This window comes from Rattus norvegicus, chromosome 18 (genome assembly GCF_036323735.1).
Source record: "Rattus norvegicus strain BN/NHsdMcwi chromosome 18, GRCr8, whole genome shotgun sequence".
Taxonomy (NCBI): domain Eukaryota; kingdom Metazoa; phylum Chordata; class Mammalia; order Rodentia; family Muridae; genus Rattus; species Rattus norvegicus.
This window is the reverse complement of record NC_086036.1, coordinates 21,734,286-21,878,464: the sequence shown is the minus strand read 5'-3', so window position 1 is coordinate 21,878,464 and position 144,179 is coordinate 21,734,286. Positions and strand designations below refer to the sequence as shown.

At 39.7% G+C, this 144,179-nt stretch overlaps 1 long non-coding RNA gene across 2 annotated transcripts; it reads left to right on the top strand.

Moving 5' to 3' along the window:
* The first annotated feature begins 33,197 nt into the window (after positions 1-33,197).
* LOC120098141 (uncharacterized) lies at positions 33,198-138,362 on the top strand. 2 transcript variants are annotated; one of them, XR_005496145.2, is made up of 4 exons: positions 33,198-33,337; positions 125,973-126,112; positions 128,759-128,939; positions 138,064-138,362. It is a non-coding gene; the product is annotated as an uncharacterized LOC120098141 (long non-coding RNA). The 2 variants fall into 2 exon arrangements; XR_005496144.2 differs by lacking the exons at positions 125,973-126,112; positions 128,759-128,939; positions 138,064-138,362 and adding exons at positions 65,253-69,843; positions 69,962-72,883.
* Positions 138,363-144,179: the final 5,817 nt, after the last annotated feature.

The following is a 144,179-nucleotide window of genomic DNA, read 5'->3' as shown; positions in this document are numbered from 1 at the left end:
GAACTCTCTAGAACAACGAGACTGAATATAATTTCCCTCTTTACACTGTTTACGTTAGATATAATATTCCTGCTTTGAGAAAGTTTGCTAATGTGGCATCCTGAAACTCTAAAATCACCAGCATTTAATTAAGCATCTTCTCCGTACTAGCTAACTAGTAAAAGCAGAGCAACGACAGCTCTGTTATTCAGTATATTAACCAGTAGGGCAATGGTGGATATTTAATAACCACCCTCACAAAAGGCAGAAGAACATTTGATTTGTAGCATATGCTTAGTTTTGTACTGTAAATGTTCTTTCCCTGGCTGAGTTTATGATTGCCTTAACAATGCCATGCTATTGAAAGTTGAGCCAAGGGAGATGGGAACACGTGGCTCTTCTGAGCCAAGATGAGCTGTTTTCCTCTGGGTAAATTAAGTCAAGCTTTTTCCTGCTCATGTCTCAGGCCAACATGATCAGAAGGATCTGCTGTTCATAGTTGTTCCAGGATATGTGCTGAAAATATTTCCCATTTTAAGTCTGTTCTTGCCCCCATTATAACTTCTGCTACAAGACCGAGGACAAAGGAGAGCTTTGCCAAGTCCCTCCATGCTTCTTCTCATTTCTCTTATAAATATAACTCATATAAAAACAGGGGTTGGGGGAGTGAGTTGAGAGGCATAGCCTCTGTAGGCTCAGTTTTTCAAGGGAACCTAACATTGTCTCAGTCAAACCTCTGGCCACCTGTCTTCTTACCAATCTCTTTATTTCTACCTTATATCACTCTTCGTTAAGGGGTTTGGATAATCTTACCACAAACACTCCGTGGGTTGACTATTTTTGTTTTCTAGGTCACCCACAAGAAAGTAACACAGACTGGGCATTTTAGAACAGCAGAAATACATTTTCTTTTAGTATGGGGAATTAGAAATCTGAAGATCTCTAGTCAGAGTCTTAGCAGGAAAACACTTGCCTTGAAATCTAGCTGGAATGCCTGGTTGTCACATTCAGCTTCTGAGGGCCAGGGGCGTGCCTTGGTGTTACTCAGCTCACAGACAAATGATTTCAGGCGCTGGGCCTTCTCTCTCTACATCTGTATGTGTGTTCAAACTTAACTCTCATGCAACAATGTAAAATTATGGGAAAAGAATGTGCTTATGTTAACATTTGGGAAAGAAGAACTAAAGGCCACCAATGTAGGTCCACAGCATCTGACATTCTGTGTTTTCTTCACCAGCAGGGGCAGGTAGGTTCTGATATCTTCAGATGTTTCCTTTCCTCATTTTTCACCATTGTTTCAGGTACAATTCCTCATGTCCTTCTCCCCATTTGTGAACATTTGAGGCCCTAATCCTGAAATCTCTATTACCTCTTAGTTTTTTTCCATATAAAGATAAGTATTCTCTTGAGAATATCATTTTACTGTAGTAGGTGGACATTTTTTAAAAGCTATTTTTATTAATTCTTTGAGAATTTCTTGCAGTGTATTTTGATTGCATTTGTCACTACTCCTCCCTTTGATTCCTTCAAGATCCATTGCGTTTCCTACCTGCCCAACTTTGTGTCATAATTTTACTTTTAATAACTTCCTGAGTCTAATTTTTGCTGCTCATGTATTTATGAGTATGGAGCCCTAGACAAGACTGTGGTTGTTCTACTAGAAAACATACTCTTAAAAAAATGATTCTTCCTCTTCTGGAGACCATCAAGTGTCAACAGTTTCTCTGTGAGAGCTGGGGCTCATGAGCTAGAGTGTCGACTAGCCTGATCCTGGGCATGTCTTGTTTGTCCAGGCAAGTGCAGCTGCTAGAAGTTCATGGAAGCAGCAATCCTATTATGTTCAGAATACATTGTTTTGCTTTTCTGACATCTGGATGTTCTAATTTTTCTCTCCCTTCATCTGTGATAGTCCTTGATCCTGGTGTGTGTGTCTGTGTGTGCGTGCATGCGTGCGTGTGAGTGTGCGAGTGTGTGTGTGTGTGTGTGTGTGTGTGTGTGTGTTTGTGTGTGTTGTTATGTCCCACTTGGGACTAATCGTTCCGCTTACATTTATTTGCATTTCAACTACTTGTGAGTTTCTGTATTAATAAAAAGAGGAACATATCTAGCAATGACTATGAACACTGTCTTTCTAATTACTTCCTCTCATGGGGTAGGTCCAGTTGGTAATGGCTTTCCCTTTCACACTGACCATGGTGCAGGTGCTGTGACTCCATGTTCTGTTATCAGACTCACTGTTCTTTTTAACCTAGCTTCTAAGTCTATGCCTCAGGTTTCTGCATTTGGTTACATCCAAACTACACTTCAAAAGTACCAATTTTCTTGCTAGACTAAGGAATCCATGCCATAGAAGTTAATCTCCCAATACCTACTGCTATCCAAACGCACTCGGTTTTCTCTTCACTTGTGATTATAGAGATTTATACACAGAGAGGGGTACAGGGCTCTGCTCTAGGTGGTGAGTCCCACAGTGAGGATGCTCAGTCTTTTCTCACTGTCTTCTAAAAGGTGTGATCTGCATGCAGCGCATTGTTCCTTTGTTTATGTGCCTTTCTCACGTACAGGGCCGGGCAGACACAGTTTATCAGCGAGTTCAGAAAAAGCAAATATATTTGCTGAGCAGCCAGAATGTATCTAGCCGTCGAACCATTTGTTTCATTTATTGCGAAGGTGATTTTTCCTGTGTAAGTTTTGAAAAATAAAAACTAAAGTAGACGTATAGTGAGGGCTAAAGAGACGATAACCAAACCGCTCTTGATTCAAGATGATCGGTGTTTACTCAACACCTGCCTCCTTATGACTCACTGTAGATGGTCGCAGTGCTCACAGGGGCCTCCCAGTGCACTCAATAGAGAATAAAACCGGGTACTGTCCCATGACTACTACTTGAGGTTCTGTTTCTTAATTCTAAGTTAATTTTAAGAGGTTAGGGAAACTTCTACACTAGATGCTCTATGTTATTTGCCAATTCACTAGGCTAATCACTTTGAGTGTAAGGAAAAAGCAAATATTATGTAGATAAATCTCTTGAAGGCTCAGCGCTCTCTCTCTCTCTCTCTCTCTCTCTCTCTCTCTCTCTCTCTCTCACACACACACACACACACACACACACACCCTGAGGAAGGTATTGCCATGTAGTGTCAGGTCCTAGGGCATTGCCATACGAAACATCCCTGGCGGGAGCAGAACTGAACTAAATAATGCCTAAGCCCAGCATCCTCAGATTCCCCTATCTCCCCTTCCTATTCCTGCAGAGTCACACTCTTTGTTTTTCAAAGTCACTGGGAAGCTTTACAAACAACCACTATTTAGCTCACAGATTCCAAAGATGATAGCCAGTGCCTTCTCGTACATGTTTGGATACTAATCTTCTGATGGAGAAAACCTGATTATTGGCATCCTTCGAGCAAATGGCCCTGTCCAAAATCAAACACCATCTGAGCTATTTAAAACCTAATGAAAAAGGCCTGAGAGTCCAGCAAACTCGAGTTCATGCTGATCTCCACTTGCTGAATACATAAAACAGCATGCTTATTAAGAGGCAGATTTGAGCCATTTGGGGTTGAGAACTTTGGTTTGCTGATTTTGAAAGAAAGGAAAGGAAAAAAAAAAGAAAAAAGAAAAAAAAAGAAACCAGGCAGCTGCCCTAGTTTCAAGCAGGACACAAGAGTATTTACTGAGCCCAGAGCCAGTCTGAGCTAATGGTTCTGAGTGCCTCTAATGGGCCTTGGGGTCAGGCAGGGCAGATTGTGGCAAGAGCAGAGGGGTGTCCGCATGAGAGCAGTGGTTGTCCTCAGGGGGGCTCACACAGCCTTCCTGTTCTTCTGTGGAGTATGTGTGCAGCTTCCAAAGCTCAGGAGCTTGGATCAATAGCTAAAAGTTTGGAGGCTTATGAAATCTTCCAAATTGGAGTGAGAACATCTCCTCGGGTATTCTGCAGCACTGGCAAATGGAAATGAAACATCCGAGTGAAGGCAAAGCGTTCCCCAGACCTTCATCTTATTTCCACTCAGATGTAATCCAAAATTAACACTTGGTCCAGACACCCAGCCTATTAGCACAATGATGTTTCAGCTTCCTGGAGAAGGGCAGTGGCTGGGGGCCAGACATGCAGTGAGGGGCTCCCCCACTTGGAATTCTACCCTCCGTAACCCAACAAGAGAAGCACATTACCGTTTAATTATAATGACAGAACAGATGTGATAACAAGGTTGTCTTCTCTGGCTGCGTTCCTGATGTCACCACAAGGGTTTCCAGTTGTTGCGCTCTCTCATTTTGTGCTTCCTCATTAATCTCGCTTCTCCAGCTGCTTCCTGCTTGCCTCCCTGACTGTCTCGCTGCCTTTGTGTGACATGGTCATGGCATTTCAGAGAGGCTGCATGGACTGGTTCTCAGTATTGTTTCTGTAGGCCACTCTGCAACTCCCTCCTTACCAAATCAAAATGACATGATGGATGAGAACTCTGTCACAGCCACAGAGGACTTTTCACTGTTATGTGACCATTGCTATGCTTATTCTTTCTTATTTGCTGACAGGGCTCTGAGTCCTCTCCTTGTTCTCTTGTCCGTTGTCCAAACTCTCCACCTCAATACAACGATTTAATTTTTTCCCCAAAGTTCAGGCTGGTTAGGCTACACCTTAAGAAGTAACTCAGATTCCTTAGATTTTTCTACAGAAGGTAAAACTCCCCATCTCCTTTAGCCAAATGTGAGATAAATAGTTGATTGGGATAAAGTTTGGTAGAGATAATTCACATAATTGTGCTTGAGACTTTAAAGACTAGGCATATGAACTCACTCATCTGTGGTCTCTAGGTATGTAGTCCCTGGGGCAGTTGGCCATAGAGTCAATTTGTAAATTCGAGATGAGTGATGTCTTAGGGTTTTACTGCTATGTACAGACACCGTGACCAAGGCAACTCTTAAACAACATTTCATTGGGGCTGGCTTATAGATTCAGAGGTTCAGTTCATTATCATCAAAGTGGGAACATGGCAGCATCCAGACAGACATGGGACTGGAGGAGCTGAGAGTCCCACTTCTTGTTCCAAAGGCAGCAAGACTGGCTTCCAGGGAGCTAGGATAAGGATCTTAAAGCTTGTGCCCATGGTGACACACTTCCTTGAACAAGGCCACACCTACTACAACAACTTCACACTTCCTAATAGTGCCAATCCCTGGACCAAGAATATTCAAGCCATCACAAGTGGGTATGCAAAGTCTGTGCAGAGGCCTTGCATGTGTTACTCCTCTTTGTATCCTTGCTGATAGAGAGCTCATGACAACTTCTTTTATGAAAACATTTTATCCTATTTTTTGGCAATTTTGTACATACATACAATGTATCTTTCCTCACACTTACTCTCAGCCCCCTCTCCTACCCTGAAGCAAGTGACACTCTCCTCCTCTCCACATCTGCTTTTGCTGGTTTGGTTTCCTTTTTTTTTTTTTAATCGCACACTGTGCAGATTAGTGTTACCTGCTGTCCAGGCTTACTAAGCCAATCCTTCAGGGTAGGATTTAGAACCCAATGCTCAAATCATCTACTTGTGGATGATTATCAAGGCAGAGGTCTATTTCTTTTCAAATTTGTTTCCTTTCCACTTTCTAAAGTTTCTATGGATGACTTCATTACTTCATGTGCTCCCCCAGGCCTTCTTTATCCCTTGGGAGTTTATGTGACAGTAACTTATGCAGCCTTGGTCTGGTACTTGTTATTATGTACCTCAGGTTGGCCTTTAGCTCATGGCAATCCTTCTTACTCAGCCTTTGAGCTCTGAAGTTTTAGGTATGCGCCTGACAGACATCACCTTCCTAAATCATGCTTGTCAGGACCTCAAGGAAGAGAAGGGTGTCTACATAAAGTGGTTTCCTGTGAGTTCTGAACTCTAGAAAGATAAAGAGCCATCTGAAAATCAGTAATGGGCCTTTTGAGTGGCTCGTGCTCTGCCTGTTAAATGACCATCTTTTCCAAAATCAACTGTATGTTGTATTTTGTTTTGACTGACTAGATGCAAGTGGATAGCAGTGATAAGGACCAGAGATTTAGGGGCCATACTGATTACCCCTTTTGTAGAGCAATGTCTTGACTTGTTCTATGAGTTTAATTAAGGTCTGAATGGAGAGAGATTTCTCTTGCTCACATGATGAACACGGAGAAGAGCTGGGAGTGTTCAGGGTTTGATGGTGCAATTTCTTTTTTAAATCTTCTGCCAGATCCTTAAGCAGTTTTTGCCAGCAGGCACACTGGAATGCAATACTGCCCATCTGATTTCAGCTGTTTCCTTGATTGACCTCAACTGATCAATGCAGAACACTCATAGCAGAGGTCATTTCTTACAGCTGTGTGTTTAGGTGTATTGAAAGGAAATGTGATTATACACAAGGTACAAGAAGTTATAGAATTTTACAAAGATGAAAATGAGAACAACTTCAATAAGTAAAACAGTTTTTACTCATTCATATTAACTCTTAGTCAATGTGCCACCATCTAGGAAGCTTAGGCAGGCATGCAATTAGTAAGTGTAGGACATCATCAGGTGTCACTGTACTCACATACAGGTGTCACATACTGCACTGTGTGCATGTATGTCTGTATTAGTGTATGTTTGTGTGTGGGGGAGATGCATGACTTTATGTAGAAGATGGAGGTTAATCTCAGTTATCATTTTTTATGAGGGTCAAAATACCTTGTCTTTTGAGACATGTTTTCTCATTGACTTGAAGCTTGTCAAGTAGGCTAACTTGGCTGGTCAATGAGCCCTAGGGATCTACCTGTCTCAGCTTCCCAGGTGCAAGTCAAATTGCCTTGTCTTTTACATGTGTCAGGAGCCATAATAGGACAAGCTAATAACTAGCAGGTGATCTTCCTGAGATGGCCCGCATTCGATTGTAATGTGATCTGCAACAGATTCACTCTTATGAGGCAAGGCCATAGGAGAATTCATTTTAGGAAAGATTCCTGCTATTATTAAACATATATAACAATCACTAAGTGATAGCCCACCCCTTTGGAGCAGATCTCTGCGTATCTATGAAAATATACTGTCTTGTAGTGATACTAGATAGACAAATAGATGACTTCTGAAGTCTTAATGATGATTCTATAAGAATTCATAAAATTATACCAGTGATTATTAAGCCCTTTTATAGTGGGACTGCTGTTAGGTCCTTTTCTGATAGTCAAAACTGCAATGAGAACTCTGCCAGACTCCCATGTTTCACCAGTTAATTGCTCTTAGATAGTAACCAGACTTTCTCCTACTCAGAGCACATTCCAAGAGGTTGTAAAACAATTAACCAAAGATCATAAAATGGAACTAATGATTTATTATAGGTGCTAGGACAAAATATTAAAATATCTATATGAAACTTCACTAATAACTTATAGTTTTAAACCCTAAGTGAACCCATGGAACTGTGACGGGTGATGGATGTTTAGCCAAATAATTACTCCTAGTGGATATTTATGTAAACATTCTCTGTTGTAAACTTCTATTTCAATTTATGATTTGATTTTTGTATGAACTTGTGATGAACTTTTTAACATGTGACCATGTATTCTGAAAGAAGTTTAAGTGCTGAGAACAAAGAGAAGAGTCAGGACTGAGCTGAGGAGAAATGAGCAGTGAAAGGCAACTGAGCTGAGGAGAAGTTTTAGACAGAACTGAACTCAAGAAGAACTTAGAAGCATAGGCATTGAAACGTAAGAGCATTGTTGTCACTTCAGAGCAGGGAGAGAGCAAAATTAGAAGGAGAATGCAGAGTGATACAACTTACAGACTATAGGTAACACAAGAAACTAAAACAGCAATGTGAGGACTGCAGAGGGAAAGGGAAAAAAAACCAAGCTGCAGAGAGCAGAAGGAGCAGCTTCTCCCTACCATGGGACAGATCAGGTCCTTTCTTAATAACAAGGCAGTCTTAGTCTTATTAAAGGAACAAAGCTTTCTTCTTACAAACTTGGGTTTAATTCATCTACATTAAAAGGGTAGAAGCCTTTTCTTTCTCTGTGCAATAAAGATTGGATCTCATTTTTCATCCAGAATGAGTGAGTTCTTTCTGCACTGGTGCTTGGCCATTTGCTCCATATGCATATGTAAGTGTAGATGTGTGTGTGTAAATATGCAATTGTGAGAATGTATGCGTGTGTGTTTGTGTAAGTATGCAACTTTGAGAATGGATGCAGGCTGGGCCCAACTGGTGTGCATGGAAATGAATAAGTGAGCATTCATGTATATGAACTTCTGTGAGCTTATGGATATTTGTCTATGTAAAAGTTTTTTCCTTCTGCAAGCGTTACTCTCTTCATTTGGTTCAATAGAAATTTATTGCTCCAAACTCCCCACTAGCCTGACAAGCAAGAGGCATCTGGACAAAGGCTTTAGCAATTAATCCTTTACTTATTCTCCTCCTGCTTTAGGAAGAAGTGCTCAGTGTCAGAGACTTGCAGTTTCTGGCCTCGGAGGAACACAGAAGGCAGGTCAGCCACAGTAGCATAGTAACTTAGATAAGTAAATCAGCTAAGTAACCAGTAACTTAGATAAGTAAAATTTTTATTATTATATGGCAACCCTAAATACATCGTAAGACAAAGTCTTACCCTCCACTGATGCTCTTCCCCGTCTGCTGCCTCAAAAAGAACCAACAAGAAAGAAGACCCTCACAGGGGCTGGCCCCCAGCATACATGCATATTAGAGATTAAAGTTGGGTCCTCATGCTTGCCTGGCAAGTACTTTATTGCTATCGCTAGTTCTCAAGCTCTATGTTCTTGAGTTTGAGTTCCAGATACATAGATATCAATGATTTTGTAGACATCGGTACTGTGTGCCTATAGGCCTATTCCTGAGGAACAAAGCCACTTAATCCATTCTAAGTTTATTATGTCTCCGATGATATGAATGTTAGTAATTTATGAGACTTTCTGTGGGATTCAATAGTTCTTGAGACCTCCAGTGTAGCAAAACAGTCACGTCATTTTTCCAAAGTGACGGGACTCATTTATATCAAGAAGTGTTATTTGTTTGATATACTTTTGCATAGGGAAGGGAGAGGTTGTTGTATCTTCAAGTTAGTGGGGTGAAGGAGGAATTTAAGGAATCTAGTTATATTGAGGGGAAGGTCTTGCAGTTGAAGGTACTACATGCAGTTTTATTTAGCATGTTGGGGGAAATAGGCCATCAGAATACCAAAATGTCTACATGGATCTATCAGTTTAAAACTTTTACTGTGGTCCACTGTATCTTTCAAAGAATTCAAGGTAATTTTTCTTGTTAATAATTGATTCAGATACCCTTATGTGAAGATGAAAGATACTCTGGTTTTCCTAATAATCACAACAAACTATTATTCTGGTTATAGAAAGCATTCTGCTGAGTCTTCATTTGCAGGGTGTCACTGCTTTAAGATAAAATTTCCTGAAGATAGATTTTATAATTGTAATTGGGTATTGTGATTCAGAGACTATAACCCTGAGTGAGCAGTATGACTTTTAATTCATATATCCCTGCAAGGGGATATCTATTTTGCCTCTTGTTAAATTTATGAAACCATCAACTTTAATGCAAAAGAGAAATATGTGCTAATCACAATATAATCATATTTGTAACCACAATTTTTCAACTATCCACAAACCTAGACAATTGTGAGGTCTGGATACTTCTAAACAACACACTTTTGGGACCCTGTGTACAGGGTGTGTGCTCAGTAAGTATTTCTGCGAGGCTCTATGGTCATGAAGCTCCTGGTGCCACCTACAGTGTTGGCTGGCAGGTGGGATTCTAATGAGGAGCATGAGATTATCTGGCTGAAAGCAGCAAGCTTCCTGCTGGTAGAGCACAAATGGACAAGCGAGTGTGTATTGACCAGAGCTCCTGTAGGTGCTTATTGATGGCCACAGTGTTATGCATTTGATGCCTGCCTTTTCATGCCAGGATATGAGATAGTTTTCTTCCTTGAGAACTACTACTTTTGTGCCTAGAGAATATTTAATCAATGTTGAAAGTTTGTTTAATGGACAATTCAGCAGAAAAAAAAAAGATTCAATTCTTCAGGCCAGCCATTCCCAGTGGAAATCATTTAGCCAATCAGTTGCAGGGGGCTCTTGCCAAAAGGATCCCAGCAGCACGGGAGGGGGGTGAGTAGTTATGGGAGAAGCCCATGGTCAAATTCTTCTATGGGGTCCCTAGAAACAGCACCCCTTACAAGGGTCTGCGTGCTAGTCAGTAACTTATGTGAAGTTCACACAACTCTGCAATAAGTCTTCTACGTGTCTGACTCAATAGCAGTCTTCAGACAGTGTATTTTATCTATGACAGTTGCAGCTTTCAATCCTAGATTGGATTTCTCCCTGTCCTCCCAGAAGATGGTTTAGTGATGTCGGCTTTAGCATATGATTGGTAAGGCCTTGAAATAAATTCCCAGCCAACAGAAAGGCTTGGTAGGGCCGGGTGGAAAAGGACACTAAAATTCACTACTAAATCTAATATCTGGCTAACACTGTTTGGAGAAAGGTGGCAATTTCTTCTTCATTTTTGCATCTTTTCTGTTTCTCCACGTTTTATCTTTTTTATTGTCATCCCTCTGTAGAACAAATTAATCAGGTGTTCTGTCACTCTTCTGAAATTTGTCATGTCTAGTTGCTGTCAGAGGATTGATTTGCCCGTCTGATGTAGTGCAAGGGGCCAGTCAATGCATGAATCTCCCGGGGTTTGATGCCCTCCTCAGCAATAGCCTGCTGTGGATATGGGCAAGTGCTGCTTCTGCCAGGGCCTTTACGGCAAAACGCCTGGCTTGTTCTTCATCCTCCTCACAGGCAAAGAGGAGACTGGTAAATAAACTTGGGGAGTTTTAAATAAACGAGCAGACGGGCAGTTCAAAAACGTATTTCAAACCATGATTCCTGAGTACAAGTTGAGAGAGAAAGAGTGAACTGGAAGTGTATGGGAAATGGAAAAGAGAAAGGAGAGGACAAGATACTTTTAGACAAAGGAGAAAATGCAGGTGTTGTGGGAACAAGAGAGGTGCAGAGACACCTAATTGCAATAACTCCTTTTGGAGGGAATTGCCCAACACTGGTATTCCTCGCTCCCTAGCCAGTGTGTCACAAACTTTCAGACAAGTTTATCTTTGCTAATGTTGCAGTCACTGGCTACTTTGTGGCTCTGACAAGGTGGAAGTTGCCAAGAACATTTTTTCTTTTTTTAAGATTTCTACCAGAGCCCTTCCATAATTTCTCACACTGTGAATGGAGATACTGTTCAAAGGCACATGTGTGCCTCAGAAGGACTTCATGGAAATTTTCATTAGTGAGCAGGGAATGTTCTTTGTGTTTTCCTGTTTCTACTGGGATAGATGCAGTAACAGTATTGACATAGTAAATGACAGAAGGTAAATGTATGGCAGGTTTGGTCTTTACAGATAATATCCAAAAAAAGCAAAGCTAGAAATATGACACATGAGGTAATGTCTAGGTGTGTGAATGTGACAATATGTGTAAGTGTGTGAGTACATAAGAATATATGTGTACACATGTATATATGTGTTTGATAGTATGTGAATTCATAAGAAGATGTAGGTGTGCATAAATGAGTATATATATTTGAATCTACAGATGTGAGTTTAGTATATATCTGAGAGCACATGAGCATGCTCATATAGGCACGTATAACTATTTAATGATTTTCAAATAGCTTTGAAACTTGAAGGAGAAAAATTATGGTCTGAAGAAATCAGGAGCACCTTCAGGAGGAAGGAAGATGGTGGGACGACGCTAATAGTTTTATGGATAGAGGATAATCAGTGGGAATGTTACTCCTGAAGGAAAGGTGACGACCAGATACAGGGCATTTGGAAGCCTTGCCAAATACTGGTGAGAGTTAGGCAACCCAGATTAGATAGAAATGGAGAAAACACTCTAAAGGAGGAGCTTTGCTACTGGGATGAAAGGGCAGGGCCTGAGCTCTTGGGATACCAGTAGCTGTGACTTTACACTGGGTCTGGCTGTGGAACTCCATTTTCTTTCTGAAAACAGTTAGTCTTGTATTTTACAAAGACGCGTGTCAGCACATGTCTGCTTTGGTTGTGGACAAAAAGGTCCATTTCTTGGTGTATAGATTACCATTATGTGCTTCGCAGCATTGTTTTGAAATCTGCAGGCGATGGCTTCTCACACTCAAATTTGTGAAGATTTCTTTTAAAGGCAGCCAATTCCGATCTATCCGTGAGCATAACATCCTGTAGTTAAGTAATGCTGATTATGCAACAGGGCTGGATTCCTCTCACAGCCTGTTTAGAGGTGAACAGGCACAGGGCTCAGTTCAGCGGTTTAATGATATCAGGACTGAATTTGGCTATTCCCTTAATTTACTCCTATTGTCTCAAGATGGCCATGGCCACTACATTCATAATCAGGTTAGGAGAAGAAGAGAAGGGAGGAGCCAGCTCTTCCCTGTCAAAGGCAAAGCTGACAGAGCTGCTCCTTGGCGTTCTCTTTCCGTTCTGTGAAACATGCTGAGGAGAACAGGAATGGGAATGGTGCTTCCTTGCCACAAACACTTGCCACGATCATTTGACTGTTTTCCCAGTGATGCTGTTTTGTTGAAACTTTAAATGAAGAATACCCATGTGGATGTGTCTGTAGAAAAAGTGCATGGTAGGTGCCAGGTACCTGAGGTTCATATTGCATTGAAACTATCTTCTTCTATTTTCTTCTATAATTTATTATTTCAGATAAATTTAAAAGTAATAACCACCCTTTCTTTGAGCATCCATTTTCCAGTTAAAATTACAAAGCCAAATACTAGAGCTCTTCCAAGAAGTGCCTTGTCCACACATCATCATCTGCCTAGTGCCTTTCTGTTAACACTGATTTCCTTTTTCATACATGGTGTCTTTATATGTGTCTCTAGTTTTCAAGATATTTCAAGGTTGTTTGTGTTGTTATCCTTTTAGCAAATAAAGAAACTAAGGGTATGAGCTGCTTCTCCTCCTCTTCCTTCTCCTCTTCCTCCTCTTCTTCCTCCTCCTCCCCCTCCCCTTTTCCTTCTTCTTTTTAATGACAAAATACCTGATAGATTGTTTTAAGGAAGGAAAGATTCATTTTGGCCCATGGTCTCAGAGAGTCTGGTTCATGATATTCTATTCAAGTTCTAAGTCCTTGTGTAGAACTTTCTGGCAGTGGCAGTATTTATTGAGATTAACTGTTCACGTCATAGTGGTCAGGAGATAGAGTGAGCTAGGAAGTGACATAGAATAGAATACCCCATGGAGTTGCCTGGGATCCACCCATTCTGGCTGTGCCTATTTCTCCAAACCACTAGCACCTCTCATTAGGACAACAGCGGAGATTAAGTATTGGAATCGTGAATACTTATGGAGAACATTGCAGACTCAATCTGTGAAGCTAAAGTTCTCGAGGATACTTGGCTTGAAGGTCGCAGAGTCAATTCAATACTGTACCTGTACATTTTATAACCTCTTTTACTTGTACATTGCTATGCTGATATCTCCATGTACCCATCTCATTCCCTGACCCAATCTATATAATAGCTTTGCTGAAACCAGTGCAAATCCCATTGCAATTCAACTTGGGCAATGGTTACCTGGTGTAAGGATATAATGGGACAGCTTCAAGGATCACAGTCTGTGGAGCTGTGCTCTGTAAATCTTGCTTCAGTCATTAGGAATCCGATGACAATTAGGCTTGTGATGACCTCAAGCTCTCTCTTATTACTGTTTCCGGCTGCTTTGTTTTGTAGCTGTAGTTTCTGCTCTGGTTGGGACTCAGTATGCCAACCTTAAATTTGGATCTTGTGGTAGGAGACAGGCCAGCTATGAACTTCCAGGTGATACCTGGTTCTCCATACTGTTTACACATTGGGATCACCTTGGAAAGTCGAAGCACATGAAAGGCTGTAGCAGTCCACAGCGATTCAAATGTAATTGGTGCAGAGTGGGGCCCAGAGTTGTTTTTTTTTCAAGCCTGTGCTTTCTTTCTGTTTTGTTTTTTTTCGCTCCCTGAGTGATTTTAATGTTCAGCTTGAATAGAAACCCACTGGCCTAGATGATTAATAGAGGTGCTAATGGAGGGAAAGAAAGAGAGCCCCGAGTGAGTGGTCCTCAGAACTTTTGGTCTATAGAGCATTTTATGGGGGTGTTGAAGGAAATAGGTCTCTTCAGAATTAGCAGAGATAATTGCATTGCTTTTGGCGAGATACCCATGAGTATAAGGATACAAAAATGACTGAGAGAAGTTGCACACAGAGAATTACTTTATTTTGTTCCTGTGATGCCTTTATACTTTTGAGGGTACCGTTACACGAATTTACCAGTGAAAGACACTTGAGTGTCTTTGGGAATAAATATTTTAAGGCATCATCATCATCTTAATTTGGGGAAAGCTTGAACTGGAATTTTGGTTGGTGAAAACAAGGTCCAGATTTCTTCTGTGTGATTAGGAAAGTCCCAGAGGAGCCTCCTGGTCCCTGCTGCATGTCTGGAATAGCCCCAGATGAGCACCCCTTGATAATCCAGATCTGTAGTCTAGAGAGAAATGAGGAATTCTAGTTTACCATTTCCTTATAACAGTAGAAGAAGCATGCCATGCATTTGACCCCAAGCCCCGTCAGTAGGAATGCCTGCTATGGTGTTTTGATTCCCCTAGACCCAAGCAATTCTTTTATATGGGGTTGTAGAAATCTCTTTGTTTCCCCAAATGCGTTTTGTACTCCCCTTTCTTTCCCTACTGTTTTTTAAGTTTGATCCATCTGAAATCCATATATTGTTTTGCAGATGTGAGAAGCTTTCCCCAGGTTAAATTATTTAATGTCATTGTTTTATTGAAGACTTCAGATTAGATGCTGGCATTTATTGGCAGAAAGAAATACGTTTTTTTCCATTGGTACAAAACATATTTTTTATTAGGGTAAAGAACAACTGAATTGAGTTTCTGTCTTTTAAATCGAACAAACACATCGAGTATTTGCAGTGACAACTCACCTTTGTATTAAAATTAAGCATCGCAGGTTCCAAGTGTATTTTCTTCCCCTCCATCTTTTTCCTTCTTCCACGTCCTTCGCTTTCTTCATCATTAATTCATCCTTTCTTCCTCCTCATTTTCATTCCTCCCCTGGTTTTTCCTTCTTCTCCCTCTGCCATTATAGCTATCTCTCCTCTCTCTACCCTTGTGCCCTACATTACCTCTCTCTTTCTCTGTCTCTGTCTCTCTCCCTCCATCTTTTTTTTTTAAAGATTTATTCATTTATTATATATAAGTACACTGCAGCTGTCTTCAGATACACCAGAAGAGGGCATTGGATCTCTTTACAGATGGTTGTGAGCTACCATGTGGTTGCTGGGGAAAGAGAAGGAGAAGACATAAAAGTAGAGTGAGGGCTGTTGGGGAAGAGGAGAAACATCATTATTGGTGAAAGAAGGAACTAGAGAGTAGCAGGGTGATTAGGGTCAGCATATATGCAGATTCCAGAAAATGTCACAAGAAATGCTGTTCTGAAAATGAATAAATGATAATAAAAATCTCTTCAATATATACATATTTTTAATTCTGGAGTTTACCGAAGGTGTAGGACAGTAACTAGGAAAGGCTATCTCATAAGGTTGAGGGCTGTGTATAGCTTGTACAAAGATGGCCAACAGGGGACAACACAATGGCATAACCTCAGCCTCCAGCATTCTGAATTGGGTTCCAAAGGCAGGGCTATTGAATTTCTGCTACAGATTCAAACGTGATCTCTTTCAACTGTGTTCCCACCTTGAAACCAGTGATTTACTTTATAACCAGGACCCCTAGCATCTCCTGTGTTGAGTGGGCTTTGTGGCCAGGAATCAGAATTCCTGATCCAAGGATCAATTTCAGCGTATTTATAAAGAGCATCTGAAACTATTATTTCAAAAGTATTTGAGGAGAGTATCTGAGAAATAGCCTTTAGAAGAGAATGTAGTAATCTTGGGGTAACCAGGTGTTATCTATGCCTAATTAAGCCAAGTAATTTCTAGGCACTTGGTTGCAAGGAAATCACTCAACTGCTGTTCTACAAGATTTCATTCTCAATAGTACTACCTCCTCTGCTTCAGAACAGAAATTCTCTCCATGAGTGTAATATGGACTTAATTAGTCAGTTCTAGCAAAGGTCTCAGGGACTGAGAGTACAGGGGTAAAAGTGGAGGGTCATTGCAGGGCAAATGAATAGGATCTTGCCTAGAAAGAAAAAAAATGAATAACGTCAATACAAGTTGTGAGGTTCCTGTTTAAGAACCCCCATCTATCTAGGCTGAGAATGTAGAGGAGATCAAGAACTACATAACATGCTGCAAGCTATAATATAATAGATGGTCTTTTCGTAGGTGATGGTAATCATAGCTGAGTTACTTTTTCGTCAATCTAGAAAGTACTTCTTTAACCAATGTTTCCCAAGCCTCAGATAAGATATAATAATTCTGCACTCTAGAAATATACCTTTTTCTTCCCATCAAACCTCAATGATATGAAATCAATGATAATAATAATAGGAAGCCTTCTATTCCCTGCTTGCATTTTTTTTTTGCTTGCATTTTTAAATGTGCACGGAGGCTACTCTGGAGATGAGTAAGCAACTTATCCATGAAACCAAGGAGATCATATGAACCAATTCTATATGAAAACAGATTAGTACCCTGAACTGTCACTAGACTTGTACGTCAAAAATAATCTCATTTAAGGCATTGATTGGTACTCTAGAATAAGGTGAGCTGTAACTGCTAGTGAGGTCTTCCCCGTACATAAATGAATGAGGAAAGCTGTAACCTGTATACACAGTACTAGAATAGGGGAATCTGTAAGTACTAGAGGGATCTGCTCCATAGACACTAAGTTGCCTAGTGATGTAAATTACCACAGTATCAACTTGTATGAAGCTACACCATGGTAGGGAAATAGCATTAACTATGGCTATTCTGCCCCCGAATCAGTAGATCCAATAGAAAATGAAATGCATGGAAAGTACCATTGAAAATAGGATGAACCTCCGTGCAAATGAAGGTATTTCTTTAAATTTACAAAGCCCTTTTGTTCTGAGAATGTTTTCCAGGCACACTCTATTCATGTCCTTCCTCTTGCTTTTTGCTGCGTGCTCTTTGTCCAGGACTACATCAGTGTGTTTGAAGAGTGGCAGATAGACAGCAGAGCTTTAAAAATTCATCTATAAATAGACTAATTAACAGAAAATTAATTCAACAACATTTACTGGGAACCTTTCTCTGTAAGAGCCTTGAAGGTTTCAAAGATGCTAGGATCCTTGGGATTTTCAAAGATGAGTCAAACTTTTAGGGCAGATCTTATCCTTAGGGAATTTACAGACAGAGAGGATAGGAAATATATAAGGATGGTTCTGTAAAACACGTGAATCCATGAGAAAATGGCGTATGTCTAAAGTCCTAGGGAGGCTCCAGGAAGGCAGCAACTTTTTCAAGTTAGGGATCTCAGGGAGAAATAGGGAAGGGTACATGAGAGAAGTACCAGATGTTCAAAGAAGCAATGAGATGAAAAGAAAACAAGAAAATAAACCAGGCAGGAAATGTATGGAACTGTGAAATGTATGTAGAGATGGTATGTTGGGTGAGGCCAATGGTAGGCCATTATACACTACCATTTTCTACTATTACGTAAACATTTATAGCAAGCTAGCCCTATAAAGAAAACTGGTATATTTAGGTCAAGAGTTTAGGGTGTTGAGGTGGGTGTGGGTGAGTGAGAGTAGGAGCATCCTTGTAGAAGTGTGGAAAGGGGGAAGAGGTATGGGAGAGGGGGGAAGGGGATGATATTTGAAATGTAAATACATAAAATATCCAAGGAAAATAAAATTAAAAAAAATTCCCAAAGCATGATACCCCCATCCCTCATGCAGTCCTAGATTCATCACAGGGTCAACTTCAGCATCTTTCAGGAAACTTGGTCTGGGTGATTTGATCACATAAAGGGAAAGAAACACAGTTTGAGATTCTGGCTTTCATAACAAATCCCCTTGAAAGTTAAACCCAGGGCTCCACAATATTACTCTAATCTACCCAAGGGCAGCAACTACATATAATCCAAGCAGCTCCCAACAGACATCACCTTTCAAGGTTCTATCTGTTTTGCTCCCCCTTGCAGAACCAAATCTTCAATGGGACCCTTTGGGGAAATAGTCAACTATACGTGGGCTGCATTTCATGTCTTTCTCACATCACAAGCTAGGCTTTAGCTACAATCGGAATGGCCCTAAAACCTGTTTCCATATCATTCAAAATTCCAAGTGAAGATTCTCATCTGAAGGGAAACTTTCCAGTTATAAATTGGTGCAAAATAAAACAAGCTGTATACTTCCAAGATACAATGCTGTCCTAGGTTAGAGCAAAAATTTACATTCTAAAAGGGAGAGACAGGAAAGAGGAAGAAATCATTAACACGAAGAAAAACTGAGACCCAAGGAGGCTCTCTAATCTGGTGTTTTATGCACACTGTAGTGAAGGGTGGGCCTCCTAGTCCTTAGGGTACCTGTGTGTCTGGGTATGTTGCTTCCACACATGACTGTGGTCTTGGATTTGGGCTGGTATTGGTAGCTTTTGCAGTGGGTCTGACACATTGCTATCCATTTTCTCAGAGTGTTCACTGTGACACCACTTCACAGATCCACTAATTAGTTCTGCTCGTTCCAGGAGCTCAGCCTATGTAGATCAGAGACAAACCACTGCCTGATTTCTGCTCTCTTTGACAGATTTCTAACCCCACAATTGACTTATATATAATTTCAAACTACGCTCTAGGTGGCCACCTCTAGCAGGAGATCTGTTAGGAGTGCTTGAACAATGGCTGCAAAGATCATGAAACACTTGTTGGAAAGTCAGAGACTAAGGTGGCCTAGATGTAGGTAGGAACTTGATTCAGAGTACCTAAGGGCTACAACACTCTTCTACTCCTAGAGTTCTCTGGGCCTACAATACAAAGGGCAGAATTCAACTTTTCTTACATTCCCCTGTGACCTCCTCCAAGTTGTCTCCATGCAACGTTCCTGGCTCTTTTCATTAGAATGCATCTCTCCAACATTAGTTTATTGACTCATCTGCCCATGCTCCCTGTCATTCTTTACATAGACTGGCCGATCGTAGCCCACAAGTCACCCCTTTCTTCTGTTCCCGAGTCTCACCATAAACTTGACTGAAAGAAAGCACTAACCATGCTGCATTCTCCATTCTTCCTTTTAAAATTCCCCCACTGTCCATTATTACTAAGTTTGACCTTGCATAACATCATAGTGTAAAAAATAGAATGCAACTAAGTTATTTTCCATGGCTTAACAAAGATAGCCTTTTTTTTTTTACAAATAAAAGAAATATTTTATTGAACCCTAAAATACAGTATAATTGGGAGATGGGTCAAATTTTTCTTTACAAACTTCAGGATAAACTAAAATTATTAGTTTTGGCTTCTACTACATGGTTGTAGCAAAAATTTTTTTCCTCCATCTTTATTAACTTCGGTATTTCTTATTTACATTTCAATTGTTATTCCTTTTCCCGGTTTACTGGCCAACAATCCCCTAAACCCTCCCCCTCCCCTTCTATATGGGTGTTCCCCTCCCCATCCTCCTCCCATTACCACCCTCCCCCCAACAATCACGTTCACTGGGGGTTCAGTCTTGGCAGGACCAAGGGCTTCCCCTTCCACTGGTGCTCTTACTAGGCTATTCATTGCTACCTATGAGATTGGAGCCCAGGGTCAGTCCATGTATAGTCTTTAGGTAGTGGCTTAGTCCCTGGAAGCTCTGGTTGGTAGGCATTGTTGTTCATATGGGGTCTCAAGCTCCTTCAGCTCTTTCAGTCCTTTCTCTGATTCCTTCAACAGGGGTCCGATTCTCAGTTCAGTGGTTTGCTGCTGGCATTCGCCTCTGTATTTGCCGTATTCTGGGTGTGTCTCTCAGGAGAGATCTACATCTGGTTCCTGTCAGCCTGCACTTTGCTTCATCCATCTTATCTAGTTTGATGGCTGTATATGTATGGACCAAATGTGGGGCAGGCTGTGAATGGGTGTTCCTTCTGCCTCTGTTCTAAACTTTGCCTCCCTATTCCCTCCCAAGGGTATTCTTGTTCCCCCTTTAAAGAAGGAGTGAAGCATTTGCATTTTGGCCATCCTTCTTGAGTTTCATGTGTTCTGTGCATCTTGGGTAATTCAAGGATTTGGGCTAATAGCCACTTATCAATGAGTACATACCATGTGTGTTTTTCTGTGATTGGGTTACCTCACTCAGGATGATATTTTCCAGTCCCATCCATTTGCTTATGAATTTCATAAAGCCATTGTTTTTGATAGCTGAGTAGTATTCCATTGTGTAGATGTACCACATTTTCTGTATCCATTTTCTGTTGAAGGGATCTGGGTTCTTTTCAGCTTCTGGCTATTATAAATAAGGCTGCTATGAACATAATGGAGCATGTCAAAGACAGCCTTTTATCCAATTCCCACCTGTATCTTCATTGCCATCTAAGATGTCATCAGCATGGTCTTTATTGTCATTGCTACTTAAGCAATCTTTAAGATATTCTTGTTTTTTTTTCTACTCTAGCTATCTTCTAATTGATTACCAGAATTGCCCATAACATTTTGCTTATCACATTCTAAATACTTTTCAGTCTGTTCCTTAAACTCTTTCAAAGACACTGTAACAATTTCAACTATAGTTATATAGTATAGTTGTGGCCCGATTGTGATATTAGTGTTCTGCATTGGTCCATTTCCTTACTATAAAATTATCTAAGGCAATCCAGCTTTATAAAGAAATCAGGTTTATGCTGTGTACAATGATAGAGGGACAGGTCTGCCGAGTCACCTGGTGATGCCTGCCGTGTAGGCAGAATCTAGATTCAGTGCAGGTATCACGAAGGATAGCACATTGCTGTGTTGTGTTCTCCATTATTACAGGGGCAATGGAAGGAAGGAACTTTGGTAAATTTAAATCCATGTTTCTTCCTTCCACTCACTGCGTAGTCCATCCACCTAAATAGGTATTCCTTTCTTTGCCTCAATGTCGAGTTGTTCCCTGGAGTGACCTAAAGTTGATATTTAGTTATTCTTAAATGCTTTATTACTATAGATTATGTGTCTCCAGGATCATGGGCACTGACCAAGAATGCTTGTTGACCAACCACTTCTCTAATTATTGTAAAGTTTGCCAGGTCTGTGCATCTACCTCTTTCTTCATTCTGGCTTAGAAAGACAACAGCTGCACCAGGATGAAGAGATGATGTTGCCTAAGAAGCGATTAATAACTCAGGCGACAGATGGAATCTAAATGTTTCGAGAAGGCTCAGCTGTTAATATTATTCAGTTCCTTATCAGTTAGGCACACCCTTGTCTGCATTTACACCCAAAGCCAATGCTGACAGTATAGATAACATAAAATTAATTATTTGCTTTGGTTTTATGTGTTGCTTGATACATTTTAGAAAAGAACCACAAAGAAATTAGTTCCCTTTGCTTAAGAAACCTTGAAGATGGTTTTCTTCTTTAGTGTTATTACTGCCACCATTGGACTAGAACATGTCCCCAGAAATGCTCACATGCAAAAGAAGTTTTAGTTCTGAGTGCAGAACTCAGAGTGTGGGGCTTTAGGAAAGTGAGTGGGTCATTAGAGCTCCAATTTAATCAATAAGTTCTGTTTTTGATGGATCCATAACATGATGGCACTATTTAGAGGTGCAAATTAGAGTGTTGAACTGGCTTGGAGAAACTGGGTCAGCTGGAGCGTGTCTCTGGAAATAGTACCTCATCTCCTTGAATACTGCCTGATTCCTGGTCACAGTGAGGTAAGCTGGTCTGCCTCACCACACCAACCATGCAACGATGCCACAAAAATGTGTCAAAATGAATATTTTCTCCCTTAAGTGTTTCTCTTTGATACTCCAGAACAAAGGGATGTCTGACTAATACAACGACCATCACTATTAATACTTCCTGGAGTTCTACCCATAAGGAGTGCTCTGTGTTTGGACACTTCATTCTTTATAAAAAGAGATGCATTTAGAATCCTTTGGAGAAGAGACAGCATCTCTACACCAGTACTATCCTGGCAGGCACCGGAAGCTAGCTGTACTCCTGGGTAGCTCTCTGTGAAGGATGACTAACTGAGCTTAGCCTGAGGCCAAAGCCTGTAATACCTGTAAAGTTAGGACCTACACTTCATAGGGGTTAGATCTTGTTCCCCCTTTGCAGAAATCCACTGGCTAATTGCCTCCAGGCAAATAAGGAACAGAGACTACATGTTATTAGTCTCTGATGAAGCTGCTGGATTGCTTTTCAAACTAGCTGCTTCTTTTCGATCCTTTCTTCATATTTCTCCCAGACCATATAAGACCATTCTTAAAATGGGCACGCACACAAGCCATACATTTATAAGTTGGTACTCTGCACCTGAAAATGTGACTCAGGCAGTAATAAGAATTTAAATAACACATTTGAAAATTAGATTCCTTCTCTCATCCTAAGTAAGTGCTTCTACGGTATTTGAGTTTTCTGGGTCAGTTGCCAATGCACTCAATGTTGTTGAGAATAGAAAGGTCTGTGGAAATGGTCTGGGCTAACAGATGTTTTGCACCTCTCGATCTCCCCAGTTGCACCGTATCTCACAGCCTGAAAGTGATTTCCCTCTATGATATCTCATAGCACATTGAAGACCGAAATGGAGTCCTGTTTCCTAAATACATTAAAATAGTAGCCAAATATAAAGGTATGAATACAGCCAGCAAATCCACGGATATACAAATTTATTTCAAACATTGTGCACTGTGAAAATCAGAAATTGTTATTTCTGGGACCAGTGAAGATGGATACTTACCCCTAATGGAAGCCTGCCTGCCTGTGTATTTGTGTACGTATCACTCTTATATATACCACCATAGCACCTGGACATTTTGTTGAGAAACATTTCTTTGTCTTAATGATGATAAACTCAGGAATATGCAGGAGCAAGAGAGCTAATTTATAAATAACGTGAATCTCATCCGTAACGGCCAGTATCAGGAGGCCATTATGTAGATGTGTCCAGATCGTTAAGTGCTAAACCTGGCTACGTTACAAATTCTTCTTCACTGTGCAGAGAGGCTGGGGAGGCTGGGAAAAGAGAAACGGGATAACAGGCAGGTGCTGGGCTTTGGTTTAGAGATTGAAAATATAGCTGGAACCTCTTGCTTTCAAATTTCACATTTCTGGCTCCTGTAAAGCATAGTTGCCCTTTAAGCCAAGGTCTGGACTCCCAGCCCTGGGGATCTTGTATGTCTTCTTTGTTAAATCCATTTTTGGAAGTGAAAGGGCTATTAAGAGATTGAAAGGGAAATACACTACTGCCTTTGCTTTATTTTTTATTGTGGGCTACATGAGAATTTCCATTTCCATAGTTTCCCGTGTTGTAACTAAATCCATCCTGATGTGTGTTATAAGACTAGACTGAAACTTGCCATCACTGGAAACTGGGCCAACGCTGAGCCCAATTCCAACTATTTCAAGGAACATCTTGCACCCTGCTACTCTTGTAAGTAAATACTACCTAGACTGGTTGTATTTCTAGAACATTTTAAGTGCATAACTTATTTGTAAAATTACGTTATGGACTTGTTTTGCAACGCAGTTGTGGTGGCTGATAGGCCCACAACTGATGGTGGCTGATGGTGTCCCTAATAGGCCCAAGTACTTGAATGCTTGGTCCCCAGCTAGTGGTCCTGTTTGGGAAGGTTATGGAACCTTTAAGAGCTTCCTTCTTTTTTCTCCCCTTACTTAGTTCATCCCTTTATTTTAAACTATACTTGTACCATTTTGTCCCTTCCTGTCCTCCTTCCAACCCTTCTCATGTGATCCTGTTCCCTGTTAAATTCATAGACTCTTAATCTTTAATTAGTATTGTTTTGTGTACATGTGTATTCATATGCATACGGATAAATATGGATAAATATACAACCTTGTAAGTCTGGTTAGTGATGCATGTGTGTGTTTCGACTTGTGTAATTTTTTTTAAATTAAAAAAATTTACTTATTCACTTTAAATCACACTCACTTCACCTCATCCCAGTCAGCCCCTCCCTCAATTCTTCCCCCACCCCTTCCCCTTCTCCTCCGAGCAAGTTGGTCTCTCCCCATTCTTCACGCAGAGCCTGGCCGTACTTGGATCTGCCCAGGACCTTCTTTCTACTCTGATGATTGCATTCTTCAGCCACTTTCCTAAGAAGTGGGCTGCAATTTCTCTTCAAGGTGGACCACTGTACAAACAGTCTTTGCAAATTTCATCTGCTGTTCAGCAGGTACAGAGAAACACTTATCTGGAATGGCTGCCTATTTTGCTGTTGTTCCTCTGTTTTCTTCCATCCTGTCTTGTAGATCTGTCCTCTGCAGGGCACTTCCTGTATCCATGCTGGTCCTCAGCCTCTGACTTTAGCCTTTCTGTCACCCATGGTGGCTGAGATCCACAGGACTCTGCCTGCTTATTCTTTGTTTTTTGGCCATTCAACAGAATCACCTTTGCAAAGACCTATTTCTTATTTTCATATTTTGATATTTGTTGGATAAGTTAGCTTTCTATTTGGCTAAGTATCTCTGCTAATACAGGGAGGTAACACACAGAAATATGGATGGCCCAATTTACAGATTCATGATGTCTCCACACGTGTGCGTGCACACAGACACGCACACACACACACACACAGGCACACACACAGAGACACACAAGCACAGACACACATATAAATACATAAACACACACAGGCACACACATAGACACAGGTACAGGCACATACACACACAGAGGAACACACACATAGAGACACACAAGCACAAACATACACATTCACAGGCACACACACAGAAACACAGAAGCACAGAAAGATACAGGCAGACAGACAGACACACAAACAAACATACACAGACAGACACACACACATACCCCACTTAAATATCAGGAGAACATTATTTTTTGCTGAAAGAACAGCCTCCAGGCAGTTTTAGATGCTTTTGAGAATCCAGAATTTATATGCATGACAATGACTCCTTATGAAAATAAGTCTGAGATGATCCGATGATGTAATCCACATTTAAGCACGGCTATTTGGGTATTTAGTTCAGGAAAACGCAGGGCTCTAGACTCTTACTGACCAGACCCAAAGGAGGTAGATAGCAGCAGAAAGGAGGGGTCTGCTTTGCAGATTTCTCTGTCCCTGTCTATTTAAGACAAAAAGGAAGATCATTTTACTCCCTCCCCATCCATTGCTCTGGGGCTTGTTATTGCAGTGAGAGCAATACTGCACACCTCTGTAGATAACCTGCAACTACATAGCTGCCGAAGCATGGTTAAAACCAGTCACCTTTGTGCCTCAGGTAGGGGTCCACCCTCACAGCCTCTTCCTCTGCCAGGCTTGTCAGATACAGTCTACTCCCGAGTCAGAAAGACAGCCCCGAGCTTTCACTTATGCCGACCCTGCCCCACAGAAAGCTGGACAAGATGACATTGGCTCCCCTGACCTCCTTCCAGACCCACAAGTCTTCCCCAAGCCCCAATATCTTGGCTGCTTTTAGAGAATGCTCAGACTGGGCTGGGCTGGGGAGCAGGGTAGAGCGTCCCATGCACCCCGAAGGTGCCACTTTGGCCTTGCTTCTAGGTCAGACTGGCTGATTTGGCCCAGCTCCTGAAAGCCTGCTTCCTCCCCTCAGCGTGGAGGGAAGGCCTACTTTCACATATGCGTTCAGACATGCAGAAACAAATGCCAAAACGAATTAGCCAGAATAGCTCTATTAATTTATGCCTCGACGGTAATGACCTTAAGACACAGAAGAGTTATATATTAATTTGTTTTTAGTGTATAGCACTGCTAAGTAACACATCTAGGAGACTATGCTTCCCAGTCTCCAGCTGAGAGGGTAAATGAGGGCGGTGGAGCTGGGGCCCGAGTTCCGCAGCGCCCCGCTAGGTGGCAGGGTGACCTCAGAGATGTACATGGCCGGCTGCAAAACACTCGTTTACAGTCTCCCGACAAACTCAAAAATCGACCATGTTTCTCCTGTTGTTTATTTGAAAATTATACTTAAACGTATTTATTTACACGGACACATACATAACGTGTGTATTTACAAACAAATGTGTCAACACTGTCCGAGGTAAGAGAACTTGAGAGGAAAGGCTCGTCCCAGCCTGAGGGACTTGGATGAAAGTGCTTGCTCTGAGGACCCCAGCTGTGCTCTGCCCCAGTGCAAACACCACCAGACTCTCTGATGCCTGGAAGGAGAAAGGACATAACCCCATCTACCTGGGGAAACTGTTTTTTGAACATAGGTGTTGGTGGTTTGGTCAATCGGGGCGCTGCAAAACAACAGGGGCAGTCAGGGTTTTACATTTATATTCTCCCAAACTGTTAAAAGTAAAACAGTTTGAAGATCTGAATTTTATTTAAGTCTGTTTCCCTCTCATCCCATTCATTCTTTCTTTCTCCTTCCTTTGTTCTTGTTTCTATCTTCTGTCTTTTCCCTTTCTACCCTGTCTGTATTCCCAAAGCTTTGTTGTTCCGCCATTCTCAGAATTTGGTGATGTGGAGATGTCTCTGATTTCTGCACCTGCTTTATGCAGCCTCTCCTTGTTAATGAACTGTTAAAATTTCACAAGGAATTGAGACCAAGCTTTCCACTGGTTCTGGGCACTGCAGTGTGCAAGCTGCTTTTCCTCGGAGCAGAGATCCACAGCCCTGAGCTGCTGGCAGACTCTCCTTGTCTGCACAACAAACCTCCAGGATGCAGAGCTGTCTTCCTGCCTTCCCTTCCCTTCCCTTCCCTTCCCTTCCCTTCCCTTCCCTTCCCTTCCCTTCCCTTCCCTTCCCTTCCCTTCCCTTCCCTTCCCTTCCCTTCCCTTCCCTTCTTCCCTTCCCTTCCCTTCCCTTCCCTTCCCTTCCCTTCCCTTCCCTTCCCTTCCCTTCCCTTCCCTTCCCTTCCCTTCCCTTCCCTTCCCTTCCCTCCCTCCCTCCCTTCCTTTTTCCCTTTTTTCCTTCCTTCCTTCCTTCCTTTTTTCCTTTTTCCTTCCTTCCTTCCTCCCATTCTTTCTTTCTTCCTTCTTTTTTCTCCCTCCCCCTCCCTTTTCCATCTGTCTGTCTGTGTGTCTGTCTGTCTGTCATCTTCATTCAAGTTTAGGCAGGAATGGAATTTCAGTTCTGAGAAAAGAATGATTTTATCCATATAGAGAAATGGCCGATTTTGCAGTGTTCTTCAGGAGAAGTGTTTCAGGAAATGTGTACAAGTAGAGGCCATCCTACTGCATTTCCAGTATGAGACTCTTGGGAGCTGCTCTGCCTCAGTTGCTTAGCAGGCAAAGTCCTGTCTAAAACTAGAACGTTTTGTGCAATCTTCTTTGAAGAAAACAATTAAAGCCTTCTTGATTACTCTTCAATTGCAAATACATTGAGTTCTGTGCCTGTGTGTCTTTTTCTTTCTTCTTTGTATTGCAAATAACACATATATGTAGACAATAGAGTAGATAATGATGTGTAAGTGGCAATCTAGATTAAAAATTGTTCTTCCCCTTACAAATCTACACATAGGATGGGTAGGCAGTAATGTACAGAGGTATAAAGCACGTATGTATGTGTGTGTGTGTGTGTGTGTGTGTGTGTATTTATGTAAAGTGTTGACCTCTGTAGAAAACCCATTCCCTTTTATTTTGTGCTCTGCTAAGTTATAAGTCTTAGCACCAATCCCAGAACTACACAGATATGACTTTTTTTTCAACATCATTCTCTATTTTATACACTGCAAAACTATTGTTCACACTGGTGAATCTAGCTTAGGGACACATTCTCATTTCTTTCATGAATCTTCAAGAAGAAAAATACCATTTAATTGGAGTTTCTTTGTTACATCTTCCTAACAATAGGACTTTAGGACCAGTATATGGGTATTTTTCAGATGTGAAGACAAACTGCTTGGCTCTAACATAACAACCATTAAAGGTGGTGGGAGGCTACGGTCTTTAGTATGGTCTCTGTAGTTCCCGCTTAAGACATTCTTTTCTTCATTTCTACTTTTTCTCTTTACATCTTCCCTATATGTTGCTATGATCATTAATGAGAAATTTATATCCATCATTTATTGAATCGAAGACAACACATTCTGCAAATTTCCTACATCACTATACCATTGGTTTTAAACTACAGACACTGACTATAACAGTGCTTAGCATCCTCCTCTCTGTACCGCCATGTCCTAGGATGTTCTGGAAAAGTCCGCTAATACTGACCACATTTCGAAATCTAAGAAGAAACACATCATTCCCTTAGATGACCGTGAAGATTCTTTCCAGTGTCCGGTGAATAACTGAGCAGTTGATTTTACTCCAGAGCTCTTGCGGAGGAGGGTGATGGGGCGAGCTAATTGCTAGGGTAAAACAACTATGAGAGTGTTGCTTACAGGGTGCTAATTGGGTAACAGGTGAGCATGAATAGTGTAAAAAAGGAAATTAGATCATAGGACAGAAAGCACGGCTGTGTGTGAAACCCCCACAGCCCTTACACACTTGCTGAAGCCATGGCAGTTACAGTTAAGGACTGAGCTGCGTTTCAGGTTGACGTGGAATTGGTAAGAGAAAGAAGAGGACCTGATTGAGTGCCACTGTCTGGTCAGACTTGGGTTGAGTGTGGTCGGCATCTGTGATACAGACACAGCTGCTGTGCGGGAAGTCGGGCTGGCTCTCCAGCACCTGCTTGGTTGATGGCTCCTTCCTTCAGAGCACACTTAGTGTTTTGTTCCCTTTAGGAAGATTCAGTGCTGTGGAACCAGCAAAGGGTAGGCTTAGGTCACAGACACCTTTGGCGATACGGTGAGGTATTTCCACTTTTCAGTTCACTGAACCAGACACGGGCCAGAAGATCTGCTCAGGAAGGAGAGAGGTTTAGCAGTGGTTCTGACTGACACTGAGAATGTCTGAGGAACATTGGGACATGCTTTGCTCAGCTTGAGCACTTAGACAAAGAGGATTAGAATCTCTTGAGAATGAGACGCACCCTTCTGGAAATGTCAGCATAATCCAAGTGGTTCTGGCATGTGAAGTTATACTAGATAGATGGGTTGAGTCTGGAAGAGAACAGCTCTCTGTTGCTGACTGTAATACACATTCTTTGTTGCTGTATGTAATATACATTTATGCTTCTCCTCATTTTTCTTCTTCATCTTAACAATTGGTTACCTTAATGTCTTCCTTTGGGGCACAATAGGTACCAAGGAAGATTTTGTACAGAGACTAGAAGTCTTTAAACTTAGAAAATGTTGTGCAATTTCTTGTGCTACTGTCCTAATGGGAAATAATTAAGAACTAGGAAAGAGGAGTCAGAAGAAGAGGATACACAGTCTTTTGGTCCAGTTTGACAGGAGGAGGACATCTGAAACCATGGTGGATTCCCATAGATGTGGATAACTGCACATCTTTCTAACCAGATAATTAGTTAAATGACATCCTATGTGATAATTACTTAGCCTGCTGTAGAGATCAGATCTAGAAGGCTCTAAGGCAAAAGCTTGTCATCTCCTTTCAGTATCTTGGAAAGTCTACCCTCAAACTATCTGTTTCTTCCTACTTTGCTTAATAAATAGAATGGATTGCAGGACTATAATAGAAGGCCTTGGACACTGAGGTAGCATGGTTGAAGAGAATAGCACAAACTAGTAGTACCTTTTAATTGTGAGATCTTGACCAATAATCTTAACTCATTTTCTTGTACTCTTCATCTTGTTCCTATAATATTGGTTCCCTTCTTCATTTACATCTATTCATCATCTTTCCTTCCCCAGAAGATGCTTATGGAGGAGTAACTAACTATAGGAAAGGCTAATGAAGTTGTTATAAGTATATATAGGTACACTTACCTAGATACATGACGTCTCAATCTCAGAGGAGTCCAATAGTTTAAACCATTGCTTTATCATTAGATATCATGGTCTTTTATGTAAATTTACCTTGTTTATCTCTTCTGTCCATTGTCCTTGCTAATTATTTACATTTTATTCCCTCTCTTAGAACTCACCAAAATGCATTTGTTGGATACTCACAAATCTGTACACGTTCTTACAAATATACACTGTAGCTTTGGATGTGGGCAGAATTATAAGAAACAAAATCATTGCACAGTGATGCCGATTTTCTTTTTGAGATTTTAAGATCAGCATTTTGTAAACTGCACTTTTATTGTCATGGCTTCCAACAGCTGTGTGTATCCTATAATGGCCACTGACCCTTCTCAGTTCTGCTCTTCGCTGGTTGTGGGACATCGAAGCTGCTCCACATCTTTGCTCTAAATAGCCTCTGTGTAGTAAAGATTTTGTTGACCTGCAGACTACATGTTTACATAACTGGACTCACATTTGTTACTGTATTCAGCAATGATGGCCCCATTCTTTTTCTGCACCGACTTTCTGTATTTTCCCAGCAAGACTTGGCATTGGCAGATTTCTCTGATTATTAAGATCAGTATCTCATCATTTTAATTTCTATGTATTGCACAGCTTGAAGCTCCTTTCACACTTTCTGAAAATCAGTTGAGACATCTGCTTTTCCGACTTGTCTGTTTATTCTTATTTTGGTAAATTTTAGTCCATTCTTCTTTTATTGTTGACTTTTAGGAATATGATTTATATCGTGGAACTCTACTACCTATACAAAAACCTAGTTACTTAAAAGTCTTTATGTTTAATTAAAATGTTATGATATTAAAACTCAGTGCCTTGTCTATCTAGTTGCCTTTGTGGTACCCAAAGCACTTATGTGTTACTACATAGCTACTAGATCATGTATCTCATTTTCACTGGAGTGAAATTCCCAGGGTAGGTCAACTTTATAAAGAAACATGGTATTATCTATCTCACAGTTCTAAATATTCAAGAGCAAGCCACAGGCGTTTGTTTAGTGCTAATGGGAACTCTCAGATATGATGTCATAATGATGAAAGCATGTATGAGAAGAGGAAGTCACTTGGTGAGGCTAAGGTATTAAGCAGGGATAGTTTAGTGAGCCAACCTAAGGTCTTATGACACCACTGTGAGCCCCTCATCTTGGACAATGAGTAATCCCTTCAAAAGCAGCAATTGCTTTGACCTTGAGACATACAAACGTCCTTCCTCCCCATAGTTTCCATGACTTCACACATTGGGAATCATCACTCATGGAACTTTAAGTGACACACTCCACTCTTAATCTAGAGTAGTGATTACATTAGACAGTGCAAACATGTTTCAGAACACTGTTTTGAGCTGTGCTATTGTAGAGCTATGGATTGGATTAGTTCCTTGTTTGTTTGAGAGAAGATTAACATTTTCTCCCAAGCCTACTCCCAGCTAACTCCAGGGTAAGACATATTAAAGGTACATTCACATACTTACTAAGAACTCTTATAAATTATACCCTTTGCTTCTTCAGATCAACTTGGGGGATGTTTCCTACCAGTAGAACAGAGTGAAAAATTCTTGATTGATTTACTGAACTGGCAGCTTCTACTTTCTATCGCCCAATCTCTGGGATCTTGGAGTTTCTACAAAAGCTGTCTGACTGCTGGGAAACCATGGGGCAGACACATAGATGTAGTTGAGTACAGGCTGCCGTAAGTCTATTGCTGGACCAGCAGACATGTAGGGACACTTTCTGATGAGAGCTGTAAAATAAGTATTGTCAACACAAAAGTAACTCCGCTAAGCCCTTTCTAAATTCCTGACCCACACCACCATGCAATAAATAAGTTATTTGTTTATTTGTTTTTGGTTTTTTGCTACCTACTAAGTATCAAGATATTTTTTAATGCAGAGATAGTTAAATGCATTTGGTTAAAATGTGTAATAATTAATGAAAACTGGATGCTACCCTGTTGAGCAGTCAATACAAAGCAACAATGAGATTAGAGTTTGACCATGATTCCGCCTATGGAGAAGGGAGCCTCTCTCAGTTTGAATACGCTAATCTTTCTAGATTTTCATTTATAAAAGGTAGGAACCAATGCGTCACAGCAGTGAGACTGTAGTGAGGAAGAAATGAGACAGCGCATGTGAAGAAAGCTCTTTGCCCATTGCTATGATCAAGACTCGAGGACTGCTGACCTCACAAATAATTTGTACTTGGCAAAGGGAGATGGTATGAGGCTTCAGAAAGGATGTGCATGTCTTTTCAAACCTGGAGAGTTAGCTGAGCAGTGACAGTGAGACAGGATGCTAGCGGATGGGCTTAAGGAAAGAAGGACATCTTAGGCAGAGCGCTGGTAAATTTACTGAAAATGTATGTAACTTTATTTCTGTTTTCACAGTTATGAAGGCTATCTAGTGATGAGGGGGAATGCTCATTATACTGTTAAATGAGCAGAACCAAGACAGAGCAGGCCAGGTCCCAAATCTGCTACAAGTTGAATTTGTTTAGTTAAAAGAATGGAAGAAACAACTAACAATGTTTGCTGTGGTTATTTCTGGGTGATGAAACCCAAAGACATTTTATCAATCACTTCTATGGTTTTTCAATCACTTTGCAATTTAAAAAAAACACAGTGTGTACAATCGCTTTAAAATCAAACAAAAGGAAAAGAAAAAAAAAAAGAAAAAAAAGAAAAGAAAAAAGAAATAACCCCCACCCCCAAATCCAGTGCAAAGTACATTCTTATAGCAAAGAAGTTCCAAATGAAGAGGAAGGCGTTTGTATTGAAAGGCTCCAAGGTTCCTTGACTTCTCTGATGCCTGGTCTTTCACATTCAGGTGTTACAGCCCCCTAATTGGCCCTTACCTGGCCTATTTGCAGTGGAGTTCCTGTTTAAGGATTGCTTACTTCAGAAAGTGGTTCCGGTTTCAACATAAAGGTGCTGAGACTGGTTTAGGTGCTCTTGTCTTACTACCACATGCTGTTCTGTTATTGGTCTATTTGCCTCTAGGGTTAGACACCAGAGCTCTGAAATTGCCACACTTTTTGAGTCCACTGCACTAGAGCTTTGAGGATATTTCTGCATGAATTTTGTTTTCGTTTCTGTACAGACTCTGTTGGTGTTGATTTTGTATTCCTCTAGGAGTTGTCGGACATTAAAAAAAATAGCACAGGTCTTCTTATTCTCAGCAGAACTGTCTTTGCCTGTGGGGTTCAGAGGACTTCATCAGCATACTGATGACCAGAGTGACTGCTTTTGTCTTGGGTCCCTGTTAGTTGGCCCCAATCCCCAGTTCTGGAAAGACATCCTATCACTGAAGAAATCGCTACTGTCTCAGGTCTTGACTTAGATGCGATTATGGGATCCAAGTAGATGTCCGGGTCGCTATCTGAATACATCTTCTGGAAGACATTGCTTTGTAATCAGGTTTGTTTTTTGCCATCAATTTCATGTGTGATTTGGAAAGTCTGGACTCTGCAAAATCTCTGGTAAGATGAGGCTTTGGAAGGGCATTGGCACACACTCCTAATAGCTTTATTCATTTGCTTTCCTTGTGTCTAATAATTCTCTCTATTGCAGTTCTAACTTTTTTCAGTCAAAACAAACCTATGGACTTAAGATCATTGTAATGTTAGTGATCCTATCCTCATTGTGTTTGCCTTCTTGTTTAATAAAATGTAATTCTCATCTTCAAGGAATTACAGTCAGAGGTTTCAAGGCATCCCACCTCACTGAATAGTCTCTTTTGCCTTACACTCTCTAGATCTGACCATCTCTAAGATACCCACAGTTTCATATCAAGGTCAGGGATTTTCCAGGCAAAATTGAAAGTTCCTGTCTGAGCCCAAAATATTATTTCCAAAATGCAAAATCTTGGAATTGTGTCTAATCTATTATTTTGGAATTTTCTTACTACCTTGGAAATCCTTTATGGAGCCCAGTCTCACAGATGACTCTTTTCCTTTGTTGTGTTCCTGATGTCCTGTGTTCATATTTTATGTCATTTGCATAACCATTAGATGTCTGCATGCATATCTCCTTATTAAAGCCACAATGTTCTTTTGGACAAAGAACCTAGATCTCCTTGTGGCTTGTAGGTGAGCCACCAAACCATATTTTAACTTTCTTTATTCTGGGGGAAATGCAAGAGAAGGAATAATTAGACACAAGGTTAGCAAATGAACAAAACTCCTAGGAGTATCTGTCAGTACCCTCCCAAAGTCTCACATTGACAGTGATGGCATTCTGATGTTATTTGAAACATTGTCATCCTCCGCTTGATGGCAGGTTATTTCTAATTTGTCTTTTATTTTCCTACTGCAAACCCACCAGTCTTGGACTGGATCTAATCACCTCAGATTCTCCATATTGCTGTCTCTCTTACCCAGGGGCGGATGCTCCTGTTTTAGTTTCTGATCTTAAATGTTTCTTCCATTCAGAAGAATGCAGCTTCCCCATTTTCCCTGTTGATGTCAATGGCCAGAAAACTTGTTAAAAATGAAACAGGAACATTAAGAAAAGCTTAGGGAAAAGTTTTCTACAACCTTCCTTGTTCTTGCTCTTTTCTCTCCCACTCACTCTGTCTCTCTCAAACCTTTGAATATATTGACAAGTCCGTCAAGTTCTATGTGTTAGGAAATGAATCAAACTGCAAATATTGATCAAGAACATGTTTCTGGCCGATCAGAGATAACATTACTTGTAAAAACTCACTTTTTGGTCAATATTTACTCCTTACGAAAATTATACAATTATGTTTCCTTCTCTTGAATCCAATTTGTTTAATTTTCAATAATGCAATTTTCTGTACCTGCATATAATTCCTGTATGTGATTAGTAGGTCCTGTGTAGGAACTTAAACTGGTATAAGAACACATTCAGGGGAGTTATGATGTGCTTTGTGAGGATGAGCAAGAAGGAATTAATGTGAACAAACAGTTGCTTACAGTGATTCTATTTCCACAGCAGTTCAAGCAGGAATAATAGGGACAAAATTTGTACCAATCCATGACTGCGTATGAACCTAAGTAGAAATTCTTCTATTGTATGACGGTTATGGTAACAGATTTTTCAACTGTTTATTTCTAATAATAATTGTAGTCACATATGTGTAAACTATTTCTATTGAAGGAAACACTCCTAAATAATAATCTGATAACAGAGAGAATAGGCAATGTTTGCTCAATAGGACTGATAATGTATCTTGGATATATACATACAAATGTACTTGTTGCTGTGAGAATATAATTGAGGTAAGATATGCTTCCATGGGGCCAAGAAAACATCTCAGTTGGTATAGTGCTCTCTTTGTATAAAAAAGATCTGGACTCAGTCTCCAGCGATTCATAAAACAAGTATGGAGGTATGAGCCCAAAAACAAAGTATTAGGGACTGGAGGCAGGAGAATCAGAAATTCAAGTTAATTCTCAGCTACATATCAAGTTTAATGCCAGTCTGAGCTATATGAGATTGTAGCTCTCATTATTATAATGTAAAGTGTATACCAATAGTCATGTGTTTCATTTTTTCATTTGAAAATGAGCAATGCTGTCAGGAGAGATGGCTCAGCAGGCAAAGGACTCTTGTTACAGAGCCTGACAACCAGAGTTTAAGCCTAGGATACATAGTGAAAGGAGGAAAATGGTACACAAAAACTCTTCTCTGATCTAGAGATACATGCCTTAGTTTGCATATTTTCTAATCAATTAATCAATCAATCCATAAATCAATATAAAAATGTTGTTAGCAAAAATAGATTATGTCATTACATCATTATTAACTATATGAAAGGTGAGTTAAGTAAATTCTAACTAGTTCTGATCCTAAAATATAAAATGAAATTTTTTATAAAATGATTTGAAGTTGAGGCTGCTTTACAATAAAGATGGTGGCTGTCTACGGGAGCAGAAGGGACTATTCACAACCAGAGAGGTGGTCATAGCCTGCTTTCTGCTTGCTGCAAATTTGTAAAATTTTGGTACACCAGTCATGGTAGTGAGAGACCAGAGGTATTCTTTGGGAAAACTAAAAATAATGTTGCAATATAGATTTGGCCCAGTTGATGAACTGTCTTAGGTTAGGAGAAAGTACTAGTACAATGTGTTTAGAATCATAAGAAATTATTTTTAATCCTGAGGATTTGAGCAAATATTAAAGCTTTTTGTGACTCAACTTACTCATCTTTGTTAAAACAACACTGTTAGGAGATAATTATTCATTCTAAATAAAAATTCCTATTTAGCTTATTGGAACTTTTCTATAAGCCAGAGCAAGGCACACCAGGAACACAATTAATGTTAGGGCTGTGTACTTACAAGAATTCTATAAATGTATCTCCATCTCCATGTATTATGTAAATGTAGGAAAATACATCAACATTCACTGTTATCAACATTAGTAGCATATGTAAGTTGAGGGGTAATTCCTTTATGCAAGTGACAGTTGATGTTGGACTTGCTATATGAATGATGCAGGCACACACACACACACACACACACACACACACACACACACACACACACTTATATGATATGCAGAAGCCGGAATAAAGTGTAGGATGCTTTGGGGATGGATTTACACATGGTTCTGAGCTATCACATGGGTGCTAGGAAATGAATCTGAGTCCTCTGCAAGAGCAGTAAATACTCCTAATCAGGAAGCCATCTTTCTATCTCCCAGATAAGATAAAAATTCTTATGCTTGTTGCCTGTCTGGTTAGTTTTTATTGTCAACTTGACACAACCAAGAGTTTCCTTGAAATGGGGAGACTTAAATGAGGGATGGACTAGATCAGCTTGGCCTCTGACTGTGTCTGTGAGCAATTATGTTGATTATTGATTGATGCAGGAGGGCTCATCCCACTGTAGCCAATACTACCGCTGAGCAGATGGTCCAGGATTGTAAGGAAAGCCGACTGAGCCTAAGTCAGAGAAAGACTAGTGACCAGCCTTCTTCCATGGTTTCTGCTTCAGTTCCTGGTTGAGCTCCTGTCCTGGCTCTCCTCAATAGTGGACTGTGAATGGAAGAGTAAGCCAATTAAATTCTTTCCCTCTAAATTGTTTTTAGTCATGGTACTCATTTGAGCAGAGAGAAAAGTAGGGCATTACACAAAAGGCTTTATCCCCTCAATGATAAGGTAGCCTGAACAAAGACGGTACAAATCAATTCAACAGACTGACAAACATCACATTTTAAGTCTAATAAACTTATTTACCTCATTTTATTATCAAGAGAATATAAATTAGAAAGTAACTGTCAATCATTACAAAGAAATTTAAAAATAAGCAACAGTTTTGAAAGATAGAGGAAGATGGAAATTTCAAACAATTTGTCAATGTGAAACCTGGCCCACTGGTGGAAGATTGTCAGTATTTCCCAAGCATGTACAGAAACTGATAACTCTTTAACATAAAACTACCACTTTTAAGAATTTGCTGTAAATATGAGGACTGGAGAAATGAATTTGTGGTTAAGAGCACTGACTGCTCTTTCAGAGGTCCTGAGTTCAAACCATCTGTAATGAGATCTGTTGCCCTCTTCTGATGTCTCTGAAGACAGCTACAGTGTACTTATTATATATAATAAACATGTAAATCTTTAAAAAAAGAATTTGTTGTAGATAACTAATTCTGGATCAATACTTAATACTTAAGGGACAACTTATCTATAATAATCACTAGATCACTTATAGGAAAAAAACCTAGAAGTGTCTTCCATGTCCAATGTTGGTAAATTCTTAGATAATATAAGACTATTAATAGAAATACTCTGTTTATACTTAAGTCACACAGTGATCACAAGAAATTATGTGGAAAGAGACGACACCACAAAAAGTGTTTTCAAAGTTACATCTACTCTGTGATCTCTTTGAAATTTGACATACACAGACAAATAAGGAACAGAAATACATGAATGGACATGCATGGTAGATTTTTATTTCTAATTAATTGGCTTCTTTTGAAGTATCTTTCTGAGGATTTCTGTACTAGCCCTATCCTGTGGAATAATTGAAAATAGTTTTAGAATAAACCAAATATCTTGGCATTGGTAAGCTCAGAGGCTGTAGTTCTGACAGGAGGTAACTGGTCTCCATGCTCATTGTTTAATCTGGGCTCCATTGGTATGCACAAATGGTATGTGACACTTCTGACCTACGGCAGATACAGAAGTCTATCATCCATTGATCTGTATTTGATTTTCTATCCTATGGCAACATCATATACATTTGAACAACCACTCAGTTATTTAACCCTCTACCCATAGCTACCGAGTTTCCCTTGATAATTTCCCTAGCTCTCACAGTAGTAAAGAAAAACAAATCAATAGATAACATTCCCACCTCTTAACAGTACCAAGAGAGACTCTAGCAAATGCATTTTTATCATATTTAACTGATTACTCAGAAGGTCATCCAAACTGCTGCTTGGCCAGTATGATCGACTATCCAATAAATTGTAGGTAACACAGTCCTTTTCCTTCAAACAACTGGCTTTGTCTTCCAATTCTGGAGTCTACACACACACACACACACACACACACACACACACACACACACACACACGCACACATTTATCAAAGCCTTTATGAATTTTACTTCAGTGCTCAGTACCCAGGATAATGAGGAGTTTGAAGTTCAGCATCATCATTCAGCCTACTTTGTTTTCTGATATTCTAGGCAGGATCTGTGGGGTCTTGTGGGTGAAACTTAGTTACTGGTTCCCTAGGCAAGTGGTGGACTTGGGTCTGACTTATTGTATTTTACCAGCTCTTAGAGGTAAACACTTCTGCCTTAGCCAGCTTCAGATTTTCATTGGCACTGGTTGCAGCTAGGAAGAGGAGAGGGCAAACGACCCCCTCAGCCAGAGTGAGCACTTTACAGACCCTGAATAAAATGTCCGTCTACCCAAGGGCATGCAATACTGCTTTAGTCTGTCTTATTGACGTATGTTTAACAAGGCAGTCTGTTTCCACATCATAGGTTGAGAAGTCACTAAAGAAAAAGTAATGTGCTAAGCTTCGCTCCTTGGGTGTTTTGCACAGTGTTGGGTGCAGAGCAATGTTTGTGGAAAACCGAATATTTTAGACCATGCATTACCAGTGTTCCACAATATATGGTGAAGTGATGTGACGTGAGAGTTTAACCACATTTAAGATATATTTTGTATGGAATATTTTGTTTCTTATTTGAAAAAATACAGGAAGTGCTAAGTTCATATGAATTTGAAATACACTGTGCAATGTGGGAGAATTTGTTTCAGAATCAGAAACAAAATGAAATAAAGAAAAAAAACATACTGTTAGTAAAGGAGAAATACTTTTGTGCCTAAAGCTTAATGCCTGGGAAAAGAAGCAATTCAGTTTCCCAATATTAATTATTGGACTATATCCTGCTATTGATTTGCACATGTAAAAATCAATGCTAAGATAAGGGCCTTCATAATTGACAGCAGTAATTTTGAGGAATACACTCATTGACATTCAAAGAGCCAGGAAACAAAAAAAGGACAATATAAATGAGTAAACTCTGGATTCATTTGAAGTTCAAATAACTACTTTTCAAACTTTTAAATGTAGTGGGGAGGAGGTTGAAGAAGAGAAACACATTATCTCATTTGTATTCTTGGTAGGTTTGCAAAAATGTATGCAACTAGCATTCAGCCATCTTGCATTCATGAGGCCTGCTTTAAGTTTGCAAAAATCCTTTCACATTCATGTTTGATTTCCATTCCAACTTGTATATAGAGGATATACAGGTCTTTCTCAATATTTTATAGATGGGAGAATGTGTCTACATCCTAGGATTATGATTCCTGTTTACTTCTATCTACATTTCATTAGAATATTTTTTTCTCATGAGTGTTTGTTGGTACCCTGCATTTTTAATATCAGAAATATAAAAATATAAACAAATTGTCTTGGAACTCAAATAAGTTTGCATTTCCTGGTGGAAAATATCCCATATTTTGTTCCATGCTGCTCCTCACATGGCCTCTCTTCTGATCCATGGTGACTGCTCTTTCTACTTGGCACTTAAATGGGCTGTCTGCTGTAAGCTAATAGCCTTGGTAGTAAAAAAGGGAAAATCCATCCATAGTGGGTGCAATCCATTTATATTATTTATCTTTTCACCAAGCTATGGAGCATAGACAATTCTGTCTACAGTCAGGCTTATTCAACGTGAAGTTATTTTTTATCAAAACACATCGAGCTGAGAAGACATCTTGGTCAATGAAGTATTTGCCAAGCAAGTATGAGGTTTGAGGTTAGTTCACAGCTCCCAGGTAAAAGCTAGGGATAGTGGCATAATCCTAACTCTGGGTAGGTGAAGACAGGAGAATATCTCAGGCTCATTGACTAGGTAGTGAATCAGTGAGTTCCAGATTTGGTGAGTGACATTGTCTCAAAAATTATGACTAATTGACTAGCCTCCACATGGAAACATACGTTGACTATTGACATCTACACACACACACACACACACACACACACACACACACACACACACCACCTAATTCCTGCGTTTCTGTCTTCAAATAATGGTGTATGTAAATATATTTAGCTCAGTTCTTCCATTACTTTTAACACTTCTATTTCCTTGTTAGATAAAGAAAATACTCTGCACTCTCCTACCTATGAATTAATAAAAGTTTTCAAACTCAGTGTACTAACACTTGTTTAATTGTGCACAAGTTTATTTTTTTCTGCACAATCACCATTTTAGACCCTGTGCTGGCACAGAGTGTTTCTCACAGACTGAGATCTAAGAACCCTTAGGATAGAGTTATTAGGTGTTTCCCAGGCAAGTCTTGCTTCAGAACAGGAAACCACAGTCCATCATGCCAGGCACAAAGAAAGACCCAATTCATTGTAAGGACAGAGCAGGTGGTACTGTGACTGGGAAGATTGTGGAGGTATATCCTTCTAGAGCATCTTAAAGAAGACTGGAAGAAGCTAATGTGAAGGAAAACTTGGCTTATATCTTAGTGTGACTCTTTGACCTTGGCTTATGTGCCCTTGACCTGTCTGAGCCATTCTTATCCTTGTCTTAGTTAGGTTCTATTACAACTCATAGTTTGCACATTCCCTGAATTTTATTCTGTACTGTCTTCCTTTCTGTTTCAGTGATGGTGAATTTGAGATCTCAATATCTTTTGATGAGGTGTAAATGCTGACAAGGTGAGGTCTCCTTGCCCAGCAGGATGTAGCTACTTAGCCTGGAGCTTCATATCAAAGGAGGGTGGGGAGTTCACCCTGATTCTAGGTTCTAGAGGTGAGAAGCCTTTTCAGAGAAGTGGATATGTTAGATTAGATAGCAATTTGGGAGAGCAAAGGATGAAAGCACAACATTAAGAAATGATACCTAATAATGAGATGGATGTTAATAACTCTGATTTGGTCATTACACCTCATAAAAAGTGTCAAACTCTCACCCTCTGCTTCATGAATATGTAAAATTATTACATGTTACTATGTATGAAATCCACAACTGGAACTCTTGAAATTGTTACTCCATCCATTGGAATAGGGGCTTAAAAAGGAAATGGTATCAGCTGAAGATGAATGTGGTTTATTACTTTATATTATTGTATCTTACGGTTTAAGGTGTGAGAGCATGGCTAGGTTTTAGCATGGTTGCACAGGCAATGGCACTATTCCAAAAATGCTTCATGGGCTAATACAGCATGGTTGTGAGAGGCTAGACTTGGAATTCTTGAGTGGAGTTAATTGTGATCCTAGGCATTGTGAGAATGGCACAGTCATCATGATCTATAAACAGGATGAATATTATTTTATACAAGATTTAGTCTTTTTATGTTGTGACTTTTGTAGGTTCCCTTCTGACTTCCATGTGCCAGATGACATTGCCCTCTTTTCTCTCCCCTGTCTTAAAAGAAATCACATGGTCAGTCTCAGTGATTTAAGTAATTCGAAAGAATACAACATATCATACCACTTAATGCCACATGCATGTATTAAGGATGTTTCTATTGTTCCAATAGAGAGGATTTTTTTATGTTTAAACATGTAACATTTTTATCCTTTTATTTAGCGTAGTGCCTGGTATATAACCTTAGTTATTGATGAATGTGCCTCGTATTGGGATTAAGGGGATGTTAAATACTTTAAGAGTGAGAAGGACAACAAGAGGAGATTCAGCTTTAGGGATTTTCAGGAGCTCTACAGTTGTGAATAGAGATCTTCTCAGGAATGTCTTATGCAGCCATAGAGAAGATAGGGGTAGTGAAGGAGGGTGGATGATCCTGCAGTTGGTTGAGAAAGTAATAAATCTTTGGGACGGGAGTCATTTACATTAGGTCAATAGAGCACTATCAAGGGAAGAGATGTGGGACAAGTTTTGTGTGGTTCCAGATTAAAAAGAACAAATAAACAGACACAATAAAAAAGGCAGTTAGCTCTTGGGAGGTTACAGTTAAGGAGTCATATTATTAAGTGAAGATGCGCTTTCAAGAGACAGAAGAACTTGGAATGAGATTGGCTTTCAAAATAAGTTCAATTAACAGAAAGTGTTCAAGTAGAGACTAATTATCTGAGGCGGATGGTAGAGAGCTTCTTTTTGTCTGTAGAAGGTTGTCTTAAATTCCAAAGACCTTTGCAAATCTAATGTTTTATGATGTTATATTTCCTGAATTGAATCAGAGCCTTGTGTATCTTTAAATATAATCTACAAACACGAAGATATCTATATTCACTTACAGAAATTCTCTAATCAATTTGAATAGTTACTTCAAACAGTTCTGCAATTTTTCCCTCACAAAAGTTAAGGGCAGATATAAAAATAACATTTTAAGTCATCTTGTACCTAAGGAAAAAAATATGTCTAAGAAGGAAGAAATGACAGGCTTGTTAAGAGTAGGGAAGGCTCCCAGGAAGATTAGCAAGTATGAATCATATGTCGAGATCAGAAGGGTCAGTTCAGTAAGGCAAGCTTTAAAAAGGTCCATTGGTCTGATCCCCAGGAGACAGGTTATGAAATGACTGATGCCAATCAAATCTCAAGTTGAAGGCTCAAGTGTGTGTGAGTGTGAGGATGCCTGTGTATTTCAACGGCTGAAATGTCAAATCAAAACCAACGTCAGTCATCATGGTGTCAGTGTGCTGGAGATGGGGTTGACATGTAGCTGGAGACTGGAGAAATAAAAGGTCTCTTTAAATGTTGAGAATTCGTCTTACAGAGCATTGGCAAGCAGGAGGATTGAAGGCACCGTGCATCATTCCAGGCACGTTTATGACGGGAAAGTTTCTACACTAACGACAGAAGAACAACCACGTATTGTAATATTGAATGCCTTTTCCAGACAAGCTCTAATTGGAGGCTTCTTATTTCTAATTCATTTAAGCCCAGCAGTAGTGTCTCACCCTCTCTCTCCTTCATGATGCTTCACTATTGACTATAGATATCTGTTTTATCCTTCTTGGAATTCCCAACAGACATGATTATCATATTTTTACACATTGTTTCTTCTATTTTTGAAATATTCTTATTAGTCATTCTGGTTATTCATCACAATTTGGAATTTAAAAAATCTCCATGAATGCCTCATTCTTATGCATATAGAGGTTACATTTCAAATATACACTGATGTCTAAGAATTTGGACTTCATGATCTCTCTAGAACAGTTCTGATTATTCTTGTCCACAATGCTTTTTACTTAGCCGTGGCTCCTGAAAGATAACTTGGGACCTTAAAGAGAAATGAAACACAGCTCAGAGCAATTGATTTTCTTACTCAACATCATGTGGTAGCAGTAATAAAAATCACGGCAAGATGTGAGTCCAATGCATTTCTTATTCTCCTGTATTTTCTTCTCACATGGTCTTTTGAAAAAACACTATAGCACATTTAAGATCAACACTTATAAATTAAATTTAAAGTTAACAGACATATTGGTTTTAATACGTTATGTAAGATTAATACCTACAACCTCACTGAAAGTCAGAATTGACAAGGTTTTGCTGGTTTCATTGAGAGTTGATAGAATGTGAGTTCACAAAGGAAGGGATTATGACTTATTTAGCTCTTTGCAAATGCCTGGCTCATGCCTAGCATACAAAGCATATTTATGTATTCAAACATTTAATAACTATATTTGAACCTTAATTATGGTGCCTGAAGTGTGCAAGGCTCTGGGGGTAACAATGGTTAAGAACTGAACAGTGTGTTTCTTGGTATCCAACATAGAGAGTAGATTTGAAGCCAACAAGTTTAAGACTAGTTACAACACTTAATATATGGATAACCTTGGGGGCACTACCTGAGTCTTGTTTGTTTTCAACTGGGAAAGAGAGGGAGTTTGTTGGTGAGGAACACTTGGGGATTTACTAAATTAATAGAATACGTTGATCACATAGTACATGAGTAATGAGTCTCATGATTACAAAGTTTATATTCTATCTAAAGAATGGATAACTTAAGAACAAGTACAGCAAAAAGGATGTGTGGGGGTTTGTGGAAGAATCCTATGTGGTTGTCTGTCTAAAGTCAGGTTCAGGAGATTGTAAGCAATCATTCTCATTGTGAGACAGGCTCAGCTGATGTCCTAAATGGGAATCACAGGAAGTCCCATTCATGTGGGGATGTTATCCTTGTGGTGAGTGGTCTTGGTTTTTCCTGCTTTCCTCTCAAGTTTCCTGTCTGTCAGCAGACAATATAGAGTCTTTTGATAAGTTGTTGGTAAGTTGCTGTGTGCTTCTATCACTGAGTTTGCAAAACCTTGGGTAGTTTTTGCTCATGTGAGAAATGCCACCTCAGACCCTACTGGTAACAGGGAAGGGACGGAAGCTTAGGAGTGGTGGGAAGATTCAATATCAGAGCAGACCTGACATATCATTATGAAGGGAAAGACAGTTGTCCATAGTGCATGTTATTCTTCCCCAGGGAAACCTTCAAAGTAGCTCAGAGCCACTATCCTACCTCTATAGGTCTACTGTGTTACTGAAGATAATAATCCAACAGATTAATTAGAAATAAGGATTTTATAAGTCTTTTCTATCTGCCGTCCTGCACACAGATGTCTGACAGTTTGGTGTTCACAGCCAATTCTAAATGGAAAGGAGAGTGTATAATTTATTTCTTAAAACGACTGTGAAGAATGAAAAGAATTGCTGCTAATTTTTTAAAGACAATTGACATAACCTGGGGATGACTTGGGCCATCAGGCTGTATGATCAACAAAGGCACCAAAATATCCTGTTGACTTTTAGGCATTCTCCCGTGTGTGCTTAGGAAACATTGTCTATGGCTCTAGCACTTTTTATTTATTGATAAAAAGACTAAGAGAAAAGTCTTAAACTGATGAATCTTTCGCAGTAGAATTTCCTACAGTTTGATGTAGAATATAGGAGACAGCTAGTAGTTGAAAACATTCTAAGTCCTTGGTGAATTATAAACTTAATCAGTGAATCTAAGTCTGGTCTCTGTACAACCCTTAAGAAACACTGTTGCCTATGAGTGTCCATCCGAATACATAGTAGCAAAGTTGGCAAATCTTTTCTATTTCAGTTCACACACACCAAGAGAACATCACAATGAGGCCAGGCATCAAAAGTAAACTGCATCTGGGGGTAAACAATTCTCAGCACATCCCCTTTCCTCATCTCACTGGCTTCACCCAAACTGAGATTCATTTTGTGTTCCATTGCTCCTTTGAGAAATAATCACTCACCACCTTAGCCCTTTTCCCAGTTTCTGTCTCTCTGACAATGTCTGTGGTTTCAAAATGCCTCATTATCCTGGCTCTCCCACTGAGCCCTCGGTGTGACGGCATCTGCCTTGCCTGTGGAAAGAACAGACAGGTTTTTCTCTCAACAGTCCTGTACAGAGATCTGACCAGTGTGTTGTCAAGATAATTCCAAATGCAGTCCTTGGGAATAAGATAGCAGACTGTCTGGGTCTGGTGTCATCCACCAGGAAGATGCTGTTCCATTTCCTAGTCAAGGAGGAAAGTTCTGTGGTGCTGAAAAGACAAAGCTATATACAGTTCCTTGAGAGCTAATCAACAAAGCCTGGGGTGAGAGAAATATAGAACACACACACACACACACACACACACACACACACACACAGAGAGAGAGAGAGAGAGAGAGAGAGAGAGAGAGAGAGAGAGAGAGAGAGAGAGAGAGAGTGTTTGATCAGTTGAAGACAGAATTGAGTGGTATATTTAATAGTCTGGCCACATTGCTTTTTCTCTGACCTGTTTCCCATATATTCTGTTGACAGCTTCTTGCTACCTATCATGAAACAATAAAAATCTTTTGAGAAGACGAAACTACTCTAATACCTTCTTTAAAGAGAGAAAAAATGCAGAAAGTTAGCCTGCAGGAACTTTCTTTTTCATAGATATGCAATTTACAGTATTTAAATAAAAGCTTTTGATCCTAGGTTGAAATGATCTTGTCAAAAATGTATATGAAAGACATTTACACTTAGCTCTTTTCTACTTAAGGTCACAGCTGAGCCTTCTCAAGTCTTTGCTGCACAGAAATCTTGACTGGCACCTGACTTAACTGTTTTTGAATAGTTGAAAACATGACGCAGGGATGGCTGTTCTGTTCTCTACCCCCTTTTAACAAACTTCGTTGGCATTAATGCTGGAGCGCTAATGAAGTGTGCATGGGCTTCTTGTCTGAAGTATATTTTAAGGAGGAAGCAAAACAACAAAAAATTATTATATTAACACAATATTTCAAAAAATCAAAATCAACATCCACCTCCATGATGGAAAAATATAAAAATTCAAAATGAGACAGCATCAGTGTTCCTGGTTTTACTTTTTAAATGGGTGCTGATAGAATAGAATGGATGGATACCAGTGACAACCAGCAGCCAGTGACAACCAGCAGCATAAGAAGTGGCATTTCTGGAGCAGGAGCACATTTTATTCAGGAAGAGTTTGGCCAAGAGATTCATGGACCAAAATCGTGGGCTGTAGTATGTTTTCATCACAGACACTATTACCACATAGAGTACTCCCAAAAGGATGAACTATTTTTAATGGAAAAAATGAGGTAAGAGCTACCAATAAGGTACACTTTGCCCATCTCCGGGCATCTGCTAACCAGAAGGGAAGGAAGGAGAGCAGAGGTGGTCATTGGACCAGGAGCAGTGTCAGACTCCTAAGCAGATATCCTATTGGAACATGGAGATAGACCACTGTTTGTACACATCATGTAATTACAAGAAATATTGCAGTGTTTACATGTTTGCTTAATAAATATTGTTTTTAGCCTTCATGTTTCTAACTATGTAGATGAATTCATAGTCGAAGGTTTTGAAATTCTTCCTAAACTTCTTCATCATTAAAAATAGCATATATACATACATCATAAAATATGCCTGTTACTTTGTTTTTTTCAAATGCGTTATCTGTGGCACTAAATATATTCATATGATTGTGCAGTAATCACTACATGGCTGAAGTAGGGATGCTTAGTGAGTGGGGCTTGGTTTTTTGTTTATGTCAATTTGACACCATCTAGAGTCATCAGAGAGGAGGAAACTTCAATTGAGAAAACGTCTTCATTAGACAGTGTATGTAAGCCTGTTGGACATTTTCTTAGTTAATGATTGATATGAAGTTAATTGTTGATGATGACTTCTCAAGTTGGTGGTCCTTTCCTACAAGAAAGCAGGCTGAGTGAGTCATGAGCAATAAGGAATGGTCTCCTCTGGCTTCTGCATCAGCTCCTACCTTCATATTCCTGCCCTATGTGAGTTGCGTTTCTGTTTCGGCTCCCCATAATGGGTGTTATTCAGGATATGTAAGCAAAATAAGGGGTTTCCTCCCCAATTTGACTTCCATTATGTTGTTTCATCGCAGCAAGAGTTATCCTAGCTAAGACAGTGGATAAAGGGCTTTCTGTGACAGAATGAAGAACTGAGTCTGGATTTGTAAACCCATGCTCCAATGGCAAGATAGTCAGAGACAAGAGAACCCCCAGAAGCCTCCAGGCTAGCTAGACTGGTGCATACCATTGTGAACAACAGAGATTCTGTGTGAAGCAATGGGGAAGGGAAGGATTGATCGCTGAGATTTTCCTATGATCTCCAAACATACATGGAGGCATTTGCACACCTACAGAATGATACATGAGCGCGCGTGCGCGCGCACACACACACACACACACACACACACACACACACACACACACACCATGCATAGAAGATACCCACTTAAAAACCCAATAATAACAACTACTACCCATGGCTAGAGCATTTTTATATTGAAAAGTTCACCTTATCTCTCTTTTCTCCCCCGTCCTCCCTACAGATGATCCTTACCCCGCTTCCTTTTCCATCCAATCTTCTACCCAGTTACCTCATTCTACCGACTTCTCATGTCTATCTTGTTTCCCTTCTGAGAAAGATTCAACCATCCTCACTTGGACCCTCCTTGTTATGTGGCTTTTTGAGTCTGTTGACTATAGCTAATTATCCTGTACTAATATTGTATGATTATAGCTAGTTATCCTGTGTAGCTAATTCCACTTAAAAGTAAGTATATATCATGTATTTCTTTTGTGACTGGGTTACCTCACTCAGGATGATATTTTCTAGTTCCATCCATTTGCCTGTGAAATTCATGGTGTCCTTGTTTTTAATGGCTGAGTAATATTCCATTGTGTAAATATGAGCCACATTTTCTCTATCCATACTTTAGTTGAGAGACATCTAGGTTGTTTTCAATTTCTGGCTATTACCAATAAAGCAAAAACCATAGTTGAGCAAGTGTCCTTGTGGGATTGTGAAACATTCTTTTGGGTGTATGCCCAGGAGTGGTATAGCTGGGTCTTGAGGTAGAATTATTTCCAATCATCTACCCAGTGATTTCCAGAGTAGTTATGCAAGTTTTCACTCTCAACAGCAGTGGAGGTGTTTCCCTTGCTCCATAACCTCACCAGCAGGTGTTGTTTTGGAGTACGGAACAGTCTCTAGGATGTGCCAGAGACCTGGGATGAGGAGAGGCCCAGAGGGTCTATGGCGACAACTCTAGCTGAGATTCTTAGCAGAGGGGAACATGGATCCTGAAGTGACTGGCCACTTCCTGTAGTCAGGTAGAACTCCAACTGGAAAGATAAGGACAGCAACCCACCCACAAAGCCTTCAACCAAAATGTGTCTTGTCTACAAGATATTCAGGGACAAAGTTAGAGCAGAGACAGAGAAAATGGCTGACTAATGACTGCCCCAAATTTAGACTCATCCCATGGACAAGAATTAATCCCCAACACTATTAAAGATATTCCATTTGCTTATAGAGACCTAGCATAACTGTCCTCTGAGAGGTTCCACCCAGCAGCCAATGGAAAGGAAAGCAGAGACTCACACCCAAACATTAGATGGAGCTTGGGGAGTCTTTAAGTTGGAAGAAAGACTGAGGGATCTAAAGAGGACAGAGACTCCACAGGTAAATCAACAGAGTAAACTAACTTGGACCCCTGGGGGCTCCTAGAGACTGAATCACCATCCAAAGAGTAAACACCAGCTGTACCTAGATCCCTTGCACAGATATAGTAGATGGGAAGTTTGCTCTTCATATGGGCTCCCCCAATACTGGAGAAGAGGTTATCTCTGAACCTGCTTGCTTGTGGATCCCACACCCCTAAATAGATAGCCTTGTCTGTCCTCAGTGGGAGAGGATGCACATAGTTCATGGCAACTTGATGTGCAGGGCAGGGCATGTAAAAATGTGTAGAACTTTTGTGAGGAAGTATTGGGAAGGAGAGGAAGGTAGGATATAGGGTTATAAAGTGAATGAATAAATAAATTTAATAAAAAAGAAAATGTCACTTGAAACACTATAGTTACTACACAGCTCCCCTTTCCCTATAACATGTAACCTCCTGCCCGTGGATTTCATGACTAGATCTCATATGAGTGGAGTCATATAGTTTTTATCCTTTTGTTGTGACTTGTTGCACTAGTTATGATATTTACCAAGATTCAATCATGTTGTAACACATGGCAAAATCCCCCACCTCAAAGCTCATGACGCACCATGGACTCTCTGGAGTTTCCTTCATGAAACTTTCCTTTTGTTGGCCACCCATCGGTTGACAGATGCTTAGTTTGCATTCATCTGCTGGCTAGTGGTAGTAGTGCTGATACGTGTGTGAGTGAACAATTGTCTCCTTCATCTGAATCTTCAAGATCCCATGTATGAGTGCCTGTGTGTGCCTACGTATGTGCACATGCATGTAGTATGTACACATGCATGTAGTATGTGTACATATATGTAGTATGTGCACATGCATGTAGTATTGCACATGTGCATTCCCAGAAGTAGATTTCTTGTGTCATCTGACAATTCTATGTTTAATTGGAGGTTTAAAGCTACTGTTTCTTTCCCACAATGGCTACATTTTCCATTTCCCTTAACTGTACAGTACCCCAGATTTCTGTCTTTCCATGGTTTTTCTTACACTAATATTTTTTGTAAGCCTTTTATTCTTTTTTTCTCCTTGAAGTAACCATTCAAATCGGTATGGATTGTTATCATGATTTTGATTTGTTTTTTCATGGTTAGTGATGATAAATCTATTCTATTATTTATCTGTATATACCCTCTTTGGAGAAATGTAAACTGAAGGTGTTTGTGCATCGTTAATTGGTGTTAGTTTTTCCTGTGGTTGAGATTTATTTACCAGTTCATTTATTTCAGATGTTTTTCTTCTAACACACACACACACACACACACACGCACGCACGCACGCACACGCACACACACACAGACACACACACACAATTTAGAGGGAGTTGTTTTCAATGTCATGGTTTATGTTTTAATTCTACAAAATATGTTTTGGCAGAAAAAAGTTTTAATTTTGGTGACCTCCCTTTTCTGTTCCGGTTTCCTTTGTTTTTATTAATGTCCTTAAGCAATAACTGCCAAGTTCAGTGTCATGCAAAACCTTGCCATGTCATCTGTTAGTTTCATAGTTTATATTCTTACCTGTATGTAAGTCATGGTCTAGATTAAGATAATTTTTCGATATGATGTAAGGACCCACTTTCCTTCTTTTGCACATAAACATTCAGTTTTTCTGACAGCATTTGCTGATAATGTACTTTTGGATCTGAGTCATCCTGCCATTTTGTTAAAAATCATTTGACCATGTGTGAAAGCTTGGGATTCTAGACTCTGTAGTCGATTCTTCAACCTCTGTGTACTGTTTTCATTGTTGTTAACTCTGCATGAAGTTCTGAAATCAAAAGGCAAGGAGTCTCCAACTTTTTCTATTTAGTAAGATTACCCGGGTAATTCAGAGTTCTTCCTAATCTCACATTATCCTTATTTTTCTTTCATTTTGTTTTGTTTTGTTAGTTTTTGAGACAAAATACTTTTGTGCAGGTCAGAGTTGCCTCACAGTCACAGCATTCACTGTCTGGACTTCTGACCGTTAGGATGTCAGGCCATCTCGTGTGGCAGTTCTGTGACTTTTCAGGAGGAAATTTGAACAAATGTGTATTCACCACAGATAGGCACCAAAGGATGCAGATCAAAGAAAAAAACTCACCCAAGTCGAATTTAGTAAAGCAGCGAGGTGATTAGGATTATCATAGGAGCTTGCGTGAGTCCAAGGTAGATAACTCATGTGAAAGCCCTCCCTTCTGCCAGCACGCGTGCATCCTGCATGGGTGATGCTCATGAAATCTCTATCTTTGGAGTCCTTGTTTATGATCAGTCAAAGAGTCATGGATCCCAGCAATTGTTACTAGACAAATAGCCTTAGCAAGAGATGCTTTGAATTCTGTGTTTTACTGGCACGCCTATTTCATATATGCTTCCTTTATCTCCTAAGCCGTACACATTTCTGAAAGGGTTGATCTCATTTGTCCACTTCATAAGATCCAGAGTCACCTAGAAGACAGGAATCTGCACACAGTGGAGTCAAATTGTCTAAATAAAGATTCTTAAAATGTCTAGAAGGATATTCCTGATTAGGTTGACTGATATGGGAAGACCCACTCCCCTTAACTGTGACTGGCACTATTCCTGGGGCTGGCATGATGGAGAAAGCTGGCAGAGCATCACCTTTGGACCATAGGTTGCAGAATGGCCTAGCCTGGGTTCTAAGTACATAAATCAAGCACCTGAAATGAAAGCATTTGATAAGCTTAGTAATGGTGCTGATGTGCTAGGTAGGTTAATCAGACTATATAAAACTATGGTGACAGATTGTTCACTGTGTATAGGGCACATTAAACTGGTTGACAAGGTAAGAGTTCTTGATAGGAGAGGACTATATCTGAATGCTAGACATTTGCAATGGGTGCATATCTTTATTCTGAATGTGAACTTGAACAGCGGATATCAAGTCAAGTCAAATGCTCAGTAATGGAACGACCAACCATGTTACAATACCAACGGGTATGAGAAGGCGACCTCAGCATACTCATTATAGCCTATCTTTTGTATATTTTGTTTACTTCCATTAATACCACAGGTGAAGCATTTCTAGGAAGAGAAAGGAATTTTAGAGTTTAAATGTAAATCATTCCATTCTTCTATCAGACTCATTTTGAGAATAGGATGCATACTGGAAACTGGAGTTTTAGGAAGGTTTTGGAGGAAATAAAGTATTACTTATTTCTGTATATTGTTTATTACACAATGCCAGAACACAGATCACGGACTTAGATGAGAGAAGAGATTGCCTGTCCTCTCTATACATACTCCAAGCTTGGCACCTTCCATTCTTTCTATCCCCTTCCTAGCTCACCTTCTGGCCCCAGGCTGGCTCCGCCTACATTGGTTCCACACCTCTTGTGTTTAACTCACTTCCAGCTTCCTTGTTTTTCTTCTTCCTCTGTCTAGGATGAAAACTGTACCTCCCTTTTGTTCTGCTGCGCAGCAAAAGCATCTCTGAAAATATGTTCTGAGCCAAGAAATTCGAGGGATAATACGTTATATGTAATATGGTATAGATTATTATAGTCGTTCTATAATCATTTTTCTTTGATCAGGGCTATTTAAAACCTTGTACAGCAGTTAATTTTGTGATGCAAATGCTAACACTTGTGACCCAGGGCAGGAGTGTCTCTTGCTGGTTACTTCCATCACAGGGGATGGGGAGAGTTACTGGCTGATGAGGATTCCATTGGACTTGTTTTCTTTTCTTGGAGTTCACAGTGAAGAAGAAGTGTAGAGTAGAGGCTGGGATTATTTTGAATGTTTGCACTGATTCTCCTTTGCTAGCTAAGAAGTCACGGTGGTATTGCTATTTGCGGCTGTGTTTTTCACACGTTCTCTAGCATCCTGTGCCTCCGTTGCCTGGGAACTGTATTTATATTTACACCGTGAAGCGTGAATATGCCGCTGTCCTTTGGGGGAAAGGATCTATCAAATAATCCTTCTGCCTGAGTATTATTAAGTGGACCATGGCATTTTTTCCTGTTAGTTTTTGCTTGGAGCCCTTGGGACATGTGAGGTGGCCTTGTTCACTTCAGTGGGCTTCAGAAGGGTGAGCCTGATTTTAAAGAAACATAAATTTAGTCGAAAGAGAGGGTAACATGGCATAGCTGAATAATGGCCTTTAATAGGCAAACCAAATAGCCAAATGCAAGATGCTCACTGCATGCTATGACTTAAGGAATGCATATTCAATGCAATGCATTATTAAATACAGCATTGAGCATATGGGTATCTACAATTAATGTATATAAATGGCTGATAAAATTGCTCAGTATTAGAAAGCTAGCGGCAAAAATGACCTAATATGTCAAGCAGACAAGTAGGCAGCTACCATTTTCTTTGTACACCTTACAGATGATAAATTAGTTTTATGGTCTGCATGGGGCTCTTATCACACCATAGCACCGAGTGCCTGATAAAGAAAAAAAATGCCTTGGTTCAAAAATCGAACTAGAATTTGGAGTCCCAGCAGAGCTCATTTTTAAATGTAAAGAATTTTAGCCTCCTTCCTTTAGGGAAGATTTATTGAGACCAAGAGAAATGTAGATCTTGGTTATGTGTTTTGATTAAAACTTGATTTTTGTTTTTATTGACACTAGGTGAAATGTGAATCTGTCATAACTGGCTGCTTATTGATTGAGAGCAATTTGGTCCAATGGGCGCAGGACAGGAAGGGGAAAGGGATGCTGTGTTTTATTTCTAGTCCTCCTGCTAACAGAGGAAGCTGACCTTTGAGACAACTTTGTAACTCTTTGCTGCCTCCTTTTGCTCTATTTAATTCCCCTCAAGGGTGGAAAGAAACACTTTGTCTTGCACCCTAGGCCCACAGGATGTAGGGGAACAACTCTCCAGTACAATGGAAGGGAACAGACTAATGTATCTTAGTATCATATGCTGCAAGCGTTTCCTAAATAAATAGTATTACGGTGCAGTATGTGTGTGTTTGTGAAAGTCACATATATCTGTTTAAAAATCCTCCATGGAGACAAACCCAGGAAAAACTAGGCTGACCAGGCTCTTGAATGGCTTATGTATGTGGTTTCTTATCCTTTGTGAGTGGTTCTGTTCCATAAATGTAAAAATTGTGTGCTCTCTGTTCTCACAGTTGAAATCCCAAATAAGTTAAATATTGTGGTAAGACTAAATTATTATAATAGGATTGGGTCCAGCTATGTTTTCAAATGGTTAGAGGCATGTCTCCCAAACCCTTTCTTCCCCAGAACCTCTATTTTACCCTCCATGCCTCTTGTAAGTCGTTCTACCAGACCACTGTGTTGGTTCATTGTTTTATAGGCAGCGCGATGTTTCATAATCAAAGCGATTATCTTTGTGTGTGACAGAAAGCTCTCCTGAACCCCGAGGTGCCCCTCAGACTTCAGAGGCAACCGTATTCCTCATTTTAGAAGCAGCGTGAATCAGAGGGCTGTGACTTGAGAGTGGAGGCGGTTAGGAGGCACAAAGAGGAGCGACTTGCAGCAGTAACGGGATGATTCTATTTCACGATCCTCTTTTTTATTTTATCCTAGCTTGTTTTTGTGTCTTACGTGTTCCGAGAAAAATGATATTTTCTTCAGAAAGTTATGGTTAAAAAAATCACTTCTTTTTCTACAGATAATTAGGGTGTATCATTACAGCTCCTGCACAATGAGAAGAAGTGCCCAGTTTTCCTTGAGTACTTAGCCTGACTGTTATTTAGAGGAACCACATACAGGGATGTGCTAAGGGCAAGTCAGAAGACACCCTTAGGTTCCAAAGTGGAAATTCATTCTTGGTTTATAACACACCACTAATACTCGATGTATTTTAAAATTTCCAGCTTCCCTCCCTCCCTAGTCCCTCCTTTTGCCCCCTTCCTATCATTCTTTCTTCATCAGTATGTTCATTAAATACAAATTTAATTAGTATCCATTCTGGGCTAAGAGCTAGTAATGCACCGCCATTCACGAACCTACCCATCATAATTCCACACACAACTACTCTCCTTCTTCCTAATACATTATCTGTTCAAACTGATGGCACATTACAGCTCTACCAGAGGCCACAGGCCTTGAATGCCTTATGGGGTTTCTTGGATAAGATCTTCCCCACACAATACTTCTCTACCCAAATGGCCTTGTCCTTCCTCACCTCTCAACTCATGCCTGGTGCTTCTTTGGGTGTTTGTAAAAGAGGCATAACCTAAGACGTCTCATCTAGACCTTACGAACCAGATTGCTGCTATGGAAGTTTCCTGCTACTGTTATTCAGTTGTCTTCCATTCCCGCTGATGCCATAAAGCAAAGGCCTTGTTCACATTATAGCTTCATCATCAACCAAGACCGTGGTGTAAAGAAGACATCCATAAATAGACTAAGGGACCCTCAGTGTTCTCTCATCAGCTGAGGAGAGGCTGCAGGCTGCTGTTTTAAAATGCAAGAAGGGGGACTTTGTTGTCACCTGCCTGCCTGCCAGCGCTCAGGCATATCTGGATGTGTTGTTTGAGATGACAAAAAAGACGCAGAGGACTGGGGAGCACGGAGATGGTTTTAATTGACCGCTAACTGAAAATGCTGATGGATTCTGTCAGACTTTGCCTGAATTGATCCCAGTGTGTGTTTATGCTATAACTAACTTTATCCCAGCGTCATGTAGTATGCAAATAAGGTCAAGCCCGGGTTTATTAGCAGATGTACATGTAGCAGCATTGCTGGCAATGAGGAAGGAAGATTCCCAATCCGCTCTGCTTGAACTCTGGTCTGGGAAATGCTTCCGGTACCCTGGAGTAGCCCTTAAGTGTAATACATGCATCGTCGTTCCCACAGCTGTCACTCATTGGCTGACGAGAAGCTTGTAATCTAGTGAACACTAATCTGGGTAGGTGAGTAAAGCCATTTTGTAGTTTTGCAAATATGCTCATCGGAAATAAAGTAAGGCTCTTCTGGGAAGGCAGGCGACCTTACCAGGTCGGGGAGTTGTTTAGACCCGAACACACAAAGCACTGTCAGAAAAAAAAAAATCAGCAGGATTTCCAAACAAACGCTGTTTCATTTTTATTTTTTTGTTGTTTGCTTAGTTTTGCTTCTGAGTTTGACTTGAGCTTCTTAGCAGCAGGAAAGCTGATCTGGGATGTCGTGGAAGTGACGCTTCCAAGTGGGGCCCACTCGGGCCGTGATAACAGCAGAGGACGCGGGGCAGGGATACTCACCAAGCACACGTGGAGACAGCCTTGATCTCAGCCTAGCTCAGGACTCTGTCCGCTCTCTCCCAGCCCCGGAGACTCTGACAGAAGGACATGATGCTTTGTTCTCGTTTGTGGTTAAAGCTCCCCAGAACGTGCGGCTGACAGAAGAACTGGAGATTGGTTTCTTTTCACAGAGAATCTAAATGAGCACGTAGACGAATATGCACAGAGCAGGATTTATGCCTCTGAATGTGGCTTGCAAAGAGGGAGTAAACCTCCTGAATTTAGCAATCAAATTTGTTAAGGCTTTTCTAAAGCCTAAACTTCCAATTAACAAGCAAATCATCATCAGGCAGCCAGAGAATGGCAGATTCATTCCATTCAACATCTTTTCAAAAGTGGATTTCATGCACTTATCTCCATGAAAACCCAGCGGGAAGATTTTCCCTGGGAGTGCTCCTACATCTGCCTGCTTCTAATGACAGTAATGGCAAGCAATATCCTACAATTACGGTGGGGATCTCACTTCACGCATGCAAATCATATCATTGAAGAGCCCAGCAAAAGCCATTTGTTCCTTGGAACCAGGAAATAGGGTTTGTGGGGCGAGTAACTGCTATTTGAAAGTGACTGGGGTCCCTGTTCCATAACCTCCAGTATGTGCATGAGGTGGTGAGTATGGACAGGTTCAAGAAAGAGGTCCAGAGTCCAGACCTCACAGAAGAAGTCAACTCTCCTTCCATTCCTAATGGACACAGAGCTTCCTTTGGTGTCTTTCAGGAAAGATTAGTTTTGTGAGTCATTTACTAAGGCAAATCACTCATATAAAGAAAAATAAAGACAGAGACAGGAATATAATCTTGCATGAGCATAGATGTGTATATGCATACATACATACACATGTTCACACACACACACTATCCACATGCATGGACTCATATACACTTATGTATACACAGTCATGCCAGTACATTCACTATCGATGACATCCATGAAGTGAAAGTTGAGGTGTCAGTGCTCAGTATATAGAATTTCTTTAGGTACCAGGATGGTCCTAATACCTTTCTCATTTGTGTCTGCTTACACCTCTCTCATCTGGGCTCTAAGAAAGCAGGAAGTGGCTTCTATAGTGATTCATGTAGAGCAGTGCACAAGACAATCTCACTTTAAATAGACCTTTCTGATGCCCAAAAGAATGTTTGCTCACATCCTGTCCTTACACTCTGGTCTTCCTTGAAGAACAGAGGATTGTTGACGAAATATTGTTGCAGGGTAGTCTTTCATTATGAGCTTCTTTGGAGAAGGCCTCAGCTCCTCTGTTTTGAGATCTGGAAACAGTAGCTGATCAGTAGTGACTGTAAAGCCTTATTACTTTACTCTTCTAAGCCTTAGTTACACTGATAATTAGGTCAAATCAGCCTGGAAGAGAGCTTGGCTCAAGCTGCCATTCTAATATGGACTATGAACCATGCTACTGTTAGACATGTCTTCTATTCAGATGCTAATATCTAGAGTTGCTTGCCAGCCATTTGTCCTTTAGAGTAAATGAATCTCACCCTTCTTCATCTCCTCCATGGGAAGTTTTTAGATAAAGAGAGCAGAAGCAGTTGTCTAGAAGACAGTCATAAAGTCAAGGAAACATTTGGAGACACCAGAGCCAATCAGTAAGAGTCTTGTATTGTTTTTTCCTCCAGAAACTATAGTGGAATATACTAAAAATAGACTTAACCTTCTTCTTTTTTTGGGGGGGGGTTTATTTCTATATTTTTTTTATTAACTTGAGTATTTCTTATATACATTTCAAGTGTTATTCCCTTTCCCGGTATCCGGGCAAACATCCCCCTCCCCCCTCCCCTTCCTTATGGGTGTTCCCCTCCCAACCCTCCCCCCATTGCCGCCCTCCCCCCACCAGTCTAGTTCACTGGGGGTTCAGTCTTAGCAGGACCCAGGGCTTCCCCTTCCACTGGTGCTCTTACTAGGATATGCATTGCTATCTATGAGGTCAGAGTCCAGGGTCAGTCCATGTATAGTCTTTGGGTAGGGGCTTAGTCCCTGGAAGCTCTGGTTGCTTGGCATTGTTGTACATATGGAGTCTCGAGCCCCTTCAAGCTCTTCCAGTTCTTTCTCTGATTCCTTCAACGGGGGTCCTATTCTCAGTTCAGTGGTTTGCTGCTGGCATTCACCTCTGTATTTGCTGTATTCTGGCTGTGTCTCTTAGGAGCGATCTACATCCGGCTCCTGTCGGTCTGCACTTCTTTGCTTCATCCGTCTTGTCTAATTGGGTGGCTATATATGCATGGGCCACATGTGGGGCAGACTCTGAATGGGTGTTCCTTCAGTCTCTGTTTTAATCTTTGCCTCTCTCTTCCCTGCCAAGGGTATTCTTGTTCCCCTTTTAAAGAAGGAGTGAAGCATTCACATTTTGATCATCCGTCTTGAGTTTCATTTGCTCTAGGCATCTAGGGTAATTCAAGCATTTGGGCTAATAGCCACTTATCAATGAGTGCATACCATGTATGTCTTTCTGTGATTGGGTTAGCTCACTCAGGATGATATTTTCCAGTTCCAACCATTTGCCTACGAATTTCATAAAGTCGTTGTTTTTGATAGCTGAGTAATATTCCATTGTGTAGATGTACCACATTTTCTGTATCCATTCCTCTGTTGAAGGGCATCTGGGTTCTTTCCAGCTTCTGGCTATTATAAATAAGGCTGCAATGAACATAGTGGAGCACGTGTCTTTTTTATATGTTGGGGCATCTTTTGGGTATATGCCCAAGAGAGGTATAGCTGGATCCTCAGGCAGTTCAATGTCCAATTTTCTGAGGATTCTCCAGACTGATTTCCAGAATGGTTGTACCAGTTTGCAATCCCACCAACAATGGAGGAGTGTTCCTCTTCCTCCACATCCTCGCCAGCATCTGTTGTCCCCTGAGTTTTTGATCTTAGCCATTCTCACTGGTGTGAGGTGAAATCTCAGGGTTGTTTTGATTTGCATTTCCCTTATGACTAAAGATGTTGAACATTTCTTTAGGTGTTTCTCAGCCATTCGGCATTCCTCAGCTGTGAATTCTTTGTTTAGCTCTGAACCCCATTTTTTAATAGGGTTATTTGTTTCCCTGCGGTCTAACTTCTTGAGTTCTTTGTATATTTTGGATATAAGGCCTCTATCTGTTGTAGGATTGGTAAAGATCTTTTCCCAATCTGTTGGTTGCCGTTTTGTCCTAACCACAGTGTCCTTTGCCTTACAGAAGCTTTGCAGTTTTATGAGATCCCATTTGTCGATTCTTGATCTTAGAGCGTAAGCCATTGGTGTTTTGTTCAGGAAATTTTTTCCAGTGCCCATGTGTTCCAGATGCTTCCCTAGTTTTTCTTCTATTAGTTTGAGTGTGTCTGGTTTGATGTGGAGGTCCTTGATCCACTTGGACTTAAGCTTTGTACAGGGTGATAAGCATGGATCGATCTGCATTCTTCTACATGTTGCCCTCCAGTTGAACCAGCACCATTTGCTGAAAATGCTATCTTTTTTCCATTGGATGGTTTTGGCTCCTTTGTCAAAAATCAAGTGACCATAGGTGTGTGGGTTCATTTCTGGGTCTTCAATTCTCTTCCATTGGTCTATCTGTCTGTCTCTGTAACAATACCATGCAGTTTTTATCACTATTGCTCTGTAATACTGCTTGAGTTCAGGGATAGTGATTCCCCCTGAAGTCCTTTTATTGTTGAGGATAGCTTTAGCTATCCTGGGTTTTTTGTTATTCCAGATGAATTTGCAAATTGTTCTGTCTAACTCTTTGAAGAATTGGATTGGTATTTTGATGGGGATTGCATTGAATCTGTAGATTGCTTTTGGTAAAATGGCCATTTTTACTATATTAATCCTGCCAATCCATGAGCATGGGAGATCTTTCCATCTTCTGAGGTCTTCTTCAATTTCCTTCTTCAGTGTCTTGTAGTTCTTATTGTACAGATCTTTTACTTGCTTGGTTGAAGTCACACCGAGGTACTTTATATTATTTGGTTCTATTATGAAGGGTGTCGTTTCCCTAATTTCTTTCTCGGCTTGTTTCTCTTTTGTGTAGAGGAAGGCTACTGATTTATTTGAGTTAATTTTATACCCAGCCACTTTGTTGAAGTTGTTTATCAGCTTTAGTAGTTCTCTGGTGGAACTTTTGGGATCACTTAAATACACTATCATATCATCTGCAAATAGTGATATTTTGACCTCTTCTTTTCCGATCTGTATCCCCTTGACCTCCTTTTGTTGTCTGATTGCTCTGGCTAGAACTTCAAGAACTATATTGAATAAGTAGGGAGAGAGTGGGCAGCCTTGTCTAGTCCCTGATTTTAGTGGGATTGCTTCGAGTTTCTCTCCATTTAGTTTAATGTTAGCAACTGGTTTGCTGTATATGGCTTTTACTATGTTCAGGTATGGGCCTTGAATTCCTATTCTCTCCAGGAGTTTTATCATGAAGGGGTGTTGAATTTTGTCAAATGCTTTCTCAGCGTCTAATGAAATGATCATGTGGTTTTGTTCTTTCAGTTTGTTTATATAATGGATCACGTTGATGGTTTTCCGTATATTAAACCATCCCTGCATGCCTGGGATGAAGCCTACTTGATCATGGTGGATGATTGTTTTGATGTGCTCTTGAATTCGGTTTGCCAGAATTTTGTTGAGTATTTTTGCATCGATATTCATAAGGGAAATTGGTCTGAAGTTCTCTTTCTTTGTTGTGTCTTTGTGTGGTTTAGGTATAAGAGTAATTGTGGCTTCGTAGAAGGTATTCGGTAGTGATCCATCTGTTTCAATTTTGTGGAATAGTTTGGATAATATTGGTATGAGGTCTTCTCTGAAGGTTTGGTAGAATTCTGCACTAAACCCGTCTGGACCTGGGCTCTTTTTGGTTGGGAGATTTTTAATGACTGCTTCTATTTCCTTAGGAGTTATGGGGTTGTTTAACTGGTTTATCTGTTCCTGATTTAACTTCGGTACCTGGTATCTGTCTAGGAAATTATCCATTTCCTGAAGATTTTCAAGTTTTGTTGAATATAGGTTTTTATAGTAAGATCTGATGATTTTTTGAATTTCCTCTGAATCTGTTGTTATGTCTCCCTTTTCATTTCTGATTTTGTTAATTTGGACGCACTCTCTGTGTCCTCTCGTTAGTCTGGCTAAGGGTTTTTCTATCTTGTTGATTTTCTCAAAGAACCAACTTTTGGTTCTGTTGATTCTTTCTCTGGTCCTTTTTGTTTCTACTTGGTTGATTTCAGCTCTGAGTTTGATTATTTCCTGCCTTCTACTCCTCCTGGGTGTATGTGCTTCTTTTTGTTCTAGAGCTTTTAGGTGTGCTGTCAAGCTGCTGACATATGCTCTTTCTTGTTTCTTTCTGCAGGCACTCAGCGCTATGAGTTTTCCTCTTAGCACAGCTTTCATTGTGTCCCATAAGTTTGGGTATGTTGTATCTTCATTTTCATTAAATTCTAAAAAGTTTTTAATTTCTTTCTTTATTTCTTCCTTGACCAGGTTATCATTGAGTAGAGCATTGTTCAATTTCCAAGTATATGTGGGCATTCTTCCTTGATTGTTATTGAAGACCAGTTTTAGGCCGTGGTGGTCTGATAGCACGCATGGGATTATTTCTATCTTTCTGTACCTGTTGAGGCCCGTTTTTTGACCAATTATATGGTCAATTTTGGAGAAAGTACCATGAGGAGCTGAGAAGAAGGTATATCCTTTTGCTTTAGGATAGAATGTTCTATAAATATCCATTAAGTCCATTTGGCTCATGACTTCTCTTAGTCTGTCTACATCTCTGTTCAATTTCTGTTTCCATGATCTGTCCATTGATGAGAGTGGGGTGTTGAAATCTCCCACTATTATTGTGTGAGGTGCAATGTGTGTTTTGAGCTTTAGTAAGGTTTCTTTTATGTATGTAGGTGCCCTTGTATTTGGGGCATAGATATTTAGGATTGAGAGTTCATCTTGGTGGATTTTTCCTTTGATGAATATGAAGTGTCCTTCCTTATCTTTTTTGATGACTTTTAATTGAAAATTGATTTTATTTGATATTAGAATGGCTACTCCAGCTTGCTTCTTCTGACCATTTGCTTGGAAAGTTGTTTTCCAGCCTTTCACCCTGAGGTAGTGTCTGTCTTTGTCTCTGAGGTGTGTTTTCTGTAGGCAGCAGAATGCAGGGTCCTCGTTGCGTATCCAGTTTGTTAATCTATGTCTTTTTATTGGGGAGTTGAGGCCATTGATGTTGAGAGATATTAAGGAATAGTGATTATTGCTTCCCGTTATATTCATATATGGATGTGAGGTTATGTTTGTGTGCTTTCATTCTCTTTGTTTTGTTGCCAAGACGATTAGTTTCTTGCTTCTTCTAGGTTATAGCTTGCCTCATTATGTTGGGCTTTACCATTTATTATCCTTTGTAGTGCTGGATTTGTAGAAAGATATTGTGTAAATTTGGTTTTGTCATGGAATATCTTGGTTTCTCCATCTATGTTAATTGAGAGTTTTGCAGGATACAGTAACCTGGGCTGGCATTTGTGTTCTCTTAGGGTCTGTATGACATCAGTCCAGGATCTTCTGGCCTTCATAGTTTCTTGCGAGAAGTCTGGTGTGATTCTGATAGGTCTGCCTTTATATGTTACTTGACCTTTTTCCCTTACTGCTTTTAATATTCTTTCTTTATTTTGTGCGTTTGGTGTTTTGACTATTATGTGACGGGAGGTGTTTCTTTTCTGGTCCAATCTATTTGGAGTTCTGTAGGCTTCTTGTATGCCTATGGGTATCTCTTTTTTTAGATTAGGGAAGTTTTCTTCTATGATTTTGTTGAAGATATTTACTGGTCCTTTGAGCTGGGAGTCTTCACTCTCTTCTATACCTATTATCCTTAGGTTTGATCTTCTCATTGATTCCTGGATTTCCTGTATGTTTTGGACCAGTAGCTTTTTCTGCTTTACATTATCTTTGACAGTTGAGTCAATGATTTCTATGGAATCTTCTGCTCCTGATATTCTCTCTTCCATCTCTTGTATTCTGTTGGTGAAGCTTGTACCTACAGCTCCTTGTCTCTTCTTTTGGTTTTCTATATCCAGGGTTGTTTCCATGTGTTCTTTCTTGATTGCTTCTATTTCCATTTTTAATTCCTTCAACTGTTTGATTGTGTTTTCCTGGAATTCTTTCAGGGATTTTTGCGATTCCTCTCTGTAGGCTTCTACTTGTTTATTAATGTTTTCCTGTGTTTCCCTAAGGGAGTTCTTCACATCTTTCTTGTAGTCCTCCAGCATCATGATCAAATATGATTTTGAAACTAGATCTTGCTTTTCTGGTGTGTTTGGATATTCCATGTTTGTTTTGGTGGGAGAATTGGGCTCCGATGATGCCAAGTAGTCTCGGTTTCTGTTGCTTGGGTTCCTGCGCTTGCCTCTCGCCATCAGATTATCTCTAGTGTTACTTTGTTCTGCTATTTCTGACAGTGGCTAGACTGTCCTATAAGCCTGTGTGTCAGGAGTGCTGTAGACCTGTTTTCCTGTTTTCTTTCAGCCAGTTATGGGAACAGAGTGTTCTGCTTTCGGGCGTGTAGTTTTTCCTCTCTACAGGTCTTCAGCTGTTCCTGTGGGCCTGTGTCTTGATTTCACCAGGCAGCTTTCTTGCAGCAGAAAAGTTGGTCTTACCTGTGGTCCCGAGGCTCAAATTCGCTCGTGGGGTGCTGCCCACAGGCTCTCTGTGGCGGCAGCAACCAGGAATACCTGTGCCGCCTCTTCTGGGAGCTTCAGTGCACCAGGGTTCCAGATGGCCTTTGGTGTTTTCCTCTGGCGTCCGAGATGTATGTACAGAGATCAGTCTCTTCTGGTTTCCCAGGCTTGTCTGCCTCTCTGAAGGTTTAGCTCTCCCTCCCACGGGATTTTGGTGCAGAGAACTGTTTATCCGGTCTGTTTCCTTCAGGGTCCGGTGGTGTCTCTGGCAGGGGTCCTGCCGCTCCTGGGCCCTCCCCCACGGGAGCCCAGAGGTCTTATACAGTTTCCTCTTGGGCCAGGGATGTGGGCAGGGGTGAGCAGTGTTGGTGGTTTCTTCCACTCTGCAGCCTCAGGAGTGCCCACCTGACCAGGCGGTTGGGTCTCTCTCTCACAGGGTCTGGGAGCAGAGAGCTGCTGCGGGCCGGGATCCACGGGTGTGGGACTTCCGGTCAACACAGAACGTGCCCGGTCCTAGGGAAATTCTGCTTCCGTGTGTCCCAAGCTCACCAGGCAGCTTTCTTGCAGCAGAAAAGTTGGTCTTACCTGTGGTCCCGAGGCTCAAGTTCGCTCGTGGGGTGTTGCCCACGGGCTCTCTGCAGCGGCAGCAACCAGGAAGACCTGTGCCGCCCCTTCCGGGAGCTTCAGTGCACCAGGGTTCCAGATGGTCTTTGGCTTTTTCCTCTGGTGTTCGAGATGTGTGTGCAGAGAGCAGTCTCTTCTGGTTTCCCAGGCTTGTCTGCCTCTCTGAAGGTTTAGCTCTCCCTCCCACGGGATTTGGGTGCAGAGAACTGTTTATCCGGTCTGTTTCCTTCAGGGTCCGGCAGTGTCTCTGGCAGGGGTCCTGCCGCTCCTGGGCCCTCCCCCACGGGAGCCCAGAGGCCTTATACAGTTTCCTCTTGGGCCAGGGATGTGGGCAGGGGTGAGCAGTGTTGGTGGTCTCTTCCGCTCTGCAGCCTCAGGAGTGCCCACCTGACCAGGCGGTTGGGTCTCTCTCTCACAGGGTCTGGGCTAACCTTCTTCTAAGACACGGGCAGAATATCTGCCACTCTAAAGAGCCATTCACAGTTCCAAGGGTCATGAGTTTCACCTGTATCTAAGAAGAACCACAAAGGATGACTGGACTCTGTGAAGGAGCTTACATAGCTACAGAAGGTAAGCTTTGGGAGTTTGTAGTTGCCTAGTGCTTTAGCACTTGACCTGTGGTATGATGTGAGTCCTTCCTCTCTCTGTTTCTTCCCCCTTACTATCAATGGTTCTTGCTATCACAGCATCTGCCCTCTCAGTTTCTGCTTCTTTAGAACCTTTACATATCAATGAAAACATGTAGTCAGTGAGGAAGACTAAAGGAGGATAATATTGGCCTGAGAATATTTGACCTCATCCATAAATGTATAGAATTCAAATTATGTTAACATAATTGATAACAAAATAGAAGGGAACAATATCAGATAAAGCTTATGTGATCACACACTAAGGGAGGCTTCTTCTACAGATATTGTTTCTTATCTGGTTTTATTTACTTTAAATATATGATCTTGGCTCTAGTCACAAGGAAGCATCCTACAATTTCAACTAGACCCTTTCCCTTGGGAAAGTCCTTCCTGGGCTTTCTAAGAATAGTCTGAAATGACAGATATGTATCATGAAACATGACCTCTTTTCATATTAGTTATTTAAGTGAGACAGAGATGTGATTATTTAAGTAAGTGCTGAGATGTGTACTTGGAGCACTTTGGATCCATTACTAGGTACCACTGTACAAGGAGATAGCAAGAATCTTTAGCCTGTTCTTATTGACACCATTTCTTAAATTTATATCCAATTTAAATATTTTAATGCTCAAATTCTACTAATTATTATGCCTGGTAGACTGGCACATCTGTGATCCCAGTACTTAAGAAGATGGAGAAGGAATAGCGTAAGTCTGAGGACTTACTAGTCTCCACAGTAAGATTCTCTCTCAAAAAATCCAGAACGACAGCAACAAAACATTCTCCACTCTTTCCTTTATTTTGGTCCTCTGTAAAATTATATGTTAAGATAATTGTTTTAGAATCAGGAAATACCAATTGCAGTACAGATAAAAATGGTCAAGATTTTTTTCAGATAAAATGTGGCTTAAGGCATGTTAGTTCTTTATTTATGTGCCCTTCAAATGACTGATACCAATGTATGAGCCTCTGTTTTTTAAACAACTCACTTTTGCTCCACTACCCAAGATCTATGGGCTCTCTACACAGATTCACACCTGTTCAGTCTGTGTGTACATATGGAAGTATTAGTATTTTGTAGAAAACCATGTCAAAGATTAGGGTGTAGGCTGCTAACACACTTCAAGCAGAGAGAACATCTCTGTCCTGTGAAACTCTATTAGACACGACTTGGCTTGTAGCAGCTTGGAGACACTGTGTTTATTTTTCAGCCCCTCTTTTTTAGAAAGAAGCTCCACACAGTGTTGTTGACATCAGTGGTATCAACCCTAAGAAGTTGTGGATTTTTCTGAAAGACCATGGAAGAGTAATTTGCTTGAACAGTGTTTCAAGAGGAGTTACCAAGATGTTCTCTACAGAAGTTAATAATACCCATAGTATTATTCAAGGCACTGCTCTGAACTCTTTATGCATATTTTCTAATTTAATGCATTATTTTATGGACAAAGGGCACATTAGAAGTCACTGAAATAATGATGACACTAGGTGATATGGATCATGAATTTTTTTTTCAGATTATGTTTTCAGGTAGCTGAGAGTTTTGCTGTTCTCTTAAGATATTGGGTAAAACCACCAACCCTCTAGATAACCAAGCTATCATAGCTGGCCATATATACACTAGAACCACTTAATGCTTCTTTCTGCTTGGCTTTGAACACATGAGCTATATCTCAAGTGGCTATGAGGCAGATTTAAAGGAAGACTTTTATTCCACATGTAACTGAGCTTTCTTCCTATCTGACAATCTATTGTGAGGGGAAGCATTTGAGCTTTCTCCCACTAGTCCCTCTAGACACGATCACCCTGGAGGATCAGTATTCTTCACACCATTAGCTCTGAGCTCTTGATCACCTGAGCTTGACTTGAATCCGGTCATCAGGTATCTTTATAGGTTCTTTTCACATTCATTGTCCTTTGCTCTCAGTTTTCTGTTTGTCAGGGACAGGCAGGAGCTGAACTGACTTTTAGATTCCCTTTAGCTGAGAAATTACTATTCCCATTTTGAAACACACACACACTCTCTCTCTGTCTCTCTGTCTCTGTCTCTGTCTCTGTCTCTCTCTGTCTCTCTCTCTCTCTCTCATACACACACACACACACACACACACACACACACACACACATTTATATATATAAAACTCAAGGGAGGGTTGAGTATACGAAGTCCAGAAGGAAACAATTTCACTAAATCAGAGAAATGGATCTAAGAATGTTGACAACCCAAGGAGCTAGCAATGGATATTGACAGCCAGCATGTAGGGCCAGGAAGGCAAGCACTCTGGGAGCAAATGAGTGCAATCACCAGGAAATGGATTGCTGTCTATTGCTGACCCTTGTCAGTTTCTTGTGCAGGAAAGGTGATGAGGCGTACTAGCAACTGTAAATGGCTAAAAAAAAGGGAGGGCTTCTCTCAAGCAGCCACACCCCTGAAACTCTTTAACATATATATGGTATCCATTAATATGCCATGTTGTTTATATTCATTTGGCCTTTGTTATCTTCTACTCCACTTACAAGTTATTATAGCTCATGTCTGAGTCTTGCCCTGCTACTGTACTAGAAGCACATGGTGGGCAGAGCAAAGTCTAACTCTCCTTTGCTTCCCATATGACCCAGGAAGACTCTGTCCTAAATGTCAACAAAAGACTTATGATGCATTGATTAAGAGAGGTTACCCAGCCTAGGACTCACTTCTGTGAGCTGTCTCCTGATGCTTTGGCCTGATAATAGTAATTCTTCTGACCTCACAAGGGTTTAGTAAGACGAGAAACTCCTACAGTTATTACAGAAGTCAGTGGAACTCAGACCTTATATTGTTGTTACCTCAAATCAAGTGGGATACTTGTACCGATTGTACTAATTACTAAATGGTAAAAGAGCCATCATTTAAATTTACTTGGTTGCTAGTGTGTTGGTGACTATTCAAGCTATATCAGCAAATACGGTACTGGTCTGCCTATTATGTCATTAACTGGAAAACCTCGTGTTAGAGATTTTTGAGAGCTTTACAAAACACATGAGGCCATACTCGTATCTCTCTGATCTGATCTCATGAAATCCATACTACTAGGAGATTTTATTTTAGAGAACTGCATAATTTCATCTCTGGTGTATTTTAAAAATTGTTACTTTAAAATTTCAAGACTATATGCCATTTCACCTTCCATTTTCTCTCTCCAAACCCTCCATATACCTATCCTTGCTCTCACTTTTTATTTCATTAATTGTTGTTTTACACACACACACACACACACACACACACACACACACTTTAACATTACACAAACTAGGCAGATTATATTTATGTATCCAGTGTAATTTTATCCTATGTATCATACTGTAGGGCAAATCATGTGCATCTTATCCTTTGGTGGGTAATATGACATAAAGATTTCAGTATATTAGATATTCAAAATACATTTTTAAAAAATACTTATTTTCTGTGAGGTGTATGAGACTTTGGTCTGTGTGTAAGTGTACCTTGGGAATGCAGAATCTCTGGAGAACAGAAAAGGGTGGGGAAAGACCTGAATGGGAACTATAGATGGTGGTGAGCTCCTTTGTAGAAATCAACCCTTGTGTCTCTTCAAATGATCAAACTTTTCCCTTCTGGAGAATGCCAATCTGTCTTCTAAATCTTTCAGCCATTGTTAGAGATGGGGAAGTTGGGAGGTGAAGAACAAGTTCTGTGATGTCATGTGTGGTAAGATAGTGATTGGTGGTAATTGGTTTGTTTACAGTAATCATGGCAACGTTGCATATTATTATATCTTGACTATATTTAATATTTGTCAATTTTATGTTTTTAAAGCTAAGTATAAATAACTTGGAGTTGATATCTTGAAAATTTTTTGATAAGCCACTTCCATTTATTTTCAGTTTGGTTGGCCTATTTCAAATAAGTAACTTTTAAAGATGAAATTATTTCTCTAGTAATAACCCAATGGAAAGCCATCTACAAAAACTAAAGAAGAAGATGAAGCCTTGGCTTCCTGATAGTTTTCATCAAAGCCACAGCGAGGGTGCATGAATACAGGTTGTGGGTGGGTATCCCCCAGTCAGCCTTTTGAATTTACATTGTTAAATGCCACCTTCATATTGCTTTTCAGTTGGGTGAGCTCAAGACTTTCTGAGAAACTTGAAGCTCTAACGCTAGATTGCTTTGTTACATATGCTATCTGTGTCTTCTTTCTGAGAAGTTGGTTTTAAATTACAAGTGTGAAGACGAGGAAAGGACCGTTGTCTAAGATGAACTCCATGCTCAATGAATGTTAAAACATTACTGATTGCCCTGGCAAGTGATGATTGAGGAACCAGCCCGTGAGAAGTCCACGGAGACCTGAAAGTATCAATGAAAGTGGAGTCGGAGATTTTTAACACGTATGTAAACACGTGTCTGTGTAACGTGTCCTCATTCAGTTGTGGACTCCTGACTAGTTTCCAGTCTTATCTTCAAGCATTCAGAGACGAACCTGAACATGTCCTGCTTGCTTTTCAGAGTCAACTTTTGTGGAATCTTTCGACCATGACTCAGTCGGGTACGTGTTGAACATCAGTGCTCAGCTTCTTCAGAAGATGGCCACCACCTCTTAGATTCCCTGGCATGATGACAGCCAGTTTCTCGAAGCTGTCAACCCAGCATTGGTGTCAGCCATTAGACAGAAACGAAAAGCCCCCGAAATAGATTTAAAACATTTTCGGTGGCCAAGGGTTGACTTTGCCGAGAATATAGTTGCTTTGGCTGTCTCTGCTGTTCATTCTTTGCTGAACTATAATTAAAGTCCACATCTGAAATTCTTTCAGAGAAGCAAGGCCCCAAGAGTGATTGGCACCTGGCCTCCAAAAATATCTTGCAAAGAGCCGAGCTCTCTGTGGCATGCTTGACAGTCTTGGCTCCCTTTCTCTGCCACTGCTGCTCCATAAGTGGCACACCAACGCATGAATATGAAGATTGTTCCAGCCGAATATCAATCAATCCGATGGTTCTTCAATCAATGACTTGAATCAGCTTCCCTGCACACTCTCACTTACCCCAAACTGGCACATGAGACAATAACAAGGGGAAAGTCGATCCTCACTAATTGGTACATGTTTAGTCTCTGCAGTGTTAAAAAAGAAGGACCCAGTTTGGCTGAAAACCTGTAGGTCCCTGGTGAGATGGAGAACTGTCTTTGCCTGCTGGCCCAAATAGCACTAGTTTTTGCACAGAGATTTCACCCAATTAAAGGACTTTTATTTGAACCCAAGATTTGTGGCCTCCCTGGGAGGGAGAGATTAGCTTTAGAGAGGAGAGAGGAAAGGCCTTTTCCCATCATCTTGTTTTCTATGCTTGTGTCATTTGCATGAGAATGAGACAATGTGTGATTGCACATGGGTTCCCCCTCAGAGCATCCTAAATAAGAATATGTTGGACAGGAGGCATTTCCCCCCTGAGCAGTCAAATGAACCCAATCATATGAATATACAATGAGATAAAACACCAATCTTGCACAGAAAGGTTATTTTTTTTTATATAATTTTAAGTAGACTTGTGCTAAACTCTTATCATAATTGTAATTAGAAAGAGCAGGCCGGTTTCCTGCTGTTTCTACTCACATTTGACACATGAACAGCGTGAGGTTAGAAGCCAGGCCTGAATTCCTGATTCGCACTAGTTCAAAGTTGCCGTTTATTCCATTGCAAGTAGAGGTCATGCAAAGCAGCGTCAACACTGCTCACAACAAGCCTTTCAACTTTCTATAATATCTACAGGCAGGTAATACATCAACCCTGTGTTATCCGAGGATGTTAGAATCTAGTAGGTTGAATAATCAGTGGCCTAGCAAGGATGAGCAGGCATATGAGTGTTATAAACTGAGGGCACAGATAACAATCTTATTTTGACTTTTTTTTCCAAATCATATTATGAAAGTATGAACTTTGATTAACTTCATATTATGGGAGCATGAACAGATGATTAAACCCATTTCTCAGGCCTTGAATTGTCAGTCTCTGAGAAATGGAGAAGTGAGACAAGGGTACAATACCATTTCGAGATAGATTCCACAAAGTTTATTGATTAGCTCACACCTGTAAGGTTTATGCTTTAATGGAGTGCTCTCTGGAGTTTCACAAAACTCCACAAAGACACAACTACACAAAGACCAAGGGCAGTGGTATTAGTTTTTTGTTGTTGTTGTTGTTGCTGTTGGTATTGTTGCTGTGATAAAGTATCACGACCAGGTCATCTTACAGGAGATAAGAATTAATTGTTCCTTATGATTCCAGAGGGTTAAGAGTTCATCATGGTGCAGAAACACGGCAGAAAGCAGCAGGCAGTGTGGCAGGAACAGGGAGCTGAGAGCTCAGACTTTCCAATTGCAAGCAGGAAGCAGAGCTAGCAATGTAGAAGGAATTTTTTTAAATCTCAAAAACCCACCTTTGGTGACAATTTCTAACCAGTAATGCTGTAGCCCCTAAATGTCCCAAGATAGGACCATGAACTGGTTAGCTGGTGTTCAGGTATTTCACCCTAGGAGGGACATCCTCTTTCACATAACTGTGTTAGTCATATGCCTACATTGTAATGCCCACTTTTACATCTTTAGACATAAGAAAGCAGCTAGTATACACTTCAGCTCTGTTCCTCAGGTGGAGCAACTGTGTCCAAAGAAGGTCAAGGAAAAAAAAATCAAATCTTGTGCCTAATTATGGAAGATAAAGGCAGGAATGTTAAACTTCAGAACATTATTCAAATGGACTCTTGGTTTTTCATTCATTAGAAATATGGCCTTGAATATAATATGAGTAACAATGCAGCCTATTCAGCATTAGAGCTATGAGTCACTGTGAACATATTTTAGAAAAAAGTGTTAAAACTGCTTGGGTTTTGTTTCTTTGTTTGTCTTGTTTTGTTGCCTTGAAGTTTCAGTCATGATATGCAACTAATATGTTCTCAAAAATTGTGTTAGCTGTTGGATGTCACTCTGTAGGCTTAAGATCTGCCTACGTGGAAGAACTGAGTGATGATGAGCAGTCTATGTGGTGACAATGTAAGTGTTAGCGTAGGGAAGTGAAGCGGACTCTCACAGTGTACCACATGCTTGTTCAAAGTGACAGAAATAGCGTGTCCACTTAAAAACATATATTCATAAAAGATAGCTCCATAGATGGGCGACCCAGGAGAATACTAGTGTAGCTTCTGTGATGCCAAATCAGCCATAATGAGACCCTTTCCACAGTACAAATAAGGTCTGGATCAAGCGTGCTATCTACCCTATGGAGAAATGGTTATCAAACATTTATCAGGGTATGACAGAGTAACAAGAATGGATATTTTATTCGAGAGTCTTTAAAATATGTTTTAGAAATGTATCTGAGCTGGTGACATATGGATTGGTAGATCTGACACAGTATTTTAAAATAAAAAATTAAAATCAAACAGAGTTAGACCTGCATTTATTCCAATATCCTCTCTCTCTCTCTCTCTCTCTCTCTCTCTCTCTCTCTCTCTCTCTCTCTTTTGGAGCTGAGGACCGAACCCAGGGCCTTGCGCTTGCTAGGCAAGTGTTCTACCACTGAGCTAAATCCCCAACCCTCATTTCATATATTTTATTAGAAACTATACAATATGATAGGTGCCATAGGGAACACAAGATTTGCACAGGAGGGATTAGATTTGAGAAAAAACTCAAAGCATTGTAGAAAGCCTCAGTGAGGGGGTTAAGAGCAGGAAGGGGGAAATTGAGTATTTCATGGACTCGGTAAAAGGTTCACAGGAAGAACTACATTTGGAGGGTGCTAGGAGAAAGAGGGAAAGAGCGAAATAAAAGAAAAGAGACAGGACATCCCCAAAGTGCAACACAGTCTCATGTGAAACAGTTGTCACTTTAATGAATCCAAGCAGATTTGTCCTTGTCTCATAAATGAGGAAACTAAGGCTGAGCCCAATGGGGTTTTCAAGGGCCAGTTACCAAAGACACAAATTTGTCTTCTGTGTGCTCTGTTCTAGATTTAGGATCCTTTCCATAATACCGCAGACCCAATCATGTGTGTGTACGTACACACGTGCGCACATGTTCATGGATGCATATATGTGTGCAGCTGGGCACACATTTGTGGAGGCCAGAGATCACAAACATGTAGTTCTTAAGGAATGTCATCCATTTTGTTTCTCTTGCTGGCCTGGAACTCTGAACTAGGTTAGGTTGGCTGGTCAGCAAGCACCAGAAATCCACCTGTGTCCGTCTCCACAGTATTGGAATTACAACCCCGTGCTACCATATCTGACTTCATTTTACATGGGTTCTGATGGCTAAATCCAGGTCCTGTGCTTGAATGGCAAATATTCTTCAGTGACTCATCTCTTAGCCCTAAATCGTGTAACTCATGACTGAAACTCCAGCAGTTTTCAGATGTCATTGTTTCAATTAAATACCCCAAACCAAAGGTGAAGAACTCACATGTTAGAATATGGGGTGGGGAGGGGGTTGATTCAGCTGTTCCTAGGCCATCAAAAATTTAACAAATGACTTGTTTGAGTATGGAAAGAACTCTCTACTATTCCAATATAGAGCTAGATTCCTGAAAATTTGTACCAGAAGGAGGCTACTGATATATTATGGAAAGAAATAAGTTACAGTCAAAATGAAGAAAATGAAATATTCAACTAAAAGGAAATACAGAATTTTAAGCATTTCTTATGAACTGTCTTTCCCAAATGGCAGAGTTACTGCAAGTCATCTTACTGTGGATCAAAATATACTTCTAACAAAGTTACAAAATCCCCTGGTGAAGAAAAATGATGGGTAATTTGAAGTAGTCCCAAACTTTTCTGCAAGTCTCAAGATAGCACTGGATTTGCTTGTAATGGCCTGGACTGTGTCCCAAAATCAGCAGTGGAAGAGACTCAAGCAGAATGGCCAGGGTAGAAAAGGAAAATGTAGCCCTTTGGACTTGTCTCATACACTTGATGGTCTGACAGTTGGTTCTTTCTTTCTTTCTTTTTGTCCTTTTAACATTCTTCTCTTCTTTTATTTAATCAACAGCCTCCTGCCCAAGTTTATGCCTAGCTTGCACTCCACAAAGCACAAAGCAGCAGATAGAGTGAATCTAGAAATCTGTAAACATCACTTTGCAATGTATTTCAGCTTCCAGAACTATGCTAGAAGGATGTACGAGAGTTCTGTATAGGACAGGTAGCCCTAGAGCCTGCTAGAATCCCTGACAGTGTCTTTCGGACAGTAATTCCCTTAACTAACAGGGATGAGCATTTTCATGCAATGAAGTTCTGGTTGATTTGAAGTGTGAGGCTCATTGGAATGGAGAATCTGATCAGTTTGGGTGTAGCTTTGTAACTGAATCCTTTCATCTGAGTGCCAGTGCTTTGCCTTTCAATAGATGACGTTGTCTGGGACATGTTGCTCCGTTTTTCTTCAAAGTGTGTGGTTGCTTTCTGGTGGGGAAGATGGAAAAGGTCCAGTGTCTCCCTAATGTTTACTGCTCAGTGGTGTCTTCCAGCCTTTTGGTTATGACCTGGGAGGCTATTTGCTTTTGAACTGATGCCACACGTGGGGAAAACATCTCTATCTGGTAGTTCTCAATGTGGTTTGAATCTTTTCATCGGTGCTTAGTAAGTGCTGAACTGAGCTGAAGACTCAGAATGTCTCTGCCTACCTGGTTACCTTCCCAACAGACTATTTGATCGCCATTACTCATCATGAGACCCTATTACAGGATGTTTACAGGAATCATCAATATCTTATCAGACAGCTCAATTCAAAACTACTGGCAAATACCATCTCTAAATATGTGTAACATTAACATCATTTGACAGGAGGGATTTTCCCAGCATAACTAGAAAACTCTGAGTCAGACCTTCCTCCCCCGAGGCCGGTGCACACTGCGAGAAATCCCTGCAATGGCTCTCCTGTGGTGCTTACATATTCTTTTCCTTTCAATGTGGGAAAGAACTTGATTTCCATTGACTATCGTTTAATTTAGTCTCCAAACGTAGTACTCTGTGACTGAAAATATTCTATATGTTTTGATCTTACTTTTTGAAAGTAATAACCCTGGTAAGATCAAGGAGATATCCTCATTCACATCTTACATACATTTATTTAATTACCCTGCTGTCCTCCTGGTGTACAATGGGCACCAATAACACTGAGAAGTGCAGTTAACATATGAAATGCTTTGTATTCTTTGTCCATCATCTGCTCATGAATATCCTCACCACACTCACCTACATATATACATATATATTTGCATGCACACATACACACATATACGACAACAAGCATGTGGATTCAGTTACTTGTAATGATCAGTTCATACTGTTTACATATGTAAAATTATCACACTGCACATCTTTAATATACATATATATTCATTGGATATGCATACATATACATTCATTGACTATATATATATATGTAATGAGCATTTGTCAAATTTGCATCTTCAAAAATGAAAAACAATAACGTGAAACAAAGGCAGACAAAGTCAGAAAAAAGGGGAAAACTAACTTTGAGCAAGTGCCTTCAATAGAATGCAGATTCAATTAAATGCTATTAAAGGGAGGATGATAAGAGATTAGTATTTGAAGAAGCATGGAGGTGACTTCATTTGGTGGAAGGGAGAAGTGGGTAGATGCAGAGTGGCTGTTACACGGAACTGATTTTTGAAATTTCTTCCTGTGGTGGACTTAAAGACATGAGAGACACAATAATTTAGTCGAAACCAGTGAGCAAAATTTCTTTCTCCATTGGTCACTGTTCAAATGAAAGCATTAAAAGCTTGGCATATGTAGTGTATACCCCAGTCTATCTTCCTTGCTTTTGTGGGTACTATCATTTCCAGCATTAAACTTTCCTCATTATTCAAATGATATTTTCTAAGAAGGAAGCAGGTCTTAATTTGCAGAAATATTATATCATGATATTTGGTTCAGTTGCATTCTGCGGGTCTAAAGGAAGTGGTCCTTGGATATCTGTTGTCGTTCTTTAAAAATTGAATTGACTTCTTTGAGTCTTTCAGTTTGTTTCTGGTAAAGTAACCTCATTTATATTACTATTTTGAATTTAACATGTATTTTTTTTGTTGATTATTAGAACAGGGCTTTGTCAGTGTGAGAAATCAATGTTCCAGATGTGATTGCTTCATATCAGCACATAACACTAACTACATGGTAATAAGGACCCTATACGATCCTCAAAGGTCCTGTTACTGTGACGTCTTTCACTTGGAAGAGGTAGACAAAGAAGCTTAACTTGGTCAGTTAGCCCTCCCCATGTATCATATCTGGTATTGAGGCCTCAGACCTGCTGGATTTGTGAAGAAAATGATCCTATTAATTCTCTAGGAGAGTTCTAGGAGAGTAAGGGCATGAAAAATCCATGGAGTACTGTTCTACAAAATTAAGTTGAAAGTTTCCATCCAGAAATATTCAACTAGTCAATATACTCCTCTTTATACAAATAGAGAAGGCTCAAGCCTGAACATCACAATCTTAGTATTTTCGGCACCTTCATTACTCTTTACTGATCGCCTACTCTTAATGCACAACAAAGTTGAAGTTGAACCTAAGACCCTTCCGGGTCACTGGTTCTCTGTCAATACTTACTACCTCTTGAACTTTATATAACCTCTTAGAACATCAAAACTAAGCCATATGATGTTCAGATCGCTAAAAGTTTTGAAATTTAAAAAAATATTTCATCAATGTTATAGTATCAAGTATTGTATAATATTACTATTATTTATATTGTAGCTATGTTAAACAAAATTTATCACTTCTTTGGATTTTCTCAAAGCCAGTCCTTAACAGCATTTCAAAACATATGCATTCTACTTTATTCTGACAACCAGTGGCAATATGGGGTCATACACAGACATTCATAAGAGGCATAATATGTGTTCTCATACAATTATGACCATAGTGTATTGGGCAGCAGCATTCCGGTCTCTCATTATTTGTGTATCTTTATTGATTGTGAAGCTTCTATGGTAGGGTGATTATACACATGACAGTCATCAGTTGTTAGAGGGGACATCAACCTTATCCTAGGATGAAAATCATCTTTTTTTTTTAAAGATTGTTTCTGTTGCTCAGTGGGTTGATCCCTAAGACTTAAGATATATTTTGTTTTAAAAACTGGTAGTTTTTCATCTTTAATTTTGGCTTAAAGATCTTTAACTTACTGTCATAAAGTACCTACGATGCCAATTATAGGTGGCTTATGGTCTTATCCACATTGAGAAGACACAGTATCAAGAGATTGAGGAAGGATGCAGCAGCACCCACTTCCTTTTATTTTTAGTGGTGGCTATTTTCAACAACATGTGTCTGCTTTCAAGGAATTTCTAGTTAGATTATGTAAAAATGTGTCTCTGTGATATAAATTGAATCTTTTCCTTAGCCTCTTGCCTCTGACAACTTGAAGTAAACACTTTGACTAAATGCTGTGCCTGGAGAGCTGGGTAAACCATGTTATCTCAGCTTTAAAGGAGGAGAGGGAGTCAGAAATTGCATCTCTGAAGCAACATCCTCTTCTGTTCCCTAGAGTCTGTACTGCAAACTCCCAGAAAGAAGAGAATTCGCATGTAATTCATAGTTGGTTCTGCAAGGGAAATGACAAGGTTATATAATTTGTCTCACAGTTCAATAAGTATCAGAAGCTACAAGAACTGTTGTAGAAGTTTAAAAAGGATGCAATTATGATGTCTATCTCACTCCAAATGTACTACTTGTTTGATCTACCACAAAAGAATTTACATGTTCTGCCATAGGAAATACCAAATACTCGGAGACTGCCTCTCCATCTCACACATGCTAAAGACAATAAATAGTTACTAATTTTGGGCCACTGATGAAGGAAAACAGAGATAAGATATACTACATACAATGTGAAAAATTCAACATTAATTTTATTTGATGTAAGGGAAAGAAGATGATATTTAAATAGACCAAATGTACATATGCCATGCAAATGTCAATGCCTCTTGAGTTTAGCAGGGCAATATACATAAGTGAAAAATATAATGTATTGGAAAAATAGCTAAATACTTATATAGTATAGAAAAACTTTTATAGATTAAAATGTGACTGGGAAATCAAGAAAATGTAACAGAGGTAGGATGGCAGATATATGAACTAAACTAAGAGAAATCAGAAAATTCATAATAAACTAGATGTAGGCCCTCAAACTCATGTAGATAGAAGTCATGTTTTTGACAGAGCACAGAATGTCTAAACTAGAAATATATGCATGTACACGTAAGTACACATGTAACACATAGAGAAATCAAATTAGTCTGGACCAGGATACTTCTCCCTACTGATTAGCTTTTGCAGTGCTCAAAGACTGATGCAGACTGCTTGGAGAAAGGCCATTTATAGGATATCCCAGCTTTGAAATCCTTTGTCTATGATAGTAAGATAGGAAATGTCATCCTTTAAAAAGGAAACCAGTGTTGTCACAATGTTGCTTAACTTGGTGTTGGAATAAGGATTTCAGTGGCTAATTGGCCAACTAGCCAGAAATGACATTGAACAGTATTGCAGAGGAGGGAAGTTTTGAGGAAGCTCAAGGGTAAATTGAGGGAGAATTATTGTTGCTCTTGTGGCTTGGAGGAGTGTCTAGACCAGGAGAGGTGATAGGGGAAAAATAAGGTAGAGAAGAAAGCAGTAGCATATCTACCTAATTCCTTTATAACTACACAAGAGTAATGAATCCAACATGGAGGAAACCACATAGCTGGAAACAGAGATGGGACAGTACAGGAAGTGCAGTCACTGCTTTAAAAATTCTGAGCTTTGAACAGGAACTTAGAGAAAATATAGCAACGTTGTTTCAAAATAAGAACAAACTTGAAGTTTAAAAAGATGGATAAAGGACACAACTTACTTAGATGAATGCAAAGGAAAAAAATGACACTGTATTTAAATAAAAGGATTGTAGGAAAGCTGAATCCAATTTAAACTGTGGTTCAGAAGCCAAATTTTTTTTTTTTTACATTTTTTGTTTTTTGCAGGAAGCCATTTTTTTATTAACTTGAGTATTTCTTATTTACATTTCGAATGTTATTCCCTTTCCCGGTTTCCGGGCAAACATTCCCCTAATCCCTCCCCCTCCCTTTCTTTATGGGTGTTCCCCTCCCCATCCTCCTCCCCTTACCGCCCTACCCCCAACAATCACGTTCACTGGGGGTTCAGTCTTAGCAGGACCAAGGGCTTCCCCTTCCACTGGTGCTCTTACTAGGATATTCATTGATACCTATGAGGTCAGAGTCCAGGGTCAGTCCATGTATAGTCTTTAGGTAGTGGCTTAGTCCCTGGAAGCTCTGGTTGCTTGGCATTGTTGTTCATAAGGGGTCTCGAGCCCCTTCAAGCTCTTCCAGTTCTTTCTCTGATTCCTTCAACGGGGGTCCCATTCTCAGTTCAGTGGTTTGCTGCTGGCATTCGCCTCTGTATTTGCTGTATTCTGGCTGTGTCTCTCAGGAGAGATCTACATCCGGCTCCTGTCGGCCTGCACTTCTTTGCTTCATCCATCTTGTCTAATTGGATGGCTGTATATGTATGGGCCACATGTGGGGCAGGCTCTGAATGGGTGTTCCTTCTGTGTCTGTTTTAATCTTTGCCTCTCTATTCCCTGCCAAGGGTATTCTTGTTCCCCTTTTAAAGAAGGAGTGAAACATTCACATTTTGATCATCTGTCTTGAGTTTCATGTGTTCTATGCATCTAGGGTAATTCAAGCATTTGGGCTATTAGTTTGAGTGTATCTGGTTTGATGTGGCGGTCCTTGATCCATTTGGACTTAAGCTTTGTACAGCAGAAGCCAATATTTTAAAAACCCTGGTATTTTCAACACTTTACGTGGTTTGATGCTTGAGCGGGCAGAAAGATGACAGACAAACAGGGGAGACAGCAGTTGTCTCTTCATCAAAAGACTAAGGTCTTCAGGATGATGACATGGCCGCTGGCTTGCTTCTTTGTAATAAACATCACTATCATTTTATGGACGATACCCTTTTCTATCAGTAGAAATATATGGATATACCATTGTATTTGGAGACGATCAGTATGTCTATTGTGTATTCCTTTGGGTCCTTTTATTGATCAAAGTCAATACTTCAATAGAACTCAAGGTTACTAATACTGCCCTGATCACTTTAGTCTGTGAATATGGAACACACTTATTTTAAGTGTGATTTTTCTTCTTCTTCTTTTTTTTAAACAGAAGAACTAAAACTCTAAGAAAAAAAAAGAGCCTTAGTACTTTATTTTAGTCTGAAAGTGATCTGAAGGTAGTTAACCTTGGAAAGAAGGAAGAAGTGAAGATAAACTTTCTTCCTGGCCTCCTGATGCCTCGGTGTGAATTGATGGATCCCTCAAGGATGAGCGCGACACTGTGACAAGTGCACAGGGAGAAGTTATGCTGAAGCTGACATTCACAGCGTGTATTAATTATAAGTATCCATCTCCCTGGTGATCATGTGCTTTTTCTCCCCAGGAAGCAAACCGAACAAGAATTTTACTTTTGATGGAAATGAAGAATGTTTGGAGTTCTTGTTAAATTTCAATAGCTTTAAGTTAAATCCATCTTCACATTAACTTTAAAGAGCCTCATATCTCAAACTTCTGTATAAAAAAACGGTTGAGGGGTATACATTTTCTTATGGGCTTCCTAGAATGTACAGTCAACCCAAAATTCAAATTCTATGGATAGGAGAAATTAAGCTTTTATTTTGTGACTGAAGGGGAGACATTTTCTTAGAGTATAACCCTGATTTTTTCTGTTAAGATGTAGAGATATTCTTTTGTTTAAGTCTTGGAAGCTGATCATATCCATTATTACAAATCAATATTAGAATATCTGAATTAATTTTTGTAATGGCCACTATCTGAAGTTATCAGGAAGATAATTTCTCCAGGAATAAAATGATGTTTTTGTAAGTATGTCCTAGGGTGGGGTCCACCTCCCCTTAATTCTGAAGTCTTGGCCAGCTTCCCTCTAAGGATGAAGAACTTTGTTCACTGGTCTGTTTTGAGACAAGATGTAAAAAAATGGTGTTGGCACTGTGTTCACAAGAAAGTCCTTTGGTAATAATCTGCAGATATATTTACATATTTTTCTTATTTCTTTGGATTGCAAACAGAGAGCCTGTCTGGCTTATTAGGGCCAAATTCAAAGTCTTTTCTCAGCATGTTCTTTTCTATAACATGATCCTTGCTAGTCCTGAGAACTTTCCCCCCTATTTTTGTTACTAACTTCCCTCCAGGAAGTTTCAGAAAACCTGAAAGACTCACTTTCCTCAATTTGGACATGAACTTCTCTGAAACTTTTCTAATAACAGCTTCCCTCCCATGCCCAGTTTTAATGAACATAATCAAGTGAACAAGTATAGGCAGACATGTTAGATGATAGACCAGAAAGATAGTTCTGCATTTTAAACCAAGCCTTTTTGAAATATTTTCCATTTATCAGGATGAACATAAAAACATGCATAGATTTTCGGTAATATGAAATTGCCACGTTGATCACAGAGGTCTCTTCTTCAATGCTCTATGGAAAGGCTATCCTTTACTCACAGCACTTAATTTTGTTCCCTTTACTGTAAGAACTTTATAATGTAGAGAAACTCAGGAGTCACTTTCTTATATTCAGATGCTTTTCTACTAGAAAATATCACCATTCAATAAGTCAAAAAATGATCAACTCATGAATATTCATTGGAAATATTTTGAGTACTGTATTGCTAACTTAATGCTCTTTTACTGGCTAGATCACCCATACTCCTGATTCCTTTCCCCCATTAAATCCTTAATTGCTATTTAAACCAAACAATTTTTCATAGGAATTCTTGCCCAGCCTAATGTCTGTATATTGCTTCTTGATATTACATATGATGTATAATTTCCTCTTTCTCTAGAAGTTTATGTGTGATTAATTTTTTGCTTTGCTTTTCAAATAGAGGTGTTTAAATATTTTTAAAAATCATTGCCCATATTTGACAAAGTAGAGAACATTGAGCTATTTGAAATAGATTTCAATATGAAAATAATATATCACTCACAGTTCACATAAAAAGGTTTTTGAATATGGTCGTTTAAATTTTTTCATTTCACACATAGAAGAAAATGCTTTGTGCTTCAGTATTTATTACATTTGGTACCAGGCATATTGATATGAGATTTTCCTCTATAGGAGTTTGTAGAACCTAAAGATTTGCTCCTTGGTTTTGATATTTATCCCTGGCTACTTTTTTCTCTTATGATTATGGCTCATTGCTTCCCAGTTATTGAGGACAGAAAGGTCTTTATTAAATTTCTGCAGAAACACAATGTTATGTTTTGTAACTTTTGAATTAAGTATTTGGTTAACATTTTGGAAATGGTATGAAAACTGAGATAAATAGACTGGGTTGATGCATTCAGTACCCACTAGAGATGAACATATTTGAAAACTGCCTTGTTTATGTGAAGCTTAAATTCTCCTTCTAAGCTTAGGGTATAATCATATAAAATTTCTAGTCATTAATCTGTATCATCTAGGAGAAATGGTTAAATATATATTGATCAATGAATATTGATCAACTTATAATATCTGAATTAATGTTTAAAGAGTTGTTACTTGAAAAATTAGCACTGTTTTCTTTCAGCATGAATATAATATATTTCATAATCATTTTATAGCTTTATTGCTTAATCTAATTTCTGTTTTAGCATAAATTAATCTAATTTCTTAATGCACTCTAATCTTTCTTACAATATATTTTGACCAGTTTTTTTGCTGTGTTAATTCCATCTATATCCTCCCCATGTCCTTACCCACACAACCCAACTTTATCTTCTATCACTCAACCAACAAATGAAAAAATCAGAATGAAAAATAAGAAACATAAGTACACAGAAATGAATAGCACACCTACAAAAAATTGGAAACACCACAATTAAGAGCAAAAGACTAATAAGACAAAAACTATCCAAACAAAGAAAACTGAGATTAAAGTCTATAAACAGGCAGGCAAGCAAACAAAAACCCATTGATTTGTTCTTGTATTGGTCAACTACTCCTGGGCATGGCCTGTCATGAAGTGTTGGTAACTCATAAAGTGAAACTTCATTGAAGACGACGGGTTTTTCCTTTGCCAGCAGACACTGAATACAGATGGATTCTTGGTTAGGGGTGGAAGCCCATGTCCATTTCCTCCTCTCAGGGCTGTGATACCATTGGACTTGAACTCTAGACCCTGTGCATGTTGTACCAGGCTCTGTGAGTTCACACATACATCAGTTATGTTGTGTCTGGAAAATACTGTTTTCTTGGAGTCACCCATCACTCTGCTCTTATAATATTTCTGACCCCTTTTACGCATTGATTCCTAAGCCTTGAGGGGGAGGGGTTTGAAAACCTCTCACTTAGGACTGAAGTGCTCCAAAGTATTTTATTCTCTATACATAGTCTAGTTGTGGTCTCTATGTTTCTTCCATATTGGAAGAAGATAGGTTTTGGTGATTGGGGCACTAATCTATGGTTATAGCAGAATGTCATTAGGAGTCATTTTATTGGTATTTTCTTTTACCAGAATAGTAGTAGTAGATTTTCTTTTTTTGCTGGGCCTAAGACCTATTTGGAATGGCCACTTTTGCAGTGCCAGGTCTTAAATCCAATCATTAATTGCTTGGTTACTCCCAGGGCTTTTGTTCCACTGGATCAGTGTATCATGTGGGCAGGTCACTGTTGTAGATCCCAGGGTTTGTTGAAGGGAGATATTGATGATTACCTTTTTCTTCTTGTAACATGCAGAGTGCCTTCTAGTATCATGAATGCACCATCTTGACTTTCCGGTGTTTGATGGCATATGTAAGTGTTGTCTTCCTCAATACTGTCAGGTTGTGGAGATCAAGTCATAAGGATAGTCTTTGATATTTGGGCATTTTTCTGGGGTCCCTTTGGTCAATGATTCAGCAAGATATAACCTGTTCCTGGCACTAGAGGTTTTGTTTAGTAGAGTAAGATGACTAATTGGGCCACTCCTGCCCTATGAATTGGTGACTCCATTTAGGTTCCTTTCCCATATGTCTATATTTTAGGAAGCTTCTACAGTATTATATGGTTTTGCATATGGCCTTTAGTGTTAGTTATTCATCCACATATTCCCTCTTACTTGTTCATGTAGGTATCTAAGTGTTTAGAATTATGGTTGTTGGGTGTCTTTCTTGGTGATGATACTTGATCTCATCTTGGTTGGATGGGTGCTTCGTTTTTCAGTTGCTGTTGACCTCTCTGGATCCTAAGTAAGTATAGTGGATGTGGATACCCTTGTAGGGAGTGCTTCTGTAGGTCAATGGTTGGTGGCTGGCAGAAAGGAATGGGCATGGGGTATGAGAAAAGTCAGAGGGCTATAGGAAATAGCTAGGAAAATCTGGATTCATATTAAGAGGCAGAGTTTCCAGGTAATGCAGGTAGGTCGAGGGGTTGGAATCTTGCATTAAAGCGGTATACTGGACAAAGAATAAGTTTTCAAAGATAGAACTGAAATGGTCATGGATACCCTAGGTGCACATCCAAGGGCTAAAGGGCTAAAGGGCTTTTAGTTTGGAGGTAGGGAAGAGCAAGGATATCCTGTAAATAGCTATAGACTAATGAGTGTAAGTCTGAACAGAACATTATGGAGGACAGGAAGGGTAGTAGAAATCACCTAACCCTGACCTAACTTGGTGTAGTTACTCAAAGTTATAGGTAGAATGTGATTCTACAGATGGACAGCTGACATAAAGGAATGGAGAGGTGAAGCCTGAGAAGGTTGGTGGGAAAGAGCTAAGCTAGATTTTCAGCAAGAGGAAGAGTCCATAGGGAGTGCATTCTCCTCTAATTCTTCACTGTTTAAGGACCATTCTCTGCCTCACTTGTTAGGTAGTTTGAATCATTATCATCCAGTGTACTGGTCATGAATAGGAGTATTATAGGATGTGATTACAGGGATTTCTGTTGTACAGTAGTAGAAATTATGCTGTTTGAGATTGATGGCTAACATGACTGAATTAAGAAACTCCTATGATGTAATTTTTTCATTCACTCATGAAAGCTATGTCCCAATAGATGGAGGAACCTTTTAGTTGATTCATACAGCTCTAAGGTAGCACCTAGGTGGAGGAAATAAGTTCCTGAGGATGTGACCTTGGTGCAATATCTTACTCTGATCTTTCCTGTATTCCCCCCTTTCTCCTTTGTGGAAATACCCTCACAGCTTTAATTGCTTTGTCAAAGTACATAGGGAGAAGTCACTATTGGCTGACTCCTCTAAAACCATGAGAGGAAATGAATCCCACTCTTGAATACATTCTAGTAGGTGTTTTGTCATAACAAAAACACTATCTAATGAAATAGCAATATTGTTTTCTTGCATATCATAGTGAAAGCACTTGCTTATAGTTGGAGAAAGTTAAGAAATAGTTTGTTTTCACTGAGTGGATATTATTATTTGAGGGTACCATTGAATTAATTTCAATACAACAGTTTTGGACTTAGACAAATCTCAGGTCTGGTGCTGGTTCTACTAGTTTCATGATATATGTTTTAAACTAGTGCTAATTTTCTCCGTTTTCAAGTTTATCATTTGTTTTATATATAAGTAACAAATACTGGCATATAGAAGCCTTATTTCCTGCAAGGCAGTTGGCTCTCTGCAAAGCTCCACAAAAACCAGTCATGAATCTGAGATGCATGGAAGTGTTTACATCTTAAACACAGAGCTCATGCGCATACATCCTTTCTGAGAGAGACAGGTGCTCCTCGAGTAAGAGTGTTGGTATCATGGCCTCTACTACGACCTCACATGAATCTCTAATGATGAAGCTTGACTCCAGGAGAACCCAGAAAGTCACACCATGGAATTTTGCTTTAAAAAATCATAGTTTCACCTATGTGAATCATATTTCTAATAACGGTATCATATCTCTGAGTCAGGCTGTTTCCATTTACTAGGACTGCTTATGTAGCTTTAATATATAGAGGGGAGTGTAGCAATACACAAGCATATCCACCACCATCTACAGAATTTTTTTCACACAAAAAGATGCTCCAGAGGATTAGAACAAATTCTCAATTATCCAAAGTCACTTTTGTTAGTGTTTAAATTCATCAGATAATTGTTCAATTATCCACTTTGTTTTGTCTGTGTAGATATCTTGGCTCAAGTCCATTAACCAACTAATGTACAAAAAGATGAGAAAATTAGGAGATTGTGCCTATGTTGATATTTCTGTTTTCAACCCAATAGTTGGTCTGTGTCATTTGTGTTTTCTGTCCTCATTAGGAGCTCTCACAGTAATGTCTACTGCATCCACAAAGTAAATTTAAATACCTTTAAGTTTACTCTTTGCCTACTAGCTTGAAGAAGCACACTAGATATTTTTCTTCCTTTTTGCTCTTCCTCCCTTTCTTTCTTTCTTCCTTTCTTTCTTCCTTTCTTCCTTCCTTCCTTTCTTTCTTTCTCTTTCTTTCTTTCTTTCTTTCTTTCTTCCTTCCTTTCTTTCTTTCTTTCTTTTTCTTTCTTTCCTTCTTTCTTTCCTTCCTTCCTTCCTTCCTTCCTTTTGTGGTTATAATATAATTAGAATATTTCTCCTATTTTCTCCACTCCAAAGCCTTCCATATACTCCTCCTTGCTCTCTTTCAAATTTCTGACCCATTTTAATTCATTGTTATGTGCATATATGCATATATTTTTAAACATAACCTTCTCAGTTTGAATAATGTTACTTGTATATACATTTTCAGGAATAATGAATTGTTATTGAATAGTCATTTAGTGTACTATCCCTGGGAAATACTATTTCTCATACTTCTAACATTTCATAGTTATTTGTAGTTCTTTGAATAGGGATGAAGCCTGGTGGGCTTTTCACCATCCTCTTTGGTATATCTATAGGTGTCTTCCTTGTTCAGCTCATAGAAAACATTTCAGAAGGAAATAATTCTTAGTTTCTAATGAAAATACAAGGATCTGCCAATGAATTATATCAAATTTTGTCACAGACATTGTTCTCAGCTGGTACAGTTGATGGCCTGCTGTCATTAGGATCACTATTGTCTAATTCCTGAAGTCTACACCAATGGTGTAGGCCAATGGTGTCCGTGTTTTTGGCTGCCTAGCGGTACTTGACCTCCGGTGAACTTCTATTTTAGGCAGCCTATAAAATTGTGGCATCATTTTCATAGTATTCATTTTCCTCTGCTATCACCTCTGATTATTTTGTAGCTTGGATAGAGTTGTTTGTTCTGCCACAGGAAGATTCATGTCCTACATGGAACCCTAGAAAATCATAGCCATTGGAGTCAGAATTTTGCAATCAGTAATTTTAGATTGATTCGGCGTGAACAAGTTGCCTAATTATTTTAATTACCATGCTCCTTTCTTGTAAGGCTTTCACGTAAGGCTTATATTGCAGTATACGAGGGTACAGTGGGCTAAAGTGTAAAAAGGAGAAAGCACACTGATGCTTTGTGTCAGTTGACATGTTGTTTTATCTGCGGTAAACGAGTTATTATTTAGGCACACTGTGCAACACATTTGATATTTTGAACCAGTTAATAACTGCTATATGTTTTGCTGTAATTAAGGATTCTGTGAAGCAGAGCAGGAAAGAAAGGGCGGTCACTCCTTATGTGACTTAGGAGACAGTAGCTGTTTCATCCCTTAGTGTATATTGTGTCCTCACCTTTACTCTACTCTGTTGTCACAGACAAATTTTCTGACCGTAGAAAAGCAGAGGAAACCCAGGACTTTAGTTTAGGCCTTTGGATAACACACAGAGTCAAGGAAATGTCATGGGTAGTATGCGATGTGATCATTCATTTCAATTCCTGTCGTTAAAATCAAATTGTCCAAATTAACTTGATTTAAACAATGGAGGAATATGGTTTTGCCATTACTGCTAGAGAGCTTTAAGAATCAATATAAAGCTGAGAGCAGAAAAAAAAAATCTATCCTTATAGACCTATATATTTGGAAGGCAATTTGACAACATAACCATTTAGCAAAACAACAGAAGGTTGCTTCCTAGGCCCTATGACCTTCACAGATACAGATTTTTCACTAGGTTTACAGATTCAGGCATGAATCTCCTACTGTGTAGTAGAACTCACATCCAATCAGAATGTATTTGGTTACTCCCCTAACAGTCATACCACTATTTCACCCATGGGCACATCTCGCCTGACAGATTGGTATTGTAGCATACAGGGTTCAGCTCCAGTTAAGACCACTGTTTTTTTTCCCAGATAGCCTATATAGAACCTTCTGGCATTATGAACACTAGCCAGCTGTAGATTTTTTTTTACTCAGTTCCTGATTAATTTTTTTGTCTTGCAACCAAATTGAAAATATGATTGAGTTTTGTATATTAAAATTCTAAATTACAAGCTCAGCAAAGACTTGAAGTGCTAGGGTGTGGGATACACAGGGGGATCTCCACCCCCTCAGAGGACAAGGGTGGGGGGAAGGGCTGTTGGAGGAGGGTGATTGGGAAGTGGGGCAGTGAGTGGGATGTAAAATGAATAAATAAAAGTAAAAAGTTTTAAAAATTCTAAGGTACCACCTTTCTGAAGTTATTATTTTAAGAGTTTTCTAGAGAGGCATTAGGATTGGTTATATATGATTATATTATCTGCAAGCAGTGACATCTTTACTTTCTGTGTGATACCTGTTATCTCTTTTGTTTAATTTTCCCAGATAAGTGTTGAGTAGAAGCGTGAGAGTCAGTTCTTAATAATAATCTTTACTGTCTCAAAATTAAGTGGCTTTTTGGTAGATATTCTTTCTCAGGTTGATGCTATTATTGTATTCTTATTTGGTTGAGTGGTTTTTTTATTTTTTATTATGAAAGAACCTCAGATATTGTCAAATCTTTTAAAGCATTAATTGATGTATCAGTATACTAACGCCATATTCTATCTTAAGTGCTTTCTGTATGACAAGTAATCCTGTGTTCTGGGGATAAAGCTCCCTTGATAATTTGTAAGAGTTTTTATTTATTAGCATATTTTTTGTTGATAATATCTTGTTGAAATTTGTGTATCTATGACTAAAATGAATATTGGTTTGTTGTCTGTATCTTTGATATAAGAATAGCACTGCTCTCCCAGAATACATTATATATCTATGCCATTCTAATTTTCCAGGTTTTTATGAATTATTTCTGGAATCAAAAAATGCCTGATAATATTTATAAGGAAAGTAAATACCTATTTTTATTTCATGGGAATATTTTTCAAATTACTGTTAATTCAATATCTTGAGATCGATCTACTAAGAATTTTTATTTCTAAGTCTCTTTTGCTAGTTTGTTTCTTTTGTTCTTTTATGTAGGGTATTTATTCATTTAAAATTGTTCATAAATTTATGATTCTTTTGTGGGTGTCAAGTGGGAGTCCATGTATTCGAGGGAGAGCACCTGAGGCTGTAGGGGAAAAGTTTGAGAGAGAAAAAAAGAGGGAGAAATGATGTAATTACACAGTAATTAAAAAAAACATTAAAAAAGTCATTGGAAAAGAAGAAAAATATGTAAGTTGTCTTCTCAAAAGTGAATGTGTCAAATAGAGACAGCAGAATACATATTCTAAAGTGGTTTGTGACAAAAGTTCCTGCTGCCTCTCAAAGTGTCCTTCTGCTCCATGGATTGGGAATGTGATTTGAAACCTGAGTATGTCATCATTCATCTTAACTCTGTTTTGTGGCACTTCTGTTCCTCAGTAGCCAAATGGAAGATTAATCACAGAATTAGCATTTTCAAAATTGCCAACAATCTCTTCTGCAGATGTGCTGCTGTGTCACTGAAGTCTGTTGCTTTACCCTGCATTTATTGTTAATGATTAATGCATATTTCTGGGTAAAATTACGTGCTGCCACCATCTGGTTAATTTAATAGAAATAGTCAAATCTAAGGCACTTTATTAAATATGTTGGAAATAATTATTCTCATTACAGTAATCTACCAAGCATCATGTTTTTTTCCCCAATCAAAAATGCGAGAAGACAGAGCAATGTGTATTGTCTTAGATACTGTTACTGCATGCTCATTTACTGAGAAACTCTTTTTTCATGTTGTGCAGCCAGAGTGGGAAGAGAGCACAAAGGTCATGCCTTAAGAAGTAGACCACAATAGCTTATTGAATTCTCAGGTAAAGAGCTTAGATAATAACAGTAAATTGTGTTAGAAAGGTAAAGAGAAATTATTTTCTACTTCCTCAGATTACTTTTCATATTGAACAGCAGATGAATATTCTAGAGTGTGGAAAGAACATAATTATTTGGCATTTTTCTTCTTGGAACTGTCTACAGAAAATAAATGAAGTCAGGGAAATGCTCTGAACTGGTAAAATGCTTGTATAATGAAGAAAGCAAGATTCAGCCATTGTGTGGTACATCTTCCTTGATATTTTTTTCCCTGAAGAGTGAAGCCTTCATCTCCATGAGTTTTGCTTTTAATATTTTTGTTATATTTATTCCTTTATTTAGTGTTTGCATGCCCTCACCCCACCGTGTGTGTGTGTGTGTGTGTGTGTGTGTGTGTGTGTGTGTGTGTGTGTGTGTGTATTCTTGTTTCAAGGCTTACGTGTGGAAGTCAGAACAGTGTGTGGAAGTTCACAATGTAGGACCAAGGAATCCAGTGATTCATTAGATGGGGCAGCCACTACTTTTACCTGCTGTGATGACCCCCAGCTCCACCTGAAGCATTATTCGATGCTGTCCTGCTTATCTAATAGAATGCCCAGCTCAATCTTGCTACCAAGGATGTTCCAAGACATGGTTAGGCTTTCCACACCCTGTAGATGTGGTCTCTTACTTTGAAACTTGCTTTTATATTCCTTTTCTTTGTAATTTAAATATGGTAACCCCCTCATCCTTGTTGTCTGCCTACTGCAGCAGCCAAGGTCAGAGCCATGGCTTGCTTGTACTCTTATTTCTCTTTCCATTCCACTCACTGTTCCCCTTTCCCCCAGGTTTGTGTCTTGCCATGTACATTCCCAACTGATCTGTCCAATCTGTGATTGGAAATTGGATTATGCTGAGATCCTATTTGAATCCTAACATACCTTGAAAGACTTTTTCAAGAATGAAACTTACAGTAGCTATAGGGTTTCACATATGTGAGGGGAAGTGAATTTAAGGCCGAAACCCCTGGAACAGGGTTTATAAACTTCATTTATGAACTTAGTTTTCATTACAGCACCACATTTTATCCTGGAGGACATTTTCCAAATGTTTTGGGGATCGCCTTAATCCTTGTAAGAATGCCTTGATGGAGGATTGAATGTTAACTCCTTTTACACACTGGAATATACAAGCAGAGAGAGAGATTGACTCACTTGACCCCAGTTATATAGCCCATAATATCGATAGACATTTCAGTAGTGTGTGCTGAGATTTGCTTTCCCTTAGGAAACATCTCGACAAATCTGAAAAAATATGTATGATCAGATTTTTTTTGCCTAGGTAAGAAAGAGTCTGAGATGAAGCCCAGGGATCAAGTAAAGGGGATTCAGCTATCACCAGCAATGGGAACAGAGATCCAGAGGTGTCAAATGTTTTGTTTGTTTCTTTTCTTTGTGGCCATGTGTGCACATGGACAGAGGTCATGTCCTGAGTACAGACTTTAGGGAAAGCTAACAGATGCTCATTCTCTCCATCTACTCTGAGGGTTATGGGGTTCTTACTCAGGTGAGACTTGTCAGCAAGTCTCACCTTTTACCTGTAAGCCATGTCATCGGCCCTGAAAGCTTTGCTCTTAAGGAACACTCGGGTCTGATTCAGTTTCTACTAATACTAGAGATGTTTTTAGAGTACAAGGTACTTAACACAGCCCTGTCAAGAAGACAGTTTGTTAGTTTGCTCAGTGCAGCAAGATTAAACTTCTTTTGGTGTCCCACCTATAAAAACCAAGAAATTCTCCATAAGTAGAAAGAACATAAGTACAAAGTAACATAGAAACTCCTAAAGGATATCTAGTGGGTATAAACTGGCAAACATTTATTATTTGTTTACTATGTGATGGGAAATACATGCTGACAAAACGTATAACAGAAAATAATGTCACAGAGGTACTGTACAAGGCAAACAATCCACCATCTGAGCTACCACATACACAGAGGTGTACTACTGTGGATAAGTATCCAGAATGCTGACACCTTTGGAGGAAGGGAGATGAAAATATTGCCATCACGCAAAGCTTAGCCATTGTAATGGCAATGAGCAACAAGGGATGTAAGAATCAACCCCCAAATCAGAAGCCACAACCACGTTGAAGGAAAAACAAAATGGCCTCCTCATGTTCATTTTGGAAAGATAGTTAAAGAAAGACTCAGCCATTGCCCAACCCGATTATCCTATTCACAAAGACCAGGACTTAACTTTACACAGGAAGAACAGAAATGTCCAGAGGGTTGTTGTTATTATAAATGATGAACATTTCATTTATCTGGGGAAAGGATTTCATTTCTAACAGTGATGGATTTTATGTTAAGCTAAACAGGATTCAGACAATGTGTTAACTTTATGAATGGGGTTATTCCCCCTTCCCAGAAGTTTTAATACTTAGAGACAATCTTTTAGTCTCAATTATTCTTCGTGTTTTATATTGGTTTTTTTTTCTGGGAGGGGGTGGGAGTGGAGGAAGCATCTTACTGTTTTAATAGCCCTGGTATCTTGACTAAGAACTGGAAGCTCAATTCCTGTGTCTGCAACATTTATATAGAATAGCTATGTTCTTTTTAGACTTAATATTTAATACAATCATCATTCACTCTTTCATTTATTCAAGCATGAAACCGAATGGGTAGTCCAGTTAAAGAAATCTATGTCCCAGCATTGGAGCAGCTTGGTAAGTTTGTTGAATTGAAGAGTAATTAGGGGTAAGAGAGTGAGCTATCTATATGGAAGGAAGTATAAGAGTGGTGTCCCGTTGACTAAGAATAGGAATGATTTTTAGAGAGGGGGAGTGATTATGTATTATCCTAATTACCTTGAGTTCTTGACCTGTCTGAATTTGAAATCACATAAAAGATAGGCCAATGAGCACATCCTATGATGGATTTTCTTGGTCATGTATACTGAGGAGGGAAGACTCCTTCACTGTGGGTGGTGCCAGTCTCAAGCTGGAAATAAGATCTGGGATCCTGGACTGTATGAGAGGAGAAGCAAACTGGGCAGCAACAGGCATTCCTCTTTCTACATTTCCTGAGAGTAGATGTGATGGGATCAAATGTTTCAAGCTTGGTTTATCTGCCCCAGCGTATCATGAACTGGAATGGTGAGTCAGAATAAACCCCCCTTCTCTTAAGGTTTTTCTCTCAGAATAGTTTGTCATACTATTAGGCAAAGAAACTATGAAGCACTTATCAAATTATGCTTATGGGAGACACCAGAAGAGAACTTAAAATTTAATTGTTGGCTGTAGCCACAAAGAGGGATCACTGATATTTTTCTCATTGTTGTTTTTAAGGCATCCACTCTCTTGAATATTCCAAAGCCAAAATCTTACTTGAAAGTTTCCATGTTACTTTCCCAGGCAGGTGAATGAGACATATAAGCCTTCATTTTCCTTCTGAATCTCCTCATGCTTTTATTATTTGTTTAGTTTTTTTACATTAATAATATATAATGAACTAATCTTGTCAGCTGTAAAAATCTTTTCAAATGGGCGAATCTAAATACACAGAGAAGTCTTATTCAAAGAGTCAACTGAACTGCTTATTTTCCCTCCACGATCATAGAAGCCAAAACCTAGAGATTGGGATTGAATTTAAAGGCTTGAAGTGGCTCAGATTGTTGCTAACACTTGAATGATATGGGTAGAAAAATCCAGGAGGCTGACCTTGTACTGGGAATCTGGTACTCGCACAAAGAGATTCCGCAAGCTGATGGCTAACTTGGACGGATGGGGCTGCTCAGGGAGGCCAAACACGCCGTGTTAGTGATGCCCCTGAACATCAGTTAGGTCCACTGTCTACTGCAGTGAGGCTATGGGAATTCCTCAGAAAATGGAGGGAAATCTAGGTCATTCTAAATATTTGCTTCCAGAGTTCAGGGAACCATGTGAAATCCACAGTTATCTTAAACTAGTTCATCTAAACAAGCAAACTTCTGCCCTGCATTTGCTTTGACATCCATCTCACCTCCTCTTCTCCACCACAAGGTGACTCTCTGCTTCACATCCCTACTGTTCATTAGACGAAGGTTTCTCTTGTTCCAGAATCTTGTCAGAAGGAGGCACTTAACTCTTCTTGACCTTAGCTTCAGCACAGCGAAGTGGAAGTTAGAATTAGCTCGTCCATATGATCTTTCTGAGCACTGAGACCAAAGTTTGTAAATAAAAAAACTGCATGGCTGTGTGTTAATAAACACAAAGTCCAAGACCCTTTCCCTCATCAGGGCAGAGTTAGCACCATGATGACCCCCAGACACCATGGAAGGGGTGGCAAGGTTACACTGTATCTCTTAATCCTGTAATGCCGTGGGTAATGACCCATTTGAGAAAAGCTTTCTGTATCATTGTGTTCACTGGGAAAGTTAGAGCAAAGTGAAACCAAAGTTCTGCAATTATGAAATCTGCCCACTTTGCTCTTTCTGCTCTTCAGACCAAATTCTGTGTTAATAGAGAAAAGTTAGTTAGTGTAACAGACCCCTAATTTGTTACCATTATAATTGTTTTCTTTTAAAGACCCGTTAACAATTGTGAATGAATTTAATGCTCAGGAAAATGACAATCTCAGCCCAGTCTGATCCAGCCTTTTGCACCCTGCTGGGATAAGAACCTTTTAAAGTGCTTCCAATGTACCTCATTTTCACTTAAGGGGTATCTTTTATGTCCTTAGAGACTTGCTTACCTGAGATTAAATGCTCTGTATCTCACCTCATAATCATTTATTCACTCACTCATTCAGTACTCACTGAACTGAATTAATCTGGGCACAAGTCAGACCTGCCTGCTGTCCTCTGAATGAGATGCATTTATTTCCTTCCTTCCCCTCCTTTCCACTCTCCCTAAATTCATTCTCTCTCTCTCTCTGTCTCCATTTGTCTCTGTTTCTGTCTGTCTCTCTTTTTCTTCCCCCACCCCCTCTCTGTGTCTGGCTGTCTATCTTTCTTTCCTTCTCTCTTCCTTACTTTCTCTCTCTCTTTCCCTTTCTTTTTAGGTTCTTGGGGCCGGACATAAGTACTTATGAATGCTAGGTGATCCTACTATAGAAACACATAACCCAGCCTAAGCATGTACCTCTAAGCAAACCACGTATGTTACATATTATGGCAGAGCAATCAAGGTGAGATTGGAACAGGGAAATGCTGGAGGAAGTGAGGTTTCATTTGAAACCTAAGGATGAATTGAACTATGTAAGTGGAACACAGGCCTATTTATGTCTTGTACACCTTAGTGACTTGTCACAGCATGGATTTGTGTATAAAAACAATATGTTTAGGGGGATGAAAGCCTGGTGATATTAAGGAATCTACTAGTGCTCAATATTAACAAAGTAGAATGCTTCATGTGAAGGGGAAGAAAATGATTGGGAGGTGAAACTCAAGAGGTCAGTAGGGAAGATTGCATCACATAAAGCAGTTCTGCTTTTGATCCTAAGGTCAAAAGTAAAAAGAAAGCTATAATTGCATGGGTATTAGAGAAAGAATATATCCTTTCTAGTAAACAGTGAATCAAGAGCCCAGAACATGAGATGAGAGCATGGGCTGCTGTCATCCAGTTGAGTGAGAAGGTGGAGGGAGAGGGAGAGGGAGAGGGAGAGGGAGAGGGAGAGGGAGAGGGAGAGGGAGAGGGAGAGGGAGAGGGAGAGAGAGAGAGAGAGAGAGAGAGAGAGAGAGAGAGAGAGAGAGAGAGAGAGAAGAGACCTTGGTCTTGGTCACTGATTCAGAAAATGAACTTATAACGCTTAGGGCTATTTAAGGAATAGTTCAACATAAGAAGTAAAGGAGAAGAGAGGGATTGGGAATGGCTCCATGGCTCTAGTCTGAACACATGGAGAAGTGTTAGAGACCATGGTGCTCCACTTCACGAAGATGGAGCACTCAGAAGACCACAGTGGATCAGGGACTTGAGAGGGTGGGAGGTATGGATTGTGTTTTGAGGAGAGTGTACTGGCTAGTCTTATGTCAACTTGACAACCAAACTCAAGTTATCTGAAAGGAAGAAACCTCAGTTGAGAAAACGCCTCCAGAAGATCCAGGTGTAAGGCAATTTTTGTGGTGGCTGAGTGACGGCTCAGAACATTGTGACATTGTGATTGGAACAGTCCCTGGGCTGGTGGTCCTGGATTCTATAAGAAAACAGGCTGAGCAAGCATGGGATGCAAATCATTAAGCAGCATCCCTCCAAGTCCTCTGCATCGGCTCATCTTCAGGATCCTGCCCTGTTTGAATTCCTGTCCTGGCTTTCTTCAGTGATGAACAATGATGTGGAAATATAATCCAAATGAACCCTTTCCTCTCCAACTTGCTTTTTAATTATGCGTTCTCATCACAGCAATATAAACCTTAACTAAGACCATGAAGGACTTCCAGGTAGACATACTAACACGCGGGTATCTTGAGGTCTGAAACGAAGGAACTAATTCTGGATATGGTGTGGGAGTCATTGGATACCCCCTGCCTTGGCAGCATCATGCTCCTCTTCCAGGAAGCTTAGATTTCTTTGAATTATTCAAATTATCTATGTGTACTTCACACTTCTCTCCTCTACAGAGGATTCTTTAGGAGAGACTGCGTTATCTATTATCCCACTGTCACTTCTTCGGGGTATAACACAGTGAGCTCTACACTGGGATCTTACTCAGTACTGCTTACCAAATGAGTTTGTTTTCTATGTTCATCCTTCACCAATTCTCATGGTCATGGTTCACCAAGCTCTGTGTCTTAGAGAGCAAGTCTCTTTTCTTTCTTGCCTTAAATGCTGTTTTCTTCTTATATCCCTGCCCTGCATGGCCTAGAGAGGCGGAAGAGAATGCACAAGAATTATGGCTTGACGGTGGGGAGAGTGTGCAGTGGCTTGTTATTTTCTTCAGAGGTGGGCAATTATGGACCAGCAATTTCTCAGCTCTCTGTCTGCTAACACAGTGTTCTCAGAATGGGGAGATGTCTCGGTGTTCAAAGTGCTTGCTGTGCAAAAATGGGGACCAGACTTAAGATACTCAGAATCTGAGTGCATTTTGGAGGGCCATGGTGCTTCACAATATTTTAGGTTTTGGAGAACAGAGACAATATTTTTAGAGCAAGCTGACTCAGTAGATGAGCCATATTGACCAGGACTGGGTTTGATTAGGAGACCCTGTCTCAATGGATAAGGAAAAAGAGACAGAGGATGATTCCCAACATCAGTTTCAGTCCTTCACATGCTCCAAACATAAGTGCACATGCAACCACAAAGACATGTGGTCCCACACATGAAAATATTATATGCATATAAATACAGCTCACAATGGAAACAAACATTCTCCAGATCCCTTATCGATTCCAATAAGACCTTTTCTTTCCATATCTAAGCAATATTTTTGTTCTATTAAGGAACTTTGCATATTAATGCTATAATCCAAAATATGTGGCTATTTTATTATGAGTTTTCTTTGCTCAGATTGAAAAAATTTTGAAGTGTTGCATTTTTTCTTTTTTACTTCTTATCCTAGCTTCTTATCTATTGCAACAACACACTCAAATAAGATTCTCACTAAATGCTCACTGCTTGCAGTCAGATAGAAACAAAAGTCTTACCAACATACATGTGTTCACTCTATGGTTTTGGAATACTTTTGCTTTTGCACTTCCCCAATTCTACAAAGTATTGTGAGGAAGGAACTCTATCTTCCTGTTGTTTGTTTGGACTTGTTCAATCTTAGATGCTAATTTTTCTTATGTTTTTAATCTAGAGCTGCACTAAGATAATTTTAAGTAGAGAAGAATTTTTCTTCCCACAGTAGTCTCACATCTCAAAAAAAAAGATTATAAAGCAAATATGTATGGCTCTCATTGTAATAGTGATTAAAAACTCGACCTTCTTTGTGCCTCTCCTTTCTGGATATTTGGGCAAAATTCTGGTTTCTGGATGTAAACAAGGCCCAAGTCTATAATTCTAACTGCCTTATTTCATATACTGAGCTTACATCAGAAGCTAGGGCTTTTAGAAACAAAGAAAATATAGCCACTGCCACTTTTTGGAAGAGGAACCCACCTCCCATGGACAAAGCAGGAGGAGAGTGCTCTGTAAAAGATCAGAGTGTCTTTCTGTCTTGGGAGGAGATGAAGCAGGTGGTCCACACACTCTTCCAGGTTTAACATTCTCTGACTCTAAGTGTTAATGATGTGGCCATGTGCAGCGAGTGCTTTGAGCCTAGGAGTAACATACTACATAAATTCAAGGACCATTACGTGCATAATCACAGTTGCTAAGCAGGACAAATCCCTATTTGCATTATGTCCTCCAGAAACCTCAAGGGAAACACTACATAAAATCAGAAGACCATTAGGTAATGGTCTTTCCTTAGGAAGGAAGGAAGGAAGAAAGGAAGGGTAGGAAGGAAGGAAGGAAGACAGTAAATACAGAAAGGAAAAAGAAAATTCTTCTATGCACTGCAGGCTCTGTTCCTCAACACATTGCTGCCGGTAAATCATTCATTTGTCATTTAGGAAAATATTGCAAATAATATATTCTCCCCTGATTCAAATAAAATTTCCAGTGCCAAGCTGTGCAGGTTGCCAGAAGTGTGTCTAGGTTAATTGCACACCTGCATTTTATTTCAAGTAAATTGCAACCCACCCCCCTCTCTGTGCCCCTCTCGAAGCGGGAGCCCACCTGTCTGGAGGCTCTTTGAGCAATGAAGGGCTGCAAGAAAAAATTAGTCATCCTTTTTTCTTCCCCGTGACTTCTTTGACCTTGAGACTTCTAATGGCATCTCAGACAAAATGAACATAATGTAACGGACAGCGGGGAAGAGGGAACGGCTGGGTACATCTGTCGCATTACTGGGCTGTCTGAACAGTCAATGAAGCAGGGCCAAACCATAAGAGGCCTGTTCAGTTTAGCTCCAGGGTCCGCAGACAAGGAGCACAATCATTTATCTTTATTTACTGAACTCTGCTTTCTGTTTAAGAAAAAAAAATTGACAGGTTGACAAAAACCCACGTTGGCGCTGCCCGCTGCCCAGAGATAAATGCTATTTGTCCTCTGGAGAGTCAAGGACAGCTCCTGATGCCCTTTAGCTGGTTTCTGTAGGTGCCTATTAGATAGAAACAAAAGGACGTAGGCCCTTGCATCCCTTTTCCACACCAGCACCTACAACCTTCTTTGCAAGTTTTCTTAGAAAGGTAACCAAAAGGAAGACTCATGTAAAGTAGATCCGAGCAAGATTCCCTGAAGTAAAGCAAATTTGGAGAATTTAGAAGCTCAGAGATGCTTCTTCTCCCACAGATTTCTTCGTGATTCTATGGTGTGAAACTTCCCTATGGCATCTGTGATGATACACACTTCTGCTTGCCCAGAAGGAGGGTGACAGGGTCATGTACATCCAACTGAATAGGGAACTCTGCTAGGTCATAGAAAGTAGGCATTTGGACATTGGGAGGTAAAGTCTTGTCCACCTCTATCTCCTTCGGTTATGTTAGTTACTCTTCCCTTTAGTTGAAGAGTTATAGATTTCCACACTTTCCTATAAATAGCCATCACCCTTGTAAGATTCTAGTGGTACGGTGTGTGTGTAGGAACTCTGAAGGAGGAGCAGGAAGACACACAATGCCTGTTTGTGTTGTCATTCGTCTCTCTTTTATCATTGTTTACATTGTTACATTGTTTTACCTTTTTGAGCATTCTATTGTGCATCTGTTTAACACTAACTAGCTACAATTTTGTGACAATAGTGTCACACAGCCGCACAGATGGGATCACAGTGGAGCACATATGAGACAATCTGAGCTTTCCGGATGCACTGTATCATCAATGTCACCTTCAGGTGAGTAGCCAGGACTCAAGGTGCTTTACTGTGCAGAAGGTCTGGGAAACAACAACCTCCCACTTTTTTGAAGATAGGTCTCTTGTAGCTCATGCTGGACCAGAACTTCCTAGCTAAGGATGAGCCTTGGACTTCCTGTCTATCAACATCTGTGATAGGATTACAGTCATGGGCAATCACAATCACTTCATGCAATTCTGAGGATCAAACTCAAGGCTTGAGGGACGTTAGGCAAGCAATGTAACTGAACCACATCCCCAGCATGGAGCTACTTCTCAATTTCCTCTAATTCTTGAATAATGGGGCAGACAACCTTGCTGGAATGGTACTCTTTTTTTATGTCAAGATAATTCTCACACTCTAAATAATTACCAGGAAGTCATTTCGGAGGTCATCTGTGTTCATGCAATTTGCATATTAGCTATGAAGACATTACAAACAAGGGTCCAGGTTGGGGATGAGTCAGGAAAATGAAGGGAAGACATTAAGGCCTGGGTTTTCTGCCTTTGGATGTGTGGTAGAGTAGCAAGGCCTCTCTTTGCCTTCATGAATCTACCTATACTGAATAGTTAAAAGGCAGTTAACTTTTAACTTTTAAAATTAGCTAACTGACGGTTAAAAGGCAGAACATCAACTTCCATCCTCTTGACTGATTTTACAAGTATATATTTGAACTCTTACAAACAAAAACAAACAAACAAAGGAACAAAGACTACTGTGAGGCACCAGCGAATGCTACTGAAGTCTTTACATTGAAAGACTGAGTTGAGGTCTGGAGGAAAACAGGCATTCAGGACTCAGGGTTAGGACTGGAAAGCTTGCTGCAAAGGCACTAACAGGAGGTCTACAGCAGGGTGGTGATGGATTTGTGTCAGCAGAAAACCTTAAAAGAAGCAGAGAAAAATCCTACTGGCAGGCGTGATCTCATTAGCTGGGTGTTAATGAACCAAACACCTGCATAATGGCAGAAGAGCCTACCTTCTGAGCATAAGTAGATGGAGGTCAAAGGACAGCAGCTGGAGATGAATTAGGCTGAGTTTTACTGTGATTGATCTAGAATCCTCAGCGGTGGGTCTTCTTGTAGGATGTGACCATTCTATCAAGTTTATCCCTCACACTGCGCTCACACTTCCTGCCACATCTTCTTCATCTTCGCCCTTACGGGTTTCATTGCCTCTCATTGTTTGTGAGCTTAGTCAGCATCACACGTGTGACCTATCTCACCCAGGTACAAGACACTCATGTTTGTATTACTTGGTAGAGTGGCACTGTGATCCAAAGAACATCTAGAATAAGATTGCGGAGATGGGCAAGGATCGCAAGGGGAAACATTTCTAAGATTGGGATAATAGAGATGTGAGTAAAAGATAGAATTGATTAAGAACATGTGGGCCTGAAACTAGAGCATAAAGGATGGCTGTTGTGCCTTAGGAAAGGTAAAAAAGGGTTTAAACCAAGGCTGTGTGAAAGACAAAGAAAGAAAGGGAAGGAGGAGTTAGAAAGACACACACCGAAAAGGGAACATCTGCCTTTCTGGAAAAGCAGTCAATCAATGTCAAAAGCACAGGTATGTGCTCTAATTACTCAACTCACCATTTCATTTCTATTATCCCTTGAAGTCTTATTCCAAGACTAAGGTGGCCCTGCTTGCTGTATAGATTTCTGAGATTTACTTTGAGAATCAAATAAAATGAAGTGGATATTATATAACTCTAATACATAATATAAAAATAATTATCTAAACACATCTTAAAATAGCTTCAAAAATTTGGACTGTGAATCTATGACAATCCTGAAAAGCCACGAGATATTATTTACAGGAAGGCACACAAAGATTGGCAGATAGTGGCTGGATGTACTCAACAGCAGTACATCATAGCTGAGTTCCCCAGAAGGTCCCAACTTGACCTGTGTGTGCATCCCCATCCCATGTGAAGACAAGCATGGGAAGAAAGTGGAAAATATATTAGGAAAGAGACTTATGTTTCAGGAAAGATGCTCTGAGAAGTGTGGTAACTTTACTCCAGTTCTAGAACTCTCCAGATGGTAAGTGCTACCTCAGTGTACCCTCCCTTGATGCAAGAGAATAAAGTTCAGCTCCTGATTAAAGATCCAGGGGCACAAATCTCTAAGAACTTTTGACATTTCTTGAGTTGGCAAGCCGGTACCACGAAGCAGGGATAAAAATCCAGTAAGACGACAGGTATAATCATCAGATGTATGTAGTATGAGGGAAGCTTGTAAATGCAGTTTGGAAGCCTTAAAAAAGGAAGATTGAATAAAGCGGTATTTTCTTTTTTTTTTTTTAAAGCTGGTTAGTAAAAGTTTCCATGTTAGTGAAACTTTTAAGAATCTATAGGGGCTGGGGATTTAGCTCAGTGGTAGAGCGCTTACCTAGGAAGTGCAAGGCCCTGGGTTCGGTCCCCAGCTCCGGAAAAAAGAACCAAAAAAAAAAAAAAAAGAATCTATGAGCCTTACTTAAATTATCTTATTTTGTTATAAACTTCCAATTTATTAACCCTGAAGCTGCTCTTTTTGGGGGAAGACAGATGTATACGGCAGTGTACAGCCAGTGACACAGCCAATATAGATCCCTGTTCTACATCAAGGGAAGGAGCAATGATGCAGCACTGGAGTGTTTGAGAACTGGACTAAAGTTGCCACACTCCCTGTAGCACCTTTCCTGAAATCTGCGTCTCATGACTTCTTTCCTGATCTGTTTTCCACTTTCTCTCTACACTTGCCTCAACAAGTGATGTGTGCACAAGTCCTGTTCGGATCCTCAGGGGGAACTCGACTATGGAGGACTGCTGTTGAATGTACGTAAATTTCTTCTGTTGTCCTTGGAAATCTGAAAGCAAAGCCATATGCCTTAGGGAAACTTATCAGCAATGTTCTACTAACCTTAACATCTTTTCAAATAATTGTGTTTGTCAACCCTGTCTTGTCTAGGATGCCCTCAACATTCTGTCACTTCCAATGAGACACACAGATCCATCTGAGGTCAAAGTTGTGTAACTGAGATGCTCCTCTTCATCTCCTCAAACCATCCCTCGCCTCCCCTGGTTCTTTAGGATGGGATTGAATAACAGTTGTGTCTCTAATGGTACTATATTACAGAATATCAAATAATTACTGAGTACATTTTCTTTTTAAATTGTTATTTCTTCTATTAGCCCATATCTTTTTATTGAATGTTTTGATTAGAAGAGATTTGGCCAATTTCATCCCACACTGTCATGGACAATTTTGAAACATTGGGCATTTAAAAACAGAAGAGTTTCCCTCTGTTGCAAAGAGAACTTTTCTTGATGTGGGGCGAGGACTACACTTACTTGTGAGTATAAAGAAGCTAAAGCAGACATGGAAAACACCTCGAGGCCCTAAACAAAGGACCACTGGTTAACTAAGGAATACGCTGTCACTAGGAAAAATAGCCTTCCCTAGTTGATTATCCAATGCAAAAGGATCAGCCCTGAAAACACACACAAGTGATATTATATAGAATGAGAAGGTTTCATTTCAGATATATGTATGTATGCATATATACACATCAATATACATATAGATGCATATAATAGAAGTTCATGACGAATGGAGCCATGAGTTTGAAAAAAGCAAGGAAGGGCATATAGCTTGGGACACTTTTAAGGGAGGAAAGGGGAGAAATTATATAATTATATTATAATCTAAAATAAGAAAACAATAAAAAACCATTCTACTCTTTGAATTTGTGCATGCTGTCAGAGTCTCCTCTGAGTTCATATGTGTATCAGTTCTAGTGTGTGTGGAAGATACTGTTTTTTTTTGGGGGGGGGAGACATTCATCACCTCTGTCTGCTACAGTCTTCCTCCTTCCTCTTTTGCATATATTGCTGAGACTTTATGGTAAGGGCTTCATTATAACATCCCATTTATGATTGAGTGCTCCTGATAAAAGATACCTGAAAAATATAAGTAGACACAATTCTCATCTACAATCAAGAAGCAATTTATAATTGATACCTGCTACCATGGGGAAAATCAGTTTTGGAGTGTCCCTGGGTATGTCAACCACACCAAGAGTGGATCCCATACCCAGAACTAGTTCACCAAGCCAAAACAGACTACATGCTTTGTGTGCACTTTTATGTTGGGAGTTTTTGTTCTATTGACTTTTTATTGGTTTATTTTTACCTTTGTTTGTCTATGGGATTCTTTTTGAGGGCAAAGAGACAGGAAGAGAGAGAGAAACAGGTAGAGAGAGGGGGGAGGGACAGAGAGAAACATGAATATGAGGTTTGGTGAGTGAGTGGGGGTAGTAATGGTGTAGGGAGTTGATGGAGGGGAAGAAACATGGTCCAAATATGTAATATGTTAATTTTTAAGCAAACTCAAATCCTTAGCAGGGTGTGGTAGTGCACACCTGTGATCCCAGCACTTGGGCGGCAGAGGCAGGTGGATCTCTGAGTTAAGACTAGCCTGGTCTACATGGTGAGCTTCAGGAAAGCTACTTTCAGACAACCCAGTCTAAAACAACTAGCTTCCCCTCACAAAAATCCAGAACAGCAGCAACAACCCCCACACCAACAAAACAACAACTAAAACCAGAAGAATTTCAGGGAGGATTTTGCCAATCACTGACTGCACAAGCCACCCCACATTGAGAACAAAGTCTGTCGGCTGCTAAAAGAGAAGACAAGAGTTTGAACACGAGGAAGAAAGCCCCTCTCTGCAGGAAGTTCAGATTTTCCCACTGACACACAAATGTCTTAGACGTGTCTTGAAGGCAGATCTTCCACAGGATGCTTTCTGAGCTCTCAAATGAAGTCAGATTCTTGTGTTTTTTTTCCTCCCTAGGAAGTGAGGATTTATGTGGCAGAGTTTTTACTTAGTAATTAATTTGGACCCCGACTGCGTAGAAATGGTGAGAAAGGGACCCTATTAAGACTTGATATTAAGTTAATAGCAGGTGACAGGGACTTCATCAAAACCCCTGTGCAAAACATCAAGTAGATGGAAATTTCAGTTCTGGTACATTACTCAGCTGAGTATCATCAGACCTGCTTACAAGGGTCATAAAGATTATTTGTACATTAAAGAAAAGCCTGTCCATCAAGCTCAGTATGAAAGAGAAGGGAAATTACCATCTCATCAGATGCAAAAAATAGTCAGTGTGATTCTGCTAATGAAACACCCAATAATGTGGAAAGTTCTTACTGGCTATTTTTCATTTTTTCCTTAGTCACACTCACACAAAGCACATATATGCATGCTCACATGCATACCAGATACATTCTTGCAAGAAGGATGTGAAGGAGAGTGAAACGTTTCTACGTCAGGTAAACATCTACAAGGAGAGAGGATGGAGGAACAGCATTGTGATTTAGACAAACTTGCCAGCTTACTAAATAAGAAAGGTCACCAAAACAAACAAACAAATAACAATACAGAGCAAAAAGTACACCAAAACAAAACAAAAAACCTACCTCAGTATCTTTAGAATGATGACCTCCTGCCCCGCTTACTTTATTACTGTATAAGTTTGTCATGTATTTTGTTCTTGGATTAGCTAAAAGCAGTAACAGAAAATGTCTGAAAAAAAAGTCTACAATGTTTTCCACTGTGTAGAATCGTTCATAAAAGAATGATGCGATTGTGTGCTCTGGATGCAGAAATTGAGGTGGCTAGGAGTGAGGCTGGGGGTGTCAAAGGGCACTCATTGCATCTTGGGCAATTTAGAAAATTAACAGGGTACACTGGATTCAAAACCTCCCCCAATCTTTAGAATGAGAATCTCAGAAGTTGTGTGCAGTGCATTCACAGCAGGAATATCTTTGTTTCTTACCTCTGTCCCTTGTGCCTTCTCTAAGCCAAAAGGACATTTCTGATTAATACAGTCATTAGATGGTTATTAAAAACAGTAATCATCTAGGAATTATTTGGTGTCATAAACATCCCACACAGAGAAAATATTTGAACATTTAAAAGTTGAACATTACAATTGGCTTCATATGCAGGAAGCCAAAGGGGACATAAAGAATTTTTAAGTTCCCAAGAAAGCACTCGAGTTAAGAACAAGTTGTCTCCTCGATCAGGTTGGAAGTTAGTGTCCCACATCCAACAGATTCCCCTTGTGGCTGGTAGCAATGAACCCACTTCTATTAATGAAGAGCTCATGTTTATGGCTAATATAGAAGAAAATGTACTGGAGGGGGGCTGCTCAGTCACTCATTGGAGATAGCTTAATTCTGGTAATTTCCAATTTCCAAGCTTGTTTTAATTTGTTATCAAAGTAATCACTCATTCTGGCTGCAGTCAGAAATAGGTTTTTTGTCATCTGTAGCTTGACAGATTATTCAAATGGAACCCCAGTTTTGAAAGCTCACCTGCCCAGCACCTGTGATGCTCACAAGTTCCAGAAAGCAAAGCTTTCAGCATCAGAGCCAGGGTGAAAGGAACAGAAGCTGCTCTCCCATAGTTCTCAGAGCCAGAGCAGGGGTTTCATGGCTCTACATCTTGATTGAAACTCACAAGCAAAGAGCAGCACATGGTGAGCACATGGTCGGGAAGGTGGTATCCACTGTACATCACTCATGTATCAGGCTAACCTTGAAAAGACCCTTTCCCGTCCTTGTTTCAGGGAAATTTATCCGAATTTTCCTACAAACACAAAGGTAGTCAGACCGAATTGCCTTTGGCTTTTCAACTATGGTCTGTTTTCTCAATTTGGTAGTCATTTATCCAGTGTCCAGGAGGATGGTCATCTTGCTGTGTTTGGCCAGCTCAGCAAATGATGCTGTGTAAATATAAAACACTATTTGGAAATCAAACTTTGAAGTCCTTATTGGGCTGTGCAATTTACAAGGCTGACTCGAGCCAACAGAAACCTGGACACTACTTTGTATTGTTTTATTGCGAACGGAGTAGTGAGATCAAATATACTTAGTTCCCTGCTTGGTTATAAAGCCACAGGGGTACAAAGCACATAACAAGAGAAGGCAATTTTATTTATAAATGGAGAAGTTGGGGAGACTATGCGACCACTTACACAGGAGAAGAAAGAGCAGCTGGCTTGACATGAACATTTACACAGCTTAGTAAAGTCATGGCAAGATTTGCTGATTGGTTCCCAGCCATGGCTTTCTTCATCTCTGAAGACAAATGACAGCTGTAGCAGAAGGACAAAGTTAGGGGATTGACCAGGAGTGTGTAACTGAAAGGAGCAAAGAGGAGAGGAAAGTCTTGGTCTTAACACTATTCCAAATTTGCCATCTTTTCTGTCTTCTGAAAAATCTGGGTTTTGTTTTGTTGTTGCTGTTGCTTGTGTTTGTTCTATTTCCTGAGAAGTAAGAGAGAGGGATGTCAGAAGAGACAAAGCTGATTGCCACTGAAATCATAACTCCAGGATGCTTTACACCTAGAAACATGACCAGACTCAAACCGCAGCTCCCTGACTGTCACAGAGTGGCTTCCAGGGATGGAAATGAACAATCGTCCCCTCTTTATTGCTTTGGCGAATGTTTGAGTCTGTGAAGCCAAGAATTTGGATCTCCCAAAGCCAGGCAGTGGGAAAACAATACATTAGCATTAAATAATGGGCTCTCTTGTGGCTTCGATGCAAAGCAAGAAGGGTTAACACAGCTGGGGCTTTGTATAGAGAGAATCTCCATCCATAACCTCTTGTTTTTCTAGTCTGGGAGGATAAGAAAGAAGCCTTAGGGGAGGAAAACACTGAGGGTCCTAATCTTATGATAAAAACAAGCTGACTCCCTTACCTGCTATCTCTCCCGGCCACGTTTCTGATTTCTCCACCAAACTACAAGTAAAGCCCATAAATGTTTGTTAAAATAAAAATTTCTGTTCCATTAAACATATGAAAAATATGTTATGCAGAATATAATAGGATGGTGAAATGAATTTTTGTCCATATGCCTGCACCTACAATAGCATTGCGTCTGGCTGGGACTGTGCTGGGCACAGGGTCAGCTTCCAGTCTCCCGTGTGAACCATGGTGTCTGAATTCCAGTGCATTCCTGCTTTCCTTCTCCAGAACACACTCAGCCTTCCTTGTTCCGTTGCTTTAGTGTGACCCATCACCAGTGAGGAGCAGTCTGTCATTGTTCACATTTGGAGATGCTTAAACCATATCCCAAGCCAGGTTGGGCCTCTCATTAGCCAGACTTTGAAATCTCAGAATCAATGGTTGATGGCTTCGCACATGCTTGGCAAGAGGATTGCTGTGAGTAGTCATTTCAGTGAGGGGGGAGATGAGAGTATCAGCCCACCAGCTGCCTACGAAACATTTCCAGCCTGTGCACTAAATATCCAACACTTATGGAGCCACACACCTACTGAGCCACCTAAGGAAGATTTTCTATTATCCAATAATATATCCGGACACTTATCCACCTACATAGCTCCCGAGCATCTACTAGTCTTCCAAGGAACATTTTCTACCTACTGACACGATTCCAGACTCCACAAAAACTCCACCAGACATCTAAGAAGCCTTTCTTAATTACCCACCAGATGCTAGACACCATCCCGCAGCCACACAGCCACTGAGCATCTGCTGTGGGATCTGCTTCACAAGGCAGGCATGATTTCCTGCCATTTTTTATATTAAGGAAACTAAGTCAGAAAAGATACTGGGCTAGGATCATGCCTTTTGATACCTGCTGGCTTTCTAGTCGAAGACCTTCCTTTCCCTCCACAGTGGTGGTCTTTGTATATGTTGGTACAAAGAATAAATCAGGAGAGCAGGACAGAATGAACTCTGGGGTGCCTTGGACAAAGGCTGTGAAATTAGTATATAAGAAAAGTTTGCTCCCAAAGAGGAAGGATGAAAATCCCATGTGCTGAGGCTGAGCAAATCAAGCTTGGGCCAGCCATGTAGATACGGACGAACTTTAGAGTGTCTGAATGACCTTGGCTCATCATAAGACTAAAGCACACCCAAGATACAATTCACAGACCACATGAAGCTTAAGAAGAAGGATGACCAAAGTGCAGATGCTTCAGTCCTTCTTAGAAGGGGAATCAAAAATATTCATAGGAGAAAACATGGAGGCAAAGTTTGGAGCAGAGACTGAAGGAAAGGCTATTCAGAGCCTACCACACCTGGGGATCCAGCCCATATTACACAGCCACCAAGCCGGGACAATATTGCAGATGCCAAGAAGTACATGCGGACAGGAGCCTGATATAGTTGTCTCCTGAGAGGCTCTGCTAGAGTATGACAAATACAGAGGTGGATGCTTGCATTCAACCATTGAACTGAGAATGGGTCCCCAATGGAAGAGTTAGAGAAAGGATTGAAGGAGCTGAAGGGCCTTGCAACCCCATAAGAACAACAATACCAAGCAACCAGAGCTCCCAGAGACTAAACCACCATCCAAAGACTACACATGGATAGACCCATGGCTCCAGCTGCATATGTAGCAGAGGATGGCCTTGTTGGGCACCAATGGGAAGAGAAGCCTTTGGTCCTGTCAAGGCTGGATCCTTCAGTGTAGGGGAGTGTCAGAGGAGGGAGATGGGAAGGGGTGGGTGAGTAGGTTGGGGAACGCCCTCATAGAAGCAGGAGGAGGGAGATGGGATAGGGAGTTTATGAATGGGAAACGGGATAACATTTGAAATGTAAATTAAAAAACTAACAAAAAAGTATAAAACAATAAAATAAAGGTTTTAGATCATGAAATTTGAATCTTGCACGTAACTACATAGAACATACAGAGTACATTAATGAAAGCCCATAATGCCACAGAAAAGCATACCCTTTATATGAGTCTGAGTATTTGAGCTGCAGGAATCCTTTTCTCTGCTCCAGACCACGTCCTCTTGCTGGGATGTGTACTGCCCATAAAAGACTGTTTCTAATTCTGTTTGTATCTCTGTCCAATCTCTTGTTCTAGGACAGAAATTCTGGTGCCTCTCTGAGGGTTCTCAGCAAACTCTGATAATGGCTGATATCAATACTGCATTCTGTTTCTCAGATCCAGAGTTGTCTATAAGGTGTTTCCTTCCATTAACGTCCTTTGTGTCTGCCTTGTCTTCCCTTTTCCCAAACTAAAACCCACTCTTCCAGTTCTTTTATCAAATGCAAATAGATGAATCATTAGAATTAGGCTTTTCTCAGGCAAGTACAACAGATCTAATGCTCCAGATCTGGAGGAGGGCATTTCTTGCTAGAGAAGAGAGTAGGTAAGTATATATGGGGTGAATTGTAATCCAATGTCTAAGGTGAATGAAGAAGAAGTGTGTCTAATATCAAGAGGACATTTATCATAGCTCCTGATTCATGGAACAAGGTTTGGAGACCTTAGTCACGTCTGTTGTTTCAGCAGGTCAAGGCAAGGTCTGAGCTTGATTTTGTTATCTCTGATGCATATGGAGAGTTGTGGAAGAGAGAACAACAGCCTCCTCTAAGGCAGATGGATGAAAGGGTATTTGTTCTTATTATTATTTTTAGCCTAAGAGGTAGAGAAGGCTATTTTTTTCTTTTCTCTTTCTCAGTTTTGCTGAAGCCTGACTCTTCAGGGATGATCTCTTCGTGCCTGTGTCTCAGTTATCAGCCTGCTTCTTTATTCTGACTGCTGCTTGGTCCCTGCATCTCTCATTAGTTTCCCAACCCTGCTTTGACTTCTGTGATTCTTTGAGTAGATACCTAGTTCACCTCTGCATGCAGATGGTTGTCTCATTGTCTTTGAAACCACACCCTTAGTTCAGAACCTTGCCTACTGGGGGCGTGATTAATTATGAATGAGGAACAGTAATTCAGACTGCAAAAAAAGGGATTCTATGGCATGGGAAAACTCAAACAAAGGTGAAGAGACATGAAGAGGCACGCAGGAACAAGGTGAGCTCTGGAGCCCGCAGTGGTCCAGCTGCTCTGGGAACCCTTGCATCCACCTTCATGGCTGGGCAGAGGATGCCCTTCAACACCCTTTGTGGTTTTTCTTAAAGCTTGCTTTTCCCGTGATCCTGGCTGTCACATTTGCTCTTCCCCCTGTGACTGCTTCTGATGACACTGCTGTCAGAAAGTTTTGCAGGCAGTTCAGCAAAGGGAAGCAGAGGGTATTGTATTCTATCAGCTGCACACGAGTCCCTGCCCCTCACTGCTTCCGCCCTACAAATATTTATAGATATCATTATGCCTCCCTTAGCTATCATTTATCCAAGCAGTAACAGCACCAGTCTTTCCATCTTGCCTCATAAATCAACCCCTCCAGCCCCCATAATCATCTCTCTGCTCCTCTCTGAGCTCTCCAAGGTCTGACAACATCTTAATAAGGTACCCCAAACTGAGTGCTCTTCTCTACCAGGGTACAAAAGCAATTACCTACATATTAGGGAGATGGCATATGCTAAAAATATTCCTTGGCCTTGCCAATGCCATCAGAGAGTTCATATTCATTTCTCACATGTAGTCCTATTCCACTCCAGAATGTTCTCTCTGCTCTTGCTATCCATGCGCCCTCCTCTGCCTACTGACTATGGCCAGACAAATAAGAATTAGGCAAAAATGTCCTCTGCCTCTCCTCTTCACTTCCAGAACACTTCCTATATTTCATCCTTGCAATTTTGGACTTCTTAATGACTACTGAGGTACACTAGAGTCTTGACTGTGCCTTGCTGTCTCAAGTCTCAGGCTTCCCTGTTCCTGGCTCTGTATCAAGCATTTCACTTGGTCAGAGAAGTAGTCCACTTTGCTCCCAACAGTAAGTTGTTGGTGTCTTGAACCCACTTATTTAACTTACGTGAACTTCAGTCCTCGTACCCAAAAGATAGGAATAGGAATGCTATTCAGCTCAGTTTATTTTAAGTTCTTCTTTCTCTTTTCTTCATTTTATGGCCTCTCCTCCTTTCATCTCACATACCCAATCTCTGTGAGAATGAAAGCCAGCAATTCACAAGACAAAGAGAAAGAAATATATTTGCTTTCATTGTGTTAGACATACTAGCAAAAAGGTGGCTTGGAGGGTGACTTTTTTTTAGAGTATATAAAAGTGCCGTGTGGTGGTAAGGAACTTTATGAGTGTGCCTAGCCCACTTTTATAATTTACTCATTTCTATGCTTTTCATTATAAAATGCTAGAAAGAAGAAGAGAAGGAGGAGGAGGAGGGGAAGAAGAAGAGGAAGAAGGGGACGAAGAGGGAGAAAAGAGGAAGAAGAAAAGGGGGAAGAGGAAGACAATAATAGTAATAATAATAATAATAATAATAATGATAATAATAATAGGAGGAGGAGGAGAAGAAGAAGAAGAAGAAAAAGAAGAAGAAGGAGGAGGAGGAGGAGGAGGAGGAGGAGGAGGAAGAAGAAAAGAAGAAGAAGAAGAAGAAGAGGAAGAAGAAGAAGAAGAAGAAGAAGAAGAAGAAGAAGAAGAAGAAGAAGAAGAAGAAGAAGAGAGGGAACTGATAAGAGGAATTAAGTTAAATTCCTTCTGAAGAAGCCATGATACTGTATAGAAAAATCAAGTAGGAAGCAGGATGTATATGACAGGATCAGAGAACATTTTAGCATATGAATTGATAAATATTATGTGAGTGGTACTGCTGCAGTTATCAGTCAAATCCAATTAGGAAAATAGATGTTCTTCCAGGTAGTTCAATAGTGGGAATATGTTGCTGACAACTACTTAAGGGGGTATTCATTAGAATACAGAACAAGGTATTTGGCAATGCTGGAACGATACATGGGACTGAAGAACTCAAAGGGAAAGTAGCCATCACAGGCCACCTACCTGGAAAGAATTGAGACTACATTGAAAGTATTTCCAGGGAAAAGAAGCAGCATGCTCCAGACATTTGCCATGAAGGGGGCTGCAGCACACTTCCTATTCTCTTCCCTACAGATTTCTACTATTAGCTAAGCTTAGTTGGAAAGTAGCTAGTGAGAGACTGCAAACCTGCTTTTGTGATAAAAATCTGAGAAGGGAGAAGTGAAAACACACGGAGGCAAGAAAGCAGTTTAAGAACTATATGGCTGGAAGGAAGTGCAGTGGTTACAAGTACTTCTTGCTCCTAGAGAGGACCTGGAATTGACTTCCAGAATTTGCACAGTGGCTCATGTCCATCTGTATCTTAGTTCCAGAAGATCCATGACTTTCTTTGAGCTTCCTCAACCATAAGGCCTACATGTACTACACATATAAGCAGGCAAGCATATACATGATATAAAAAATAAGTTGATCTTTAAAAACAACTATAGCAACAGCTAATAGAATGTGGAAGAATTTTAGAGTATTGCTTGTCTATCATCTATCTATCTATATATCTATCTACCTACATATCTATCTATCTATCTATCTATCTATCTATCTATCTATCTATCTATCTATCTATCTATCTATGTACCTATGTCATCTATCAGTCTATCATCTATATCTTCCTCCCCTTTTCTCAGTCTCTCCCTCTCTCCCATTGTTTTTACTGTCTATACCTTTACTCCCTCCCCCATCAAACTTTACACTATTTCTTTCCCAGACTAACTGAAATTTGTTCTCATTAAGAAAAAGCAAGCACCTGCCCATCGGTTGAGGTTGGACACTGACATAATAGACTGTGTCAGTAATCTATGTAAGGAATAATATATAGAGAATTGAAAGGAAGATAAACAGATTAGTTCCTAATAGTCATAAAACAGAGACCTAAGTGGTAACTGGTTGCAATGAGAGAAATCAACCACCATTTCCAATTGTCAAAACTGACCTGAGAAAAGGCATCTGGAAAGTCGCAAGGGTGCTCCTGAGGATGGTGCCCTATCCCATCCCTCAGGTGACAGAAGGCAGAGCATCTTGCCATGCCTTGGTTGCAGTACCTCATGACAGATCTAAAAACTGAAGATTCTATCTGAGAAGCAATAAATCCAAACTGGCAGCTCTTCAGAACCTTAGCAATTTGGATTTTCCTTGTCTACGTTTACGTCTTCCCATTTGATTCTTTAAGCCATCAACTGGGGGCAAAATGGAAGATGGACACAGATTCACACTTTTGATTAAGTTTGGAACATCAGGCCATCATGGGAGCAGCTTCCAGTGTTCTCTGTGAGTTTTGTAAACCTTGTCTGGGTATGATTCATCACTGCTAAATATGGAGTCTATCTTGATTGAATCAACAAGGGGAAATTCCCATAGGTGAGCAGATGCTCCAGTAAGAACTTAGGAAATTGCTTCTCTTTCCTTTTTGCTTATCAGAGTCAGATCCTTGATTTAAGGTTATGCTGTAGCCCCATCCCCCTTCCTAGTCTGACATCACCTCATCAACTCTCTGCAACACAGATCTTTTTAATGGTGTAAATTTTTTTTTGCCCACACCATTCTTTGAAAAAAATGTATACCATATTTCTCTCTCTCTCTCTCTCTCTCTCTCTCTCTCTCTCTCTCTCTCTCTCTCTCTCTCATTGGTATTTCATGCTCTGTGAATTCAAGTGTGAGGTTTCAGTTTTGAGTGTCACAGACAGCAGGTGATCTGAGTTTATCTGCAAATGCACTGTGCATACACACATGCTTTTTTGCACACATGTGTATGCAGGTAGGTATGCACCTGTGTATGCAGACGTGTGTGTGTGTGTGTGTGTGTGTGTGTGTGAATGAATGTTGTTTCAAGTGATGAGTTTCCTCTTCTTTCCAAATGTAAAATCAGTTTTTGTTGAAGAATATACAGACCATGCCCACTAGACTAGAAGTAAGGAAACACTAGAAGTAAGGAAACATAGGGGTAGAAAGCAAGAACAGTGTGTAGAATACACAATGTATTAGAGACAATGGCCCTCTTCCATTGCTCTTTTCAAAATTGTAAGCTGGTGTTTTGCTTATTGGTGTCTTTGGGAATACACTAAAAACTTACTTTTATAAGCAGTAATCTTTATTCAGGAAATCATTTCTCTTTTTTCCTCACACCTTATGAAAATGCTTGTTCTCTTTGTGCTGTGTGCCCTTGCTGAATGACTGCACAATGGACGCGCTAACATCATACCTCCTCCCCCTTTTTTTTGAGTTGCATTGTTCTCAGTCTTCTCTGTGCCCTTTGTGTTTTTTGTTTGTTTTGTGTTTTTATTTGTTGTTTATTATTTTGTTGTCGATTTGTTGGTTTTTATTGTTTTATTTTATTTAACTCTGACAACAGAAACTGTCTAAATGCTCTTGGGCAAATCGTCCATGATCAGTAAATCTCAGCCCCAGCACATGCTTGTCTGCACTCAACCAGTGTTAGTTTTTATTTGTCTGGAAATGACCATATGAAAAAGTAATATATAAGGTGTTACTCATTAGTTTCCTATTTTGGTTTTTGCTTAGCAATAGTCTCTCAGAAGGTGAAGTGTAATTGCCTTAGGCACTGTGTTTCAGCACCAAACATTGCTATAATTTAAGGACAGAGGATGAGTAAAAAGAAAACTCCAAGAGTCAAGAGTTCAATGTATAAAGCCTACTTTGTCCTGTCTCCATCTTTGGCACTATAGAGTTGAAAGATTTCTTTCCTCCAGGAGCTCCCCACTTTTCCTCTTTCTCTCAAATATATCCAGAATGTGTTATAGAACACGTACTCAAGAAACAGGTTACTGCACCAAAGCATGAGCTTTGGGGGGAAAAATGTTATTATCAAGTAATAACAAATTTTCAGGAGTTTTGTACATGAGACTGCATTTGATTTTAATAAATAAAATATAGTGGGATAATCTCTTTGGGGTTTTTTTGGATTGTTGTCGTTTAGTTTTCTCAGAAAATGATTGTCTGGTATTCACAAGATTTGTCAAAGGCCAAGGTAGGTACAAAATCAGGTTGCCTCTAATCCAAATATCTTCCATTGCTCCATGGTCACAGTTCACTTATGTGCCTGTAGGTCATTGCATGGTGGACAAGGCAGTGCCCAAGAGGTGCAGAGGAGCTTTGACAGGCTTTCCTCAAGGTTCTTCATGCTCTTACCTCTCATTCTAGAAAAACACTGGGTAAGAGGTGTGCCTGGTAAGGCCATGGCAGCTAACAGAATCAGATGTTCTTTTGTTATCATTATCTGGAATAGGGCAAGTTCTTTCCCTGTACTTTTAATATCTCAGGAACATACACACACACACACACACACACACACACACACACACACACACACACACACACACCCCACACGTTGGTGAAAGAGCCATGCTGACTTAGCATCAGGGAGCTCATTGGACCGTCAAGAGTTCGCACCAATAACATAGGTGTGCCTATGATTGTGACTTAGCTTGGAAGGTCCTGTTGTAGTGGTGCTAAGGCCCACTCAGGTGCTATCCCCAAGGTCTGTTCCAGATATGATTCTGTAATATATAAAAATCACGTTTTCTCTTGGGCTTCAGTTTTGATCCCACAGTGGTTAGCAATAACCGCTTTCAGTGATCATTTATTTCTTTGAACTTGTGGTTGAAAGTAAGAGAGTAGAAACTCTAGGAGCCCCAGTTCCAACATAGATTTTGTATAGCCTTGTTTAAGAGAATCAATATGGTAGCATGTGTTCTCAGCAGACTCAATGTACAAGCAAAAAGTTATTGGCCTGCCAGTTACTGAATGATTTGGACATGTATTTCTCCTTGTTTCTATGTCAAGGTCAGTGAAGGCATAATGCAAATTAGATCATTGTAGGTCATATACATAGGTAAGACATGATGCTATATCCAAGAAATAGTAGGTATTGAATGAAAATATTTTATCAGATAATCCGGAGAACTCCGAAATCTGAAGTTAAAGTTTTAAACATTATCAGTTGTTTTGTCACCTCAACTTATACTGAATTTTATTCAAACACATATAAAAATCAGTCTGTAAGTCATTTTTGCCGAGAGGAAACAAAATCCTAAGGACAATTCTAAAGTGACATTTTCTTCTTCTCACTGTTTATTAAATTTTTATACCATTGATATTTTGTCCATTTTGACAGAAATAAATAAGCTAAAACTTAAATTTAAAAGACTAAAAGTAAATGACCATATACTCCTTAAATTAACGCAGCACTACATCCTTTCCATGCCATTTCCTGGGGAGTAGCCAAGAATTTATTCAGAAGCATGAAATGACTAAAATAAGCATTATTCCCTCTCTTATAGGCAGCATTATATCGGGGGCCCTCTCACTTACAGGCTTGTCTGTCAAAGGGACCATTTTTCAGGCTCACAGTTCCCAAGACTCTGTCACTTTCTTACTTACAGAGGCCCAAAATGGAAACTATTTTTCTTTTCATTATGAGCTGTCACTTTTTCATCTTGGCACCGCAATGATAGACTTTCATTCATCTTCTATATTACCTTTCCTGAAACCTCTGACACACACTGACACAATGCAAAATGCAGGGATCCAGGCGCAGGTGTTGGCAATTTTGAGGGAAGGCTGAGCCTTGTCCTGATCCGTTATTTTAAATATATATATTGAACATGCTGGAATGTGCAATGTGCTAGACTGGAGATGCTAATGGGCCATGCTGTGTTTTTACATGTCCTTATTAAGCCCAGTCCCCAGTCTCCCGTCTTCAGTCAAACTGAAGGATTGACAGTACAATTCCCAAGCATTTACCCAAGTGGAAGAAGAGTGGAAAGTTTTCTCAAAATCCAAGGAGGAGAGGGAGTTGAGGGGAAAATTGCTCCATTTAGAAAGATTTCTTCGGAGACTGCTGAGAAGAATTCTGATGCCTATGTTTATGGTGAATGATCCAACATGATGGTTAGTCCTTTGGCAAATCCACCTTACATCAGGAACCCACAAGCTGAGCAGAATTAGAGAAACATTGGAGTGCAAGTGTAGCTCTGCAACTATTCTCAGAGAAGTGGCCTCAGAAGGTGTTCTCAGGACATAGGAGGCCAGAGAAAGAGCAGGGTAGGGATAAAAAGCCCCCACTTCCCTCCTACTGAATGCTTCATGCTGCCCTTCTTCTCTGATCATTTGTAGATACAAACCGCACTGTGTCAACAGTCCCTGTCTCAGCTGGGTTGTGAAGGACAGCAAAGACAAAGTCTGGAGGATTCTTGATATGCTTTTTTCTATGGACCCAGAGATGCTTATGAAAAAATTACAAAATAGAGTTTATAACACTCCATTATGTTTCCAAGAGAGTCTACCCATGTATTGATTCAGAAATTTCATTGCTTGAGATATTTTTAATGAGACAAACAGGACAGTGGTATTCACATTATTATTATTATTATTATTATTATTATTATTATTGAAGTTTTATTGGGTATTTTTTATTTACATTACAAATGTGATCCCCTTTCCCCCTGACATTCCCCTACATTGGGGGGGGGGATCCAGCCTTGTCAGGACCAAGGCCTTTTCCTCTCTTTGGTGCCCAAAAAGGCCATCCTCTGCTACATTTGCAGCTAGAGCCATGGGTCTGTCCATGTGTACTCTTTGGATGGTGGGAGCTCTGGTTGGTTGTTATTGTTGTTTTTATGGGGTTGCAAGGCCCTCAGCTCCTTCGATCCTTTCTCTAACTCCTCAAATGGAGATCCCATTCTCAGTTCAATGGTTGGCTGTGGGTATTCACCTCTGTATTTGTCATACTCTGGCAAAGCCTCTCAGGAGACAGCTATATAAGGCTCCTGTCAGCATGCACTTCTTAGCATCTGCAATATTGTCTGAATTTGGTGGCTGTGTGTATATGAGGTAGATCCCCAGGTGAGGCAGGCTCTGAATGGCCATTCCTTCAGTATCTGCTACAGCCTTTGTCTCCATATCTCCTTCTATGAATATTTTTGTTTCCACTTCTAAGAGGGACCAAAGCATCTGCACTTTGGTCATCCTTCTTCTTGAGACTCACGTGGTCAGTGGATTGTATCTTGGGTAATCCAAACTTTTGGGCTAATATCCACTTATCAGTGAGTATATACCACGTGTATTGTTTTTGATTGGGTTACCTTACTCAAGGTGATATTTCTAATTTCATCCATTTGCCTATAAATTTCATGAAGTCATTGTTTCGCATAACTGAGTAGTACTCCATTGTGTAGATGTACCACATTTTTGGTATACATTCCTCTGTTGAAGGACATCTGGGTTCTTTTCCAGCTTCTGGCTATTATAAATAAGGTTGCTATGAAAATAGTGGAGCACGTGTCCTTGTTATATGTTGGGACATCTTTTGGGTACATGCCCAGGAGTGGTATAACTGGGTCCTCAGGTAGTACTATGTCCAATTTTTCTGAGAAAACTCCAGACTGATTTCCAGAGTGGTTGTATCGGCTTGCAATCCTACCCACAATGGGGGAGTGTTCCTCTTTCTCCACATCCTCACCAGCAACTGCTGTCACCTCAGTTTTTTATTTTACTCATTCTGACTTTTGTGAGGTGGAATCTCAGTGTTGTTTTGATTTGGATTTCCTGATGACTAAGGATGTTTAACATTTCTTTAGGTACTTCTCAGCCATTCAATATTGTTCAGCTGAGAATTCTTTATTTAGCTCTGTTCCCCATTTTTAACAGGGGTATTTGATTCTCTGGAGTCTAACTTCTTAACTCCTTTGTAAATATTGGATATTAGCCCTCTGTTGGATGTAGGATTGGTAAAGATCTTTTTCCACTCTGTTAGTTGTCATTTGGTCCTAATGACACTGTCCTTTGCCTTCTAGAAGCTTTGCAATTTTATGAGGTCCCATTTGTCAATTCTTGATTTGAGAGCATAAGCCATTGGTATTTTGTTCACAAAATTTTCCCTGGTGCTCATGTGTTCAAGGCTCTTCCCCAGTTTTTCTTCTGTTAGTTTGAGTGTATCTGGTTGGATGTGGAGGTCCTTGATTCACTTGAACTTGAGCTTTGTACAGGGTAATAAGAATGGATGGATTTTCATTCTTCTAGGTGAACCAGCACTGTTCATTGAATATGCTATCTTTTTTCTACTGAATGGTTTTAGAACTCTTTGTCAAAGATTAAGTGACCATAGGTGTGTGGGTTCATTTCTGGGTCTTCAATTCTATTCCATTGACTTACTGCCTGTCTGTGTACTAATTCCATACAGTTTTTATCACTATTGCTCTGTAATACAGCTTGAGGTAAGGGGTGGGTCCCCCATAAGTGCTTTTATTTCTGAGGACAGGTTTTGCTATTCTGTGTTTTTTGTTATTGCAAAGGAATTTGCAAATTGCTCTAACTCTATGAATAATTAAGTTGGAATTTTGATGGGGATTGTATTGAATCTGTGTATTGCTTTTGGCAAGATGGCCATTTTTACATTCTGAATCTGCCAATCCATGAGCATGGGCGATCTTTTTATCTTCTGAGATCTTCTTAAATTTCTTTTTTCAGAGACTTGAAGTTTTTTTCATACAAATCTTTCACTTGCTTGGTTAGAGTCACACCAAGGTATTTTATATTATTTGTGACTATTATAAAAGGTGTCGTTTCCCTAATTTTTTCTTAGCCTGTTTATCCTTTGAAAAGAGGAAGGCTACTGATTTGTTTGAGTTAATTTTATATCCAGCTATTTTGCTGAAGTTGTTTATCAGGCTTAGTAGTTCTTTGGTGGAACTTTTGGGGTCACATAAGTATACTATCATATCATCTTCAAATAGTGATATTTTGACTTCTTCCTTTCCAAATTTATCCCTGTGACCTCCTTTTGTTGTCTGATTACTCTGGCTAGGACTTCAAGTACTATGTTAAATAAGCATGGACAGAGTGCACACTTTTCTAGTTTCTGATTTTAGTGGGATTGCTTTAAGTTCCTCTCCATTTAGATTGATGTTGGCTACTAGTTTGCTTGTCTTTCTAAGACTTTTAACATGAAGGGGTATTGAATTTTGTTACATGCTTTCTCTGTATCTTATGAGATGATCATGTTTTCTTTTCTTTTGAGTTTGTTTTTATTGTGGATTAAGTTGATGGGTTTCTGTATATTAAAACATTCTTGCATCCCTGATATGAAGCCTACTTGATCATGATGGATGATTGTTTTGATGTATTCTTGGATTTGGTCTATGAGAATTTTATTGAGTATTTTTGTGTCGATATTCATAACGTAAATTGGCCTGAAGTTCTCTTTTTTATTTTGGGTCTTTGTGTGGTTTAGGTATAAGCATAATTGTGGCTTCATAGAAGGAATTGGGTAGTGTTCCTTCTGTTTTTATTTTGTGGAACAGTTTAGACAGTATTGGTATGAGATCTTCTATGAAGGTCTGATAGAATTCTGCACTAAGCCCATCTGGTCCTAGGCTTTTTTTTTGGTTGGAAGACTTTTAATAAATGTGTCTATTTCTTTAGGAGTTATGGAACTGTTTAGATGGATTATCTGACCCTGATTGAACTTTGCTACCTGTCTAGAAAATTGTCCATTACTCCATATTTTCCAGTTTTGTTGAACATAGGCTTTTGTAGTAGGATCTGATGACTCTTTTTAATTTCCTCAGATTCTGTTGTTATATCTCCCTTTTCATTTCTAATTTTATTAATTTGGACACACTCTCTATGCCCTCTGGTTACTCTGGCTAAGTGTTCATCTATATATTGTTGATTTTCTCAAAGAATCAGCTCCTGGTTTGGTTGATTCTTTGTAGAGTCCTTTTTGTTTCTCCTTGGTTGATTTTAGCCCTGAGTTTGATAATTTCCTGCCTTCCTCTTGGGTGTATTTGCTTCTTTTTGATCTAGAGCTTTTATGTGCGCTCTCAAGCTGCTGATGTATCCTCTCTCCAGTTTCTTTTTGGAGGTACTTGGAGTTAGGAATTTTTCTCTCAGCACTGCTTTCATTTTGTCTCATAAGTTTGGGTATGTTGTGCTTTTATTTTCATTAAATTCTAAAATTTTTTGTTTCTTTTTTTATTTCTTCCTTGACCAAGTTATCATTGAGTAGAGAGTTGTTCAACTTCCATGTATATGTGGGATTTCTGTCGGTTTTGTTGTTATTGAAAACCAGCCTTACAGGATTAATATAGTAAAAATGACCATTTTGCCAAAAGCAATCTATAGATTCAATGCAATCCCCATCAAAATTCCTACTCAATTCTTTATAGAGATAGAAAGAGCAATTTGCAAATTCACTTGGAATAACAAAAAACCCAGGATAGTAAAACCTATACTGAACAATAAAGGAACTTCTGGGAGAATCACCATCCCTGACCTCAAACAGTATTACTGAACAACAGTCATAAAAACTGTATGGTATTGGTACAGAGACAGGCAGATAGATCAGTGGAACAGAATTGAAGACCCAGAAATGAACCCATACACCTATGGTCACTTGATCTTTAACAAAGGAACTAAAACCATCCAAATGGAAGAAAGATAGCATTTTCAATGGTGCTGATTCAACAGGAGGTCAGCATGTAGAAGAATGCTAATTGATCCATTTTATCACCATGAACAAAGCTTAAGTCCAAGTGGATTAAGGACCTCCACACCAAACCAGATACACTCAAACTAATAGAAAAAAAAGTGGGGAAGAATCTCAAACACATGGGCACTGAAGAAAATTTCCTGAACAAAACACTAGTGGCTTATGCTCTAAGATCAAGAATCAAGAAATGGGACCTCATAATTGTGTATTTCTTTAAGGAAGTTATTTATGTCCTTCTGAAAGTCCACTATTATCATCATGAGATGTGATTTTATATCCAAATCTTGCTTTTATGGTGTATTGGGATATCCATGATTTGCTGTGGCATTAGAACTGGGTTCTGATCGTGCCATGTAGCTTTGGTTTCTGTTCCTTTGGTTCTTGTGCTTACCTCTTTCCTCTCACCATCTGGTTGTCTCTGAAAGTCCCTTTGCACTCCTGCAGAAGGACTTTCTCTCAGTGGGATCTGTGTACAGAGATCTGTGTCACAGTGTCAGCTCCAGGCACAGGCAGAAACCGGAAGTATTCTTTCCCAGACTGCTTCTCGGTTCCTGTGTACAGAAGGTTCCAACAGCTTCCTCTTGGGCCAGGAATTTGAGAAGAAGTGGTGGTCTCCTCTGTGCTCTTTGGATTGTCTGCACTTCTGAGAGTCCTGCTCTCTTCCCAGGGCATCTGGGTACAGAGAGCTGTTGCACCAGGTCAGCTACAGCATAGGCAGGAACCAGAAATATCCTGTCCTGGACTGCTCCCTGGGTTCCTGTGTCCTGAGGACTCCAGGTGGGTTCCTCAGAGCAGAATGTTGTTCTTACCTCTGCTCTCAGGTGTGTCAGTGCTTCTGGTGACTGGCTTTCAGTTCTGGGCACGGGCATAGGCCAGAAAGATCCTGCTTCTCAGTTCGTATGTCCAGAGGGCTCCAGACAGGTTCCTCTTTGGGCAGGAATTTGAGAAGTGGTAGTCTCATCTGAGCTCTCAGGATTGTCTGCTTCTAAGAGTTCATCTCACTGCCCATGGGATTTCCCAGCTGTCTCCCCCACAATGTTATTACAGTCTACAGTGGAGCCTGTCTCCTGTCTGATCTCAAATTCTAAGGTACACTCTCTAGAGAACAGCTGTACAAACCTTAAGAAGTAGCATCTCATCGGAAGGCTTTATTTTACATTTCAGACTAGTATGCTACGCTTTAGGTACATACAAGCTATGTGAAGTTAGGAATTACTTCTCAGCACCCCCTTCTGCCCCCTCTGTGTGTGTGTGTGTGTGTGTGTGTGTGTGTGTGTGTGTGTGTGTGTGTGTGTGTGGTGTGGTGTGTCTCCAGCTGTTGGCTCTGGTTTGGGAAAGTCATTGGGGTGGGTGGATGGGAGTCGATGGAAGAAGTTTGACACTGGGGTTAACTTTTGAGAGTTTGTATCTTTGTTCCATTCCCTGTTCTTCCTGTGCTTGCAGTGTAGATGAAATATGGTCACCTTGCTTTCTGTTCCTGTTGCCAATTTTCTTCACCCGTTTTTGGCACTTAAAAATTTGGCATTTTAAAATATTCAACTCTACTTTTAAATTTAGCTCATGATTTGGCAATTTGCAAAGGCACTTCGAAAGGCATTTCAAATGTATCAATAGAAATCTATTATTTTTAAAATGAATTGATTTGCCTCTAGTATAAGGCTCTTTGCTTATTATCGAAAGCCACTTTGACGTCAGTGATAAGCAGAGTTCACTGACAGGCAGTGAGCAGGCGGGGTGCTCTTCATTTTCAGTTCTAATCAGAGGTGAATGACCCCACAGTGGAGACACTGTCTGACGTGGAGCACAGCCTAACTGCATTCTCTAATGTCCATATAGGGAATGCTTTCTCCTCTTTGATGCTTACCTGTTTACTTATAGAGCTTTTTAAAAGTAATTTATAACATTTGCCATATAATTTTTTAGTTATTGATATTTTGTGTACCTACCTATTCTCTCCTTCCTTCCCTCTCTCTCCCTCCATCTATGATATGCTTCCTTCTCTTTCTTTGTACCTCCTTTCCCTTCTTCCCTCCCAAGTCTTTTTCTCTCCATCTCTCCTATACTTCTTTCCGTCTTTTGCTTCTTCCTTTCCCTCCCTATCTTTAATCCTTCTTGCTCTTATTTCCTCCCACTCTCCTTCCTACTTTCCTTCTGAATACTTCCTCTGCCATCCTTACCTTTCTTTTCTTCCCTATGTCTGAACTCCAGTTTTCATAGCATGCTAGCGGCAGAGGGGACTGTGACTGTTTATAACATGATGGCTGATGCTCATCATAGAGAAGTATTTCAGCATTTCCTATTGATTTAATGATGTGATTTTTTACTGCTAAACCCTGAGATATCGTTAGAATTCTGTGCTTCACCCCCACACACATTTGCATAACTTTAAATATTATTACCAACTCTTGTACACACCTGAATCACAGGTACGCAGCAGAAGGCAATTGCTTGCAGGTGTGTACAGTGAATGAGAGTAAAACACTGCCCATCAGTGAGCCAGTGACAGGTTAGGGATAATTTCTGAAAAGGAGTAATTAACCATCAGGAATACTGCTGATGTATTTTAGTAGAGTAATTTTCTCTTTTTCTCTTACCTCCAATAATGCTTGGGAACATAAATATACCCCAAAATTTAAACTTGTATTCTCAGGACCTTGTGTGTGTGTGTGTGTGTGTGTGTGTGTGTGTGTGTGTGTGTGTGTGTGTGATTCTATTCATTATTTAGGGATGCTGACCCAAACCAGAGCTAAGCAAAAATTCACTAGCAGACAGGAGATGATCTGTAATTCAAAATAATACAGATTAAAAATAACTCAATGAAGTAGAGCAGTAAAGGCCTTATCCAGCTCCCAAGAAAGGTAGTTTTGGAGAATCTAAGGTATTCATCATGACCTGGGGTTTTTAAAAAAATAGGACATCTGATGTTTTTATTCAGGATGCTTATTTGAGGAAGTTTCAGGTACAGAAACTGAAGACTTGGCATCTACTACTCCAGGAAAATAATGTGAGTCGCTCCAGGATTTTCTACAGGGTCTTTTTTAGCCATATTTCATCTGAGAAGTAAGTAAATGGTAACTTGTGATCAACTGTGTTTTGATGACACTGATCTCTTACTCCTTCCAATATAAAACTATGTTTCTTGTTTTTAATGTCCTCTTGATAATCAAGCATAAGTTATTTATAAGTTTGTAATGAAATCAGCTAAAACTTGTTCTTTCCATCACTAAAACTTGTTCTTTGGGGTCTGAGATCAGGGTGAAAGTGACCAGGAGCTCACTGGCTTGTGGGAAGATACATCTTGCATGTAGAAGGGATGACAAAGCACCATTAACATGCAGAAATGGAGGCCGTGGGACACATCCAACCCTTCTGGAATGAAAATTCTCCACAAAGGGTAAGGATTTATTTATTTTCTATTATTTATTATTTAAAATAATTTATGATCTCTTGTCTTTTCATGAACATGTTTTATTTATTCATCAACAATGTCGTGCATGCAAACAACAGATCTTGATACTATATTCTTCCCAACTATTTTCTCCAGCTCCCTATGAGAACTCCACCATGTCCCTCTTGTAATATCATGTCTTCTCCATACTTTTGTATTTTTCTTTCTTTTTCTTTGTAAGTTATTTACTCCTATTGGTTGAATATGCTGGAATATTACTGATTCAATTGGTTTGAAAGTTATCTGCAAATAACCATAACTGCAGTAAATTCACAGTGCAATAGCCATGCCATTGTCATAGACAGGATTTCACAAGATCCCTACCATTCTCTGGCTTTTACATTCTTTGGGCTTCTTATTTCATGATATTCTCTGAGCCTTTGGTTGAGGGAGGACTTGATAAAGTTGCCGCATTTAGGGCTAACCACTCAATAGTCATTTTTACCAGTTGTGAGTCTCTATATTAACTGATACACAAGGGGAATTGTCTTATTTAATTTCAGGAAAAAATAAGTTGGAAAAGCAATGACAAAAGAACCAGTGGCCATTTGGAAAATGGAGGCAATGCAATGAAAGAACATTTAGACAAAAATGTATCTTTAGAATATTAGGGTCAACTCATCATTACACCTTGGAGCTTAAAGAAAGTTTCTTAAGAAACAGGAGTCAGCTAGATGTTCTCACAAAGTTTTGGGATCTCTAAATTCTACTTTCCATGAATAAAGACACACTTGTGTCTGTCCGAGCTATGATTTTTCTAGACTATGGATAGACTGTGAAACAATGTGAGTAACGGGATCAGCAGCATTAAGTGTGGGTGTTCTGCTTTGGACAGCTTTCTTTGTTACAAGTGAGCAACAGGACAGAGAAAATATTAATAAAGGGAGAAAGGAGGAAGGTGGGTAACTCTTTCCAGTTTATCAGAGTTAGAACTTACTTGAGAATTGGGATAATAACCTTCAAGTACACAAAAATGGGTGACCCATGAAAGATGGCTTACCCACACTTGGTGTGATCTCAGGTCAATTTTAGCCCCATTATTCTCTCTGTGGCTTGAGCTCTGAGTAACCAACTATGGAACAAACTTTCTCCCAGCCCTTGTGTGAAAGTCAGTCACTTACAATTTAAAAACATCACAGTAATTGCATGAGTACTTCAATGATGAAAAATTAGTATTTTGATTTCATAAAATTTCAATGTTTTATTTACATAATTATGCTTGATTGTAATTTTTTAGTTATATTGTTGGAAGCGCCTATTGACAAAGGCTGCCTTTGAATCCCAGTGCTTGTTCTACAGGACCAACGGGAAAAAATTCATGCTGAAAGGCTTTATGGTTCTGATCTGGTATGTCTTGGATGCCAAGCTTCCTGGTACATGGATCTTCTTGGCTCCAGTAGAGCTAGTCATTATTGTATGTGAAAGGAGCTGTTTGGAGCTTCTGAGAAAAGTTCAAACTGCTCCCAAATCACAGGATTGGAGAGGACAAGGACACTTCCCTGGGGCAAGAGAGATGCAACTTCCGCAAAGTGGAGAGATGAATTCTGACAGGCTGCCATATAGGGCAAGCTGGGTAGAAAGTGCAGCCTGGTTGTGCTGTGCCTCAGAGATAGCACTGTGTATACTTTCCAAGCGACAAACAGCAAAGATCATCTTGTCACTGTAAATAAAAATCACTTTCTTGCCCAAGGGACCAAGATCACAGTTACAGTGTGGTCAAGTCCAGCCTGGACATCCTTGTGCTATTATTGATGACAATATGGGAAGAGGGTCATTCTCACTAGTGAGGAAGAAAATGTGGGTAGAGTGCCAATTTTATTAATGAACATGGCAATATGGCTTTACATAATATTTCTGAACATGTTAGGAACTGGGTTTTAGTCTTTTATTTGGTAGCAAATTTTTTGGTTGTAGACATAGGAATATATTTAAATGATACACAAACATTATTTATCGTACAACCTATGACTGTTAAGCTCAAGAAATGAATGGAATGCATTATTCTCAGGGAGAAAGGAAGGTTGCTCAAATCTCCATCCTTTACAGTGCATATGTTCTCAACCTTGACAATTAAGTACACTGGCTTGTACCCAAGTGATAGTGTCAGTGTGAGCAGCTGTCCAGAGGAGGCACGGACAGCAGAAGCTGTGTGTACCTGAATGTGTGCCTGCAGGACTAATCCTTCCCTCTTCTGACATTCAGTTCACTAGGGAAACAACTCTGCCTAAAGACAGAATATTTTAAAGGATGGTGCATTTGTAATGTTTGAGGGCAATGGTGACCTAGTCAGTTATGAGACGTGTTCTAGAAAAGAAAATAGGTCACAGAAGGTTGGTCAAATAGTGTTCTTCAACGGCCACTTTATGTATGTGTTTCAGCTAGCTGAATCTTTGTTAAGTCAAGTTCTCTTTCACTTACTCACCATCCTGTTTTCTCTCCACCGTTAAGATTTGAAAAGCTGGGCTCTGACCACAAGAATGTCATTGCACGTCCACCTGACTGTCATGTTCACATGGCTAGTGAAAGCCAGAATGGGTTTTAGTCCTCACTCTTTTCCCTGTGTCACAAACTCAGGTCCTTTAACTCCTACAGGGATGACTGAACATTTCGTGATAAGCGTGGGTGGGCGGACGTGCTTCCAGACATGGTTGGATTGATGCCTATTTCAGAAAGGCCTAGATGGTACCTCGCAAGTGACTTAAGCAGCATTGGCATTACCTGTGACAACACACTCTAACATGTGTGGCATTACACTCTAACAACAAAGACAAAGGTAAGATCTGGAGCTCGCTGCATTTCAAGTAAGCTGTCATGATTATGAAGGACAGAAACATGGTTTCTTTCCTTCTGACAGTGTAGATGAATCCGAATCATTCTACAGACCTCTGCCCTCCCCCTCTCAGTCCATAGCTGATTGAAGAATCATTTCATGATTATCAGAGGAAGCAATTTTGTACACTCTGAAGACCTGCAGGGGTTCTGCCTTCCTGGCTACACAAGTCGCATTTGCAGCCATTTCCATGCCTTTCTTGGAGCTTCCCACCCTCAGCACAGATGCTGATAATGGCTTCCACGTTATATCAATGGCCAGCTCCAGTAGGCTGATGCCTGGCACAATATGCCTTGTCCTATTTAATGGTAAAACAAACCAACATTCTCCATCCTCTCCAGGTAAGAACACATGTTTGACCAAAGGCAAGTTCCTGTGTTCTATTACTGAAGATTTCACCACAGCAGACAAACACATTTGACTCTGCTGCACCTCACTGTCTTTTCTGCAACTCTCCAAGTGCACGCTGCTTTGGCGCAATGTATCCACAAGCTGCCCTCCTTGAACTCCTGCCAGCTATCTGGTCTTTTGGAGAACTATCTTCTCCATCCTTCATTCTTTGTCTTTCCTCATAGACTGCATTTTCAGAGTACGTCTCTGACCTCAAGGCTACCTTAAATGTACTGGTGGCATCCATCACTTGATACATGTAAAGAAACCTTTGAGTCTTGGAGGGTGTTTCTGATTCCAAGTACTCAGCTTCTCGAAGAATCCATGACTCATCACAATAAAGTTCCCATAGCAACTACACAGTTTTTGTATCACAAATGACCAACTGTATTTGATGAATGAGTGTTTCTTCTTGTGATAATGGTGAGAATACAGTCATTGCTAAAATAGATTTGTCTATTTGAGTATGTGTGCACTACCTTGAGATGGTAGATTCAAGAGTTTACGTAAATCACATGAATGCATGCACATGTTACATACAACACAAACAGATGTATTCTCAAGCCAGAGACAGTGCTTGAAGCCATTATTGTTTTCAGCTCTTATCAGCCTCCCCATAGCCTCTAGTCTTTCTGATTGTCTTGGCAATAGCTGCCAATATGAAAGACATATGAGCAGAACCATGGCTCCTCTTTGACCATGCCGAGTCTATGTGCATTCAAATATATTTCTTGAGGGAGTTAGAAGTAGGAAGCCTTTTTCAAGTTGAAACAGCTAAAATGTGAGTTGGGGAAACGAAGAGGACATACCCCTCCACGATATAAATCAACCAGTAAATTAAGAGGAGGACTAGATGGACAATCGGTGAGGCTGGGAATTCGTACTGCTCCCTGGCCTACATCAGTAGTCTGAGTTATTTTGTTTTGTTTATTCTTTCACAATCAGCAAGGTGGCAGCTTCTGAGCCTCAGCGGAAATAATTTTCGAAGATGAAGTCTGTCCCTAAGCCCTGTTTCTGACACGCTTACCACTGAGTAATCAGCAAACACTTCAGGCTTTTGCACAACGTGGACTATTACTCATGTCACTGTAATGTCTCCACTTAGCCCAGATGGCAATTCATTTTAATACTTTTGTCTGGAGAGAAAAATGATTTCGATTTTTCTGATCACACGTAGGTTCAACCATGTATCAATTTATTTGTAAGTTCAATATTTGTATTCCTGATTTAAATGCAAACATAAAATCAGATAGAGAAAAAAAAATCCAAGCAAGAAAGTGAGCTACAGATAGAGGAGAATAAAAAGTATACCCGGCAAGCAGCTTGTTTGGGGATTTGGGCAAATGATATGAGATTATCATGAATAATTAAGTGCTGATAGCTGTACCATTGATTCCTTTATTGATATTTGCACATCTTTCATTTTTTTATTCTTGTGTCTTAGAAATTATTTATTCTTTCCTTAAAAACAAGTTTTAAGTATATGAATAGAAAGGATCTTGAGGGAGCAAATTTAGGACTGGAATGGTGGGACTCACATAATAGAGAAAGAGGACTTCATTCAGAGTCCCAGAGAGATAAAAAGTAAATAGAATTTGTCAGATATTCCACGGTATGCAGCCTGTTTGCCCCAGGATTTGCAGGTGGCTCTTCAGCTTGTTCCCCAGTTCTTCTTTACTAGCTTTGTAAATGTTTTAATAATCCTTTTAAAGTTGATTTTATTTAATTTTTATTGTTTGTGATTTCACAAGTGTCTATATGCACTTTAATGAATCCATAACACACTTTCTTCCAACTCAGTTGCTCCGTTATCCATGCTCCAACCACATGTCTTCTCAAGTTCATATGTAAGGCCATCTACTGGAGCATGTGTAGCTTCTTAGGAATGGCTTCCCTAAAGAATATTGACTTTCTTCCCCTCAGTAGCCATCAACTGCTGATCATTTCTCAGATAGGCTTGGGACCTAATGAGCTCTCCTTCCATTCATGCTGGGACTGTTTCCAGTTTGTTTTTTCATGAGCCTCGTGCTACAGTCACAGATCTGAACCTTGAGTTCCTGTGTGCAACAGTGATGTTGATAACATTGTCTGCTGCAAACAGCCAATCCCCATGGCTCTTACAATCTTCTCATCACTCCTCTCTTGATCCTTGATCCTTTCATAGAGGAGTTATGAACTAACTGTCCACTTTAGAGCTGAACACTCTTATTTTGTGAGTGTTGATCAGTGCTGGGTCTATGTATGAATCTACCTTCTACTCAAATAACTTTGTCTGCTGAGGGCTGAGAGATGCACTAATGTAGAGGTTTATAGATGTCATTAGGAGGTAGTTTAATGCTGTTCTCACTTAACTAAATAATACTATCAGATTCTTCTATAGGGCCTCTGACCAAGCCAGCCATGGATTCTGACCCAGGTGAATGGTACCAGGTATGAGTTCTGTCATAGCAATGTTACTGATGTTTCTTATCTTGAAGTCTAGTCCCACAGATATGTTGTAGCTACACAAGCTTTTCTGTGGTAACTGGTTTTCCATCTTGGTACTTTCAACCTCTATGTTTTCCAATTTTGGGTACCATTTCCAGATGGTGTACACAGTAACACTTTCCTTATTTATCTGACTGTCTCAGTCTCATAGGTGAAGAACCAAGTTCTTACTTAAAATCTTTCCGAAACCCTTGATTAGATCACAATAGGTGTTTATAAAACTACAGTACAAAGAACGGTAGAACTAGAAATGTTCATGTTGGCAACATCTAGTCAGGAAGAAAAATACCACAATTATGTTTTGAAAACTATGAGATGTGGGAGGTGAGAGACTCTCAGGACTCGGAGCGGGACCCTAAATGAAATGCCCTGCAGTGGGGAGAGGGAACTTATTGAATCCACCTCCAGCAGAAAGACAGGGCATCAAGTGAGGGATGGGCTTGCCATCCCACAGTCAAAGCTCTGACTTATAATTCTTCCTATCTGAAAGAAATGCAGGGGTGGAAATGGAGAAGAGCCTGAGGAAAAGAAGGTCCAGTGACAGGCCCAAAGTGGGATACAGCTCAAAGGAAGGCTCCAAGGCCTGACACCATTACTGAGGCCATGGAGCACTCACAAAAAAGGACCTACCATGACTGCCCTCTGAAAGACCCTCAAGCAGCTGAAAGAATCAAACATAGATATGTGCACCCAACCAAAATGAACAGAAGCCACTGACCCCGTGGTTGAATTAGGGAAAAACTGGAAGAAGCTGAGGAGTAAGGCTAACCTATAGGGGGACCAGCAGTCTCAATTAACCAGATCTCTCAGACACTCAGTCACCAACCAGGCAGTATACATGAACTGAGATGAGGCCCCTAACACATATACAACCAGAGAAGATGCACCTCAAGAGACTGGAGACCCCAAGAAGTGTAGAGATCTGGTGGGGTGGGTGGGGTGGGAACATGCTCGTGGAGACAGGACAGCATGGAGAAGGTATGGGATGTGGAACAGTCAGAGGGTGGACTGGATGGGGACTAAAATCTGGAATGTAAAATGAATGAATGAATGAATGAATGAATGAATGAATAAACGAACAAATGAAAACTGTATGCCTTTTTCTCTCTTTCACCCTAGAGCTGTGAATGTGGACTCAGCTATTCCTTCAGGGTGTTCTCTATAACTCACGGTTGTTATGGCTGTCCCTTAAAATGCTATAAAATTATGCCTATTGTCAACTTTTATAATGGTAGCAATATTGTTTATATGTCTATGATCTGATACTTAGCGGAAGTGTTCCATGAAGTTCCACGCACATTCTTATAGTCACAGGGTTTTTCATGTTTACTGGTGTATGCTCACCAGTTAATAATTTATATACCGTTGATTGGTCTTCCCGTGCATGGAGTTTTGCTTTGATAAGCAGCATTCCTCTGAATATCCTTTTTTCTGTTTTGTACATTTTAAACCAGATTATAACTGACATGAGGTAAGCTGCATGTATATGAGTGTTCTATCTGAGAGGGATTTTAAATGTGTGAGCACAGACGGACCTAGTGCCACCACAAGGTCATGAAAGGATCTATCGCCCTCCATATTTCCTTATGTGTTCTAGGGACTTTTTTTCACACTCTTGTGCATCACTAATCTGCGGTTGGTCACTGTTGATGAGTTTGTATTTTCTAGAAGGTTTTATGAGTGAGGTACACAGTCTGTACCCTTGTATGTGTCTTTCACTCTATCTCCAGCTTCACTGAGGTAAGGGGAGATTATTTGCTCCTTTCATTGAAGAGCAAATGTCTGCAGAATCTGGTTACACACTGCCCTGCCCATGTGCATGTCAGTCATTTTTAGATGTTGGTTATCACAAATGAAACTATGGTGAACAAGTATTTCTATGCACATATCTCTCCTCCTTTTCACTGGGGGTAAGAACTGAGGTATGGAATGACGAAGTAAGATAGTGCATATCCCACTGTTTAGAAAATTAATAAAAGTTTGTATCATTAAAAATATAAACAATTACACATTCTCCCTTATTATTGCTGTTTGAAGTGATTTCTTTTTTTTTTTTTTTCCTTTTTTCTTTTTTTTTTCGGAGCTGGGGACCGAACCCAGGGCCTTGCACTTGCTAGGCAAGTGCTCTACCGCTGAGCTAAATCCCCGACCCCTTGAAGTGATTTCTAACAAGGTGCAGCCATATTTAGTTATAGTCTCAATTTGTATTTTAACAAGGACTGGTGACATTGGATCTCTATGTGTAGTCCTTCTTGGATATTACTGTATTTTTAATTTTTAAATGTTAATTTACTTTTTCAGTGTGTGTGTGTGTGTGTGTGTGTGTGTGTGTGTGTGTGTGTGTGTGTGTGCTTGTGTGCATGTGCATTTGTCTGCGGGTATAAATAAGCACCAGAAGAAGGAGCCATATAGTCCAGAGCACAAGTCACAGATGTTTGTGAGCCACTGGACATGGGTACTGGAAATCACACCTCCATTCTCTCTATAAGACCAGTAAGTGCTTTTAACCACTGAGCTACCTGTCCAACACTATTCTTACATTTTACTTAGTGTAAATATTTGTTGAAATCATCTGCCTTTTTTGTTGTATTTTTTACTAATAAAATTTGAGAATAGGTTTTGTACTTGGTCATTCTTTGAGAATTTCAGGGATTAAACAATGTATTTTTTATAATATCCATGTCTACTTTCCTCTGTCGCTTCTTCTCCATATTCCATAAGTCTCCTTCCCAAATTCATGTCCCATTTAAAAATGAGTTAGTATTCAACCCTTTACTACAGAAGTTCAAATATTCTCTCTCAATTGGTGAAAATACTTTGTCGGAGTTTGTCTTTTCATTTTCTTAATTGTATCTTTGGAAGAGAAGTTTTGAATTTTGATGAGATAAAATTAATACATTCTTCTTAGATATGAATAGTTAATGATACATACAAAGAAATCTTCAATTAAATAATCCTTCCAGTTTTCTCTTATATTTTTTTCTAGTAGAAATGTCAGTCTTATAAATGTGTGTGTGTGTGTGTATATTTAAATTTTTATAGATTATTTTGGTGATGATGGTGGTGGTAGTGGTGCATGTGTACATGCATGCGTGTGTGTTTGCAGATAGATAAATGGTGAGATACATGGTGGAGATCAGAGGACAATTTTGGATCAGTTTTTTCCTCCCTCGTGTTTTGGCATTTGAACTGAGGCCATGAAGCTAACATGGCATCTGCTTATGTTTGTTGAGCCATCTGGGTGTTCCTTTATTTGGGTTTTGAAATAGAGTCTTACTCTGTAGCTGAGATTGACCTACTCATCACTGTGCTGCTCAGGCTGCCTTTGCACGTGGAGCAATTCCTTTGCCTCACCCTCTGAAACACCATCAAGCCTGAATAGTTTGCAGCTTTAAGTGTGTATTTTCTTTTTACATCTTAGTAACAGGTTCTCTGCTAATCCTTTCCTGCCCTTCTCACTTTGTCTCTTTCCCCTTTTCTGTGTCTTCCTTTGTCTTCTGCCTGTAGGAACATTCCTATCCAACTAACTTAGCACAACTTGTTGAAAGAATTCCAATGAGTTGTTTTCAAGATGTTGTCAATTACTGTGTTTGTGAGGACATCATCATAGACACATTCTACTGGGGAAAGGTTTAGATACATGCCTTTTACTTTGAGAATTTATTGTTATTGCCATTGTCTTTCCTTGCTGCCTTTAAAGGTCATTGAATTTTAGTATTTAATTATTGCAATTGATAGGTTTTTCAGCTATTTCTTTCTATTTTTCAAGTAGTTGATGGTGACCACTACTGCCTTTGGAGTTAATATCACAGCACTTCAGGTAACCTGTAACTACCTCACAGACAGTGCCACCCCAGCTTTATGCTCTATTCTGCTGTAGTCAAATATTTTACATAGTCACGTACCATAAGCTCCACCACAAATACCACCCGTGATGCTGAATGGCCTGTTTTTTTTTTTTTTTTCAGGAAAGACAAAAAACTGTATCATTTCACACTTACCCTTATATTTACTATTTCTAATGATTTAATGAAGCTGGGTTTCTCTTATTTTTTAAATAAATTTTTTCTATACAATATACTCTTATTAAACTTTTCTCTTCCCATAAGTCCTCCCAGATGCTCTCTGCCCATCCAGTTCTGTACACCCTGGATCTCTTTTTCTCTTTCTACAAAAAAAATCTGAATTTCTACAGCATGCATTCTCTCTTCAGGATAAAGAGCTTAAAATTCTTCCCATCCAAATACACTTACAATATATTTTCTCAGCATTTGTGTATCTGATGATTGACTTGATATTTGTTTTCAACAATTTTTTTTTCAGCAGATTTGGGATTCTAGGTTGGTTTCTTTTGTAAAGTACTTTGAATATGTCATTTTGCCTTCTTTTGGGGTCCATCATTTTTCATAAGTTGGTTCTGATTTTGTGCTACTTTCCTCCTGTGTGAAATATTCCTTACCACACCACTAACCAGTTGCTTTTCTGTCTACTATTTTCTGCAGTTAGTGGTGGGAATCTAACATTCCTACAAGTGTATCATTTTACTTTTCCCTCATTAAGATTCACATGGATTTTTGGATTTGCACTTTGTGGTTGTTAACCAGTGTGCATATTTTTCTCAAATATTTGGCATACCTTCTGCTGTTTTCTCCAGAAACTTAAGTTAAATGTAAGTTATACCCCTTCATAGTAACTCGTGAATCTTTGAGACTGTTAAGGAATGTTCTGTCCTTCTTAGCTTGCTAATGACTTTCAATCTACCTTCAAGTTTATAGACTCTTTCTTTTATGATTTCCAATATAGCATTAAACCCATATCTGATAGTATTGTTTCAAAAATTGCTTGATTTCACAGTTGTGACTATCAATTCAATGTGACTATTTTCCTCTTTTAAAATAACGTTTTGAAGTCAATGAAATGATTCCAAATGATATTCTGCTATATGCATAGATTGGTGTCTAGTCCAGTTGTCATTAGAGAGGTTTCAGACAGAAACTGATGGAGACAGATGCACGGGTCCACAGCCAAGGATTAGGCAGAGTTTGGGAAATCCTTTGAATGAGGGGGAGGAAAGGTGTTTAGGAGCCTGAGGTGTCAGAAACACCACAAAAATATCCCCACAGAATCAACTAACCTGAGACCATAAGAGCTCACACAGACTGAGTCACCAATGAGGGAGGCTGTATTGGAATGATCTAAGCCCTCTGTACATATGTTACAGTTATGGGGCCTGGTCTACTTGGTGGACTCCTAGCAGTGTGAGCAAGAGCTATCTTTGTCTTTATTGACTGCCTTTGGGATCCTCTCTTCTTACTGGGTTGTCTCCTCTAGGCTTTAACTTTAATAACAGAGGAGATGCTTGCCTTATTACAACTTGATATGCCAGGGATGGGGTTGACATACATGGGAGGAAGCCTGCCCTTTTCTAAATAGACATGGTGAAGGAGTGACTGGAGGGAGGCATGGAGGGGTGTGTGTGTATGTGTGTGTGTGTGTGTTTGTGTGTGTGTGTGTGTGTGTGTGTGTGAGCACATGCGTGCATATGGTCAAGGGAGGGAAAATGGGAAAACTATGGTCAGAATGTAATTAATACTTAAATTTTTTTTACACAGAAGTAGGAAATGAACCCAGAGGCTTGTTCACACTGACATTTGATTTCATGCTACTGTTCTTTATATGTCTGATGATGTGTTCATTTTCTGGCATATGCTATGAGTGAAAGCAATTAGAATCGGAACTGTGTATCTGGAGGTTTTGTAAAATCTCTAATGTGTCTTTTACATTGTGCAGAGTTGTTTTCGTTTAAGGACTGTTAGATTTGTCATCAGTCCTATGGCATTGACTTTACCATTAGCACGCATTCCTGCTTTTCTATTATTTAATTTAATTTTTTTAACTTATTTACTTTGAACCCCACTCACTGCCCCTCTTCTGGTCACCCACTCCCCACAATCCTTCCCCTACCCCTCCTCTGAACAGGTTTGGGCACCCCTTGGTGTCTCCTCCACCCTTGCACTTCCAGTCTCTAGAGGCTAGGTACTTTCTTTTCCATTAATATCAGAGGAGGCAGCCCAGCTAGTGCCCTGTATCCTTGATACTCTCTAATATCTTTAACATGAAGGAGTGTTGGATTTTATAAAAGGTTTTTTTCAGCATTTAATGAGATAATCATGTGATTTTTTCCTTTCAGTTTGTTTATATAGCTGATTATGTTGATGGATATCAGTATATTGAACCATTCCTGCATTCCTGGGATGAAGTCTACTTGATCATGATGGATGATGTCTTTGATGTGTTCATGGATTCAGTTTGTAAGTATTTTCTTGAATCAATGTTCATAAAAGAAATCGATCTGAAATTCTCTGTTGGGTCTTTGTGTGGTTTAGATATCAGGGTGACTGTGGTCTCATAGAATGAGTTTGGCAGTATTCCTTCTGTTACTATATATTGGAATAGTTCGAGGAGTATTGATATTGGCTCTTCTTTGAAAGCTGGATTAAACTATCTGGTTCCGGGCTCTCTCTCTCTCTCTCTCTCTCTCTCTCTCTCTCTCTCTCTCTCTCTCTCTGCCTCCCCCCTCTCTCTGTCTCTCTGTCTGTCTCTCGCTCGCTTGCTCTCTGGTTGAGAGACTTTTAATCACTGCTCCTATTTCTTTAGTTGTTATGGTTATGAGGATGATTAAATAGTTTGCCTAATTTTGATTTAACTTTGGTATGTAGTATCTATCTAGAACAGCATCCATTTCACTAAGATTTTCCAATTTTGTGTAGTAGGGGCTATTGTAATGATTCTTTGAATTTCAAAGAGTTTCAGTGCTAATCGTTACTTCTTTTTCATTGCTCATTTTGTTTATTTGGATACTGTCTCTCTGTCTCTGAGTATGGATAAGGGTTTGTTTATCTTGTTGATTTTTCTCAAAGAACCAGCTCCTGGTTTTGTTGCTTCTTTGTATTGTTTTCCTGGTTTCTAATTGATTGATTGATTTCAGCCTTGATTTTGATTATTTCCTGCCTTCTACTCCTCTTCGGTGTGCTTGCTTTCTTTTTCTAGAGATTTTAGTTATACTTTTAGATTGCTGATATGAGCACTTTCTACATTTTATGGAATCAGGTAGAGCTGTGAATTTTCCTCTTAGCACTGCCTTCATTGTGTCCCATAAATTTGGCTGTGTTGTGCCTTCATTTTCTTTGAATTCTAGAAAGTGTTTAGTTTTTGTGTGTGTGTGTGTGATTTCTTCCTCATTCAGAGATCATTGAGAGCTGTTCAATTTCTATGGGTGTGTAGGCTCTCCAGTTTTCCTATTGTTGTTGAAGTCCAGCTTTATTCCATGGTGGTCTGATAAGATACATGGTGTTACTTCAATTTTCGTGTATCTGTTAAGGCTTGCTTTGTTGCAGAAGGATCCATGAAGTGCTGAGAAGAAGGTATATTCTTTTGTGTTTGGGTGAAATATTCTATAAGTGTCTATTAGATCCACTTGATTCACAATGTCTGCTAGTTTCATTATTTCTCTGTTTAGTTTTTGTCTGGATGTCCTGTCAATTGATGAGATTGGGTTATTGGAGTCTCCAACTTTTAAAGTGTAATTTGATGTGTGATTTATGCGTTAGCAAGGTTTCTTTTACAAATGTGGATGTCCTTGTGTTTGAGACATAGATGTTTGGAACTGAGATAACATCTTGGTAGATATTTTTCTTTGGTGAGTATGAAATGTCCTTTCCTAATTCTTTTGATTAATTTTGGTTGAAAGTCTATTTTATTAGATATTAGAATGGCCACTTCAGCTTGCTTCTTGGATAGTTTTCCATTTGCTTGGAAAACTTTTTTTTCCAGCCCTTTACTCTGAGATAACATCTATTTTTATGGCTATGCGTCTTGTATGCAGCAAATGATGGATCATGTTTTCACATCCATTCTATGAGTCTGTGTCTTTTTATTGCAGAATTGAGTTCATTGATGTTGAAAGACATTAATTATCAGTTATTATAATTTCCTATTATTTTGATATTGCTGGTGTTAGTGTGTGTGCTTTCCTTATTTTGCTGGTATAGAATAACTTATTTTTTGTGTTCTCTTGGATGTAGTTATCCTTCTTTGATTGGAACTTTCCTTCTACTATTTTCTGTAGTGCTGGATTTGTTGATAGATATTGTTTGAATTTGGACTTGTCTTCAAATAGCTTGTTTTATCCATTTATGGTGATCGAGAGTTTTGCTGGGTATAGTAGGCTGGGTTGACATCTGAGGTTTTTTACAGGCTGCAAGATATCGGTTCAGTACCTTCAAGCTTTAGAGTATCTGCTGAAAATTCAGGCATAATCCTGATAGGTCTACCTTTGTATATTACCTGGCCTTTCCCCCTTGCCCCTGTTAATATTCTTTCTTTGCTCTGTAGATTTTGTGTTTTGATTATGTACCATGAGGATCTTCTTTTCTGGTTCTATAAGCTTCTTGTACGTTTATAAGCATCTCTGTCTTTAGGTTGGGAAAGTTTTCTTTTATCATTTTGTTGAGAATGTTTTCTGGGCTTTAGAGTTGGGACCCTTTATCTTTTTCTATTCCTAATATTCTTAGGCTAGGTCTTTTTCATGGTATCCCAGATCTCCTGGATGTCCTGTGTCAGGAAATTTTTAAATTTAACATTATCTTTAATTAATATATCTTCTAATATTTCTTCTATTGTATCTTCTATGCCTGAGAGTCTCTCTTCCATCTTCCGTATTTTGTTGGTGATTCTTATATCTATATTTCTGTTCTCTCTCTCTTAGGTTTTCCATCTCCAAGATTTTCCCAGTTTGTGTTTTCTTTCTTGCTTTTATTTCTACTTTCAGGTCTTGCACAGTTTTATTTATTTCCTTCACCTCTTCAATTGTATTTTCCTGTATTTCTTTAAGAGATTTATTCATTTGGTCTCTAGATGTTCTTGCTGTTTTAGGTATTAGAAGGGAGCATGAATATCAGTGGTCCTGGTCTGACAAGTCTCTGATAGTCTATTTGTGCTGTATGGTTCGAAATATGAAATTCTGTATAGTTCATGAATCTTGGGTCTACTGAAGTTGAGCAGGGAGTTGGTAGGGAAATGAAGGTATCCCTGAGCTAGCAGGCTCCTCAGAGAAATTTGGCTTAGCCCAGAAGGTTCATAGAGCAGGCAAGATGGGTGGGGGAAGGGAAACTTAACTGGATGGTTCAGGAGTCTGATGGAGGTAGAGGGGAGATGGCTGGAGAATGTAAGTCCCCCTGGGAAGGCAAGTTGTTCAGGGCAGCTTGGCTTGGACCAGAGTGCTCAGAGAGAATGGCACGTTTCCCAATTTTAAGATATGGCCGTTCTTCATCATAATTGAATCTTTGGACTCAGGGCTCCTCTTTGTTGGATAAAATGAATGTCTAGCACCTCTTGCCATCTGTGATCTGTGAAAACTCTATTTGGTTCTTGGCCCAGTTCAGAAGATCATTGTTGAAAATTGACCTTTCTAGAATCCTGCCCTTGTAGGTTTACCCAGCCTCTCATAAAGAAGTTCAGAGCCTCCTCTCTTCCAGCTACAGTGGTGTGTTTCATCCTTCATGCAGGAAGGACCTGCTATTTCATCAGCCTTGAACATTGATATCTTCTCAGCTTATCAAGATCACTGCTGTGCTTGGGTGGTCCTCCCTGTCCTACCTAAAGCCAGAAGGCTTCAAGAACTGGGACCTCAATATACTGGTTCTCTTTTCCTTTCTCTATTGCTCATACTTTTTGGTAAATTTTATACTAGGTTGAGGAAGAAAGACACATTGTTAAGGTAAGCTTATTGAAATGACAAAAAAGTACAATTAATAAGATTTTGAAATTTTTTGAAAAGAAAAATCTATATGTGACCATATATCATTTTCTTTCAAAGAATTAAGAAGGCTATTATAAAATAGTGGCTGGACCCATAAAAATATTGCAAATAATACAGTGACTGAATATTCCTGTTTGTAGATTATAAAATCTACTGAAGAAAAAGATGGAAAAAGCAAGAATAGTTTGAAGGATTAGAGATAAAATGAAGCAGAAAAAAGGCAGGAAGAAAGCAGACAGCTCTTGATTGTTGTCTCTGGGGCTCTCGAAACTCCTCATGGAGACATTGACCTTTCTAAGATTTGTCTCACAGCTTATGGATATAGTTACAATTATATATGCTCATCCAGAGCATTGGAAGATACAAGTATAAGATGCGTATTCTCTAATTGTAAAAAACTAAATTCTCACCATCAGTATTAACCATGCCTGCGAGAGTCAACATGCTTACTCATTTCCCCATTGGTTTGAGGTTGTAGTCACTTCTATACACATTATCATTATCAAAAAGGACCGTCACTTTCCCTAGCAAAGTTCGGGAAAGCACCAGTGTCCTTGTGAGGACAATGGACCTATTTACATGAGCATTCTATCTTGTTTACTGTTTGTTTTTTGGTGGTTTATTTTTGGATACTACAAACAATAGCTAAAAAAATCTTCAAACACAAATTTACATAGAAATCATTACAAAATTTTATGTGTAGAAAGATTTTTTTGTGGAACAAAGTTTTAATTGCACTCTACACAACAAAGAGTTCAAAATTGAATGGTCACCCTGTCAGTCATCAATTTGATACCTATAGCTTGATAACGTTTCCTTAGTAGTTTTTCTGCCTTGTTGCAGATATAGTATTTTGACATCTCAAATATGCTTATCCTAGATAGAAAACAAAGGGGTTAACCCTTGGCTTATAATGCAATCCCAATTTACCTGAATGTTACCTGCAGAGAGTCATAGTTCTTGTGATTTAGGTTGGATAAGGTACTCCCACTTGACAAAAGATAAGATGATTGCGTAGTACTCAGAGTTTGGGAATATCACTTATCTTGATTTTAACAATTTTGAGGAATAAAGAGGAGAGTTTTATTGCAGGTATTTAGAGAAATAAATATGATACCAGTGACCATTGAGGGAAACAATATTTATTTCAGACACAAGAAGATTTCTTACCTAGATATCATTGATCTCCTTTATCTTGTATGTGGCAGTGTGAAGACTGAGGAGGGCAGAGTGAAGTGCATGGGTTTCTCCACTTTCAGAGACCACTTTTGCAAAAGCTGCATGGGACCCTGGAGAGCAGCATCACTGCCTTTGTGTCTGTGTACTGACCAAGGGCAGAGTGATCTGGAGCGAGGACCTTCTTTCATTGGTGTCAAGGGACAGTCTGGCCCAGCCTGGGAGGGATGAGATAGTGGAGGGTAGAGTAACTTGGAAGCAGAACTCTCCAACGAACTTATACTGTGATGCTCAACAGACCCTGCCTACAGATGCCAAAGCACAGGGCCTTCTATCTAGACCTTAGGAAGGAAGGACAAACGTACATTTTTTGTTTCTGAAGGGAAACAGAATGAGACTCATTCTGGAGCCATCCCAAATTAAATGAGAAGTCTTCAAAGACCTTGGAGTGTCAGCCAGGGGAAAAAAGTATAAGAATCTATAATTCTACAGGTATGGCTGCACGCCAGGGATAAAAATTCCTCTTCAATATTAATGCGACCTCATTTTACCCTCAGGCTGCTGAGACAGAAATTTGTGTTCCTTGTGGTGCATTTTTTTCCAGTATTTTCATCTGGACTCAGGTTCTTGTTCTAGAGTCATCCTTGGGACACAGCTCACCTCGAAATCTTACCCTTTTGTTCCCAATGTTCTGGAGAGAAATCAGGTTAAGATGAAGGACAAGTAAATCCTCGAGGAAAATATTTTTTGCATCAGTAACAGTGAGAAGGAGATAGTATTTGCTTGTCCTTTCATGTTTTTTTTTTTTTTTTTTTTTTTTTTTTTTTTTTTGTATAGTGCCAGGAAAGAGGCAGGGATTAGATTTGTAAGCTACAGAGAACTAAGCCTGGGCATCAACGTTGAGTTATCTCATGCTCAGAAAGGCTTATTATGATGGTGAAACTTGGAGTTAAGATTGCAAGGCACCTACTTTTATAAAGATTTGTCTCCTGTTTTACCACAGAATAGTAGCTGTGTATCATGGATTGAATTCATCCCCCCCCAAACCTCATTTAAAAGTCCAAATATCTTTTAGACAGGACAAATTTTGGGTGTCTAGCCTCTGTGGGAGAGGAGGCAGTTAATCTTGCAGGGACTCGATGCACTAGTGTAGTGGGAAATGGGGGGAGAAGACGAGGTGGGATGAGGGAGGGACACTGGGATGTGGGAACTGGGAGTGGAGGCACTGTTCGGGATGTAAATAAAAGAGATTCCAAATATCAACACTTGGGCTCTATCACTATTTAGATAATCACTCTTAAACATGTAAT